Raw genomic sequence first — 126881 nt, forward strand, 5'->3', positions numbered from 1 at the left:
ACCCACCATTGCTTGGCTTTCCTTGACTACTATGTTTTACCATTAAACCATTCCCTCCATAAACTTATCTAACTTTATCTTAAAACCAGACAGGTCCGTCGCCCCCACCGTTTCCCTCGGAAGGCCGTTCCAATATTTCACCCCTCTGACGGTCAGAAACCTTCGTCTAATTTCAAGTCTGAACTTCCCCACGGCCAGTTTGTATCCATTCGTTCTGGTATCCACGTTAGTACTAGTCCAGGGCCCTGGTAGTGGCAAGCTGAAACACAGTGACTCAAAAGCCAGGTCAATAACCAGTCAACTGCCTAGTACCCCTGGGCTTCTTCCTACCGTATCTCCTGATGCTGTGTCCTTGATGTCTTTGGGGTCTCTGGCTTCCTCAGACTGTGCTACCTCTGGTGACTCCGGCCTCCACATGGCATCTGCAGATATCCAGGTGTCTGTCTGGGTCTCAGCATCTCCAGCTCCTATAGTCTGGGGCTTTGGCCGCTCCCGGGCTGGAGCCAGCAGCATGTGTCCTTCCTCTGCCACGGTCAGCCCAGAATGAGCTGGGCAGCTCCCTTTTATACTGAGACAGCACTTGGAGCATGCCCAGTAGGGGCGAGGGGGCGTAGCTTCCTCAGCCCAGAGTGTGGGGTTAACTCCTTCTTGTCCAGTGCGGGGCCTGTATGCCCCATCACATCTCCACACCCAGGGATTTTCATACTCCCACCCATCACATCCGACTCACTAGATTCCCTAATTCTTTCCTGACACTGCTGAGATCCTGCATTCAGTGATAGCCCTGCCCTTCCTGTTCCTTACTCCACTGAACCCCACCAGCCCATGCTTACTGTTCCCAGCATCCCCAGGACTCTCTCGTTGTCTCTGGACCTCTCTGTCAGCAAGAAGCAGAGCCAGGGAGACTTGCCCTCTGTCTGGAGTCTTCACTTTCTGGCACATGGATTTACCTTCTTTATGTTTTAGGAGCCTCTTTGATAATAACTAAGGCTCCATTTTAGTCACGGGTATTTTTAGTAAAAGTCATGGACAGGTCACGGGCCTGAAACAAAAATTCACGTGCCCGTGACCTGACCATGACTTTTACTAAAAATACCCGCAGTGATGAAAACTTGGCCTGGGGCCAGTCTGGGGGTGCTGCGGGTGCTGGACACTGTTACTCGGGGGAGTGGGGCGGGGGGGGTTGGCAGGGTTTCCTACCAGCTCCATCCCTGCAGAGTGTTGTGTACCTTTGAGTACCTGGGGAGCTGAGCCTCGGATTTTACTGGTCTACAATGGACTGTGGTTCAATTAATATATAAACCAATAAATTCACCTGATCTCACTTGTTTTCTGTCCCTTTTCTTTCCACTTTACAAACTTGATGTGATTTCCATCCTGGAACAAAGAGAAGAGTTATGGGCCCCAGATGTCCAGAGGTCAAAGGAAAGAGAGATCCTTAGAGTCCCTGTAGCGGGGTGGTTACCTGCTCCTGCCCAGAGGGGTTTAAAGACAGCCCTGGGAGAGGGCTGGGGCAGGGGAAAAGCTACAAGGCTGATTGGGGAAGCAGCCGCAGCTGGGCCCTAATCAGGCCTCTGCTGGCCCTGTAAAGGCAGGGAAGCCAGGGGCAGACACAGCCTCTCAATGCATTCAGAGAGATGGAGGGACGTGGCTGCAGGGACCTGAGTGGAGCAGGGCTGGGGACAGGCAGAGGAGCCGGGGAGCTCCTGCTTGGAAAGCCCCAGGCTGTGGCCTAGCAGAAGGCCAAGGGGTACTGGGGGTTGCAGAGGGCAGCCCAGCGGTAGGCCAAGGCAGCAGGTCCAAACCCAACCTTGCCAGTGATGAGTAAGCTGATACTGCAGCCTGCCCCAGGGCGTGGGGGCTAGACGATGACTGGCAGTAGCCGTATACTGAGGCGAGGTGGGGATAGTGGGTGGGGGGTCCCCGGGGAGGGAGGACCCTAAGACTGAGGGGTTACTGCCAAGGGGCAGCGCCCCAGACAAACGGGGCACCTGGGGTCCTGGGAGGGACACAGGGGCCAGCGGTAAGGTGGATCACTGGCCTGCAGAGGGCGCTGTGGGCTGGAAATTGAGCTAATTCCCTGAGCGACCCGCAGTAGGCACCACAGGGGTGAGTCCAGATGCTTACAGTCCCCTACATTGGTGAGGAGACATTAAACAAACTCGGAATCTGTAAGTGTCTGGAGGAAAGAGCTGGGATTCCCCACAAAGACCATGAGAACTTTCTAAGTTCAGGAGTCTCCTCAGCAGGTGTCGTATCTTCAGGGTATAGATCACTCATGCCACCTGGAAATACCTCCCTCCCTTCTCACTGAGAGTTTGGGTGGGACGTTGAGGCAGAATTGATCTTTTCCTCTCTCCCATAGAAGGGCCACATTTGGGGAGGGATAGCTCAGTGGTTTGAGCATTGGCCTCCTAAACCCAGGGTTGTGAGTTCAATCCCTAAGGGGGCCATTTAGAGATCTAGAGCAAAAATCTGTCTGGAGGTTGGCCCTGCTTTAAGCAGGGGGTTGGACTAGGTGACCTCCTGAGGTCCCTTCCAACCCTGATCTTCTATGAATTCAAATCCTGATTTTTATTTTCTCTCTCTCTAGCTCTGATTTTGGTTTGCCCTTCCCTTTTCCTGAGATTTCTCTCTGTCTCCCAACAGGGGATGGGATGGTGAGTGAGAACGAGGAGCAGAACCCCCAGCAAGAAGATGCGGAGCAAGTGGAACCAAATGGGGGATTATCACAAAGATCCAAAGGGAAAGTGTCCAGGACTCATGAGCAGCGAAAAGCCTGGGAGAATCAGGAGAGCGAACGGGGAAACCAGAAAGGGAAGAATGTGTGTAAACCCACGAATGGGTGCGGAACTCACCAGGACCTCAAAGAAACAGTAGCCCAGCAGAAAATACTCAGGGGAAAGGGAAAAAATACATGCACTGAGTGCGGGAAACATTTCAATTACCACTCAGGCCTTGTTAGACATGAGATAATTCACATGAAAGAGAGACCCTACAAATGCCATGACTGTGGGAAAAGTTTCACTCAGAGCTTAAAACTTATTACGCATCAGAGAATCCACACAGGGGAGAGACCCTATGAATGCTGCGAGTGTGGGAAACGCTTCACTCGGAGATCAAATCTTTTTACACATCAGAAAATCCACACGGGAGAAAGACCCTATGAATGCAGTGAGTGTGGGACAAACTTCACTGACAGCTCGGCCCTTCTTAAACATCAAAGAATCCACATGGAAGACAGACCCTATGAATGCTGTGAGTGTGGGAAAAGCTTCACTCAGCAAGCAAGCCTTCATACACATCAGAGAATCCATACAGGGGAGAGGCCCTATGTATGCTGTGAGTGCGGGAAAAGCTTCACTCGGAGCTCAAACCTTATTACTCATCAGAGAATCCACACAGGGGAGAGACCCTACGAATGTTGTGAGTGTGGGAAAAACTTCACTGATAGCTCAGCCCTTCTTAAACACCAAAGAATCCACACGGGAGAGAGACCCTACGTATGCTGCGAGTGCGGGAAAAGCTTCACTCGGAGCTCAAACCTTATTACTCATCAGAGAATCCACACGGGAGAGAGACCCTATGAATGTTGTGAGTGTGGGACAAACTTCATTGACAGCTCAGCCCTTCTTAAACATCAGAGAATCCACACGGGGGAGAGACCGTATGAATGCTGTGAGTGTGGGAAAACCTTCACTCAGAGCTCAAAACTGGTCACACATCAGAGAACCCATACAGGGGAGAGACCCTATGAATGCTGTGAGTGCGGGAAAACCTTTATTCAGAGCTCAGACCTTATTAGACATGAGAGAATCCACACGGGGGAGAGACCTTATGAATGCTGTGAGTGTGGGAAAAGCTTCACTCAAATCTCAAGCCTTATTACACACCAGAGAATCCATGTGGGAGAGAGACCCTATGAATGCTGTGAGTGCGGGAAAAGGTTCACTCAGAGCTCATACCTCATTAGACATCAACGAACCCACAAAGGAGAGCATATATGAATGCGGTGAGTGTGGAAATAGTTTTACTCAGGGATCAGCCGTTTTTTATCATAAGAAAATCCACACCAGAGAGAGATCTTCTTGGTGCTGTGAGTGTGGGAAAAGATTCACTCAGACCTTACTACGCATCAGAGAATCCACACAGGGGTGAGAACCTATGAATGCAGTGAGTGTGAGAAAAAGCTTTACTGACCGCTCAGCCCTCATTACACATTAGAGAATCCACATATGAGAGAGACCCCAAGAAAATTACGAGTGCGGAAAAAGCTTCACTCAGAACTCAGATGCCTCATCTATCATCAGAGAAACTGTAAAGGGGAACAACACCATGAAACCCTTGTCTAGAACTGTCAACTTAAAAAAAAAATGGCTTTTGCTAATTCCGACATGGTGATCTTAAATGCAGCTGGCACCGTTTGCATCACCATAGCCCCTCAGCTCCTCCAGGCGAGCTGCCTTTCAGCTCAACCTTCTTTGGGCTGAATCCCATGGTCCTTTCTATCAACTCCATTGTCCTATGAGTCATGGAAGTATGTGTCCTTCCTACCAGGAATGTCCATCACTTCAGGTGGAGGATGTGGGTATGACCTCAGCTAGCTACATGGAGGTAAAATCTACTCGGTCTTTATCACCATGGTCTCCATGGAGTTAGCTAGTTTGCCTTAGCTTTTCGGATCTAAAAACACAACTATTCTTGCTGTAAAGCCATGTATACAGGCTGGGGTGATCTAGAACATTTCCTCCTGACCTAACCGCTGTCACATTTCCTAGTCTAAACAAACCTGGAGAATCACATTTTTACTCTTCCTATCTCTGCAAAGTTGTTGTTTGAATCACCAAGTACCCCTTTGAGGACAGATTGTCTCATTTCCCGTTCTCACAATGCCCGGGGTTGCGCTGAACAATAGTTGTTTTTCCAACCATTTTTCTCATTCAAATAAATGTTAACATAATGAAGAGCAGGAGCAGAGGTGGGAAGAAAAGGATATGGGATGTGTAGGAGGGATCCCCTCCTTCCCCATCACTCCAGAACTCTAACCTTCCATCTCAGCCATGCAGAGGTTATCTTCTTTATGGAATCATAGAATCATAGAAGATCAGGGTTGGAAAAGACTTCAGGAGACAGACACATCTGAGAGGGCAAATGTAGACAGGCTTCTTGCTTTTCTCCTAAACACAGGCCCCATCACGTCAAGCAGAGATTTCATCAGGGAGGGACCTAGGTGCGGGCAAAGTTTGAGCCAGAGGCTCCCTTCCTTCCTGGCTTAGTCATGCATGGAATGGGTTCCCTAGGGAGATGGTGGAATCTCCTTCCTTGGAGGTTTTTAAGGTCAGGCTTGACAAAGCCCTGGCTGGGATGGTTTAGTTGGGAATTGGTCCTGCTTTGAGCAGGGGGTTGGACTAGATGACCACCTGAAGCCCCTTCCAACCCTGCTACTCTATGATTCTATGCTAAGCTGCACTTTCTCAAAAAGGACCACAAGTTTTGACTGCGGTTAGCAACAAGTATGATCATCAATTTTACACTATTGGTACTGACCCATCAAAATCTCCCCATACCGTGTGATTATTTGGAGTTTAAATTCCATCTACTGGTAAAGCCACTTCTGGGAAGTTTGACTGTTTTTTCCCCCTATATGAGGATGCTAAAACTTTGCTAAATAATAACAGTGATGAGTGAAGCAGGTTTGAATTGATAGGTGGATAACATGATGGGAGAATCTCTTGTCGTGATTCAGAGTCATCAGATGTAACCTGCTCTGGAATTTCGCTTGACTCTTTCATTTTCATGTTGTCTACTTCTCTGCGATGTGGGTTGCTCTGTTTCCTGAAGGCTGTTTGGTCACCCAAGTGGTGATTAGTTTAGGTTGACAGGATATTGCTCAGATTTATTGGAGACTTTGAGACAAATGACTGTTTGCTAAAATCATTTCTCACTCGAGTTTAGTTTTTCCCCCACCCCTCCATGAAGACATGGAGAAAATTCAAGCGCAGTTCAGTCAGTAGGAGAGAACGCTCCAATTTACTGGACATGCTAACAAAGGAAGAGCGGTGATTTGCAATCTCTGCTCGGAAATGGTGAACAGCAGCAGAACCCCAAACTGTGCAACTAACTGAAGGAAGTGCAGATGATCCCAATGCAGTTCTAGTGTTTAATTTACTATTGGTTCGGATGATCTGGGGAGAGAATTCCACGGTAAGTTACTTGGCACTAGGCAAAATGTTCATGTAGTTGGTTCCCAAGCATTTGTAACCCAGGCCCTACAGAAGATATCTCCTAGCTAATCCTAATTTGCCCTTTATGATGCAAATGTGGAGGAAATAGAAGTGGTTTATTGTTGAATTTTCTCTTTGTAGGTGAGGCAAAGGTGTATAAAATGAGATCAGTGTTGAAAATGAAATAGTAGCAGGAAAAATAGCTATTTTTTAATACAAATTCCACCTCTGGTAACTTACAGCGATCCCGATCCAGGCCTGTATCTAGTCCCTAGCCTAGATCTGCGCCACCAAACGAAAGAAACACTGGGCATGTTTAGGAAAGTGATTCTTCACTAACACTGCTGAGATTTTGAGTGGTTTGGTAAAGGGTTCTACTTCAGAGAAGTGTAAATTTACCCTAACCAAGGCCAAGGATTTGGAAAGAACTGGCGTAGGAATAGTACGCACCCAATTCTTGGTTTTCACCCTGTAAAGGTAGCTATGGTGACCAATGGCCCAAGGGAAATTGTTTTTAGAACACCACTCCTTCGTTCAGTATCACGGGTTACAGGCCCAAAAGATGTCATGGTTAGATGGAGAACAATCATCCTTCACTGTTTGGATTCAAAATTTCATGAGGCAAAGAGAGAGAGAGTCCTTTGGAGGATATCCCTTCCCTGTGGCTCCCAGACTGGCTGCCTGAGTGAGTAAAAAGGACTTTCATGCTCTGGAAATGGCAACCAAACAGGGGATTGAATGTGTCCGGCTCCAATTTCAGGCTCTAGGATGCATTAATATTGAGTCCTGATTCTCTGTTTTTGACTCACAAAGCTTGTCTACGCTTTAAAATGTTGCATTGGTGGAGTGGCACCACTTATTCCTGGGGGAATTCTGCGCCCCCACGGAGACACAGAATTCATCTGTCTCGCATAATTTTGTATTTTCCTGCTTAAAAATCATGATGCCTAAGATATGCTGCAGTTCCGCCTTTTCTCCACCAGACGCAGCTGTGGCGCCAGATGCTTTAGCGCCACCGTGGTCTCTGGTGGGCAAAAGATGGAACTGCAGCACTTCTTAGGGGAAATGTATTTTATGCGGGAAAATACAAAAATTCTATGCCCAGTCTTGCAGAATTGCCCCAGGAGTAGAAGTTCATCACAGGCCCCTGCTCGTGGAGCCAGGTTAGGACAGAGTGGGGGCACACAGGGCTGCCAAGGGGTCACAGACAGGTTCAGAAGGGCTAGTGGGGAGGACAGGCTGGTGTATGAGCTCAGGAGCTAATGGGGTGACAACGTAGAGCCTAGGGATGGAGGAGGGGAGCCGCAGAGACCCGTGGGGATGGTGGGGGTGCAGGGACAGGTTCAATCCTAGGCTCCTTTCTTCTCCCTCTGCTCCTCTGTTACCCCTGACTCACCCAAGCCTTTTCATGGCTTCTGACAGGTGCAGGAAATACCGTTCTGTATTGTAATGTAAATGACTTGCACAAAGTTCCACATTAATATGCCTAGTAAGGAATCGATTTGAAAAAAATAACGACCAGAATTATTATTATTATTGGTCTGTATTGTTAGACACATCCTTGTTGACAGATATTTTGAAATACATTCCCAAACTAATTGTACCTGGCACGATTATATTGTGCTATTTTGACAAATAAACTATGCAGAATTTTCAAATATTGTGCACAGAATTTTTAATGTTTTGGTGCCGAATTTCCCCAAGCGTAACCACTGTGGGGCTTCAATGAAAACGCTCTAAGCTGAAGGAAGATAGCTCTCCTGAAGGAAGATAGCTCTCCTGTTGGCTTTGTTAATCCACCTCCCTGAGGGGCATCAGCTCTGCCAGCAGGAGAAGCTCTCCTACCAACCTGGCATTGTCTATGCGGCGGGTTAGTTCTGTAGAACTAGGTTGTAGATTTTTCACACCCATGACCAATGTTGCGATACTGATATAGGACGGTAGGGTAGATCAAACCTTAGTTTTTCTTGTGTTTTATGCATTTGGATCTCTTCTCCTCTACCTCCTCCTACTTTGAAAGATTAAAAAATGTGGAAATACAAGCGAGCATAGGCACTGACTCTGGGTGCTCCAGGGCTGATGCACCCCTGGGGAAAAATTAGTGGGTGCTCTGCACCCACCGGCAGCTAAGCGCCCCTCCTCACTGCCTACTCCCACCCCGAGCACGCCACATCCCTGCTCCTCCACCTACCTCCCAGCACTTCCCACCCGGCTGCCGCCAAACAGGTGTTTGGCAATGTTCACAAGCTCTGGGAGGGAAGGGGAGGAGTGGGAACATGGCACGCTCAGGGGAAGAGGCAGGGCATGGGCGGGGCCTCATGGGAGGGGTGGAATCAGGGCAGGGCTGGGGGCAGAGGCGAAGGGATCGAGCACCCAGGGAAAAGAGGAGACGTCGGCGCCTATGCAAGAGAGGATTTTTTGGGGTTTTTTTGCACGATGCAAACATTCCCATATAGGAGACCCCTTCCATCAATGCATATGGCAGAAAATCCAGAAATCTGAACTCGCAGACATGGGAGGCTCCTATGTTGTGACAAACCACAACTTGGCTCACGGTTTCACTTGGTGGCAATGAGGATTGAAAGAAAACGGACGTATATGACATGTGTGATTGTGGAGGCTGCAAATCTGTCATGGAGGTCACGGATTCCGTGACTTCTTCAGCAGTTGGTGCTGGCCCAGGGCAGTTTGGGTGTGTTGGAGGGGGCTAGGGGCAAGGGTTTGGGGGGGCAAGAGAGGGGTGGGGAGGTCTCCACGCCGCGCGCCCGCAGGCCCCACCTCCGCTGCTCCCATTGGCTGCGGTTCCTAGCCAATGGGAGCTGCAGCAGCTGGCGCTTGTGGCAGGCGCTCCTGCCTTGACCCCTGCCTCTGCTGCCTAGGAGCTGCAGGGACGTGGAGATGGATATAGGGCCCCGCCAACCCTCCCTCCCCCAGCACTAGCTGGGTCCCTGCCCCACGCTGCGGCCAGGCCCCCCACTTCCTACTACCGGTGGGGGTCCCGGGCCATGCGCCGCAGCCTGGCCTCCCTCTCCCCCAGCACCAGAGGGGAGCACAGGTCACCTCAACCCCCTCCCCCAGCACCTGCGGCGCCCCGGACCACTGCATACCCACCCAAGTTTTAGTCAGGGTGGGTATTTTTAGTAAAAGTCATGGACAAGGTCACGGCCCATGAATTTTTGTTTACGGCCCGTGACCTGCCCATGACTTTTACTAAAAATACCCGTGACTAAAACAGAGCCTTAGTTATTGTTACCAATGTTGCCTGGGTTTTAGAGGGCTGTATATTATTGTTACAGACTTGCCAATTGATCTGAGCAGAAGGTTTTCATCCCAGAATCAGGCTGCACAGAATCAAACGTGGTGAGTTCAATATCTTGCAAGGATCCTCGGGGGGCTGTGGCAAGAACACTCACGCTGAGGACAAAACAGAGCCTTAGGGACTTTTATTAAAATAAATGGAAAAGGTCTCAAAGCTCCAAACCACAACATCATAAGGAAATACCACCATTCTGGGGGTACTGTGGTATCATTTTATAAAAGCTTCCTGTATTAGCACACTCACTTCCTTCCATGGGGACCCGGTAGTAAGAAACAAAGGACCAGTCTCGTCTCTGGCAATGCCAAATGAGTCCAATGGTCCAGGTTCCTCAACGCTCGACATTGATGGTGAATAATAGAGCTGAAGGGTCAGCTGCTGAGTAGCTAAATTAACAGCTAAAAGACTCCAAAGATAAAGATGAAAAAGCCAAGAGCTGGAAAAAGCTAGCGAGAGCTGCTCCCACTCGGTGGTTTGCCCTCTTCTGGGGTCTGAGCACTCCTGAATATTCATGCCCGTGCCCAATCTTCCATGCCTAAATCTAATTTCCTCACCCCCATAATATTCGGGTGCACTTATCCTGTAGTCGAATATATTCATACATATTAATACCAACTAGCTCATTCTTGAAACCTGTTGCTCAAACCAGTCTCTGGTCGTTACCTCCATGTTCTGGTGGTGTACCTTGTGGTTACCGTTAAGTCCCAAATGTCTTAGTTAAACGTGTTTCATTCCCCAAAATCTCAAAGGGTAACTGTTAGGCCCGTTATCTGTGCCAAAGGTCACAAGCCAACACAGAATACAGACCTGTAGGATCCTTGCGTTACAGCCAAACATAACGGAATAGTCCTATACAAAAATATAAGCCAAATATAATAAGACAAACAACAAACCAATAAATAAAGGTAGGATATAATAAAGCAAGCCACCAGGCTAGCCCCATGGGATAAACCAATGAAAAGGACATTAAAGATGAAGTTATGGGTTAAAGAGTAAGATAACTTCCCCCCCTTCAGTGTAGGTAATCCACCCCCCTAGTGGTGGTAGCTTGGTCCTCTGGAATCATGACCGAAGCATGAAGGGGCATACGAATATTTAGTGTATCTGGCACGTAAATATCTTCCAATGCCAGCTACAACAGCTGTTCTCACTTTCAGGTGACATTGTAAAGAAGTGGGCAGCATTATCTCCCGTAAATGTAAACAAATTTGTCTTAGCAATTTGCTGACCTAGAAGTAGGACTGTGGACTTGTAAGCTCTAGTTTTACATTGTTTTGTGTTTGAGTTCAGTTATGTAACAAAAAACATCTACATTTGTAAGGGCAGGTCTACACTATGGGGTTAAGTCGACCTACGTTACACAACTATTTGTTACGCAGCTAAGTTATTCACATAGCTGTAGTTTGATGCATCTTAGGTCGACTTACTGCAAGGTCTACACCACACTGAGTCAACGGGAAAAACTCTCCCGTCAACTTACCTTATGCTTCTCGTTCCGGTGGAGTACCGGAGTTGACGGGAGCGCGATCGGCGATCGATTTAGCAGGTCTTCACTAGACCCACTAAATCAACCCCCAGTAAATCAATCACCGCAGCATCGATTCACGGTAAGTTGCACTTTTACAATAAAGAGATTGCACAACAATACTTCTTTGAGGTGAATTGAAAAATGCTATTTCTTTTATCTTTGTACAGTGCAAATATTTGTAATAAAAAAATACTATAAAGTGAGCACTGTACACTTTGTATTCTGTGTTGTAATTGAAACCAATATATCTGAAAACGTAGAAAAACATCCAAAAATATTTATAATACATTTCAATTGGTATTCTATTATGGTTTAACAGTGCCATTAAAACGGCAATTCATTTGTTTAATCATGATTCATTTTTTGAGTTAATCGCGTGAGTTAACTGTGATGAATGGATAGCTCTAATAAAATACATTTCATGATGATCTACTACTGCCACGGGACAATGACTCCTAACACGAACACCTCCCCTTCCTGCATACGTAACAGCGGACTTTCATTCAGTGAAGATATCAAATATACAACTTTGGGTTCCTTTGCCTTTCACATAGAAACATTCATCTTTTTCTTGTAAATTTTGATCCTCTCACACATCCCAAATTTTCATGGGCCACACGCTGAAATATGTCAATGGTTTTCCATTGTTGGTTTTCCTTATATGACCAGGCATGATGATCAGCGGAATCACATAACCAAAGTTTTTGTTAGCTGGATTCCAACAGGTACCACCAGATATGTATCAATAATGAGATTGGGGTGTACAGTTATATATGCTGATAGAACCATTTGCTCCTTATTAAGTATAAAGCTTAACAACTTCCACCAGGCCATTAATAGTCTCTCCACTTCTGTAACATTTTTCCACAGCAATTTTTTTATTTCCAAAGGAAAATTTCCTCGCATGCCTTCCCAGATTATTTGAATGACCAATTCTTGACTTATTTCCTGGGCCTGTACACAGGCTAACGCTAAGGACACATTTTCTTGTATCAATTTCATAGTCCCTGCTAAAAGTAACAAACCCTTTTCACTGTGCTATTCCCATACTAGCAGTATTTTAGAAAATAATTGTTGCCCCATTCCTAATTTTGACAAGGATGTATTAATGGACTTGCCCAATACTTGTATTTCAGCTGTAACATAACTTAGTTTGTTTGCCAATAGCGCTGTTTGCAGCATCCAGTACTCCAACTCCTAATCCAGTTCCACCCGAAGCAGTTTCCAGTACACCCCTTGAAGTCCTTTTTTAATGGATTTTTCAATATACCATCATTTCAACCATGCTGCCCACCCCTTATAGAGAGTTTGTACATATGGGGTGCATTGAGGTACGACCTTGGACACACTTAACCCAGGGAGGTCCAGCTCAGTTTGCTTTAGAGATCATATTGGTGATATAACTTCTTCCCTATGATCCAATTTTACCACACGGGGGCTGTTCAATGGGTGTCTTCTTGATTTTTGCATCTCAGGTTTGGTGGCAATTATTTCAAAATGTAATTTTACCTGAGTTTCTTTAATCCATTCAGGGGGCCCCATTTCTCCTATATCCCAGATATCCACCTGCTAAGGCGCATTGGTGCAGTGTCCTGATATTTGCAATTGTTGCCCTGAGGGAATAGTCAGTGGGCTGATCCTTGATTCCCAGATTTGAAGCAGGTGAAGCTCATTAAACCCCATTAACATCCTAAAGTCAATGTCCCCTCCTGGCTCCCAAGAAATCCCATGACCTTCAGTATCCCACATTTTGGGGTAAATACAGGGATCCTAAAAGGACTGACCCCATCTTGTTTCCGTACGAGTTTAAGGCTATCAGTATTATATATTGCGGCTTTAGTTCCTGTAATTTCCTATCATAGTGTTGGAGTATCCAGTCATTAAGGACAACCTAGATTGGGATGGGGCTTTTGGCGATAGCCTGCCGGCTGTTATGTTCTAGTAATGAGTAAACCCCTTTTCCCAACACAAGCAACAGCTGGTGTGACTGAATACAGATGGATTAATCCAACATTGGACCATTATCCAGAAATCATTTCTCCATACGTTTACTGCATGGATGTTGACAGGCCAGTGAATAGGGTTGGCTAGCAGACAAACAACACGTAACATAAAACACACAGTCGTGACAGAAGCTTCTTCACACACACACACTCGTGACAGAAGCTTCTTCATTACAGTGCCCACTACTGGCTCCAGCCTTTCCTTGGAACTCTCAAAAACAAAATAAACATTTTTCTAGCCCCCCCCCCTCCCCTTGGTGGGGCTAATTCGAGGTTACTGCTTGAAATCCCCTTTCCATGGAAGAATGGAACCATTTTAACTTTGGCTTGTTTCACCTCTATGACCAGATTTGTCCCTGGTATACTGTTGGGCTGGCTTTTTCCACAGTGTTCATTGGGCCTTCCCATTTCATACCCAAAGAACGATCTTGTTCTGCAAATTTTCGATACAGCCCCTGCTTTCCAACCTCCCACTAAATAGGCTTTTTTACCCAGCCCAGCCTTTTATCCACCTTTTTTACATTAAGGCCCAATTGTTCTGCTCTTTTCTTCTGGGTTTCTGTTAATGCCTCTAAAAGGGACTGGATCCATGGGTCATTTTTAGCACTTCGGGTTGCCACCCATCTGGAATATCTACATCCAGCCACCATTGTTGGGGTGTTCTCACGTCCCTTCCCGTCACTGCTACAAAGGGTGTATAACCGTGACTCGACCTTAAGGCCATTAGAATCATAGGCAGTTTTTCATCCCAATCTTTTCCATTTTCTTTTACCATTTTTCTTAAAGCATTCTTTAGAGTGTGGTTAGTTCGTGCCACTTGTCCTGAGGACTGGGGGTGGCCCGCAATATGGAACCTTTGCTAAATGCCTAATAATTTACACATTTCCTGCAGAGTTTCCTCAACGAAGTGTGGGCCTTGGTCTGAATCGATTTCTTTGGGCAGCCCCCCACTGGCTAAACACTACATTAAACGATTGTAGGGCTGTAGTCAAAGCTGTGTTGGTTTTTAGTGGGATGGCTTCTATCCATTTTGTAAAGGGATCAACAATTACCAAACAATACTTGTTATTTCGCAGGTGACTGGTAGGGGTTCAATATAATCTATTTGTAACCAGGCCCACAGCTTTTAGGCTGTTCCCCAAGGTCTGAGCCATGCTCAGTGACCCACACTACCCCTCCAGGGTCTTTATGTACATGCCATTTTCCTATGATTGCTTTTTGCTACAGTAATCATTCAATTTCATCGTCCTCGTCCTGTAGGGCTGGTAGATCCAATGTCTCTGGGCTTGTCACCTGCTTTCGTGCTCTGGTTACTGCTTCAACTACCTCCTCTTCCTTGCCTTGTGTTAACAAGGCCGCTTATTTGGCTAACACATCTGCCCTGTTATTCCAAAATCCTTCCTCGCTCCCTGGTTTCTGATGTGCTTCCACACGTGTTACACAAGTGTCTCCCTTTCTTCCCTTTCTTAAAACAGCCACTTGCTCCCAGTACTGTTCATTAGCTCCTGGCTTTCCATCTCCCATCTTACTGGTACTCCTAGCTGCCCAAATGGGTAGTCACACCACAACTATGACCCCCCCCCCGGGAGGGACTCCCCCCCAATGAACTCCCCTTCTCCTTCATGGGGGGGGCTCCCCTCCCTCATCCCCAATGATCTTCCCAGGTGCTCCCAACCCCCTATGTAGGGAGGCCCCTCAGTTTGCTGCCTGCAGACTGCGTGGTCACTATTTGTCTGGGCCCAATCATTATTTTCTTGTAACACCGTTCTGACAGCCGCCTGAGCATCCCCCAGCTTCGATTGCAATGTAGATACTTCCCCCGTCCAGGTTTTCTACTTTCAGTTGCTGACGCTCTCCTGGTTTTGCCTGTTGCAGTCTGTGATGCCTTCTACTGAGCCAGATTATCCTTAACTGTATCCCACTGCAATTTGTAATCCTCCAGTTGTGTTTCCCGGAGTGCTACCAGGCTGGAGCGATCAGCGACAGCTTTCCACAATGTCCGTGGCAGCTGCTACTTCGATAGCTTTTCCTTTGGTTTCACGCACTTACAGAATGAGTCAAATCCCTTACAAGCACACTCAAGGATGTCCCTCCCCGGAAAGAATCTTGTCTCCATGAGCACGGACCTTGCTCTGCTACCTGTTTAGCGGGGGGGGTTCTTCAGCTAACCCCCACCCTCCTAGTCCTTTGGCTTTGTTCCCTCCTGAAGCTTCAAAGTGGTCACTCCGTCAAGCAGGCTGCAATCCTTTTGGACAAAATGGCACAGATAGTCGGCTGCTCCTCCCCCAGTGTCCGTACCCATCCACTCCCAGGGGTCGATGTGGGAGGGATGCGGGGTGGGGTGGGGGAGAGTGTTCCACACACTTGGGAGAAGCCAGCGGGTCAGGAGCTGGGGGGTTCCCACATACTTGGTAGAAGCTGGCATGGGGGGGGGGATCAGGGGTCCCCACACACCTGGGAGCTGCTGGTGTAGATCATGGGCCTGGCTGGTTCTCTCAGCTCCTTCAGCACATTCCCGGAGGAAGTGAGGAAGAGTCACCCACTGCTGGCCCCTCCTGTTGCCCACTCCCCCAGGCACTAATCCCCCCCCCCACTGCCCTGGAGACACCCCATCAACTCCCCACCTGGGGGAGTCACCCCATCAACTCCCCACCTGGGGGAGTCACCCCATCACCAATCACCTGACACGGACCCTCCGATACAGCCCCGATGCCCCCAACATCACCCTCTAATCCAGGTTGCTTGTGTTGCCCCTGCTGCACCTGGGGGGAGGGGAAGAGCTGGGAGGGTCCCCAACCCAGATTCCCGCACCCAGCCCTACTAGCAACCCCTGAAATTCAGCTCCCTGTTGTCCCCCTGCACTTGGGGGTGCCCCGGGGTCACCCCCACCCAGCCCTGATTCTCCCCCATTGCCTCCAACAGTCCCCTCCTCTCAGTTTGGGGGAAGCACGTGGGGGCACTGTCCAGGCAATGGAGGGGGCACAGACAATTGTGTGGGCCTCATTGGGAGGGGCGGGCAAGGGGGGGCCACTGGGGAGAACCTGAGGGGTGCATGGGGAGAAGGGGCTGGGTCAGCCCCACTGTGGCTGTGGGGGGTGTCACACCCTAATGGCTCCCTCCCTCAAGTCCCCTGGGAATTAGATCGGTATTGTGTGTAGCTAACGCTGTGCAGAGCATTGTGGGAGGGTGTAAAGGTGTACGAATGTGGAATGGAAGAGAGGCCGAGGGGGAAGAAGAAGAGAAAACAGCAGAGAGAGTGAGCAAGCCGAAAAGGGGTTAACTCGAAGTTCCCGCTAGACCCAAGATAAGACGTGGGCTTCAAGGCCGAAGATGTACTGCTCCCTGCCAAGAAAGAAGCCGGGGGAGCCGAGGTTTCCACCCCGCCTGCCTTGCTGTGAGAACAGAGTCACAAACTGAGGTAGTGGAATCTCCATCTCTGGAGATATTTAAGAGCAGGTTAGATAAATGTCTATCCGGGATGGTCTAGACAGAATTTGGTCCTGCCGTGAGGACAGGGGACTGGACTCGATGGCCTCTCGAGGTCCCTTCCAGTCCTAGAGTCTATGAAAGCAAGAAGCTGCAGAAACTCCAAAACAAGGCCAGCAAAGTAAAGATCAACAGTCTGGTTGTTCCATGGCCCTGAGGCTGGTTGTTTTGGGGAAAGCTGAAGAAGCCACAAAAGGCGGTCTGGGCTGGACTACCAAGCACGGGGACAAAGGTCTCTTCGGATTTAGCTAGTAATTCGTGGTGTAGATGTCAGCTTGCTTTAATCTGTAAATAACTCTCCGATTCCTCTGTCCTAGTTTATTCCAGGAGCGGCTCCAGGCGTTGCCTTTGGTGGGAGATTCAGGGGACCCGTTGATCTGGGGGAAGTGACTGGAGGCAACCGGAAGGTGGTGTGAGTTTTGGGGTAAGTGATGACTGATCACTAATTCTAGGCTGCTGCCTGCAGGAAATTCCCTGAGCGTTACGCCTGTTGGCCGGGGGCAATGGGAGGGATAGAAACGTTCCCTGCTGTCCGACTGGGGAGGGCTGGCTGCTGGAGTGTAGTGTCCAGAGGGGAGGGCTGTGATCCTTCAGTCTGGGGAGCTAGAGGCCATTGCATGCTTGGAGTTCATGCCTGGATGAACTACAGCGACACAAACCCACAGCCACACACCGCTTTCCCCCCCCCCCCGCCACCCCGCTTTCCCCCCCCCCCCCCCGCTTAGAAACATAGAATCTAGAACTGGAAGGCACCTTGAAAGGTCATCAAATCCAGTCCCCTGCCTTCACTAGCAGGACCAAGTATCATCCCTGACAGATTTTGCCCCAGATCCCTAAATGGCCCCCTTAAGGATTGAACTCACAACCCTGGGTTTAGCAGGCCAATGCTCAAACCACTGAGCTTCCCCCCCTCCCCCTTCATAGCCACTGTACTTCCCCCATCATCTCCCACATCCAAACTGCTTCCCCTGCACACCCACCCCACTTCCCCCGCCACAGCCACCCGCCACAGCCACCCCTCTTACCCCCACACAGCCACGCCGCTTCCCCCCTACACCACCCACACACCCACCCCCCTTCCCCACCTCCCACAGCCACCCCACTTCCCCCTACACCCCACAGCTTCACCCGCACACCCACCCCACTTCCCCTACACCCCTCCACACACCCACCCCCCTACACCCACCTCCCACAGCCACCCCCTTCCCCCACACATCCACCCCACTTCCTCCTACACCATCCCCACAGCCACCCCTTCTCCCCACTGCTTCCCCCCCACAGCCACCCCCATTCCCCCCCACGCCCCACAGCTTCACCCGCACACCCATCCCCCTTCCCCCTACACCACCCCCACAGCCACGCCCCCAGACCTCTGCCCCATGGACAACCATGGATTTCCCGCCATGTCCCCCCGCAGACTGCCACCCAGCCCCCTGACCACGCCCCCACGGATCGGACCCCCCGCCCCCGCAAGTCTCAGCGGGTCAGGATGACGTGCCCGGGCCAACGTTCGCTGCTCCAACCGCCCTAACAGAAAATCCCACCGCGCGCGAGGGGGGGGGGGGAGGAGGAGGGGTTCTGTCCCGGCTCGCGGCGCTGCTCCAACCGCCCTGAGGGAACCCACCTCCATGGAGAACCCTCGGCACGTCTCGCGTCACGTCACTTCCGGGCTGCTCCCAGCCGCCTTACGGCCCCGCCCCCCGGCTCTGAGAGTAGATGGGAAGAGTGGGCACCTCCCCCTTCCCGCCCCCGCGCAAGGGTCACGCGCTCCTCAGCCCCGCCCCCATCCGGGGACTCCGCCCTCATCCTCCCTCCCCCCCGCTCCAGTGTCGCCGAGAACTGACCCCTCTCGCTCGCCGTAGCTGTGCTGGGGGTCTCCCCACCCCCACGTATGCACCCCCAAATTCCACCCAGCGAACTGACCCCCCCTCCCCCGCTGTAACCGTGCCGGGAGTCTCCTCACCGGCGCACCCCCAAGTCCCCCCGCGGAGAGCTGATACTCCCTCCCCCGCTGTAACCGTGCCAGGTGTCTCCCCACCCCCATAGGCGCACCCCCAAATCCCCCCCTGGAGAGCTGATACTCCCTCCCCCGCTGTAACCGTGCCAGGTGTCTCCCCACCCCCATAGGCGCACCCCCAAATCCCCCCCGGAGAGCTGATACTCCCTCCCCCGCTGTAACCGTGCCAGGTGTCTCCCCACCCCCACAGGTGCACCCCCAAATTCCCCGAGAGCTGATACCCCCTCCCCTGCCATATCTGCACTGGCCCTGCAATGTCTAACGGAGGCAGCCGGGTGCCACCATAGGGTTGCCAGGTGTCATAAGGACGTAAGAGCGGCCAGGCTGGGTCACAGCAAAGGTCTGTCCAGCCCAGCATCCTGTCTGCCGACAGCGGGCAGAGCCAGGCGCCCCAGAGGGAATGGACAGAGCAGGTAATGATCGAGTGATCCATCCCCTGTCGCCCATTCCCAGCTTCTGGCAAACAGAGGCTAGGGACAGGGGTGGCAGGTTTGTAGAAATTTTGGTGGTGCCCAGAACCCGCCCCCACAAACTCCGCCCCCCACCTGCTTAAGGCTCTGGGAGGGAGTTTGAGTGGGGGGAGGAGGTCTGGGGTGCAGGCCCTGGGCTGGGGATTGGGGTGCAGGCTCTGGGAGGGAGTTTGGGTGCCGAAGGGGTGAGAGATTGGGCTCTGGGAGGGAGTTTGGGAGGGGGTCTCGGGAGCAGGCTCTGGGATGGTGCTGGGTGCAGGCTCCGGGCTGGAGCAGGGCTGCAGGCTCTGGGACGGAGTTTGGGTGCAGGCTCTGGGCTGGGGGTGTAGGAGGGGGTGAGGGGTGCAGGCTCTGGGAGGGCATTTGAGGGTTGGAGGGGGTGCAGAGGGAGGGGGTGCAGGCTCTGGGAGGGAATCTGGGGATGGGAGGGGGTGCAAGCTCTGGGAGGGAAGGCTAGGGTAGAGGGTTGGGGTGGGGGGGATGAGGGCTCTGGCTGGGGCCAGGGATGAGGGGTTTGGGGTGTTGGAGGGGCTCAGGACTAGGGCAGAGGGTTGGGGTACAGAGGGGTGAGGGCTCTGGCTGGGGGTGCGGGCTCTGGGGTGGGGCGAGGCTGGGGATGAGGGGTTTGGAGTGTTGGAGGGGCTCAGGACTAGGGCAGAGGGTTGGGGTGCGGGGGGTGAAGGCTCTGGCTGGGGGTGCAGGCTCTGGGGTGGAACAGGGCTGGAGATGAGGAGTTTGGGGTGCAGATGCTCCGGGGCCAGGCGGGGGATGTGCCGGGGGAGGGGTGGCTGGCAAGGGCCACGGCCCACTCCAGGCAGGGCTGGGGGAGAGACCTAGCTCCAAATATTGGTGGAGCAGGGCCCCCAGCCCTGAATGTTCCTGGAGCCCGGGCACCATGAGAGAATGTAACTCGCTGCCCATGGCTAGGGACACCATCCCTGCCCATCCTGGCTAATGGCCACTGATGGACCTATCCTCCATGAACTGATCTTGTTCTTTTTTGAACCCTGTTCTAGTCTTGGACTTCACAACATCCTCTGGCAAGGAGTTCCACAGGTTGACTGTGCGTTGTGTGAAGAAATACTTCCTTTGGTTCATTTTACTCCTGCTCATAACACAAGAACTAGGGGTCACGCAATGAAATGACTAGGCAGCAGGTTTAAAACAAACAAAAGGAAGTCAAAACTATAACAGGGCTGATATCCTGTTGCTTGCCTTGTCCTGGGAGCAAGCCAGAGCCAAGGGGGGCTGGCAGCCCCCGGGGACAACTGTGGGGGAGGGGGTGGGCGTATGGGCCATGGGTCTGCTTCATCACACACCAGGATTATCTGGGGGTATTGCATTTGACTAATTCTCTCCCACTTCGGGGGCCCCAGGTCCCCCCGATTTCCTGCCTGTGCCCTGGAACAGTTGAGGACTCAGATACTTTGGGCTCAGGGCTGTTGTTAGGTTTAGTGAGTGGGTGCTGGTGGCCTGGGCTGTCCCAGAGTCTCGGGGACCCATCCAGCCAGCGGGGGCTGGGGACAGGGGGGCTATCTAGCTTTTTTCCCCTCTGGCTCCAGGGTCCCTGCCATGCCCAGAGCACGGAGGGCAATGGTCCCAGGTGCTGGGTCAGGGGATCCTAGGTAGGGGGTGTGCGGGATCCCGCTTAGGGGGGGCAGGAGCGGGGCCTCAGGCAGGCAGTGAGGGACTACGTTTCAAATGGGGGGGTGTCTCTGGGGGCGTGTCCCTTCGGAGGTCCCAGACAGGCAGTGGACGTCTGGTGGGAGGTTACCAGGCAAGTGGGAGGGTGGGGAGTGGGATCCCATGGGGATCCCTGACTGGTGGGGAGGTCCTAGTGGGGGGTTCTTGGGGTGGTGTCTGGGGTCTGGCCCCTGGCAGGCAGTGAGGGTCCCAGGGGGGTCTCTGGCTAGGGAGATATCAGGGGAGGGGTCCTGGGAGTGTCTGGGGGGGGTCCATGAGTGAAGGCTGCTTCCGGCCACACTCCTCCTCACTAATCAGTTGGTGCTGGGCCGGGATCCCCTGGCCATAGCCAATCACCACCCTCGTGTCACCCACCCACCTGGCATTGGAGCCTCTGGGCCATACCCCTGCCTCTGATGTCAGGCAGGAGGGTCTCTCCACCCACACAGGGCGGGGGTGGGGATGGGGACCCTGGATTGGCTGTGCCAATCTGGACCTGTGGTGCCTCGAGCCTGGGGAACTCCTTGCCATGGGACCCCGCAAGCACACGCTGGCCTCAAGCCAGAGCAGGGACACCCAGCCCGTGGCACGGCTCAGCCACCTCACCACAACAGGGATAGGGAAGAACCATGGTGGGGGAGATGGGAGGATGCCCCCGCCTGCTTCCCAGCTTTCCCGAACAACCCCATGAGAAGCAGTAATCAGCGTCAGGTTACTCATGGGGAAACTGAGGCACAGAGGGACAAACGTCCCCCAGAGTGAGACACCAAGGATTAGAACCCAGGCATCCTGGCTCCCAGTCCCCCAGCCCCTGCTCTAACCACTAGACCCCGCTGTCACCCCAGAGCCAGGAGAGAACCCAGGAGTCCTGGCTCCCAGCGCCCCGCCCCCCCCCCCAGAGCTGGGGAGAGAACCCAGGAATCCTGGTTCCCAGCCCCCCTGCTCTAACCCACCAGCCCCCACTCCCCTCCCAGCGCCGGGGAGAGAACCCAGGAGACATGGCTCCCAGCCCCACCCCCTGCTGTAACCCACCGGCCCCCACTCCCCTTCCAGTGCCGGGAAGAGAACCCAGGAGTCCTGGCTCCCAGTCCCAGCACAGGACTTGCCGGCTCTCCGAGCCAACAGCCCGGTCCCTGATCAGCAGCTCCCGGTGTTGGCCCCCCCAGCTTCCCTGGGTGGGGGTTGCAGGGCACAGGAAGGAGCTGGAGCAGGTGGGTGCCGGGAGGAAGGAGGCAGGAATAGGGGAGAACAAAAGCCCCGAGATCGGCATCCAGGTGGGGACAGAGCCTGGGGCCTGGTGGGGTGGGGGTGTCAGGAGGAGAAGGTCAGTGGGGCAGGTGTGTGTGTGGGGGTGAACTGTCTCTGTGCAGCCAGGAAATTCCCAGCAAGGAGGAGATGGATCTCGTCCCTGTTTGTGCCTCTCACTCCGATACAAATTCTCTCTAGTTCTGCCCCTTTTCTCTCTCAGTATCACACACGTGGCTATAAAATCTGGGGACATTCCCCCCTTTCCCCTCAACCATCAGCTCTCTGGTCTCCCCCGATTTCCCCCTGGTCTCTCCATAACCCTCAAATGGCCATTGCAAATCTCTGATTGGGAGGAGTCTCCTACTCGTTTTCTCTGCACTCATTTGTGGAAAATTGTTGCCTGGGGTCATTCCCCCAAAGGGGTCGGGGCTAATGGGGGCCGTTCGGGGGAGCCCTGAGACCCGGCTGTCTCTGGGGTGTGGATGGGGGGGGCGGTCTTGGCCAGGGCGGGGAAGGGGGGAGCATGTGTCCCCCATGGGGACAGCCCCGACCCCGTTACACAATCCCAGTCACGGCCCCCGAACTGCCAACATAGTTGCCCCCGGCCACCAATTGCCAGTCACTTCCACATGCCCTGCTACTGCCCCCATCCCTCTTCCCAGGCCAGCTCCCCCTCCTTTGCCCTGTGAAATCAGCCGCTCCAAGGACCCCCTGCTGGCCATGGGAATGGTGGGGGGGAATCATTCCTTTGTTTATGTATTGGACAGTCATATAAAATCCCTTCAAACTGCCCCGTCCTCCCCTTATTCCATAGCCCCGTAAAATCCCTTCAAACCGCCCCCCTTTCCCCTCCCCTTATTCCAGAGCCCCGTAAAATCCCTTCAAACCGCCCCCCTTTCCCCTCCCCTTATTCCAGAGCCCCGTAAAATCCCTTCAAACTGCCCCCTTTCCCCCCCTTATTCCATAGCCCTGTAAAGTCCCTTCAAACCGCCCCCCTTTCCCCTCCCCTTATTCCAGAGCCCTGTAAAATCCCTTCAAACTGCCCCCTTCCCCTCCCTTATTCCATAGCCCCGTAAAATCCCTTCAAACTGCCCCCTTTCCCCTCCCCTTATTCCAGAGCCCCGTAAAATCCCTTCAAACCGCCCCCTTTCCCCCCCTTATTCCATAGCCCCGTAAAATCCCTTCAAACCACCCACCATGTGGATTTTGTGACACGTTTTCTCTGCAAATCTCACAGGTTGATATAAAATTCCCTAAAGATTTGCACCACTTTCTAGGTGTCTATTACGAATTTCGCCCTGTTAAAAGGTTTGCCGATGAAAAGGACCAGCCACATATTTAATACCCATCAAAGCCAGAGGCCTTCCCCTGTTTGGGGGATCGGTGGTTCCCAGCTGGTAACAGGAGAGTTGGCTGGACCTTTTTCTTTTCTCCAGCTGGCACAGGCTGAGGTCGTCGCTCTGAGTGCAGCGTGGCTCCAGAAATATCCCAAACCCCATGACAAATGGTCTCCGTGAGGCGTTGCTTCCCACAGTGCTAAGATGCAGCCACCTCTGGGGTGGATTCATGGTGGCCATTATTTGCTAGTAACAGGGCATGGACATTTCTTACCTATTTTGGCCTTTCAGGCCTTCCCGTCTCCTGTTAAAGATGCACCCCCCAGGGCTCCCTCTGCCTGTGCGACTGGCCAGCAGAGGCTGGTGGTAACTTTCTATCCACATATCAGACACTGTGAGGTGAAATCAACACAGATTTTGCTTCTCTCTCCTCTGGAAAACTGCAGGAACTTCTGGTTCGGTGGGGAAAACTCTTCCTCTGAGTCCTTGTCCTAAATCTGGGGAGGGAGAGAAGTGGGAAGGGGGTTAGCACTGCCACACAGTGACCTGTTGAAGAGGATTCTGGCCTCCTCCTTTCTGAACTGTGCTTCTGGTGTCATTGAGACCAGTGTTAATCCGGAGTCATGGCAAGGAAAGACAAGGAGTAACTCCAGATGAACAGTGGGGCAAATGAGATCAGCAGCTGTCCCTATGGGGAGGTGGTTTCATTAGCTGCTCTCCCCAGAGAGCTCTGGTGGTTTTTGTGTGCCCGGCCAAGATGAGGACTTTCTCCAGCTGGTACTAGCCCCTAGGCCAGCCCTGAGCCCTGTTCATACCAAATTCTGAGCCAGACATTCCAAGTAACTGAGAGACCTCTGGGAAAGTGCTGGGGACTGGCATGAAAGTGACTCTGCACAAAGATCCCCTCCTCGTTTCTCCTCCCATTAGCAATTACAGGAGCAAATTCAGCCATGGGGGAGCAAACAACCCAGGAATGGGACTTTCCCAGCCAGGGGGGCAGGGAGAGGGGACAGGGCAAAGAAGATAGAAGGGGGAAAAGAGACTGAAAGGGGCCGTGGGAGAAATAAGTGGCAAGAGGGATTTCTAGATCTCCCATCTGCCCAGAGACTTGTATTTCAGCATCCCTGGGTAAAATCAGACAGAGGAAAAGCCAGTTCCTGACTCCATATTCCCCCAGCTCAGGTGTGCATGGCTCGGGGGTCAGTGTCAGAGGGAATCCCCCACAGAGACGCCTTTGGTTCTGCTTTTTTCTAGCATTGTGTTCAGAGATTTTGTTATGGGGAGGGAGAAGGGAGGTTAAAAGTATTTCTGTGGGCTTAGCCAGGCAGGAGGGGCCAGGTCTACACTGTGATAAAGCAATCAAGCATTTTCCCAGCGTGGCAGAATCTAGGATGTCTGTCTGCAGGGAAAGGCCTGTTGGAAGCGTGATGTGAAATGAACTAAAGCCTGTTCTGAAAACTCCACAACTGCCTTTCTCGCCCTGCCAGGCTGCAGAATGACGCCCACGTTTCGCTCCAGCTCATCCCGTCCTCCCATGGGACAGGGAGAGAAATGGCTGCAGAGGAGCCAGCTCAGTTAGGGATTGTCAAGCTTCCTTCCCCACTCTGAACTTTAGGGTACAGATGTGGGGGCCTGCATGAAAACTTCTAAGCTTAACTACCAGCTTAGATCTGGTTTTGCTGCCACCACTCCCAAGTGCTAACTCCCTTCCTTGGCTAGTCTTGAGAGACTCCTCCACCAATTCCCTGGTGAACACCGATCCAAAACCCCTTGGAGCTTAAAACAAGGAAAAATCAATCAGGTTCTTAAAAAGAAGGCTTTTAATTAAAGAAAGAAAGGTAAAAATCATCTCTGTAAAATCAGGATGGAAAATAACTTTACAGGGTAATCAGATTCAAAGAGCACCCTCTAGCCTTAAGTTCAAAGCTATAGCAAACAAAGATAAACACTCTAGCAAAAGGAACATTTACAAGTTGAGAAAACAAAGATAAACCTAACACGCCTTGCCTGGCTGTTACTTACAAGTTTGAAATAGGAGAGACTTGTTCAGAAGATTTGGAGAGCCTGGATTGATATCTGGTCCCTCTTAGTCCCAAGAGTGAACAACCACCAAAACAAAGAGCACAAACAAAAGCCTTCCCCCCACCAAGATTTGAAAGTATCTTGTCCCCTTATTGGTCCTTTGGGTCAGGGGTCAGCCAAGTTACCTGAGCTGCTTAACCCTTTACAGGTAAAAGGATTTTGGAGTCTCTGGCCAGGAAGGATTTTCTAGTACTGTACACAGGAGAGCTGTTACCCTTTCCTTTATAGTTATGACAGGGATTGGTGGGGGGTGGCTGGTGGGTTCCTGCTGGAGGGAGAGGGGCAGCAAATACACCAGAGATGGGAAGGTTTGCACAGTCTGGTTTGGAGGTTGGAGGGGGCAGGAAATGCACAGGGTGGGGAAGGGAGGAGGGCAGGGTGCGGCAAACCTTCTGCGAGTTGTTTAATAAGTGGCCTAGATTCTAGGAACAGACCCATGAGGTTCGTAGGTGGAAATGCTCTAATTTGTGGAACAGAAAATAACCCACTTACTTGGGGCTAGAAAAACTGACCAGACTCCCAGTGCTGGAGCCTGACCCGACTAACCAGCGGCTGCTGTGAGATATGAAGGGGGCACTCAACAGTCAGGCTTAGGGGAGATTCCCCTCCCTTCATATCCAGCTCCTCACAATGAGGAGGGTGTTGGGCTTCCTACCAGGGAGCTTGCCCTGGACCCTGCTAGAGGCTCCATGTCCTGTATCAGTCTGTGGTTAGTAGGTGTGTGATGAAGCTACTAGGAGATTTGTCCCCTCACCCTGATGTTTCCTGGATGCTCTAGGCCAGAAGTTCTTAAACTTCATTGCACCACGACCCCCTTCTGACGAGAAAAATTACTACATGACCCCAGGGCCCTGTGTTACTCAGAATAGTTAGACTTTAAATAAATTAAAAAAATATTATCTACAAAAAGTAGCCACTAAATATTTAAATTCACTATACAATCGCAAGACAATCCAGCTAGGGGCTCCATCTCCTGTATCAGTCTGTGGCTAGTAGCTGTGTGATAGATCTGCTGGGAGAGACAAGGGGCTCTCTTCCTCCCCTCACCCTGGTGTTTCCTGGATGCTCTGAGTGGTGTGGAGGTGGGATGCAAAACCATCCAGCGCTTTCATTTGATTGGCTCCTCTCCCCCATGAAGAGTGGGGCTGTGAGTGGGGCAGCAGGTACTGAGTGTGGGACTCTTGCTCTTTCAGGGGCCGGTGACCTTCGAGGAGGTGGCTGTGTATTTCACCAGGGAAGAGGGGGCTCTGCTGGGCCCCGCTCAGAGGGCCCTCTACAGAGCTGTCATGCAGGAGAACTATGAGAATGTGACCTCGCTGGGTAAGGATTCCCGTCTCCTCGGTTCTTGGAAGGGGAAATGATGAAATAAGGTTCACGTCACCCCTACAATGCAATTTGTACTCTCCCTGTTTCAGCATCACCCCAGCATACCAGTGACACACACACTAACACTCTGCCCTCCCCTGCTACACAGCACTTTGGGAACAGAGCACAGGAGCAGTACAGCACAATGTCACATATCTTCTCTTTGCTAAGGTAAAACTGGGGTTTGGGTCCCACATAAAGAAAAGAAGCTTCCACCCTTTGCTCCTCACTCACACACTGAGCCTACTCCACACAAACAGGCTCCGACTTGCAAACTGATCCCACCCCCCTACCCTCACCAAACTGATCCACCCCCCTATCCCACCCCCCTACAGCTTCTCATACACTGTAATCCCCAGGTCCTTTTCTGCAGAACTGCTGCCTAGCCACTCGGTCCCTAGTCTGTAGCAGTGCATGGGATTCTTCCGTCCTAAGTGCAGGACTCTGCACTTGTCCTTGTTGAACCTCATCAGGTTTCTTTTGGCCCAATCCTCTAATTTGTCTAGGTCACTCTGGACCCTATCCCTACCCTCCAGTGTATCTACCACTCCTCCCAATTTAATGTCATCTGCAAACTTCGAAGGGTGCAGTCCACGCCATCCTCCAGATCATTAATAAAGAGGTTGAACAAAACTGGCCCCAAAACCGACCCTTGGGGCACTCCGCTTGATACCGGCTACCAACTAGACATCGAGCCATTGATCACTACCCATTGAGCCCGACTATCTAGCTAGCTTTCTATACACCTTATAGTCCATTCATCCAGCCCATACTTCTTTAACTTGCTGGCAAGAATACTGTGGGAGACCATATCAAAAGCTTTACTAAAGTCAAGGTATATCACGTCCATCTCTTTCCCCATATCCACAAAGCCAGTTATCTCGTCATAGAAAGCAATCAGGTTGGTCAGGCATGACTTGGCCTTGGTGAATCCATGTTGACTGTTCCTGATCCTCTCCTTCCTCTCCTCCAAGTGCTTCAAAATGGATTCTTTGAGGACTTGCTCCATGATTTTTCCAGGGACTGAGGTGAGGCTGACCGGTCTGTAGTTCCCCAAATTCTCCTTCTTCCCTTTTTTAAAGATGGGCACTATATTTGCCTTTTTCCAATCTTCCCCAATCGCCATGAGTTTTCAAAGATAATGGCCAATGGCTCTGCAATCACATCAGCCAATTCCCTCAGCACCCTCGGATGCAGCACATCCGGCCCCATGGACTTGTGCTCGTCCAGCTTTTCTAAACAGTCCTGACCCACTTCTTTCTCCACAGAGGGCTGGTCACCTCCTCCCCATGCTGTGCTGCCCAGTGCAGTAGTCTGGGAGCTGACCTTGTTCGTGAAGACAGAGATGAAAAAAGCATTGAATACATTAGCTTTTTCCACATCCTCTGTCACTAGGTTGCCTCCCCCATTCAGTAAGGGGCTCACACTTTTCTAGACTTTCTTCTTGTTGCTAACATACCTGAAGAAACCCTTCTTGTTACTCTTAACATCTCTTGCTAGCTACAACTCCAAGTGTGATTTGGCCTTCCTGATTTCACTCCTGCATGCCTGAGCAATATTTTTATACTCCTCCCTGGTCATTTGTCCAATCTTCCACTTCTTGTAAGCTTCTTTTTGTGTTTAAGATCAGCAAGGATTTCACTGGTAAGCCAAGCTGGTCGCCTGCCATATTTACTATTCTTTCTACACATCGGGATGGTTTGTTCCTGCAATCTCAATAAGGATTCTTTAAAATACAGCCAGGTGTCCTGGACTCCTTTCCTCCTCATGTTATTCTCCCAGGGGACCTTGCCCATCAGTTCCCTGAGGGAGTCAAAGTCTGCTTTTCTGAAGTCCAGGGTCTGTATTCTGCTGCTCTCTTTTCTTCCTTGTGTCAGGATCCTGAACTCAACCATCTCATGGTTACTGCCTCCCAGGTTCCCATCCATTTTTGCTTCCCCTACCAATTCTTCCCCATTTGTGAGCAGTAGGTCAAGAAGAATTCTGCCCCTAGTTGGTTCCTCCAGCACTTGCACCAGGAAATTGTCCCCTATACTTTCCAAAAACTTCCTGGATTGTCTGTGCACTGCTGTATTGCTCTCCTAGCAGATATTGGGATGATTGAAGTCCCCCATGAGAACCAGGGCCTGTGATCTAGTAACTTCTGTTAGTTGCCTGAAGAAAGCCTTGTCCATCTCATCCCCCTGGCAAAATTGCCCCTCATGACTATACTCACAGCAGCGGTCTCGGGATCCTCCGGACCTAGTTTCTGCCTGTGGTGGACTTTGCCTCTCCTGCAGATCTCATTCACACCTGCTCTGGGTCTGGTTGACGGGGCGCCTGTCTTCAGGGTTTGGGGGGGTTGGCCAGAGGTCATGATAAGCGTTGGTGTTCCCTCGGCCCTGTTTCATGGGAACTCCCCACTGCCATCCTCTCCGGGCTCCTGGACCTCCACAGCCGAGCCTCCTCCCTGTCAGCTGCCAGGTAGTACTCCATCAGATCTGGGTGAATTGTTCAAGGACCACGGTCTCCACTACCTGGGTCCCTGATCACTTCTCTGGTTCCAACCATCACCAGGCGCTGTCTCGTAGGCATTGGGCTACCGCTTGGTGCCCTGGCCTATGGAGGATACCTTTCCTGGTGAAAACAACAGTGGTAAGTGTTCTGGTTAATCCCCAAGTAGGCCTTCTGCGCTGTCCCGCTCAGACACGGGGTCAACAGGGTGGCCCAAATGTTACCAGGAACGCCTTGGGGTCCTCACTGCCATTTCAATATCTTCTCAGTCTGTATCTCGGGCAAGGCCACAGACAGGCGGACAAAGAAAGATTACCCTCTTGGCACTATCCTCCCACTGGGGCCTTCCAACAGGGCCCAGTCATTGTCTGCATTCTCCACTGTGTGCGGTGGTGTGTGCACACCCCGTCCTCCTTTGGGATGGATCATGCCTGTGGTGACACCGTGGTTACAGTCTACCGGACTGCCCTGGGATTCAAGACACTGCGGCTCAGTGGCCAGAATCAAAGTGGCTGCCCTTAGGTGTTGGGTTATGTGGCCTAATGGCCTGATACAATATGGCTGCCCTCCAGCTCAGGACTGCATGGCCTAGTGACCAGAGTCAGTACAGCATCCTTCAAATGCCTTGTGTCCAGATCCAAGGGCTGCCATCAAAGTGGGGGTGGCAGCTGGGGTAGGGGGACCCGGGCCCACCCGACTCAACCGGGTCCCAGCCAAAGACCCTAACAGTGGTGGAGTGGTCCGCCACTGGGTCAGCGGGGAATCCATCCGCAACATGCTAACCTTACATGGGTGGGAGATTCCACTCACCCCACCTCCCTCGGCCACTTCCTCCTGTGCTTCCTGGAGCTTCAATCCTCCGGGCTCTCAGCGCAGGTAACTCTGGGACTCTGACTCCAGCTGGACAGCTATAGGCAACAGCTCTCCGGTCTGGGTCTTGAGATATTTGGCTCCTGCAGACAAGGGTTGAAATGGCTTCTGGGCTGGGTCATCCACCAAGCATCCTTTCTCCTTGGCGGTCAGGTTTGGGAGTGTTTCTATCTCTTGACAGGACATCCAAGGCTGGTGGATGCCAGAATGTGCCTGGCGTGTAAGAAGCAGGCTGCTGGATTCTGAGCTGCTGATCCAGGGTCACTTATCACTCAGACACTCAGTGCATCCTTGAATGCTGGCTGGGAGCATCCAGACGGGAAGCTCCAGCAGCAGAACATTGAAAATCACCCAGCATTATAGATGACACAACTCCTCTGGATTGCAACCAACAATGCGAAAATGGCCTGGGTTGGTAAAGACACTTCTTAAGACATGGCGAGTCTTGTTCCCCCCAGCAGTAGCCACAATCTCTCTTCTCTGCAAGCTCCTTCGATCTTGGGCTCCATCATTCCTGAAGTCACATGACCTTCTTATCTTTCGCATGCTGCTTTTCCAGATGAATTAGAGTCTGTTGCTGCTGAATTATAGCTTCTAGTTTCCCAGCGTTCTCCACACTCAGGGATTTTCATACTCTTCCATGACACCGGACTCACTAGATTCACCAATTCCACAATATGTGCTTTCTTCACATCTAGCACTGCTGAGATCCTGCATTCAGTAATATCCCTGCCCTTCCTGTTCCCTTTCTCCACTGAACCCCAGCAGCCCATGCTTACTGTTCCCAGCTTCACCAGGACTCTCTCTTTGTCTCTGGGCCTCTCTGTCAGCAAGAAGCAGTGCCAGGGAGACTTTCCCTCAGTCTGGAGACTTCATTTTCTGGGGCATGGATTTACCTTCTCTGTTTTGTAGGAGCCTCTTTCATAATGTGTGTCTGTGACATTACCCAGGGTACAATTTGGACTGTTCAACAGCTGTGTTCCCTCAATTCTCCACCCTTGGGTGCCTTTTACACTGTTTTACTGTGAGAACAGCCCCTCTTGGCCAGTTACCAAACAGTTTCCAGCATGTAACTCTACTGAACACTGCAAGCTCATATAAAGTCGTTCATTTAATCAGTGCAAATTGACATGTACCAGCCTTGTTATCCCAAATAGAGTTTCCCACACACTTTAATCCAAACGAACTGGTTAGATAAAACAATAAAACAGGTTTATTAACTACAGAAAGAAAAGATTTTAAGTGACTACAGGTAATGAGGCATAAAATTCAAAATTGATTACAAAAGGCATAAAAGATACAACGCAAACCAACTTCTAACTTAATCAGCTAAAACGGATTCAAAGCAAATGTCTTTCTCTCACCATATCTTGTGACAGGCTGGGTTTCCTATCAGCCAGGACTCACCATCCCCACAAGCTCAGCTCTTCAGGAGCTGTTGATTTCGTGTGCAGAGAGAAAAGGAGGGAGGGAGGGAGAGACAGACTCAAGTTTGTTCATCACTTTGTACTGGAAACATCTTCCATTTTTAGCTGTCATGATGACTGGCGGCTGTTGTGGATGTAAACGTCAAGCAGCCCCTGTAATGAAAAGTAAATTTCTTGTTCACACCTCCCCTCGCCGGAGAATGGTCATATAACCAAGCGATAGCCTTGCTCTCTGAGGAACAGGTCTGTGGGTCTTCCCCAGAATTGTAACATATTTTCAGGACTATCATACATTAAAATCTCATAACTTTACATACATAGTGTTGCTTCACTTATTATAACAGGATGCTAATGTTCAGTGGATTATGAATTTTAAATGAAACCTCAAAAAGGCATACTTTGTACTAAACATCGTAATTTTGTAAAATAGTGAATATAGGTGTACAGACTCACTCAGTGTCTATCTATGTGAGTTCTTAGCAGATACGTGGGTAGTTTAGTCCCTCATAATCAGTGTTCTCCACCTTTGAGGACCTGGGGAACTGGCCCTGAGATTTTGTTTACTAAGGACTGGAGTTAAATTAATAGACAATTTTTGATGACAAAATCTTATTAATTTCCCCAATCTCATTTTTTTTTAATCTAAGCAGGGTTTCCAGTTTCCATACCTGATGTGATCTCCCAGTTGGAACAGGGGGAAGAACCGTGGGTCCCAGACCTCCAGGGTTCAGGGGAAAGAGAGATCCTGAGATGTCCCTGCACAGGTGAGGAAACATTAAACTAACTCTGAATCTGTAAGTGCCTGATGGAAAAATCTGGGATACCCTACAATGACCTTGGATTGTCCCCAGCAGATGTGGTGTCCTCAATGCAGAGGTAGCACATAGCTTCCTACAGATTATAGCTGACACCTGGCATTAGCTTCCTCCCTTCCCACTGAGAATTTGGATGGGATGAGAAGGCTGAATTAATCACCTCCTCTCTCCCATTTGGGGGAAGAGTTTGGGGGACTTCAATTCCTGATTTTTATTTGACCTCTCTCCAGCACATTTTTTGGTTTGCTCTTCCTTTTTCCATCCCTTTTTGAGGTTTCTGTCTCTATCATGGCAGGTGATGCGATGCTACGTAAGACTAAGGAGCAAAATTCTCATCAAGAAGATGCTGAGCAAATAGAATCACATGGAGCATCATCACAAAGATCAAAAGGGAATGTGTCCACGATTCATGAGCAGGGAAAATCCTGTGAGATTCAGCACAGACCAGAGAGAGAGCAGGGAAACCAGCCAGGGGAGAAATCGGATACATTAATTTACTGTCGGGGAACTCAGAAGGACCTCAAGGAAACCACAGCCCAGCAGGAAATCCTCAGGGGAAAGAGAAAAAATACATGTTCTGAGTGCGGGAAAACCTTTAGTTGCTGCTCAGCCCTTATTAGACATCAGAGAAGTCACACAGGTGAGAAACCTTATGAATGCAGTGAGTGCGGGAAAACCTTCACTCAGAATTCAAACCTTATTAGTCATCAGAGAATCCACACAGGGGAGAGACCCTATGAATGCAGCGAGTGCAGGAAAAGATTCACTCGGAGCTCAGAACTTACTATGCATCAGAGAATCCACACGGGTGAGAGACCCTATGAATGCGGCGAGTGCGGGAAAAGGTTCACTCAGCGCTCAGAACTTACTACGCATCAGAGAATCCACACCGGGGAGAGACCCTATAAATGCAGCGAGTGTGGGAAAAGCTTCATTTCCAGCTCAAACCTTATTAAACATCAGAGAATCCACACAGGGGAGAAGCCCTATGAATGCTGTGAGTGCGGGAAAACCTTCGTTCAGAGCTCAGACCTTATTACACATCATAGAGTCCACACAGGAGAGAGACCCTATGAATGCTGCGAGTGTGGGACAAACTTCAGTGGCAGCTCGGCCTTCCTTCAACACCAGAAAATCCATATGCGGGAGAGACCCTACGTATGCTGCGAATGCGGGAAAAGCTTCACTCGCAGCTCAGAACTTACTACGCATCAGAGAATCCACACGGGAGAGAGACCCTATGAATGCGGCGAGTGTGGGAAAACCTTCATTTCCAGCTCAAACCTTATTAAACATCAGAGAACCCACACAGGGGAGAAGCCCTATGAATGCTGTGAGTGCGGGAAAACCTTCGTTCAGAGCTCAGACCTTATTACACATCACAGAATCCACACAGGAGAGAGACCCTATGAATGCGATGAGTGTGGGACAAACTTCAGTGGCAGCTCGGCCTTCCTTCAACACCAGAGAATCCACATGCGGGAGAGACCCTACGTATGCCGCGAATGCGGGAAAAGCTTCACTCGCCGCTCAGACCTGACTACGCATCAGAGAATCCACACGGGAGAGAGACCCTACGAATGCAGTGAATGCGGGAAAACCTTCACTCACTGCTCAAACATTATTCAGCATCAGAGAATCCACACAGGGGAGAAACCTTACAAGTGCGGTGAGTGCGGGAAAAGCTTCACTCAGAGGTCAAGCCTTATTGCACATCAGAGAATCCACACAAAGGAAAAGCCCTATGAATGCTGTGAGTGCGGGAAAAACTTCACTTACAGATCAGGCTTTCTTAACCATCAGAGAATCCACACACGGGAGAAACCATATGAATGCCGTGAGTGCGGGAAAAGCTTCGCTAGCAGCTCATACCTCATCGCACATCAGAGAATCCACACAGGGGAGAGGCCGTATAAATGCAATGAGTGTGGGAAAAGCTATACTAACAGCTCAGCCCTTTCTAAACATCAGAGAATCCACAGAGGGGAGAGGCCCTATAAATGCAATGAGTGTGGGAAAAGATTCACTCAGAGCTCAGAACTTACTACACATCAGAGAGTCCACACCGGGGAGAGACCCTACGAATGCGGTGAGTGCGGGAAAAGCTTCATTTCCAGCTCAAACCTTATTAAACATCAGAGAATCCACACAGGGGAGAAGCCCTATGAATGCTGTGAGTGCGGGAAAACCTTCGTTCAGAGCTCAGACCTTATTACACATCATAGAATCCACACAGGAGTGGGAGAAGCCCTATGAATGCGGTGAGTGTGGAACAAACTTCAGTGACAGCTCGGCCTTCCTTCAACACCAGAGAATCCACATGTGGGAGAGACCCTACGTATGCCGCGAATGCAGGAAAAGCTTCACTCGCCGCTCAGACCTGACTATGCATCAGAGAATCCACACGGGAGAGAGACCCTACGAATGCAGTGAGTGTGGGAAAACCTTCACTCACAGCTCAAACATTATTCAGCATCAGAGAATCCACACAGAGGAGAAACCTTACAAATGCGGTGAGTGCGGGAAAAGCTTCACTCAGAGGTAACAACTTTCTACACATCAGAGAATCCACACAGCAGATACCCTCCAAATGCCGTGACCGTGGGAAAAGCTTGACTGATCGCTCAGCCCTTCTTAAACATCATAAAATTTGCAAGGGAGCTAAACACCATACAAACCTCTAGAGCGACCAACACGTTGTTTCTTTTAATGGTTATGTATCCAATTCTGTCACAGAGGTCATGGATTCTGTGACTTGAATGGACCTCCGTTTCAGCAGCTGTCAGCCCCCAACACAGAAGCAGTGGCCCCCTGGGGCCAGAGCAGGAACCATCACCATCCCGGTGCCAGTGGTAAGCCCATAATGCCAGAGAACCCACAGGGCCAGAGTAGTGGCCAGGCTAAGTCAGCCGCCAGAGCAAGAACTGCAGCTAACAGTCATCCCCCCCGGTGGGGCTCCGTTGGTTATTTCCCCCCCCCCCCCGACCAGGGTATTTTTAGTGAAAGACAAGGACGGGTCACAGGCTTCCATGAATTTTTGTTTATTGCCCATGTCTTGTTTGTGACTTACTAAAAATACCCACGACAAAAGTTGAACCTTAGTAATGGTTTTGCTAATTCCCATGTGGTTCAAGCAGCCTTCATGGTTACTATTTGTTTATCCCTCAGTTTGTCCAGGTGAGTGGTCCATTTTTGCCTTTTGCAGTTTGTCCTGTTATGGCGTGGACCTGACTGTCCTTTCTATCAACTCCATTGTCCCATGAGTAATGGGAGTGGGTCCCTCATTTCACAAAACGGGGAGCATCGTATTTATACCAGTCTGATACCAGTCAGCTCTGTGTTATTGGGAACCAGGAAGCAGTAACTAGCCTGTCTGACTCATGAAAGACACCCCCCCTCCCCCCGGGTCTCTGTTGGAACCAAACCCGATCAGAGAAAAGGCTCGCAAAGAACAGTGAAGGGCATTGGGAGACACACCTCAACCCCTCCTGACAAGATTAAAACATCTCCATTAGCATAAAGAATGAAGAACCGAGACAATTCCCCTAGCCTCATCTGCATGAAAGATTGGACTGGAATTAGCATAAAGAATGAGGAACAGAGAACCGCACTGAACTCTGGGACCAAAAAAAGCAGGGATGCACTGCCTCATGGGAATCCCTGCTCCAGATGCTAATGAACCTACGCCTGCCCACACCCAGCTCAGCAGTTATCAGACCAATTCTAGTAATAAATCTGTAATTGATATCCAAAATACTGAAGCAGTCTAGTTGCCTTGTGAGCTCCCTGGAAGAAAACACCACCCATAGCTAAGAGTGATCAGCTCCTATTGTCTAGCCTAAAGAAAACCCTTGAATCATAAGTTTACCCATAAACAAATCTATTGTTCTCCCTTGAACCATTGTATTTTCCCTACAAAAACCCCTACCTATGCCCAAGTAAGGGTTCTGATGGATAGACCCAAACTCTGCATCAGTTCCACTGGGACTCCATCTCCTGACTGATCGTGCTGGGGGCTCTGCCTGACTCCAGCACTCAGGACCCTGAGCTACCACCATCACCTGGGAACCCCGACCAGCTCAAGCTCATGGCATGGGTGAGATCCCCCTCTTTCTCTCTCTCTCTGTTTTCTTTTCTACCTCCGGTATTAAGCTGGTTGCTTTTCTCTCTCTCTGAATTTTACTCTTTTGTGTTTTTAGCTTCCCCCATTTACTCTGCAGCAACGCTTCTTTTACCTAAGCTAGAGATCCCTGTAGTGCCCAAAAATACTGTGGGGTTTGCTCATCAAGTGGGTTACTACCAGTACAATTGTAACGTGAAAGTAGGATAGGGACATATTAAGCTTGGGGCACATAAGGGGGAGCAGCTGAAAGTGCTGCTCAACCCAGCCTATTGAGACCAGGGGCGCATAAGGGTACCAGCTTGAAAGTGCTGATTGACCCAGTCCGCTCAGGGGTGTGTGTGTGTGTGTTTTCATCTAAGCCCTGGGGAACCTAGGTCCTGCAGGGTACCTCCATTGGGAAGGGACTTGCAGAAGGTAGGAGTAGAGCTCCATATGAACACACAAGTGACATAAGCAGCACATTAATAGAATTACAGCACACACACCACTCAGAAGAGTAACCCTAATCAATGAGCCTACCCCCAAAGTAACGGGCACATCTGGTAACAAATTGGTGGAGATACGTGGGCAGCACATGACCCTAATCATGTGGTAATTGTTGAATAGTTGCTCTGGAGTAGGGAAACTGAGGCACAGACCTGAATAAGCTTTCTTTCTTTTCCTTTTTCAGACCAAGCTCCTTTAGCAAGGTCTCTCTCTCATAGACTATTTGGTAACCTTCTGTTAAGAATCATGCTTAGAATACCTGTAGAACTGTGAACTAAGGAGTTAAGAGTAGTGACTTAAAAATATAGATTTTAGAAAGAACTGTTCATAGACTCATAGACTTTAAGGTCAGAAGGGACCATTATGATCATCTAGTCTGATCTCCCGCATGATGCAGGCCACAAAAGCTGACCCACCCACTCCTGGAATAATTCTCTCCCTTGACTCAGCTGTTGAAGTCCCCAAATCATGATTTAAAGACTTCAAGTCGCAGAGAATCCTCCAGCAAGCGACCCCTGCCCCATGCTGCGGAGGAAGGCGAAAACCCTGCAGGGCCTCTGCCAATCTACCCTGGAGGAAAATTCCTTCCCGACCCCAAATATGGCAATCAGCTGAACCCCGAGCATGCGGGCAAGATTCTCCAGCCAGACCCTCTGGAAAAAGTTCTCTGTAGTAACTTTTAATATCCCATCATTGACCATTGTTACTAATTACTAGCGATGGCACGTTATTGACCTATTGACTAAAATCACATTATCCCATCAAACCATCCCCTCCATAAACTTATCAAGCTTAATCTTAAAGCCAGAGAGGTCTTTCGCCCCCACTGTTTCCCTCAGAAGGCTGTTCCAGAACTTCACCCCTCTGATGGTTAGAAACCTTTGTCTAATTTTAAGCCTAAACTTCCCGACGGCCAGTTTATATCCATTTGTTCTCGTGTCCACATTAGTACTGTGCTGAAATAATTCCTCTCCCTCCCTGGTATTTATCCCTCTGATATATTTAAAGAGAGCAATCATATCCCCCCTCAGCCTTCTTTTGGTTAAGGTAAACAAACCGAGCTCCTCGAGTCTCCTTTCATACGACAGGTTTTCCATTCCTCAGATCATCCTAGTGGCCCTTCTCTGTACATGTTCCAGTTTGAATTCATCCTTTTTAAACATGGGAGACCAGAACTGCACACAGTACTCCAAATGAGGTCTCACTAGTGCCTTGTATAACGGAACCAGCAACTCCTTATCCCTACTAGAAATACCTCGCCTAATGCATCCCAAGACCGCATTAGCTTTTTTCACGGCCACGTCACATTGCCGACTCATAGTCATCCTGTGATCAAACAGGACTCCGAGGTCCTTCTCCTCTTCCGTTACTTCCAACCGATGCGTCCCCAGCTTATAACTAAAATTCTTGTCAGTCATCCCTAAATGCATAACCTTACACTTCTCACTGTTGGTGGGGATCATTAGTGAAATAAGAACATAGAGATGGCTAAAAAGGACCTTTTTGCTGCTCGCTTGAGACAGGAGAAAACCAACAGGTTAGAGAGATGGGTAATGAAAAAGGGGAAATGTCCCCAGGAAAGGGGGTATTTTAAGGGTGAGAATCCCCTGACTGAAGCTAGTCTGAGCTTTGAACAATATGGCACAACCTTTAAGCCACGTGGTAGTGCAAAGGATGCAACTGCTGCATGGGCATTATTTTATGCATGTCTGGACATGGTTGAAATGGTAAAGAGAGGGCAGGAACTAGAGCTTGAGAACAAGCAGTTACATCAGCGTTTGAACAAATGTGAGACAGACGGGTGTGAATTGATAGCAGAAAAACTCAGAACGGTGACTGTACTTAGAGATATACAAGAGGAGAGAGACCAGGCCAGCAGGAATGCAGAACAGTATAGGAAAGAGTTAACACACACAAAAGTTCTATTAGAAGAAGCAAGAGCAGCAACTCGCTTCTTGGCAGAAGAGAACAGGGCAGCAAAGGCAGCGGCAGACCATCAGGAGCGTGAGGCAAAGATTAGTAAATTGCGTGTCCAATTTAGCGCTCATAAGGGGGTGGTAGCAGCTGTAAGGTTGAGAGAGGATTGTGATTTGGAGCCCCCTGGGAAAATAAAGATACCCCCTGATGCTGTCCCCAAAAACCCATTCAACCCCGATTGGCCACGAATGCATAATGTTGCCCCTGTTTCTACAAGGGAGGTTAAACACATAGTTGCAGGAGTCAATCTTCCCACAACAGAGCTGGTTACGGACGTAGTAAGGTGGTCTCCTAGTCAAGCCAAGGCTATTGCTGAGAGACTGGGGCCACTGAACCGTGACACAGCCGTTGCATGGCTGGCCTGTGTGTGGCAAATGTACCCAGCTGCTGATGGCATGGACTTAACCCAATTGGCTCAGTTATGCGCCTCTCCTTGTGATGCAGATGCTCTAGACATAGGCATAGGTTCTTGGGAGCGGACTGCCACTGGACCCCGGGAATGGATGATAAGTGCTCTTAAAATATTACTGCCTGCGTCTTCCCTTAAGAAACTGTACATAATGGAAGAGCAGAAACCAGGAGAGGCCCCAGAAGCTTACCTACTTCGAAAGAAAATGCTGGCAGCTCTCTCTGATTCATTACCCCAGACAGAAGAGAATGGGATTATCACTTTCCACTATCAGGGACACGAATTAGTACCGAGCACTTATGCAGGACTGAATTCTCAGACAAAATTGACCATGGGGACTGTGGATTTGGAACACCTAATCTGAAGTGAACTAGTGGCAAAAATCAAACAGGCAGGAGATTTGCTGTGAGAAACTGGTGGCTTGAAAAGACAAGTCAGCAAAAAGACTACCTCAGAGCTATCACATTTACAAATAATGATCCTAACTCTGCCAGGCACCCTTCCAAACTTAATTCCCCTATCTCCCACAACCCTGGGCAGCGCCAACCCAAGGAGACCCTTAGGAGCATGATTTGGAAGGAGATGGTGAATTTAGGGGAGGATATGGGAAAATATGATCGCCAGCCCCTCAGCATCCTGATTAATGCTTTGTCTCAGGTCATGCAAAGAACAGAGTTAATGCAGGGCGCTCCCCCACAACCCACTGCCCCGGTACAGAGTGCCTCCCCCACGCCCACTCCCTGTCAAAGCCAGATCCCTGCCCCCTCTTCTGAGTGGAGGCTCTGGGAGTCTGACGATCAGTAGGGGTGTCCGGTTCCCCACGGGTCTCCCCAGCTGATTGCAAGACGTCAGTGCGACGTATGGAGGAGATCCACTGTGAGGGCTACAGTGGGGAACCCAGGGATGTTAGCCCAATTGCCAGCGGACAGGATCTCCGAAGGGAAACCCACCACTAAACAGGTTCAGCTCAGCGAGTATGAGGGAGAAACGGTCTCCCATGGTTTGTCTCTTGGGAGTGGCAATTTGCCTGTTAAAAAAGCCATCCCAATCTCCCAGTGTTTGTCTGTGAATAGCCATGTGGTCTGTGACAAGGGGGAGGGAAGTTCAAACTGTTTGTCTAGTCAGAAAAGCAGTTTAACTGTTGGGGGAGAAACTGTCTCCAGTGTTCTGTCTGTGGAGCAGACAGAAGGTACCTCTCAGCTTATGCTGATTGAGGATATGGCAGTTGTCTCAGAAGTCGTTCTGGACTCAGCTGAAACCCAGAAAGATGCTCAGGAAGATGTTTCTGTAGAGCAACCCCTAGCTAAAAAGTAGGGTTACCATATTTCAGCGAGCAAAAAAGAGGACGGGAGGAGCCCCGCCCTAGCCCCGCCCCTGCCCCTCCCACTTCCCGCCCCCCCCTGACCTCCCAACCCTCCCCCCGTTCCTTGTCCCCTGACTACCCCCTCCTGGGACCCCTGCCCCTAACTGCCCCCCAGGACTATCTAAGCCTCCCTGCCTCTTGTCCCCTGACTGCCCCAACCTTTATCCACACCCCCACCCCCAGACAGACCCCTGGGACTCCCACGCCCCATCCAACCACTCCCCACCCACTGACAGCCCCCCCCAGAACTCCCAACCCATCTAAACCCCTCTGCTCCCTGTCCCCTGACTGCTCCGATCCCTCTCCGCACTCCTGCCCCCTGACAGCCCCCCCCAGAACTCCCAACCCATCTAAACCCCTCTGCTCCCTGTCCCCTGACTGCTCCGATCCCTCTCCGCACTCCTGCCCCCTGAGAGCCCCCCCCAGAACTCCCAACCCATCTAAACCCCTCTGCTCCCTGTCCCCTGACTGCTCCGATCCCTCTCTCCACTCCTGCCCCCTGACAGCTCCCCCCCAGAACTCCCAGCCCCCTACCCCCCCCGCTCCTTGTCCCCTAACTGCCCCCTCCTAAGACCCCCCCCAACTGCCCCCCAGGACCCTACCCCCTACCTGTACCCTGACTGCCCAAAACTTTCTCCACTCCCCCCAAAAAGCCCCCCCCGTTTCTTGACTGCCACCTCCAGAACCTTCCTGCCCCCTGACCTCCTTACCCTGCTGCTCAGAACAGAGTGTTGGGCTCTGTGCAGCCGAGCCGGACACGTGGCTGAGCTCCCCTGCACAACAAAACCCGGTCTGGCCCTGCACAACAAAACCCGGTCTGGCCCTGCACAGTGTTGCTGGACTGGGCTGCAAGGGAGCTGCTGGCTCAGAATGCAGGGCGGATCCGGCTCCTCTACAGCTGCTCCTGAGTCCAGCCCGGGACTTCCCTCCAGCCCTCCCAGCCACTCTCTGCTAATCCCGGACATTGTGAGTGCTTTACAAATTCCCCCCGGACGCTATTTTTAGCACACAAAAGGAGGACATGTCCGGGGAAATCCGGACGTATGGTAACCCTATAAAAAGGGAAAGGACAAAATTTCTGGAGAAAATGAATTGTTGCCTAAAAGTGCTCCTGAAGGAATAAAACCTCAGGCTAGCTTTTGCAAGCAGTTTGCTGTAACTGAAGGGTGTGGAAGTGGGTTGATTGAGTTAGCTCAGAATGAATCATTGCCTGTAGCAAGCAACAGTGTCAGTGCTGAGAAATTTGGTTTCTCAACTGTGTATGAATCCACTGACTTTGTTTTAGAAAAATCCAGGGTGAAAGCCATCCCTATTAAAACCAACACTGCCTCTGTCACTGCTAAGCAGTTCTTTACATGCACCTGGGATGGCCCACTGCTCTGTTGTGAATCGGGCCAGCCCCAGTGTGTATCAGATAGAAATCCTGAATGGGAAAAATGGGAAACCCTGGTGAAAATGGTTTCATTCTTCACAGCTCAAAGAATGGAAGGACCCTAAAAACTGTCTTCTCCATCCTGTCGGCCACCCTTCTTGGCCAGCAAGAAGGAACGGCTTTGAGCCGTTGGAAAATACGCATCGAGTGAGCTGGTCAGTGCCGACCCCGATGTTAAGACAGGAAAAGGCCAGAAAAGTCCTTGACTTATTATGGCCACGCTCACGTAGGTCACCACTTCATGTTCACCCTGTAATATTGATCCCAGATTCTCCCAGGATATAAGGGGGGGGGATGGGGGAGGGGGAGTGTGGGAAGTTTTTCTCTCTTCTGTGCCCCCTCACAGGTCCCGTACATGAGCCATGACATCCCGCCGGTGCACCAGCCCCCTGCTGTTCATAAGTGTCTGGAGTCTGATGGTTTCAGAGTAGCAGCCGTGTTAGTCTGTATCCGCAAAAAGAAGAACAGGAGTACTTGTGGCACCTTAGAGACTAACAAATTTATTAGAGCATAAGCTTTCGTGGACTACAGCCCACTTCTTCGGATGCATATAGAATGGAACATATATTGAGGAGATATATATACACACATACAGAGAGCAAAAACAGGTGGGAGTTGTCTTACCAACTCTGAGAGGCCAATTAATTAAGAGAAAAAAAAACTTTTGAAGTGATAATCAAGATAGCCCAGTACAGACAGTTTGATAAGAAGTGTGAGCATACTTACAAGGAGAGATAGAATCAATGTTTGTAATGGTTCAGCCATTCCCAGTCCTTATTCAAACCGGAGTTGATTGTGTCTAGTTTGCATATCAATTCTAGCTCAGCAGTCTCTCCTTGGAGTCTGTTTTTGAAGTTTTTCTGTTGTAATATAGCCACCCGCAGGTCTGTCACTGAATGACCAGACAGGTTAAAGTGTTCTCCCACTGGTTTTTGAGTATTTTGATTCCTGATGTCAGATTTGTGTCCATTAATTCTTTTGCGTAGAGACTGTCCGGTTTGGCCAATGTACATGGCAGAGGGGCATTGCTGGCACATGATGGCATATATCACATTGGTAGATGTGCAGGTGAACGAGCCCCTGATGGTATGGCTGATGTGATTAGGTCCTATGATGATGTCACTTGAATAGATATGTGGACAGAGTTGGCATCGGGGTTTGTTACAAGGATAGGTTCCTGGGTTAGTGGTTTTGTTCAGTGATGTGTGGTTGCTGGTGAGTATTTGCTTTAGGTTGGGGGGTTGTCTGTAAGCGAGGACAGGTCTGTCTCCCAAGATCTGTGAGAGTAAAGGATCATCTTTCGGGATAGGTTGTAGATCTCTGATGATGCGCTGGAGAGGTTTTAGTTGGGGGCTGAAGGTGACAGCTAGTGGTGTTCTGTTATTTTCTTTGTTGGGCCTGTCTTGTAGGAGGTGACTTCTGGGTACTCTTCTGGCTCTGTCAATCTGTTTTTTCACTTCAGCAGGTGGGTATTGTAGTTTTAAGAATGCTTGATAGAGATCTTGTAGGTGCTTGTCTCTATCCGAGGGATTGGAGCAAATGCGGTTATATCTTAGAGCTTGGCTGTAGACAATGGATCGTGTGGTGTGTCTTGGATGGAAGCTGGAGGCATGTAGGTAAGTGTAGCGGTCAGTAGGTTTCCGGTATAGGGTGGTATTTATGTGACCATCGCTTATTAGTACAGTAGTGTCCAGGAAATGGACCGCTTGTGTGGATTGATCTAGGCTGAGGTTGATGGTGGGATGGAAATTATTGAAATCATGGTGAAATTCCTCAAGGGCTTCTTTTCCATGAATCCAGATGATGATGTCATCATTGTAGCGCAAGTAGAGTAGGGGCGTTAGGGGACGAGAGCTAAGGAAGCGTTGTTCTAAGTCAGCCATAAAAATGTTGGCATATTGTGGGGCCATGCGGGTACCCATAGCAGTGCCGCTGACTTGAAGGTATATATTGTCCCCAAATGTGAAATAGTTGTGGGTGAGGACAAAATCACAAAGTTCAGCCACCAGGTTAGCTGTGACATTATCAGGGATACTGTTCCTGATAGCTTGTAGTCCATCTTTGTGTGGAATATTGGTGTAGAGGGCTTCTACGTCCATAGTGGCCAGGATGGTGTTTTCTGGAAGATCACCGATGGATTGTAGTTTCCTCAGGAAGTCAGTGGTGTCTCGAAGATAGCTGGGAGTGAGTCTGATGCTGTCCAGGCTCTATGCTGTACCTGGGATCCCTCTGAGCCTCTGGAGGTGCTTGCCAGCTGGAGCCCAGGAAGCAAAATTGCCGTGACACATGCATGGATTCTATGGGAATGGGAGCAACCCCCTGGCCCTGCAGCATTGCTACCAGTTCGAACGGGACAAACACACCCAGTGACAGCCTCCTGGGTGGTGAAAGGTGCAGGGTAGCCCTGGTTTCTTCCGCTGTTTGGGGAATAACCATGCCCCTATGTGTCCTCATTGTCATTGGAATTCAGGCACCTCCGTTACCCGGAGAGGAACTGCAGCTGTCTGATCACGCCAACAGGCAGAAATATCACACGGTTCCTCGTGAACTGGGAACCACTGAACTGGACTTTAGCTGGACATGACTTGATTCAGCGAGGTCCCCCAGACTGGGTAGTTCAATTAAAGGACACACATTGTGACAAGCTCAGGCCAGCAATTTGGTTTAAATTCTATGGACATATTGCCATTTCGGAGGGATTTCATGAGCCCGGTTTGTACAGAATGGAATTGGGCCAACAACAAAAAAAACAGTTTTAAATTTCTACTCTCTGATCACAAACCTTGCCCCCTTCCGACATTTAAGAGCCCCAATTTCAGGACCCCATGGGTTAAAATTGGATCAACAAGAACATTTGGTTCTTCAACCTCAGACTTCTCTGAAGGACGTTCAAATCCACTTAGAGGGCATGAATATCTCTCACATTGCACCTGCATGTGCTCCCTGGATTGGAACTAGCCATAAGGACTGGGATGAATGGGTAACCTGGGAATAAGTCTCATTGTTCCTTCGATGTTATCCAGGAAGAGGGGTCTGTTATTGTCTATGGTAAAGCATGTGTGTAAGGACAAGATGTAATATTGTATTGATTAATGGACATTGGGTCCAACCCATGGAGCCTTATGTTAATCGCTGTTTCTATAATATAACCACCATTGTTAGTTGTGATATTAAGTTTACGGTGCCTATATGGATTGTACAACATTTAAATGCCTACCCTGAGCTCTACAAGGAGGTTTCTCCCATTTCACTGGGAATGGGTCTCATTGACATTAAGGTAAAAACACAGGCCATCACTCTTGGTGGGAGACTTTGCTTGGGTGGAGCCCCAGTGCAACAGGTCTTCTAAATATCATGCTTCACCCCATTGTGGTGATCATTGGTTTCCAAATTATACTAGCAATTGGTCTGATGCGGCTGGTTTATTGGATACAACGACTGATACGGCGGCTGCAATGGATGGAAGATCAGACCACGGAGGAAGGAGGTGATGGGGATACTCGCTCAGCGCAAGCACCCCATCAACGGGGGGACTTGATACCAGTCAGCTCTGTGTTTTTGGGGAACCAGGGCGCAGTATCTAGCCAGTCTGACTCATGAAAGACACCCCCCCCAGTCTCTCTTGGAACCAAAATGGATCAGAGAAAAGGCTCGCAGAGAACAGTGAAGGGCGTTGGGAGACACACCTCGACCCCTCCTGACAAGGTGACAAGATTAAAACATCTCAATTAGCATAAAGAATGAAGAACTGAGACAACTCCCCTAGTCTCATCTGCATGAAAGATAGGACAGGAATTAGCATAAAGAATGAGGAACAGAGAACTGCACTGAACTCTGGGACCAAAAAAAGCAGGGATGCACTGCATCATGGGAATCCCTGCTCCAGATGCTAATGAACCTACGCCTGCCCACACCCAGCTCAGCAATTATCAGACCAATTCTAGTAATAAATCTGTAATTGATATCCAAAATACTGAAGCAGTCTAGTTGCCTTGGGAGCTCCCTGGAAGAAAACACCACCCATAGCCAAGAGTGATCAGCTCCTATTGTCTAACCTAAAGAAAACCCTTGAATCATCAGTTTAACCATAAACAAATCTAGTGTTCTTCCTTGAACCATTGTATTTTCTCTATACTAAAACCCCTACCTATGCCCAAGTCAGTGTTCTTCTTCGAGTGATTGCTCAGGTGTATTCCACAGTAGGTGTGCGTGCTTGCCACGTGCACCGGCGCCAGAAGTTTTTCCCCTAGCAGTACCCGTAGGGGGAGCGCCCCCTCCTCCCGCAATCCCTGGGGTGGTGCCACCTTGGTGCGCTATAAGGGGCGCCACGCAGTCCCCCCACCCTCAGTTCCTTCTTGCCGCCAGTGAAGGTGCATCGGAACTTCGCAGCTCCAGCTTCGCTGCAGCTCATCCATAGCGTTCTATTTAGTACCTGTAGCTACTTAGTTTTCAAGTGAGTTTAGTTAGTTAGTTAGAGTGCCCGGGCCGGGGCATGCCCCGAGCCCCAGGTTTTAAGTCATGCGACACTTGCAGGCGTTCTATGCTGAGGAGTGATCCGCACGCAGGCTGTTGACACTGTTTGGGTGAGACCCATATCAGCGATCATTGCAAGATCTGCAAGTCGTTCAAGCCCTGGATGAAATGAGAAAGGGACATTTGACTCCGGGCCATCCTGATGGAGTCGGTGCTGGCCCCGACTCCGGTGCGCTGCTCCAAGTCGGCACCAGGCACCATGACGTTGGCGCGTGGCAATCCCCCGGCTTTCGTCCAGTCAGCACCGCTCCCCATCCTCGGGTCATAAGAGGGTCAAGAAGACGCCATCGACGCAGCAGTACCATGGTGCACTGGGGCAGAGGCTAGACCCGCATCGGGCAGTCCTCGATCCCCTTCTGCCTCCAGGCCTCCGACTCACATTGAGCGGAGCAGCCCGGCCGCATCGACACAGGTCTCTCTGGATGTCCGGATGCCTTCCACGCCGAAGGCTTTGCAAGCGGCCCGACATATCTTGTCCCTGCCAGTACCTGGAGCGCCACCGACGTCAGTTCCACACTCCAGAGGCAAGCCATCGCCGGGCTTTCCGCAGTCGCCCCCAGAGCGGTACCGGTCGCGGTCGAGGAAACATTCCCGACACCGTTCACCGTCCAGTGGCACTCCAGGGCGGAGTCCACATGGATCGCCCTCGACACCTGCAAGGCTCTCTGGCTGGGTGCCATCGGCCCGGGATTCCAGGCACCGCTCCATGTCAGGGAGCACACCCCGACGGGAAAAGGGGGACGTCGCCCAAGGTCCCCGTCCAGAAAGGGTTACCGCAGCCGGTCGCGGCACAGACGTCGTCGCCGCTCCCGCTCGGAGTCCCGTTCAGAGTCTCCTCCACGGTACCTCCTCCGTAGTCCTGGGCGTCGATCGCCGGCACCGCGCCGTCATGGGTCCGCCCGTCGGAGTTGTTCCAGGAGCAGCAGTTACCATCGGTACCGGTCCTCTAGCTCCAGGTCGCGGTCCCGTGGACAACGTTGTTCCCGGCACCACCACTCCTCCAGGTCTCGATGCAGTGGAGACTCGTTTGTCAGCCCAACCTTGGCTAGGAGCCATCCCTCCGTCAGCCAAGCTGTCCAGGCAGAGCAGCCCAGGCCTTCGGTGCCGCAGCAGGTGCAGTGGCACCGGGCCTCGTGGGCGGGACAATGGTACCGGTGGGCACTGTGACCCCCGGCGCAGTCCCCGGTGGGGTTGTGCTCGGTGGCTGGGGCCTCAGAGGCACCGTCAACCTCCCTCTCCAGGCCCCCATGTAAGACGTCGGTGGGAAGCACATCTTCAGTGCCATGCCTGGAGGCCGACCAAGTGGTGGACCCTCTGGTCTCGGTGCCGGCCTCCTCGCCCTCCCAGGAAGTGGCGATAGCGGCCCCGCCCCCCTCGGTCCCACAGGAGGACTTTCGGGCCAACCAGGACCTCCTTAAAAGGGTGGCCTCAAACCTTCACCTCCAAGCTGAGGAGGTGGAGGAGCCCTTGGACTCACTGTTTAACGTCTTGTCCTCTTCTACCCCGGGCAGGGTGGACTTGCCCCTCCATGACGGGGTGGCAAAGATCTCCAATGCCCTGTGGCAAACTCTGGCCTCGTTGGCTCCCATATCTAAGAGAGCGGAGTGCAAGTACTTTGTACCGGCTATGGGATCATTTAGCATGTTGGGTTGCCACCCATCTGGAATAGCTACATCTAGCCACCATTGTTGGGGTGTTCTCACATCCCTTCCCGTCACTACTACAAAGGGAGTATAACCATGACTCGCTGGGACCGACCTTAAGGCCGTTAGAATCATAGACAGTTTTTCATCCCAATCTTTTCCATTTTCTTTTACCATTTTTCTTAGAGCATCCTTTAGAGTGCGGTTAGTTCGTGCCACTTGTCCTGAGGACCGGGGGTGGCCCACAATATGGAACCTTTGCGAAATGCCTAATAATTTACACATTTCCTGCAGAGTTTCCCCAATGAAGTGTGGGCCTTGGTCTGAGTTGATTTCTTTGGCTAAACACAACATTAAACGATTGCAGGGCTGTAGTCAAAGCTGTGTTGGTTTTTAGTGGGATGGCGTCTATCCATTTTGTATAGGGCTCGACAATCCCCAAACAATACTTGTTATTTGCGTGTGACTAGTAGGGGTCCAATATCGTCCATCTGAAACTGGCCCCATGGACCCTCAATCATTTGGTAAACAATGGGGCCCTTTTGTACCTGGGGGCCGGAATTGACCATAGCACACGGCAAACAATTATTACACCACCGCTTTACATCTTCCTTTAGGGTGGGCCACCACCCTGGGTCTTTGATCCTATCCAGAATTTTGTCCACCCCAAAATGCCCTTGCTCATGCACATACTGAATCAATTCAGTCCTGACTTTCTTAGGCACTAACCACCTTTTAGGCTGTTCCCCAAGGTCTGAGTCACGCTCAGTGACCCACACTACCCCTCCAGGGTCTTTATGTACATGCCATTTTCCTATGATTGTTTTTTGCTTCAGTCATCGTTCAATTTCATCGTCCGCATCCTGTAGGGCTTGTAAATCCAACGTCTCTGGGCTTGTCGCCTGCTTTTGTGCTCTGGTTACTGCTTTGATTGCCTCTTCCTTGCCTTGTGTTAACAAGGCCGCTTGTTTGGTTCAGCCCTGTTATTCCAAAATCCTTCCTCGCTCCCTGGTTTCTGATGTGCTTCCACACGTGTTACATAAGTGTTTCTCTTTCTTCCCTTTATTAAAACCGCCACTTGCTCCCAGTACTGTTCATGAGCTACTGGCTTTCCATCTCTTGGGCACATACCCCTAGCTGCCCAAATGGGTAGTCACACCACTACTGCTCTGAACACCCAGTCCCTGAAGGGGTTGGAAAAACGCTGCAGAGGGCTGGGGCTGTGAAGGGGAGCAAAACCCTGGCTGACTGGGGGAAGTGGCTGCAGCTGGGGCCATGCCCCAAACCAAGCAACTGAGCCTTATAAGAAGGCCAGGGAAGCCAGAGGGAGCAGTCTCTCTTTGATTGGAGAGGGAGACAGACCTGGCTGCTTGGGAACTCACCCAGGGGACCTAGAGGGAGGCAGGGCTGGGGAAAGGCCTTAGGAGCTGGGAAGCCCTAGACCAGCAACTCCCCAGGCTGCAGGGCCTAGTTCTAGGCCCACCTAGGTATTGGGCTTGCAGAGGTGCAGCCGGAGGGTGGGTAAAGGCAGCCAGTCCAAACCCCTTTGCCTATGATAAGTGGCTGATACTGCGGTCTGCCCCAGTGAACAGGGGCTAGATGGAGACTGGACAGTAGCCAAAACTGAGGCGAGGTGGGGATAGTGGGTGGGGGTTCCCCAGGGAGGGGAGACCCTAAGACTGAGGGGTTACTGCCAGGGGGCAGCACCCCAGGTAAAAGGGCACTGGGGTTCAGGGAGGGACATGGGGGGCAGAGGACAGGCCGATCACCGGCCTGCAGAGGGCGCTCCAGAGCTGGAACGAGCTAAGTCCCGGAAGTCACCAGCAGGAGGCGCCGCAGGGGTGAGTCCGCTCCTCTACAACTTTACAGCTACAAATCCTGTCTTAACTCTCCCAGCACTAAAATAGCTAGACCCATCCACAAACCAGATTTGTGCATTTTTCTCCCGAGCTTTCTGTAGGGTGAGTCCTGATTTCACTGGTCACTCCACCTTTTTATACTTTGGGAGGGGACATTCATGCTCCTGCCCTTGCACTACAAGGCCATATGGTACAGGGGATAGTACCTTTCCCTTTTCTACAGTTATCCCTCCATTTACAAGGGCCAAAGTCCATTGTACCCACATAGGATTAGATACCTTCCGCTCCTGCACTTTTCTTGATATTATGTATTTTAACAGGGAATGTGTTTTTTTGTACTATGACTTTGGATTCTCCAATTATATATTCCCAATGCGGCAAGGCCCATACCAAGGCTAAACACTCTTTCTCACAGCGTGTAAAATTCTGCCGGTGGTGGGATAAATGGTTCTCCCACCTTTGGATATGATAAGGCTGGGGCCTGGGCCAAATCCTGTTTCAGGGTCAGTGATGCCTTTGCTTGATAAGGCCCCCAGTCCCACTGCCACCCTTTCTTTAGGAGAAAATACAGTGGACATTTCAATAAAATCTCTTGAGAAGTTTACGGTTCCCAAAAGGACTCTTAAGGATGCCATATGAGTAGGGGCGGGAAGTTTTCCAATCAGTTCCACCCACTGTGCAGCTAGGGTTTGTCCTTCCTTTCCCAATATGACCCCTAAATATTTTACCTCTTGCTGTACCAGCTGGGCCTTGGCTCTGCTAGCCTTGAATCCGGCATCTTGGATGATCTGTAACACCTGCTCAGTGATCCTACCAACCTCCTCCCCATTGTCCCCTTGCACCAATATATCAGCAGCATAGGAAATTACCCTCTTTTGGGCTTCAGGTATCAATTCTCCCCACATCTTAACCACATAGGAGGGACAAATTGCAGGTGCGTTATGAAAACCCTGGGGGACCCTTGTAAAACAGAACTGTTGTCCCCTGGAAGTGAACCTAAATTTGTACCAAGACTCAGGGTGCAAGGGAATGGCAAAGAAAGCATTTGCTAAGGCCATTACTGAGAACCAATGTGCCCCTGTGGCCACTGCAGGAACTACTTTTTGGTAGGTTTCAGAGTAGCAGCCGTGTTAGTCTGTATCCGCAAAAAGAAGAACAGGAGTACTTGTGGCACCTTAGAGACTAACAAATTTATTAGAGCATAAGCTTTCGTGGACTGCAGCCCACTGCATCCGAAGAAGTGGGCTGCAGTCCACGAAAGCTTATGCTCTAATAAATTTGTTAGTCTCTAAGGTGCCACAAGTACTCCTGTTCTTCTTTTTACTTTTTGGTACTTAGCTACTACCGAAGCAGTGGCAGGGGTTACTGCATTTAATGCTCTAAAACCCCCTGTCATTCTCCAGGTCTTCCCATCCCCTTTCAGTACAGGCCAAATCGGGGCATTATTAGTACTAGCCATTTACACAACACCTGTTCTAACAAAAGTTCAGTGTTAGATTTTATTCCTTCCTCTACCTCCTGAGGATACTGGATTCACTCTGTGGAGTGGGGTCAGGCCCTCAGATTAAAACCTCAGCATCAATTTTCCCACACTCCAGTTTATTTTCAGCCCATACCCCAGGAAACTTGTCCAATCCTGGGTCCCCTTCTTTGGCTTGCCCTCCTTCCGGGGCCTTTACAGCCACACACCTGTGTACAGCATTAATGGAGGGGGTGATTTTTTGGCTAAATCCACAATGAGTCTCCCCTCGTTAAGGTAAGGCATTCCCAATATTCCATCCTCCTTACCCCTATTCCCAATTTGATCCTGCTTCTGAACACATTTTACCCATGACTCCCGATTTCCTATACAGGTCAGGATCGGTCTTGTGATAAATGCTTTCATTGTCTCCCGTGTATATGATACTAGGTGTCTTGAATTTTCTTTTTCTACAGCGGTCCCAGGAAGCCGCTGCTTGCCAAGCACACATACTGATGCACTGGTGTCAATTAGCTTAGTGGGGCATGTTTGTTCCCCTAATCTCCCCATTATTGCCCCTACAATGGGATGCCCCAATTTGCCAAACTGTAGTTGGGCCACTACCTCGGAGGAGTCCGGGAAGGCGGGCACCCCTATCAGAGTGGCACTGATGGCACAGGGTCCGTTATGGGAGTTACAGGAGCCCATCAGTCAATTCCTTTTGCCTCTCTAACTGGACAACGCTCTGCAATAACTCACCTGTGGGCTTTCCATCCTATTTCTCTTTTGCTTCTCCTGCCATTGTGTGCTTCCACTCTCAATCCCGTCATACATCCTCTGTTTTGCATCTGACAGCAATATCCACTTCCCTTTCTTGATCCGCTGCTGCCCACTGCACCTCCCAGTCCTCTTCCTCTAACATGCCCATATTGCACTGAGCCCCTTTCTCCTCGGCTCCTCTTGGCAAAAGTTACCGCCTGGACAGGTTCAATTCTCCTGTCCTTATTTCCTTTCCTAGCTTGTCCCCGCGTGTCTTAAACTACAATTGCTCAAAAAAGTCTTGTTTTAACCCAGGGTGCCTGGATCTATGGATCCTAAATCACCTTCATTTCTGAATTCAATCTAACACCGTAGTCTTAAAGGCTAATGTATTGAAATCAGGGGCCGTTCCAATCATCATTGGTACCACCCCAGCAGCAATGGCCAGTACCTTCTTTTTAATAACATACAATTCCAAGGATTCACCGGGGCCCTGTTCTGTTCTGTTCTGTGGAACAATTTCCCCAGTTCTCAGGCCGACATCACTACCTTCATTGCTCCCTTTTCCCAGTCCCATCGAGTAGCAAGAACACCGTTCGCATCTAACCGCTCCCCAGTGATCTTTATTACTGCCCAGTCAGAAGCATCAGCACGTGCCTAGGCTAAAACCTCATAGCCTGCCGACCTCCACCCAGGTCACAAGAACCCCTTCACCATCCAGTCCAGACACATATCCCTACCAAGGGGTCTAAATGAGTACCTGCTCTGGGGTAAAACTGGAAACCTCCGTGATAGTTTGGCCTTGTTGCTGTGTATCATTTGGGTCAGATTCAGTTTTTGTTACCGCCCTCACGGTAACTGGAGCCACATGATTGACTTATTGCGCCTCTAATTTACTGTGACGGGTTGGATCACAGAAACCCCCTTGGGAGCTGCCACCTAATGTGCAAAGACTACCCCTGCTTCTGTTTTCCCTGCCAGCTCAGGACTCCAGCACTCTGTCTTGCTGAGCCAGACACTCCCGTCTGGCTCCAGACACAGACACAGGGTCTGAATCACTTGTCCCAAAGCTGCAAGTTTACCTGAAAACAGCTCACAGAAGTGTGCTTGTCTTTAGCACTCAGATGCCCAACTCCCAATGGGGTCTAACCCCAAATAAATCTGTTTTACCCTACATAAAGCTTATGCAGGGCAAACTCATAAATTGTTTGCCCTCTATAACACTGAGAGAGATATGCACAGCTGTTTGCTCCCCCAGGTATTAATATACACTCTGAGTAAATTACTAAATAAAAAGTGATTTTATTAAATACAGAGAATAGGATTTAAGTGGTTCCAAGTAGTAACAGACAGAACAAAGTAAGTCACCAAGCAAAATAAAATAAAATGCGCAAATCTATGTCTAATCAAACTAAATACAGATAATCTCACCCTCAGAGATGCTTCAGTAAGTTTTTTCTCAGACTGGACACCTTCCAGGCCTGGGCACAATTCTTTCCCCTGGTACAGCTCTTGTTGCAGCTCAGGTGATAGCTAGGGGATTCTTCATGATGGCTCCTCTCCCCCTTGTTCTCTTCCACCCCTTTATATATCTTTTGCATAAGGCGGGAACCCTTTGTCCCTCTGGCTTCCACCCCCCCTCACTGGAAAAGCACCAGGTTAAAGATGGATTCTAGTTCAGGTGACATGATCACATGCCAGCACACACACATACAGGAAGACTCACAGGTAAATACAGACATCTGCAGACAATGGGAGTCATCAAGATTCCAAACCATCCTTAATGGCCCACACTTTACATAATTACAATAGGCCCTCAGAGTTATGTTTTATATTTCTAGTTTTAGATACAAGAGTGGTACATTTCTACAAACAGGATAATCACACTCATTAGATTATGAGCTTTGTAATGATACCTTACAAGAGACCTTTTGCATGAAGCATATCCCAGTTACGTTATATTCACTTACCATATTTTTATAAAACCATATAGACTGCACAACATCACAGCCTCTAATTTAAAATCCTGCAATTCCCTTTGCACAGGGCCATAGGGCCCTTCAGGAAAAGTAGATCAGAAGGATATGACCATCCAAGATCTCTCTGTTCGGGATCAATTCAAATATCCCCGTTCCAAGTATCATTCCAGGTGTCTGTATCCCTGGTGCTCGCACTTACTTCTCCTCTTACTGCTGCTACTGTCCGCTGCCTGCAGACTGCGTGGTCACTATTTGTCCGGGCCCCCTCGTTATTTTCTTGAAACACCGTTCTGACAGCCGCCTGAGCATCCCCCAGCTTCGATTGCAATGTAGATACTTCCCCGGGTTTTCTACTTTCAGTTGCTGACGCTCTCCTGGTTTTGCCTGTGATGCCTTCTACTGAGCCAAATTATCCTTAACTGTATCCAACTGCAATTTGTAATCTTCCAGTTGTGTTTCCCGGAGTGCTACCAGGCTGGAGCGATCAGCGACAGCTTTCCACAATGTCTTTGTGGCAGCTGCTACTTCGATAGCTTTTCCTTTGGTTTCACGCACTTACAGAATGAGTCAAATCCCTTACAAACAGACTCAAGGACGTCTCTCCCCTGGAAAGAATCTTGTCTCCATGAGCACGGACCTTGTTCAGCTACCTGTTTAGCAAGGGCGAGGGGCTCTTCAGCTAACCCCCACCCTCCTAGTCCTTTGGCTTTGTTCCCTCCTGAAGCTTCAGAGTGGTCACTCTGCCAACCATGTTGCAAACCTTTTGGACAAAATGGCACAGATAGTCGGCTGCTATTAGTTTTCTATCCTCCCCCAGCGTCCGTACCCATCTACTCCCAGAAGGGGTCGATGTGGGAGGGGTGCAGTTCCCACGCTTCTGGGAGAAGCCAGCATAGGGGGTAGGGGCAGGAGCGGGGGGTTCCCACATACTTGGTAGCAGCTGGCATGGGGGAATCAGAGGTCCCCACACACCTGGGAGTGACTGGCATGGAGGGAAAGGGTCCCTACGCATCTGGGAGGGGCTGGCATGGAGGGGGCAGGGGGTCCCCACACATCTGGGAGCTGGTGTAGCTCATGGGCCTGGCTCCTTTAGCACATTCCCGCGGGGAGGGGAAGAGTCACCCACTGCTGGGGCCCCAGCTGCTCCCATTGCCCGTCCCCCACACCTCACCACCCTGGAACCACCGCATCAGCCCCCCGCCCCGGCTAGCCCCTCCTCACCGTTGCCCTCAGCCCCCTGGTCATGAAAGCTGCAGATGGGGCTGATATCCCCACTCAGCCCTGCAACACCTGGTTCATCTTCTGCTCCATCTTGGGGTCCCCCCGCTGCACCGCCCCAAAATCCAGCTCGCTGGCGTCACCCTGCATCTGGGAGGAGATGGGGGGGTTACCCCAATACCAATCACTCAACACCGACCCTCTGATACAGCCCCGACCACCCCAGCCTAATCCCCTTAAAACCCCCAACTCCAGCTTTCTGGCGTTATCTCAATGCACCTGGGGGAGATGGGGGGGGGGGGGGGAGGTCACCGCATCACCAATCACCTGACATGGACCCTCTTATACAACCCCGATGCCCCCAGCCTAATCCCCCAACATCACCTTAAAATCCAGGTTGCTTGTGCTGCCCCCCATACCTGGGAAGGAAGAGCTGGGAGGGTCCCCAACCCAGATCCTCACACCCAGCCCTACTACCACCCCACTGTTGTCCCCCTGTATTTGGGGGGGGATATAGGGATCACCCCCAACACAGCCCTGATTCCCCCCCCACCCCCCACATTGCCGCCAACAGTCCTCTCCTCTCAGTTTGGGGGAAGCATGTGGGGACACTGTCCAGGCAATGAAGGGAGCACAGAGGACTGTGTGGGCCTCATTGGGAGGGGGTGGGCTGGGGGGCCACTGGGGAGAACCTGAGGGGTGCATAGGGAGAAGCTGTGGGGGAGGGACTGAGTGGGTCCCAATGTGGCCATGGGAGGGTATGAGAGGAGGGAGCCTGGGGGGAAACAGGGGGTCAGGACTGTAAGGGACCAGGGAGGGAACAGAGTGCCCCTGGGAAGGCAGGTGGTGGCATTAGTTAGGGGCACTGTGGGAGAAGTGCAGGCAGCAGGTGGGGATGGGGCATTGCCATGGGCTTTGCTGAACCCCCCCCAGCACCCAAGAGCCAGACCCCCTGTCCCCATCCCCCAGGTCCCCTTCCCACTCACTGCGATGGAAGAGGTGGTACCCCTCCACTCTGATCTGGTACAGGGGGCCCCCCACCTTCACCGCCTGTATCCCTGGGGGGAGCTGTCCTGCCCCACAGCCTGGGGGGATGCCTCTCCCTCACCCCTATTCCCCTTCCAAGGGGCAGGAGCTGTAGGGCTGGCCAGGACGGTGAGGGAAGATCTGGGGCTGGATGGCTGCCCCCTCACTCAGCATGGGGCACCCCTGGGGGAAGAGAAAGGGATTTTGAGGGAAGGGGCAGGGGTGCTTTCCAGGCTGGGAGGGGAACCTTACCAGGCTGGGGGGGCTTCTTCGGCATGTGAATGCCCTCCAGATGAACATGACAGACTTGATTCACTCACGGCACCACCCATTAGGGAGCTGCTGGCCGAAGGAGCAGGCGAACCCTGCATGGGACAGGGGGGAGGTTAGAGACCAGAGACACGCCCCCCCCCGCAAGCCCCCTCCCTCTGCCTCTCTCCACTGGGCTCCACAGCCCTTTAGAGCCCAGCCCTTCCCCTGCCCAGCTTGTTAAACATCCCCCCCATCCCGCTCCCACCCAGAGCTCCTCAACCCAAGCTCAGCACTGTCCTCACACACCCTGACCAACCCCCCTCTTAGAAGAAGCTTGTGGGGCCGGGAAGCTAAGAGTTAAACGGGGGGAAGAAGAGCAGCAGTGTGGGAGCCCTACTGAACCGCCCACTCCAGTGCTCATGCTGCCAGACTCTGGATGGGGAGGGGGGGCTAGTGGTTAGAGCAGTGGTTTTCTCCCTAGCCCTGGGAGGGGAGTGGGCTCTGTGATGGTGTCAGGCCAGAAGCCAGTTCTTGCCCAGGTTGCAGGCGTTAGCTATGAACTGACCAACTCCTAGCCGGAGACCAGCTCAGGTCATCGGTGTGTTCGTTTTTCTCAAAATAGTTATTAGTCTTCCTTGAAGGCCTTTAGACTTTATGAAACGCGGGCAAGGGCTGCTGCCGGCATGAATCGCAGTTGCAATGTCTGTATCCCAGGCTAGCAGGAAAGATGGAAGTTTTGCGTTATAACTTTGGAAATGTTTGCTCTGAACCTGTGAACGGGAATCATCCGCCGGCCCTCCCAGAAGGACGAGCAAAATCAGCTGGGCCGTGTGGGATCATCACAACACACGGGACTGGTCAATGGCCCGGTCGCACCTGGGAAACGCAACGTGGCAGGGAGCTCGTCCTGCGGGCTTGGAAGCTGACTGAAGGAAATAAAGCCACAGGGAAATTTTCCATCTTTTTGGCTGCTTGAACTCAGAGGGGCCAGAGACCACCCGGGGCTGCATCCTGCGTCTGCCCTGAAAGACACTTTGAACCGACAGATCACTAAGACTCAGTCACTCTTCGGATTTAGCTGGTAACTCGTGGTGTAGACGTCGGCTTGTAAATAACACTGATTCCTTTGACCTAGTTTATTCCAGGAGGGGAGATCCAGGAGACCCGTTGATCTGGGGGAAGTGACTGGAGGCAACCTGAACGTGGTGAGATTTTTTGGTGTAAGTGACAATCAATCACTGAGTGGCAAGACAGACTCGACGGTGTAAGGGGACTGTCTGTGACGCCATGAGGAGACAGGTACAGCGATCCAAGAGTTCACAGTTGTCACTGGCTTGGTAAAATGGAATCACGGAACACACAACTGGTTTGGGGTATCTGCCCCTAGTTTTGACAGGCCACCGTGAGTGTCAGGAACAACTCCAGACAGCATGACAGGGCCTAGTAACGTTAGAGCAGGGGGCTGGGAGCTAGGACTCCTGGGTTCTTTCTCCAGCCCTGTCACTGTTGCCTGCAGGAAATTCCTTGAGTGTTATTCCTGTTTGCAGGGGGCAAACGGAGGGATAGAAACATTCCCTGCTGTCTGACTGGGTGGGGAGGACTGACTGCCAGAGTTTAGCATCCTAGATTCAGAGAGTCTAAGGCCAGAGGGGATGACTGTGATCCTCTAGTCCAGGGTTGGGCAAACTTTGTGGCCCGAGGGCCACATCTGGGTATGGAAATTGTATGGCGGGCCATGAATGCTCACAAAACTGGGGGTTGGAGTGCAGGAGGGGGTGCAGGCTCCGGGCTCCAGCTGGGGGTACAGGCTCTGAGGTGGGGTTGAGGATGAGGGGTTGCGGGTGCAGGAGAGTGCTCCGGGCTGTGACCAAAGGAGGGGGTCAGGGGTGCAGGCTCCGGGTGGCACTTACCGCAAGCACCTCCCAGAAGCAGCGGCATATCCCCCCTCTAGCTCCTATGCGGAGAGGCAGCCAATGGGAGCTGTGGGGGCAGGGGCAGCGTGCGTAGCTCCTTGGCTGCCCCTATGCGTAGGAGCCAGAGAAGGGGGGGACGACATGCCACTGCTTCTGGAAGCTGTGCAGAGTGGGGCAAGCCCTGACCCCGCTCCCCGGTGGGAGGGAGAAGGCTGGATGCGGCCCCCGGGGCCGTAGTCTGCCCACCCCTGCTCTAGTCTGAGCGCCGGTGGGACAGAGGCCATGGCATACTTGGAGTTGATGCCTGGGATGAACTACAGCAGCACCAACCCACAGCCACTCCGCTTCTTTCCCCCCCAGCCACCCACCTCCCACAGCCCCCTGCTTCCCCCCCCACAACCCTCCACACCCAACCCCCCTACATCCCCCACCCTCAAAGCCCCCTGCTTCCCCCTCACCCCCCACAGCCACCCTGCTTCCCCCCCACAGCCCCATCCCACCCTGCTTTCTCCCCACGCTCACCCTGCTTCCCCCCCCCCACAGCCCTGCCCCATGGACATCCCCTCACACACTCAAAAATCAGAGGGTAGCCCTGTTAGTCTGATTCTGTAAAAAGCAACAGAGGGTCCTGGGGCACCTTTAAGACTAACAGAAGTATTGGAGCATAAGCTTTCGTGGGCAAGAACCTGACTTGAAGTCTTAAAGGTGCCACAGGACCCTCTGCTGCCCCTCACACACTCACTCTCGCCCCCCGGATTCCCCGCAGACTGCCACCCCCCCAGCCCCGCGAGGGACGTTGTGGAGCTGGGCGGGGCCGGATGACGTGCCGTGTCCAATGTTCACGGCGTGCGCCGCTGCTCCAACCGCCCTAACGGAAATAACCCCCCACCTCGTGCAAGGGGGAGGGGCTACGTCACGGCTCGCGCCGCTGCTCCAACCGCCCTGGGAGCCGCTCGGCACGGCGTGTAACGCGCTACGTCATCAGGCTGCTGCCAGCGACCTCACAGCCCGGCCCCGCCCGCCTATAAGAGTAGATGGGCCTAGGGGCCCCGCCTCCTTCCCGCCTGGCCCCGCCCCCTTCCGCGCGCTAGTCAACGAGCCTCGCGCGGGCAGCGGGGGTCACGCACCGGGCTCGGGCTCGGGCTCGGGCTCTGTCACGCGCTCCACAGCCCTGCCCCCAGCCAGAGACCCCGCCCCAGTATCGCCAAGAACTGACCCCTCTCGCCCGCCGTAGCTGGGCTGGGGGGGGTCTCCCCCCACGTGGGTGCACCCCCAAATCCCCCCAAGACCTGACCCCCCCGCCCACCATAATTGCGCTGGGGTCTCCCCCACAGGTGCACCCCTAAATCCCCCCAGGAACTGACACTCCCTCCCCAATCGTGGCTATGCTATGCTGGGTGTCTTCCTTCCCCACAGGATAGGGTTACCATACGTCCGGATTTTCCCGGACATGTCCGGCTTTTTGGGCTCCAAATCCCCGTCCGGGGGGAAAGCCCAAAAAGCCGGACATGTCCGGGAAAATCGGGACATGCCGGGCCGGCCGTGCGGGTGCTCGGGGGCCGGGCCGGGGGCTCGGGGGTCGGGCCGGGGGCTTGGGGGCCGGGACGGGCCGGCGGAGCGGTGCCTGGCCGGGGGCTCCAGGGCCGGGCCGGCGGGGCCGGGCCGGGGGCTCCGGCGGGGCCGGGCTGGGGACTCGGGGGCTCCGCTGGGGCCGGGCCGGGGGCTCGGGGGCTCGGCCGGGGGCTCGGGGGCTCCGCCGGGGCCGGGCCGGGGATTTGGGGGCCGGGCCGGGCCGGGGACTCGGGGGCCGGGCCGGCACCGGCGGCTCGGGGGCCGGGCCGGCGGTGCCAGGCCGGGCTGGGGGTGCTGGGCCCGGGGGCCGGGCCGGGGACCGCAATGCTGGGCGGGCCGGGGGTGGTCGGCCGGGGGCCGGGCCCGGGGCCGGCACCCCAGGCCCGGGGCCGCGCCTCCTCCCCCCACACTCCCCCTTACCTGCTTCAGGCTTCCCGCGACTCAAATGTTCGCGGGAAGCAGGGGAGGGGGCGGAGACTTTGGGGAGGGGGCGGAGTTGGGGCGGGGGCGGGGCTTGGGGCGGGGCCGGGGCCCCGTGGAGTGTCCTCCTTTGGGAGGCACAAAATATGGTAACCCTACCACAGGAGCACCCCCAAATTCCCCCCCTGAGAATTGACACCCCCTCCCCCACCATAGCTGCTCCAGGGGTGGGATTGGAGTGTCAGACTGGGAGGATTTGTCTCCTGGGGGCAGGGGATCGGGGTGCCGGTCTGGACAGGATCGGGGGGCTGGTCTGGACAGGGTCAGTCTGGGTGTGTGGGGAAGTAATTTACACCACAGAATAGTGAAACAACTGGCTGATGAGAGTTGGCGTAAGCTTTTGTGGGCTAAACCCACTTCATCGGCTGTTTGAAGTAAAAGATACAGGAGCAGGCATAAATCCATGAAAGGCTGGGGGTTGTTTTACCACGTGTGAGGTCAGTCTAACGAGAGAAATCAATTAACAGCAGGATGCCAGGGGAGGAGAAATAACTTTTGAAGTGGTAAGAGAGTGGCCCATTACAGACAGTTGACAAGAAGGTGTGCTTAACAGTAGGGAGACATTAGTATGGGGGAAATTAGGTTTTATAATGACCCAACCACTCCCCGTCTTTATTCAGGACTAATCTGATGGTATCCAGTTTGCACTTTAATTCCACTTCTGCAGCTTCACATTGGAGTCTAGTTTTGAAGTTTTGTTGTTGAAGAATGGCCACCTTGAGATCTGTAATTGAGTGACCAGAGATTGAAGTGTTCTTCTACTGGTTTTTGTGGAGAATTAGCTCATGAACTCGTCCGATGCCCCTTCCCACAATTACTGTCCTCCAGCCAAATCACATTAAATCCCTCCCCCTCCCCTCCCCCCCGTTCTGGGTTCCATCAAAGTCTTCCTCCAGAACAGCTTCTGGCAGCCCCCACGTGGGCTGTCTCTGGCATGCCACTCCCCCCAGGCCATGAAGGGGAGCCCCCATTCACCCTCCACGCCGGGTTCCAGACCAGGGACCCTCAACCCAGCAGCTCTGGGCTTTCCTCCCCCACTTCTTACTGCTTCTTCCCCAGACTGCTGCGTCCTAAGGTGTCACCAGAACGTCCTGCTCATCCCCTTGTATCAAGGCACGCAACCTCCAGTTTCTCCCTACAGTCGGCGGCATTCTGGGGTGCCAAAAAGTGGGTTAAAAGTTTCATTGTCTATGGAAAACACAAAGGTCAGCTGTAGGCAGGGGGGGCGCTGCAGATGCTAGAGGCAGGTAAAGTGTAAATCCGGCCCTGCTGCCGAGGGTTGCCAAACCTCCAGGATCGTCCTGGAGTCTCCAGGCATTAAAGAGCAATCTTTAATTAAAGATTATGTCATGTGATGAAACCAAAATTGGCAACCCTAAACCTGCCAATTTCCTCTCTTTAAAGAGCCCACTCAGTCAGGGCTGATGCAAGGATATTTTGCGCCCTAGATGAAACTTCCATCTTGCGCAAAGCATCGCTTATTATAAACTTTCAAAACCAAATACTGCATAATGTCCATTAGAATTAATACACATTTGGTTTGAAAATGTAATAATTTCATTATTTAGTCTACATATTTAATGAAAATAAATACACCCTTTTTAGTCATGTATACTTCCTTCCTTCCTATCAAAATCTACATTTTATTCTACCTTTAGAATATCCAATTGTTGTTAATAAAATTTATAAAATTAGAATGGTGGATACTCCATCATACAACAACTGACAATATCAATATGACAAATTTCAACAACCTACACATGCATATTTGCACATGATCAGAGAATATTAGGGTTGGAAGAGACCTCAGGAGATCTAGTCCAACCCCCTGCTCAAAGCAGGACCAATCCCCAGACAGATTTTTGCCCCAGATCCCTAAATGGCCCCCTCAAGGATATGATAAACATATACACTCAAAATACTTAACATACACATACAATTGACACAAAGTATTAGCAAAATGGAGCAGCAGCAATTGTCAGAATCTTAGATCTGAAACAACTCAACAAAAATAGTTAGCCTCAGTCGACAACCTCCAAAAACTAGTAAACTTAGCATTATAAACAGCCCGTCAGAACGGGGAACAGCGGCGCACGCACGACGAGCAAAATGACGTCACTGCCACTTTGTACCGTAGGGAAGCAGTACACTTGTGCCCGCAACGCAGAGATGACGTAGGCTATGGCTGTAATGTACAAGAGAAGAATGACCAGTTAAAATGCAAGTTCAACGATATTTCTCTTTTCTTTATTCATTCGTTTTCCAGAAAGAAAAAAAAAAAAAAAAAAAAAACTTTGGGGCACCGCTTTTTGGCGCCCCCAAATCTTGCCGCCATCACAGGACCTTTGTAATTCTCTAGTCTGACCCCCTCTATCACAAAAATCATCCCTGGCGCAGAAACACGTCCAGTCTTGATATCAAAATTGCCAGGGATGGAGCATTCACCGTGACCCTTCTTGGGAAATTGTTCCAGTGGTTAAATAGTCTCACTTGAAGCAATTTGCACCTTTTTTCCCCGCTCTGAAGTTGTCTGGCTTCAACTTCCTGCCATTTGTTTGCTAGACTGAAAAGCCCAGTATTCAATATTTGTTCTCCACGTAGCTCAGGGGTGGGCAAAATATGGCCTGCGGGCCAGATCCGACCCATCTAACGTTTCGGTCCAGCCTGCCATACGTTTCAGTCCGGCCTCTGCCCCCTCGCGATCTCTGAGTCCAGGCCACTAAAAGTCCCATGGTGCAGCAGGGCTCAGGCAGGCTGCCTGCCTGCCTGCCTTGGCCCCACGCTGCTCCTGGAAGCAGCTGGCTGCTGCTGGCACATCTCTGTGCACCCCTGATGTGTGTGTGTGTGGGGGGGGGGGGGGGGGGAGTGGCTTCACGCGCTGCCTCTACCCCCAGCACTGTCCTCACAGCTCCCATTGGCCAGAAGCTGCCTGTGGTAAGCGCCTGCCGGCCAGAGCCTGAACTTTGCATTCCCTCCCCCTGCCCCAGGTCAGAACCCGCTCCTCCACCCAAACTCCCTCCCAGACCCTGCACTCCCTCCTGCACCCCGATCCCCCTCCCAGAGCCCCCTCCTGCACCAAACTCCCTCCCAGTGCCCACACCCCTCACCCTCTCCTGCACCCCAACACTCTGCACCAACTAGAGCTCCCTCCTGCACCTAAACTCCCTCCCAGACCCCGCACCCGCTCCATTAATATAGTAGAAATGTGCGGCCTGTGACGACATACCAAAATTCATGGAGTGGCCCCCGTACGAAAATTATTGCCCACTCCTGACGTAGGTACTTCCAGATTGTGATCAACTCACCCCTTAACCTTTTCTTCGGTAAGCTAAATAGATTGAACTCCTGAAGTCTCTCACGCTAAGGTAGGTTTTTGAATCCTTTCATCACGGCTCATCTCTGACTCCCCTCCAACGTAGCCACGTCCTTCCTGAATTTGGGCCCCAAATCTTTTTCAGAGTCACTGCTTCCCAGGAGAGAGTCCCCCTCGCTGACAGTCCTTGTTCCTAGTTACATTTAGAGGTATTAATATGCATATTGTTTGCTTGCACCCAGTTTATCAAGCAATCCGGACTGCAGTCTCCACTCCCGCCATTTTTGTGTCATCCGCAAACTTTCTCAGTGAGGAGATTATGTTTTCTTCCAGGTCATTGATAAAAATATTAAATAGCATTGGGCCAAGAACCAATCCGTGCAGGACCCCACTGGAAACAGCCTTTGTCCCTGTAGCACAGCGCAGACTCACCCCTGCGGCGCCTCCTGCTGGTCATCCTTGGGAATTAGCTCTTCAACCCAGGAGCGCCGTCTGCAGGCTGGTGATCCGCTTGCTGGTGATCCGCTTGCCGTTGGCCCCCCATGTCCCTCCCAGGACCCCGGTGCCCCTTATCTCAGGGTTCTGCCTTCTGCAGTACCCCACAGTCTTACTGGGTTTCCCCCACCCGAGGGGAACCCCCAACCCCTATCCCCACATCTCCTCAGTCATGGCTACTGCCAGTCACCGTCTAGCCCCCGCGCCCTGCAGCAGACTGCAGTCTATCAGCCGCTCATCACAGGCAACAAGGGGTTTGGACTGGCTGCCTTTACCCACCCTCCGGCTGCCCCTCTGCAACCCCAATACCTAGGTGGGCCTAGGACTAGGCCCTGCAGCCTGGGCTTCCCAGCCCCCAAGGCCTTTCCCCAGCCCTGCCTCACTCTAGGTCCCCTGGGTGAGTTCCCTACAGCCAGGCCTGTCTCCCTCTCCAGTCAGAGAGAGACTCTGACTCTGGCTTCCCTGGCCTTCTTATAAGGCCCAGTGACTTAGTTTGGGGCGTGGCCCCAGCTGCAGCCACTCCCCCCAGTCAGCCAGGGTTTTGCTCCCCTTCACAGCCCCAGCCCTCAGCAGGGCTTTTCCAACCCCTTCGGGGCTGGAGCGGGTGCTCACCCCGCTACACACACACCCCCTCAAAGCCCCCACCCCTGGAGGAAGGGGGGGTCTCTTGGCCGGGACTCCCAGAAAGTTCCCCTCCAGGCTCGCCCACCTTCTCTCAGCAGCCTCCCAGGCCCGGGACATCTCCCAGGTTTGGGTTTCAGCCTTCCTGCAGGCCAACTCCACGGCCTCTAGCCGTGCTCACAATTCGGGGTCCCCCCGGCCCTCCTCTCTCAGGGTCTGGGTCCCCACAGCCACCCGCTCTACCCGCACCAGGGCCCCAACCTCCTGCTGGGCCCAGTCTGTCTGGGTTTCCTGGGTGAAGGCGGTCCTGGCAATGGTCTGGGTCCTGGCCTCCTGCTGGGCCCACTCGGTTTCAGTCTTTTTATCTGCCACCCTCTGCTCAAATCAGGACCAATCCCCAACTAAATCATCCCAGCCAGGGCTTTGTCAAGCCGGGCCTTAAACACCTCTAAGGATGGTGATTCCACCACCTCCCTAGAGAACCCATTCCAGTGCTTCACCACCCTCCTAGTGAAACAGCATTTCCTAATATCCAACCTAGACCTCCCCCACTGCAACTTGAGACCATTGCTCCTTGTTCTGTCATCTGAGAACAGTCTAGATCCATCCTCTTTGGAACCCCCCTTACTATCAAATTCCCCCTCACTCTTCTGTTCTGCAGACTAAATAAGCCCAGTTCCCTCAGCCTCTCCTCGTAATAGGGTTACCATACGTCCTCTTTTTCCCGGACATGTCCGGCTTTTCGGCCGTCAAACCCCCGTCCGGGGGGAATTGCCAAAAAGCCGAACGTGTCCGGGAAAATGGCGGCTCTGCTCCTCCCCGACTCTTCGGCTCTGTTTAAGAGCCAGGCTGCCCCAGCGCTACCGGCTTCAGGCAGCCCCCGTGCCTCCAGATCCTGCGCCCCCAGCTGGGCACTTCCCCTCCCGGGCTCCGGCGGCGCAGGGTCCGGAGGCACGGGGGCTGCCCGAAGCCGGTAGCGCTCGGGCAGCCTGGCTCTTAAACAGAGCCGAAGAGTCGGGGAGGAGCAGAGCCGCCGCGGCTGGAGGCTCTGCTCCTCTTCGGCTCTGTTTAAGAGCCGGGCTGCCCGAGCGCTACCGGCTTCGGGCAGCCCCCGTGCCTCCGGACCCTGCGCCGCCGGAGCCCGGGAGGGAAAGTGCCCGGCTGGGGGTGCAGGGTCTGGAGCCATAGGAGCTGCCCAAAGCCCGAGCGCTACCGGCTTCACGGTTTGCCGGGCAGCCTCCAGACCCTGCGCCCCCGGCTGGGCACTTCCCCTCCCGGGCTCCAGCTGCGCTGGGGAAGTGCCGGCTGGGGGTGCAGGGTCTGGGGGCTGCCCGGCAAACCCTGAAGCCGGTAGTGCTGGGGCAGCCCTTTCCCCCTGGCTGGGAGTGGGAGGGAGGAGGGGGCGGAGTTAGGGTGGGGAAGGGACGGAGTTAGGGCAGGGCTGGGGGTGGGGAAATGGGCGGGGCCAGGGCCCGTGGAGGGTCCTCTTTTTTTATTTATGAGATATGGTAACCCTACCTCGTAAGTCATGTGCCCCACGCCCCTGATCATTTTCGTTGCCCTCCATTGGACTCGCCAATATTTCCACATCCTTTCTGTAATGGGGGCCCCAAACTGGACACAATACTCCAGATGTGGCCTCACCAGTGCCAAATAGAGGGGAATAATCACTTCCCTCCATCTGCTGGCAATGCCCCTACTTATACAGCTCAATATGCCGTTAGCCTTCTTGGCCACAAGGGCACACTGCTGACTCATATCCAGCTTCTCATCCACTATAATCCCCAGGTCTTTTTCTGCAGAACAGCTGCTTATCCACTCGGTCCCCAGCCTGTAGCAGTGCATGGGATTCTTCCGTCCTAAGTGCAGGACTCTGCACGTGTCCTTATTCAACCTCATCCGATGTCTTTTGGCCCAATCCTCCAATTTGTCTAGGTCACTCTGGACCCTATCCCTACCCTCCAGCCTATCTACCTCTTCCCCCAGCTTAGTGTCAACTGCAAACTTGCGGAGGGTGCAGTCCATCCCATCAACTGGATCCTTAATGAAGGTGTGGAACAAAACCCGGGCCAGGACCAACCCTGATTTCCTTCGTTGAGGAAAGAACTGACTTTTTAAACTCAGGGAAGTGCAGTAGATCTAATATACTGTCCCGGTACCCCGCGGAAAATTATTTGTTCAGTTAGGAAGGATGGGTGTCATGGAACGCTGAACTCTATTGCCCTCGTCAGCCAAGCAGTGGCACTGACTGTACAAATATTTACAGTATCTGTGGTGCTTGACTGCCTGGTCTTTGCTCACATGCTCAGGGTCTAATTGATCACCATAGGTGGGGCGGGGAAGGAATTTTTCCCCAAGTCAGATTGGCAGGAACTTGGGGAGTTTGCCCGTCCTCTGCAGTGTGGGGTGCAGGCCACATGGATCAGCTCTGTAGCCCCAAGGCGAACCATGGAGTGGCCCGTTCCCACTATCCTAAACCCCTCCCAGGGTTAGGGAATTGAGACTGTGCTGAGAGGACTGGGGGGGGAGCCAAGCCCCCCAAGTCAAATAGAAGCAGACTATTCAGCTCAGTGTAGTAAAGATGTGAAAAAATTATCTAAGTTATATCACTGGCCCCTGTTTTTGCTGCTGAGTTTTTACAGTATCCGGCCAGCGGGGGCTGGGGGTCTTTCTGGGCTTTTTCCCCCTCTGGCTCCAGGGTCCCTGCCATGCCCAGAGCACGGAGGAGGATGGTCCCTGGTGCTGGGTCAGGGATCCTAGGCAGGGGGTGTGTGGGGTCCCGCTGGGGGGGCAGGAGTGAGGGACTGTCCCTTCGGAGGTCCCGGACAGGCAGTGAAGGTCTGGTGGGAGGTTACCAGGCAGGTGGGATGGCGGGGTTCCTGTGGGGATCCCTGACTGGTCGGGAGGTCCTAGTGGGGAGTTCTTGGGGGGAGTTTCTGGGGAGGGTCCTGGGGGCTGGTCCCTGGCAGGAAGTGAGGGTTACAGGGGTCTCTGGCTAGGGAGGTATCAGGGGAGGGGTCCTGGGAGTGTCTGGGGGGGGGGTCCATGAGTAGGGGCTGCTTCCGGCCACACTCCTCCTCACTAATCAGCTGGTGCTGGACTCCCAGCTCCGAGAGCGGCTGGTATCCCCTGGCCACAACCAATCACCACCCTCGTGTCACCCACCCACCTGGCCATAGGGACCTCTGGGCCATACCCCTGCTTCTGATGTCAGGCAGGAGGGTCTCGCCGCCCACACAGGTTGAGGAGGGGGACTCAGGACTGGGGGCGCTGATCTGAACCTGAGGTGCCGCAAGCCTGGGGAACTCCCTGCCACAGGACCCTGCAAGTACACACTGGCCTCTAGCCGGATCAGGGACACCCAGCCCGTGGCACAGCTCAGCCACCTCGCCACAACAGGGATCAGGAAGAACCATGGTGGGGGAGATTGGAGGATGCCCCTCCCCCTGCTTCCCAGCTTTTCCCACAACCCCATGAGAAGCAGTAATCAGCTTCAGGTTACTCAGGAGAAACCGAGGCACAGAGGGGCAAACGTCCCCCAGAGTGAGACACCAAGGATTAGAACCCAGCCATCCTGGCTCCTAGTCCCCTGCTTTAATCCACCAGCCCCCGCTCCCCTCCCATCCCAGAGCTGGAGAGAGAACCCAGGAGTCCTGGCTCCCAGGCCCCCCTGCTCTAACCCACCAGCCCCCCCTCCCCTCCCCTCCCCTCCCCAAGCTGGGGAGAGAACCCAGGCATCCTGGCTCCCAGCCCCCCTGCTCTAACCCACCAGCCCCCACTCCCCTCCCAGAGCCGGGGAGAGAACCCAGGAGTCCTGGCTCCCAGCCCCCACTCCCCTCCCAGAGCCGGGGAGAGAACCCAGGCGTCCTGGCGCCCAGGCCAGGACTTGCAAACAGCCCGGTCCCTCCCCTTCCTCTGACCAGCAGCTCCTGGTGAGGTGCTGAGAGATGTTTTGGCCCCAGCTCCCCGGGCTGCGGACCGGCTCCGGCTCCGGGCCAGCGATCGCGGTTCGGGCCGGGTCTGAGCGCCGCAGCCCGGGTGGGGTTTGCAGGCACAGGAAGGGGCTGGAGCAGCTGGGAGCGGTGGATGCCGGGAGGAAGGAGGCAGGAGCCGGGAGAACAAAGCCCGGAGCTCGGAGGGGCGCAGCTGGTATCCAGGTGGGGACAGAGCCCGGTGAGGGGAGGTCCCCCTTTGCTGGGGGGGGGGGTGTCAGGAGGGGAAGATCCGTGGGGCAGGTTGGGGGTTGAACTGTCTCTGTGCAGCCAGAAAAGGGGGGAGGAGGGGAGTTAATTGAGTCCTGTCCCTGTTTGTGCCACTTGCCTCTCACCCCCTGATACAAATTCTTTCCTCCGTTCTTCCCCTTTTCTCTCTCAGTATCTCACATCTGGGTTTAAAATCCGGGGAGATTCCCCCCTTTCCCCTCCAATCATCAGCTCTCTGGTCTCCCCCGATTCCCCCTTGTTCTCTCCATAATCCTCAAATGTCCATTTAAAATCTCCGCTGATTTGGGGGGTTCCCCACCCACTGTACCTGCAGCGATTTGTCCTGGGCCCCGTGGGAAATTGTTGCCCTGAGTCGTTCCCCCAAAGGGGTCGGGGGGGGCTGTTTGGGGGAGCCCTGAGACCTGGCTGCCTCTGGGGTGGGGGTGGGGGGGCTGTTCTCTGCCAGGGCAGGGAAGGGGGAGCACTTGTCCCCCATGGGGATGGCCCAGACCCCGTTACACAATCCCCCGAACTGCCAACACGGTCGCCCCCAGCCACCTGCCCATCCCCCACTGCTGCCCCCTTCCCTCATCCAGGGACCTTCCAGCTCCCCCTCCCCAGCCCCCTTCAAACTGGTCCCCCCAGGGCTCCCTGTGGCCTGTGTGAATGATGGGGGGGGGGGAGCCATCACTTTCTGTTTATGTATTGGACAGTCATATAAAATCCAGTCCAACAGTCCCCCTTTACCACTAGTTGGTTAATAGCAATATAAAATCCCCTCAGACCTTGGTGTTTTTCTCTTGTGTTATCAATTGTGTAGTTTGTGACACATTTTCTCTGCAGATCTCAAAGATTGATATAAAATACCCTAAACATTTGCCCCACTTTCTCTCTAGTTCTCTATTACTAGTTTTGCCCTGTTAAAATGTTTGCCGATGAAAGAGACTAGCTACATATTCAATAGACATCAAAGCCAGAGGCCTCCCCCTGTTTGGGGGATCAGTGGGTCCCAGCTGGTAACAGGAGAGTTGGCTGGACCCTTTTCTTTTCTCCAGCTGGCACAGGATGAGGGGGTCACTCTGAGTGCAGTGTGGGTCCAGAAGTTTCCCAAACCCCATGACAAATTGTCTTTATCAGGGGTCACTTCCCACAGAGCTAAGATGCAGCCACCTGTGGGGTGGATCCATGGTGGCCATTATTTACATGTCTTCAATATTTTGGCCCTCCATTCTCCTACTAAAGATGCACCCCCCTGGGCTCCCTTTGCCTGTGTGAATGGCCGGCAGGGGGTGGTGGTAACTTTCTATCCACTTATCAGACACTGAGAGGTGAAACCACCAGCAGATTTTTGCTTCTCTTCCCTCTGGAAAACTGCAGGAACTTCCGGTTCTGTAGGGAAAATTCTTCCTGAGTCCTTGTCCTAGATCTGGAGGTGAGGGAGGTGGGAAGGGGGTTAGGAGTCCCACACAGTGATCTGCTGAAAAGGATTCTGACCTCATCCTTTCTGAACTGTGCTTCTGGTGTCATTGAGACCAGTGTTAATCCGGAGTCATGGCAAGGAAAGACAAGGAGTGACTCCAGACGAACAGTTGGGCAAATGAGATCAGCACCAGTCCCTGTGGTGAGGTGGTTTCATTAGCTGCTCTCCCCACAGAGTTCTGGTTGTTGCTAAAGGAGGGAAGCTGCTCAAACGCTCTGTCCCCCTCTGCTCAGGATATGGGAGTTCAGCTTCCTGGGTCAGATGCTGCAGCCTCCGCTGTGATCTGGTTTGGAGGTTGGAGGGGGGCAGGAAATGCACAGGGTAGAGAAAGGGAGGAGGACAGGGGGTGGTAAAGCTGCTGGGGTCTGTTTAATATGTGGGTTAGGTTCTAGGAACAGACCCATGAGGTTCAGAGGTGGAAATGCTCTAATTTATAGAACAGGAAACAACCCACCTAGATGGGGCTGGGAAAACGGACCAGACTCATAGTTCTGGAGCCTGACCCAACTAACCACTGGCTACTATGAGAGATGAAGGGGGCACCCACGCGTGAGGCATAGGGGACATGTCTCTCTTCTTATATCCAACTCCTCACAACAAGGAGCGTGTTGGGCTTCCTTCCCCGGAGCTCTCCCTGCACCCTGCTAGGGGCTCCACCTCCTGTATCAGTCTGTGGCTAGTATGTGTGATGGCTCTGCTGGGAGAGACAAGGGGCTCTCTCTGTCCCCTCACCCTGGTGGTTCCTGGATGCTCTGAGCGGGGTGGGGGTGGGGTGGAGCTTTGTAGACTGCGAGCCATCTAGAGCTTCCATTTGATGGGCTCCTCTCCCCCACAAACAGTGGGGCTGTGAGTGGGGCAGCAGGTACTGAGTGTTGGACTCTTGCTCTTTCAGGGGCCGGTGACCTTCGAGGAGGTGGCTGTGTATTTCACCAGGGAAGAGTGGGCTCTGCTGGGCCCCGCTCAGAGAGCTCTCTACGGAGCCGTCATGCAGGAGAACTATGAGAATGTGACCTCGCTGGGTAAGGATTCCCGTCCCCTCGGTTCTTGGAAGGGGAAATGGCGAAATAAGGTTCACGTCACCCTCACAATGCAACTCGTACTCTGCCCTGTTTCAGCATCACCCCAGCGACACCCATACTAACACTGTCCCCTCCCCCGCTATACAACACTGTGGGAACAGAGCACAGGAGCAGTTTAGCACAATGTCAAATATCTTCTCTTTCTTAAAGTAAAACTGGGGTTTGGGTCCCGCATAAAGAAAAGAAGCTTCCAAGCTGGGATAGTTTGTTAATCTTTGCACCACCCTTAGAGAACCATTCCCTGTGGCTCTTACCAGCTGCAAGGTTGTGGGCAGAGTTAAGGTGGCAATGCAGGGATGGTGTGTACATTTACTGTTCATTTTCTGGTTTTCAGAGGTTTAAGTTTAGCACCATCCATATGGTCAAAGGCAGGAGGCAGCACTGGGCAACCTTAACCCTGAAGTAAAATTGTTTCTGGGTATTTAGTTTCCTTTATGTTTTGCAATGGACAGTTTGCCACCTTAACTGTCTCTATATTGAATCTTTTGCCAACGTCGTTCTGTTGGATGGGGTAGTGAGTGTGATTTTGTACAGCTCTGAGCAACAGAGCTATCCTGGCAAAACTTTAAAGAGTAGACCGTGTTAGAGAGTGCCTGTGGATTTTACAGCACTTTAAAATATTCTCAACAGGGAAGTGATAGACACACTCAAAGAATCATAGAAGATTAGGGTTGGAAGGAACCTCAGGAGGTATCTAGTCCAACTCCCTGCTCAAAGCAGGACCAACCCCAACTAAATCATCCCAGCCAGGGCTTTGTCAAGCCGGGCCTTAAAAAACCTCTAAGGAAGGAGATTCCACACACACCCCAGGTAACCCATTCCAGTGCTTCACCACCCTCCTAGTGATTCCTGGGTGTATCAGGGTTTCCTGTGTGAGGGCTCCCAAGGCCCAGAGTTGCTCTCGGAGTCGTAAAAGATATTGGGCAGTCCCTAGGACCCATGTCTCTTGCGTCTTCCAGTCTTCTCTCAGGAGCTCGAGGTTGCCTCCCACAGAGGAGCTCAAAAGAGGAGAATCCAGCTGAGGCTTGGGGAACCTCCCATATGGCGAAGAGTAGGGCGGACAGGAGTGAGTCCCAATGACGGGGATTGTCCTCTACAAATGTGCACAGCATTGACTTCAGAGTGCCATTAAAACGCTCAACTAAGCCATCTGTTTGAGGGTGATATACTAACGTCCTGAGAGTTCAAATATTCAGGAGGTGGCGCAACGCCGCTGTTAATTTGGAGGACACATTCGTGCCTTGATAGGTCAAGATTTCCTTGAATATCCCGACTAGAGCGAAAATCTTCACCAGCTCTGTAGCAATGTTAGGAGCTGTGGCTGTCCCTGCGTGGCGTAATGGCCTGAGACAATATGGCCGCCCTCCAGTGCAGGACTGCATGGCCTAGTGGCCAGAGTCAGTACAGCAGCTCTCGAGTGCAAGGCTGCATGGCCGTGTGGCCAGATCTGGGGGCTGCCGCCAAAGTGGGGGTGGCAGGTAGGGTAGGGGGACCCGGGCCCACCCGACCCAACCGGGTTCCAGCCAAGGGCCCTAACAGTGGCGGAGTGGTCTGCCACTGGGTCAGCGGGGAATCCAGCCGCAACATGCTGACCTTACATGGGTGGGAGATACCACTCACTCCACCTCCCTCAGCCACTTCCTCCCATGCTTCCTGGAGCTTCAGTCCTCCGGGCTCCTCAGCACAGGTAACTCCCTGGGACTCTGACTCCAGCTGGACAGCTATAGGCAACAGGGTTTAGACCTCATTGGGAGTTGGGCATCTGAGTGTTAAAGACAAACACACTTCTGTGAGCTGTTTTCAGTTAAGTCTGCAGCTTTGGGGCACATGGTTCAGACGCTCGGTCTGTGTTGGAGCAGACGGGCGTCTCTGGCTCAGCAAGACAGGGTGCTGGAGTCCCGAGCTGGCAGGGAAAGCAGGGGCAGAAGTAGTCTTGGCACATCAGTTGGCAGCCCCCAGGGGGTTTCTGTGATCCAACCCATCACAAAAAGAACAGGAGTACTTGTGGCACCTTAGAGACTAACAATGACCCATCACAGTAACTTGTAACTTAACAAGCTAAAACGGATTAAAAGCAAATGTCTTTCTCTCACCATATCTTGTGACAGGCTGGGTTTCCTATCAGCCAGGAATCCCCATCCCCACAAGCTCAAGTCTTCAGGAGTTGTTGATTTTGTGAGCAGAGAAAAAAAGGGGGTGGGGGGAGAGAGTCTCAAATTTCTTCATCACTTTGTACTGGAAACATCTTCACTTTTTAGCTGTCATGATGACTAGCTGTCTGTTGTGGATGTGAACTTCAAGCAGCCCTGATAATGGAAAGTAAATTTCTTGTTCACACCTCCCCACTACCAGAGAACAGCCATTTAACCAAGTGATAGTCTTGCTCTCTGAGGAACAGGTCTGTGGGTGTTCCCCAGAATTGTAACATATTTTCAGGAATATCATACATTAAAATCTCATAATTTTACATACATAGTGTTGCTACACTTATTATAACAGGACAATAATGTTCAGTGGATTATGAATTTTAAATGAAACCTCAAAAAGGCATACTTTGTACTAAATATAATTTTGTAAAATAGTGAATATATGTGTCTATCTGTGTGAGTTCTCAGCAGATATGTGGGTAGTTCAGTCCCTCCTCATCAGTGTTCTCCATCTTTGAGGACCTGGGGAGCTGGCCCTGGGATTTTATTGGTTTATGAAGGACTGGAGTTAAATTAATAGACAATTTTTTATGACAAAGTCTTATGAATTTCCCTAATCTCATTTTTTTCCTTTTATCTGAGCAGGGTTTCCAGTTTCCAAACCTGATGTGATCTCCCAGCTGGAACAGGGGGAAGAACCGTGGGTCACAGACATCCAGGATTCAGAGGAAAGAGAGATCCTGAGAGCTGCCTGCACAGACAAAGACACATTAAACCAACTCAGAGTCTGTAAGTGGCTGAAATAAACATCTGGGATCCCCTACAAAGACCTTGGGAGCTCTCTTAGTTCAGGATTGTCCCCAGCAGATGTGGTATCCTCAGTGCAGAGATAGCACAGGGCTTCCTACAGATTTTAGCTGACACCTGGCATTAGCTTTCTCCCTTCCCACTGAGAATTTGGATGGGATGTGAAGGCTGAATTAATCACCTCCTCTCTCCCATTTGGGGGAAGAGTTTGAGGGGAGTTCAGTTCCTGATATTTATTTGACCTCTCTCCAGCACTTTTTTTGGTTTGCTCTTCCCTTTTCCATCCCTGTTTGAGGTTTCTGTCTCTGTCTCTATCATGGCAGGTGACGCGATGCTACCTGACACTAAGGAGCAGAAGTCTCAGCAGGAAGATGCTGAGCGAGTGGATAAACACGGAGCATTATCGCAAAGATCGAAAGGGGATGAGTCCAGGAGTCACGAGCAGGGAAAATCCTGTGAGATTCAGCACAGACCAGAGAGAGAGCAGGGAAACCAGCCAGGGGAGAAATCGGGTACATTAATTTACTGTCGGGGAACTCAGAAGGACCTCAAGGAAACCACAGCCCAGCAGGAAATCCTCAGGGGAAAGAGAAAAAATACATGTACTGAGTGCGGGAAAACCTTTAGTTGCTGCTCAGCCCTTATTAAACATCAGAGAATTCATACAGGTGAGAAACCTTTTGAATGCAGCGAGTGCGGGAAAACCTTCACTCAGAACTCAAACCTCATTAGACATCAGAGGATCCACACAGGGGAGAAACCCTACGAATGTAGCGAGTGCGGGAAAAGATTCACTCACAACTCAAACCTTCTTGTGCACCAGAGACTCCACACAGGGGAGAAACCCTACGAATGCGGCGAGTGCGGGAAAAGATTCACTCACAGCTCAGAACTTACTACGCATCAGAGAATCCACACCGGGGAGAAGCCCTATCAGTGCTGTGAGTGCGGGAAAAGCTTCACGGCCAGCTCAGCCCTTATCACACATCAAAGAATCCACACAGGGGAGAAGCCCTATGAATGCTGCGAGTGCGGGAAAAGCTTCACTGTCTGCTCAGCGCTTATTACACATTATAGAATCCACACGGGAGAGAGACCCTATGAGTGCTGCGAGTGCGGGACAAACTTCAGTGACAGCTCAGCCTTTCTTCAACACCAGAGAATCCACACGGGAGAGAGACCCTACGTATGCCGCGAATGTGGGAAAAGCTTCACTCGGAGCTCAGACCTCACCACGCATCAGAGAGTCCACACGGGCGAGAGACCCTATGAATGCGGCGAGTGCGGGAAAACCTTCACTCAGAACTCAAACCTCATTGCACACCAGAGAATCCACGCAGACGAGAAACCCTACGAATGCGGGGAGTGCGGGAAAAGCTTCACGCGGAGCTCAAACCTTATTGCGCATCAGAGAATCCACACAAAGGAAAAGCCCTATGAATGCTGTGAGTGCGGGAAAGGCTTCACTGACAACTCAGCTCTTATTACGCATCAGAGAATCCACACAGGTGAGAAACCCTATGAATGCAGTGAGTGCAGGAAATGCTTCACTCAGAGCTCAAACCTCATTGCACATCGGAGAATCCACAAAGGGGAGAGGCCCTACCAGTGTTGTGAGTGTGGGAAAAGCTTCACTCAGAGCTCACAACTTTCTACACATCAGAGGATCCACACAGCAGAGACACCCTCCGAATGCTGTGAGTGTGGGAAAAGCTTGACTGATCGCTCAGCCCTTCTTAAACATCAGAAAGTTTGCAAGGGAGCTAAACACCATACAAACCTCTAGAGTGACCAACACGTTGTTTTTTTTAATGGTTATGTATCCAATTCTGTCACAGAGGTAATTGATTCTGTGATTTGAATGGACCTCCATTTCAGCAGCTGTCAGCCCCCAACACTGAAGCAGTGCCCCCCCTCCTCCCCCGGGGCCAGAGCAGGAACCATCACCATCCCGGTGGTAAGCCCATAAGGCCAGAGCGACCCAAAGAGCCAGAGTGGTGGCTGGGCTAAGTCAGCCACCAGAGCAAGAACTGCAGCTAACAGTCATCCCCCTGTGGGGCTCCATTTGTTATTCCCCCCACCAGGGTATTTTCAGTGAAAGACAAGGACAGGTCACAGGTTTCTCTGCATTTTTGTTTATTGCCCGTGTCCTGTCTGTGACTTACTAAAAATACCCATGACAAAAATTTAACCTTATTACTAGTTTTGCTAGTTCCCATGTGGTAACCATTAAGGCTGCTTGAAGTATTCGCAGCACCGTTATCCCTCAGTCTGTCCAGGCGAGTTGCCCATTTTTGCCTTTTGCGGTTTGCCCTGTTATGGCGTGGACCTGATCGTCCTGTCTGTCACCTCCATTGTCCCATGAGTAATGGGAGTGTGTCCCTTTTTCCACAAAACTGGGAGCATCGTATTTATACCCTTCCTCCTATTGCAAAGTTACCGTTACAGTCACCAATGATGTAGCTTGTATCATTCCCAGTTGTTCTCGCGTTGCTCTGGGTTGTGCTGAAGAGCAGTTATATTGGGAACTTTTTTTCATTATATTTAAATGAATTTTAAATGAAGAGAAGCAGGGGCAGGGGGAAAAGTGTCATTTCAGCTTCTGTGACACTGGAAGGATACGGGGTGACTCAGAGATTCCCTCCTTCCCCATCACTGCAGAACTGTTACCTTCTGTCTGAGCCAGGCAGAGTTTATCTTCTTCACATTCTGTCCTTCCACCTCTCAGAGTGTCATGTGATGCAGTGTTCTCAGCTGTCTGTGCTTGGAGATGACGCTTTGACTTGTTTAATCCGAAATCAGAATCACTATGGCTGGAGATGAAAGTGTGGAAGACCTGGGAGGGGAGTTCAAATGGATTCTAAACACTGTGATCATTTGGAGTTTAAAATCCGTTTCCATCTATTGGCAAAGCCATTTCTGTAAAGGTGGCTGTTTTTTCCCCCCATTATGAGGATGCTAAAAATTTTGTAAATAACATAACTCAATATTGAGACAGGGCTGAGTGAAGCAGGCTTGAATGGATCAGAGGAGAATGTGATGGGAGAATGTCTTGTCCTGACTCTGAAATCATCAGATAGCCCCTGCTCTGGAATTTCACTTGACAATATTGTCCCCTATGATCTGAGGAGAGAGTTTCACAGTAAGTGACGTGGAACTAGGCAAAATGCCCATCTATTTGGTTCCCAAAGGCTTTTTAATGCAGGCCCTACAGGAAATATCTCCTAGATAATCCCATGAGAAGGGAAATGCTGCCCTTTATCAGACAGCTGTGGAAGAAATAGAAGTGGGGTTGTGAATGAATCGACCATTTGTAGGTGTTGCAAACGTGTATAAAATGGAATCGGTGTTGAAATATAGCCTGACCACCTCAGCGCCGCATTGCTGTATGCCCGTAAAAATTAAAAATAATAGTCAAAAACCCCCTCCATGACAAGTCTGGATTTGAGCTAATTTCTTGGGAACCGAGTGGAAAAGGTCTTAGAGAAAAATCCCAACACACCTGAGTTATTAAAAGCGGGATCTTCCCAAAGGCAATTCCTACTTGTTCCTCCAAGAGATGGGTGAAGAAAGTGTGCTGGAGGGAGTCCTACGAATCTGTGGGGGGAATCTGATAGCCCCACTGTCAGTTCTCCTTTGATCTCCCCTAACAGACACACACACACCCATTATCAATTTTTAAGAGTGACCTACAGCCCACGCCTTCATCCCCCCACGCTGTTGGGTACAGACCCTGTGTCTCGGACAGACGGGGTCTTGCTTCTGCATCTTCCCACCAGCAAAGAAGAGAGGCTGAGGCAGGAGGAACACGAAGGGAAAAGGAGACCAATGTGGCTAGGCAGGAACAGGGGAGATTTTCTTCTTGTCGTTGAAATCCCCCCAAATCTCATTCCTGAAAATCTCCACGGGGGGGGACCTGAAGCCGCCACTGCTCTGTTAACAGCCAAATGGACTCAATGAGTCTGTCACAGAGACTGGTGGCTCCCATCTCCTTTTTTCTCCTCAATGCTCTGAGATACCCACGGTCCGGCTGGAGCTTCCTCCGCAGCCGCTGCCTTGTGAGCCTTGGGGTGGGCTATAGGGGCCCCCACCCAAGGGGGCGCCGTGCGCAGGGTTTGGATTCCCAGCTGAGCTGACGGAGGCGGCACGGGAGGCGGGGGGAGAGACCCGAGCTGCAGGGGGCCGTTGGACAACCGGATGTGGGAGCCGGGTGAGTGCTCCGGAGCAGGGGGGCCCCTCCTCTGTTCGTCCCTGGAGTTGCCCCTGGCCACTCCGGACTGGGAGCGTCCTCCTGACTGCTCGGGGAGGGAGGGGGCTGATGGTGGGGTGTCCCCCTCCCCCCTGCACCTGGGTACCCGGTTTCCACTGAGCTGGGGTGACGGGACAGGGGGAATCTGTGTGTGGGGCTGTGGCTCTGGGGCTAGAGCTGCCAGCAGGTGCTTGTGTCTGACCCAGCCTAGTTCAGGGTCCTGACTTGGAGAGCTTTCTTAAAGAGACAGTGCGCTCACTCACTCACTCAGGCACACACACACACACACACACACATTCCCCTTCACACACACACACCCCTTCATATCCTCCCCTCAACACACACACACACACACTCTCCTTCACACCGTCCCCCAACACACACACACTCCCCTTCCCACCCTCCCCTCAACACACACTCCTTCACACACTCCCTTCAACACACACACACACACACACTCCCCTTCACACACTCCCTTCAACACACACACACACACACTCCCCTTCACACACATACACACACCTTCACAAGGTCACTTCAACACACACATACACACATTCCTACACACCCTCCCTTCAACACACACACACTCCTTCATATCCTCCTCTCAACACACGCACACATTCCTTCACACCCTCCCTTCAACACACACACACACTCCTACACACCCTCCCTTCAACACACACACACACCTTCACACCCTCCCCTCAACACACACACACCTTCACACCCTCCCCTCAACACACACACACACACACACACAGAGTCCCCCCAACACACACACCAGGGCTCCCTGCATCCAGGTCACTTCCCCACCTGGGTTGTGCTGAGGCACCAGGAGCTGCTGCTCTCCTGCCCTCCCCTTACGCAGCCCACAGGGAAAGTGACCTGGGTGCAGGAAGCCCTGACGTCGCTCCTTGCTCCCCTCTCCCAGCCCCCCAGGGCTGCATGAGGCGGAGGAGCAGCATCCAGTGGGGGAGCGAGGAGCAACGCCAGCTGCTTTGTGCACCCAGGTCAGGTTCCCCACATGGGTGCAGGAGGGGAATGCAGGGGGTAGGAGCAAAGGGGGCACAGTGCAGAGATTATGGGGGAAGGGATGGTGGGGAGCCCTTGGGGGAAAACGGGGGGGGGGCCCACACCCACAGGGGCACCAAAATGCAAGTTCGCCCAGGGTGCCATTTTCTCTAAGGCCGACCCGGACCAAAGGGAGATGGTTAAGTTCTGACCTGGACCATCTGATCTCCATCCACATCCTCTATGGCTCTAACCTGTGCTGCGTGAGAAAAAAATGACTGGAGACATTTCATTAAATGAAGAGACAAATAAAACCAAGAACCCACATCATGAAGGCTGAACAGCTAAAACGCCACGAAAAGAACTATCGTTTGAGGTATGACATTAAGGTCAACTCACTAAATGAATGTGTCCATAATGATATGGAATTGGATTCTAGTCATCAATTCAATCCAATCTTCCCATTCATACCACAGATACTAAAACCTTATAAATCCTAAAACAGGGCCCCGAAGCAGCGTCTATCCATTTAGTCAGAATCCCCAACCCCAAAACTTGAACTAGGCAGATCCATCCCCATGGAGCTGTTTGAATATTTCAACGCCGAAATATTTCTCCACCTCGGCGAGAAGCATAACGCTTGGTGCGCCTCGGGGCGAGACGCCCGGGCGTCAGTGCGGACGAGGTGTTGCATTACTGCGCTCTGATTGGCCTCCGGAAACGTCCCATAATCCCCTGCAGTCAAGTGGCCACTCTTGTTGTTGTTTTGGCATCGTTGCAGGATGGCGGATATCAAAGCAAACCATTCCTGTGTGTGAGAGAGAGAGACGGGGGCGGCGGGGGGGTGGGGTGTCTGCAGCTGTCTGAACTTACAAGACAGCATGCTGACATGCTCTCAGCCCCCCCAAAACCCACTCTCTCTCCCCCCACATACACACAACACACTCCCTGTCACGCTCCACCCCTCCCCACCCTAGGGTGACCAGACCACAAATGTGAAAAATCAGGACGGGGTGGGGGAGGAGGGTAATAGGGGCCTATCTAAGAAAAAGAGCCCAAAAAATCAGGACTGTCCCTATAAAATCGGGACATCCGGTCACCCTCTCCCACCCCATTTGAAAAGCACGTTGCAGCCACTTGCATGCTGGGATAGCTACCACAATGCACCACTCCCAATGCCGCTGCAAGTGCTGCAAATGTGGCCACGCCAGTGCGCTGGCAGCCGTCAGTGTGGACAGACTTTCCCTACTGCGTTCTCCGAAGGCGGGTTTAACTCACAGCGCTGTACGTCTGCACGTGGAGCCCATGCCCTCAGTGTGTGGCTAAATCCTGCGGCATCCCCTGACATCACAGATAAACACTTTAACGACGCCTGGTCTAGAAAACGAAGTTGGCCTAACTACGTCACTCAGGGATGTGAAAAATCCACCCCCGAGGGGCAGAGTTAAACTGATCTAATCCCTGGTGGAGACCGTGCCAGGCCAGAGGAAGCATTCTCCCATTGACCAAGCTACCACCTCCGGGGAGGGTGGATTACGTACTGTGACAGGGTCGGGCCAGAGGGCTACAGGAGAGTGATTGATGGCAGAGACATTAGCCCCAGATTAAGCAGGTCCCTTTTCCCTGGGTAAGGTAACAGGGGCAGTTCCAGAACAATCAGGAAGTTGCTGGAACAAATTAAGGCAGGCAGGCTAATTAGGACACCTGGAGCCAATTAAGAAGCTGCTAGAATCCATTAAGACAGAGAGGAACAATAAGATACTAAAATGACAATGGTTGGAACTCTCCATTTCTCTCAGTCTCTGCATTCATGAGTACTAAGAGCTGTAGCTACAGTTGAGGAACCAGGCATTAGGACAGCTGGCTCAGCCCTCCATACTAGCAGCTTTCTCACATATAGGGAGATGGGTCAAAATTGGAATTGATGTCATGACTCGCTTCCCATAGGGGATCAATCTGTCTTAGGCCTTGGCTACACTTACCGGCAAGTTCGACGGCTGGAAATCGAACTTCTGGGTTCGACTTATCGCGTCTAGTCTGGACGCGATAAGTCGAACCCGGAAGTGCTCGCCGTCGACTGCAGTACTCCAGCTCGCCGAGAGGAGTACCGCGGAGTCGACGGGGGAGCCTGCCTGCCGAGTGTGGACCAAGGTAAGTTTCAACTAATTCGAAATAAGGTACTTCGAACTTCAGCTACGTTATTCACGTAGCTGAAGTTGCGTACCTTAGTTCGAATTAGGGGGGGTAGTGTAGACCAAGCCTAAGGCTATGTCTACACTTCGAACACTGGATGTATTCTTCTGACAACCTAGCACTGTCTACACTAGGGCTCAGGTCATATTAACTACTTCTCTCCATGGAGTGGATTTTTCACACCCCTGAGAAATGTGGCTATGACAACATAGTTCTTCAGTGTAGACCAGCCCTTAGGTGGCTTTTTGATATGAAAGGCAATGGGACTTCAGCCTTTTCCTTGATATTGATGGTTGATGATTGCTGCTTACGCACCTGCTGGACACATCCTATGACACATGTCATGCCTTTCCTTTGCAAATTAGAGAAGTGGGGAAGTCAGTGACTGCCGAGCTCCATCCTCTTTGGAACCCCCCTTCAGGTAGTTGAAAGCAGCTATCAAATCCCCCCTCACTCTTCTCTTCTGCAGACTAAACAATCCCAGTCCCCTCAGCCTCTCCTCGTAAGTCATGTGCTCCAGACCCCTAATGATTTTTGTTGCCCTCCGCTGGACTCTTTCCAATTTTTCCAGCTATCATATCCAGCTTCTGGTCCACTGTAACCCCTAGGTCCTTTTCTGCAGAATTGCTGCCTAGCCATTCGGTCCCTAGTCTGTAGTAGTGCATGAGATTCTTCTGTCCTACGTGCAGGACTCTGCACTTGTCCTTGTTGAACCTCATCAGATTTCTTTTGGCCCAATCCTCCAATTTGTCTAGGTCCCTCTGTATCCTATCCCTACCCTCCAGCGTATCTATCACTCCTCCCAGTTTAGTGTCATCTGCAAACTTGCTGAGGGTGCAGTCCACGCCATCCTCCAGATCATTAATGAAGATATTGAACAAAACCGGCCCCAGGACTGACCCTTGGGGCACTCAGCTTGATACCGGGTGCCAACTAGACATGGAGCCATTGATCACTACCCGTTGAGTCCAACGATCTAGCCAGCTTTCTATCCACCTTACAGTCTATTCATCCAGCCCATACTTCTTTAACTTGCTGGCAAAAATACTGTGGGAGACCATATCAAAGGCTTTGCTAAAGTCAAGGTATATCACATCCATCGCTTTCCTCATATCCACAGAGCCAGTTATCTCCTCATAGAAAGCAATCAAGTTGGTCAGGCATGACTTGCCCTTGGTGAATCCATGCTGACTGTTCCTGATCACTTTCCTCTCCTCCAAGTGCTTCAGAATTGATTCCTTGAGGACCTGCTCCATGATTTTTCAAGGGACTGAGATAAGGCTGACTGGCCTGTAGGTCCCCGAATCCTCCTTCTTCCCTTTTTTAAAGATGGGCACTGCATTAACCTTTTTCCACATCCTCTGTCACTAGGTTGCCTCCCCCATTCAGTAAGGGGCCCACACTTTCCTTGACTTTCTTCTTGTTGCTAACATACCTGTAGAAACCCTTCTTGTTACTCTTAACATCTCTTGCTAGCTGCAACTCCAAGTGTGATTTGGCCTTCCTGATTTCACTCCTGCATGCCTGAGCAATATTTTTATACTCCTCCCTGGTCATTTGTCTAATCTTCCACTTCTTGTAAGCTTCTTTTTTGTGTTTAAGATCAGCAAGGATTTCACTGGTAAGCCAAGCTGGTCGCCTGCCATATTTACTATTCTTTCTACACATCGGGATGGTTTGTTCCTGCAACCGCAATAAGGATTCTTTAAAATACAGCCAGCTCTCCTGGACCCCTTTGCCCTTCATGTTATTCTCCCAGGGGATCCTGCCCATCTGTTCCCTGAGGGAGTCAAAGTCTGCTTTTCTGAAGTCATTGTCATGGTGAGTCACCTGCTCTCAACCCTGTGCTCCCCAGAGAGATGGGAAGTGCGGAGAACTAAGGCAAGGAACGGAGACATTGTTCAGGAGCTTTCTCAGGGACGCTCCGGTTCTGTGGTGGGCAGAGCCACCTCCCATGCTGGTTTATTGCAATAGCAAGGGGCACCAGCTCTGGGATTACAGGGAAAGGAAGGACACATGGACAAAGGGTGGGTGTGTCTCACAATCACACTGTGGCCCCAGACAGGTCTCCAGTAGGGAATGAGCCTGGGCCCTTTAATGCCAAAAGCCCAGAGCCCGTCCGCAGAAGGCGTAACCCTGGGGTGTCCAACTCATTTGGCGGAGAGGGATGTATTCACCTGTCTGTGACGGTCAGTGGGCCAGGGCATCAATTTCGGACTCCCTATGCGGCTCCATTCAGAGCAGAACACCCACTGCTCTCAGTGGGACACCCAGGCACAGATACCAAGGGGAGAGTCTGCCCTTCGGAGAGGAAATACACTTTTTGTTACTTGTATTTATCATTGGAGGGTAGGGATAGGATACAGAGGGACCTAGACAAATGAGAGGATTGGGCCAGAAGAAATCTGATGAGGTTCAACAAGGACAAGTGCAGAGTCCTGCACATAGGACAGAAGAATCCCATGCACTGCTACAAACTAGGGACCGAGTGGCTAGGCAGCAATTCTGCAGAAAAGGACCTACGGGTTACAGTGGACGAGAAGCTGGATTTGAGTCAACAGTGTGCCCTTGTTGCCAAGAAGGCTAACGGCATTTTGGGCTGTATAAGTAGGGGCATTGCCAGCAGAACGAGGGACGTGATCATTCCCCTCTATGCGACATTGGCCTCATCTGGAGTACTGTGTCCAGTTTTGGACCCCACACTACAAGAAGGATGTGGAAAAACTGGAAAGAGTCCAGCGGAGGGCAACAAAAATGATTAGGGGGCTGGAACACGAGAGTTATGCGGAGAGGCTGAGGGAACTGGGATTGTTTAGTCTGCAGAAGAGAAGAGTGAGGGGGGATTTAATAGCTGCTTTCAACTACCTGAAAGGGGTTTCCAAAGAGGATGGATCTAGACTGTTCTCAGTGGTAGCAGATGACAGAACAAGGAGCAATGGTCTCAAGTTGCAGTGGGGGAGGTTTAGGTTGGATATTAGGAAAAACTTTTTCACTAGGAGGGTGGTGAAGCACTGGAATGGGTTCCCTAGGGAGGTGGTGGAATCTCCTTCCTTAGACGTGTTTAAGGCCCAGCTTGACAAAGTCCTGGCTGGGATGATTTAGTTGGGGATTGGTCCTGCTTTGAGTAGGGGGTTAGACTAGATACCTCCTGAGGTCCCTTCCAACCCTAATATCCTATGATTCTGTGATTCTATGGTGGGGCAGCATGGAAAATTACAACAGGGTCAGAGGAGCAACAAGAAGAAAATCAGTGGGGGAAGCTGCTCAATATCTTGGATGTCTGTGACCCAGGGACCCCTGAGGACATGAAGGGTTCATAGGGATCCCCTGGCTGTGGTGTGCTGAATCTGTGGTTTCTTCCAACAGCCAGTAACGGGCTGGTCATGCTAATCATTGCAAAATGTCTCTCTTGTGTCTCTTCCAACGTACATCTTCTATTTCCACCCGGCACAACCAATCAAGACTGTGAAGGTGACAAGCCATCACGAGCTCTGCTGGAAGAACCCCACGGCAGGCGGGTATCCTGTTTATGACTAAGCTCAAAGCACGAGTCTGGTCTGGCAGGAGAAGGCGAAGAGACACCCGGACTCCTTCACTGCGGAAACAAGCGGAGAGCGTGGCTTGTGTCATGAAAACGGGACAATGGCCAACCTGGCTGGAAAACAACTGAGAAGTCACGGGGCGAACTAAACTTCGTTAGACAAGACGACATTTTATTAATAAAGTCGAGGCTCTAAGGAGGCATCTTACGGATTTATTTTACCAGTCACCTTCATTTCCGGGACTTTGACCTGCAACTTTTTGAATCTCTGGACTTGGTGAAATAAACTTTCCCTTACGAACATTGGGAGGCTGGCAGAAGCAGTGCCAGCTCATGCCAAAACCCCGCATCGCTGGAGCCATGCTGCCTTTCTGCAGGGAGCCATCGAGAGAGAGATCCCTGGAGTCTGAAGGCCCAATTTTGGAGTCTTGTAGCGCACCAGCCTGCTGCGGGGTAACTATGAGACCTTGGGGGCCAGCCCCCTAAAGGGGTCACTCCCAGGGGACTGGATGCAGGCTGGGGCATAGACCAGACCCATAACAGCCCCTTTGGCCACAGCATCATGTGGAGTTGTCTGTCCACTCTGCCCCCCCAGATCCTTTCCAGAGTCCAGGCTTTCCAGGGCACTGTCCCCCAGTTTGTAGGTCTGGCCAGTCTGATAGTTGGCTGCAGTCAAAGGCATCATGTTTGAACAGGCCAGCTTACGACGACTTCCAGTGTGCTTTGTAGGGCTGCCCTGTCCTGGTTCTTACATCCCACTCCACCAACCTTCGTGTCATCCACACAAAAATTTTCAGCAGTGATTTTATATTTCATTCCGGCACATCGATGAAAATGTTGAATAGCATCAAGCCTCGTATCTATCTCTGGGAATGCCGCTGCCCACTCCCTCCATTCAATGACAAATCCCCACAGGCAACTAATTTTTGAGATGTCATTTAGCCATGAGGGTGGCATTTTATTGAGATTGTACACTACTGATCGTTTAATCATAGTCATAGATCATTTAGTCATAGATTCACAGACTTTAAGGTCAGAAGGGTCCATTATGATCGTCTAGTCTGACCTGCACAACGCAGGCCACAGAATCTCACCCATCCACTCCTGTAACAAACCCCTGACCTATGTCTGAGCCACTGAAGTCCTCAACTTGTGGTTTAAAGACTTCAAGGTGCAGAGAATCCTCCAGCAAGTGACCCCGCCCCACGCTGCAGAGGAAGGTGAAACCCCCCCAGGGCCTCTGCCAATCTGCCCTGGAGGAAAATTCCTCCCTGACCCCAAATATGGTGATCAGCTAAACCCTGAGCATGTGGGCAAGACTCACCAGCCAGACACCCAGGAAAGAATTCTCTGAAGTAACTTAGATCCCACTGCATCTAACATCCCATCAAAGACCATTGGGCATATTTACCACTAATAGTCAAAGATCAATTAATTGCCAAAATCAGGCTATCCCATCATACCATCCCCTCCATAAACTTATCAAGCTTAGTCTTGAAGCCAGATGTGTCTTTTGCCCCCACTGCTCCCCTTGGGAGGCTGTTCCAGAACTTCACTCCTCTGATGGTTAGAAACCTTCGTCTAATTTCAAGTCTAAACTTCCTGATGGCCTGTTTATATCCCTTTGTTCTTGTGTCCACATTGGTACTGAGCTTAAATAATTCCTCTACCTCCCTGGCATTTATCCCTCTGATGGATGTATAGAGAGCAATCAGATCTCCCCTCAGCCTTCTTTTGGTTCGGCTAAACAAGCCGAGCTCTTTGAGTCTCCTTTCATGTCATGTGGGGCTTTAAGTCAGTTACCCCCAGTGATGAGCTGCCAAAATCTTAACAACCGGTTCCCTACCAGGTCCTCGGCGGCACTTCGGCGGCGGAGGGGCGGCCTTCATCTGCCGCCGAAGTGCCGAAGACCCGTAGGGAACCAGGCCGTGAGTACAAGCCCCACGTGCCTGTCTCCCCCCCATCACCACCCAACCCCAACCCACATCCTGCCCCCCTCAGAACCTGCAACCCATCGACCCCCCCCCGCTCCTTGTCCCCTGACCACCCCCTCCTGAGACCCCCCACCCTAACTGCCCCCCAGGTCCCCACCCCCTACCCAACTCGCCCCGCTCCCTGTCCCCTGACTGCCCCGACCCCATCCACCACCACCCTAAAGACCCCCCGGAACTCCCACACCTAACCAACCCCCCCCTTCCCCATCCCCTGACCGCTCCCTCAGCAGGGCCGGCTTTAGCAAGTGCGGGGCTGATTGGTGGGGCTTGTACTCACCGGGCAGAGCTCCGAGTCTTCTGCGGCACTTCGGATTGCCGTACTCCGGCTGGGGGAGCAGGGCCGTGGGGCTTGCCACGCTCTGGGATCTCCGCCCCCTCCTCTCAGCCCTGGCCTCCAGCCTTATCATGCTGCTCAAAGGCGGCACAGCACGGCTGGGGCTCTGCGGGGGGATAGAGAAGCGGGGAAGGGGCCGGGGTAGCCTCCCCAGCTGGGAACTCAGGCGGGCCAGACAGGACAGCCCCGCGGGCCGGATATGGCCGGCGGACCAGAGTTTGCCCACCCGCCGGCCCCTTTAATAACCGGTTCTAGACCGGCTTCTAAATTTAACAACCAGTTTTTGAAAACTGGCTCCAGCTCACCACTGGTTGCCCCTGTGCCAACGAGCCTACAGCTTCACTTACCCTTTCTGAGTATTGGCACAACATTACCAGCCTTCCAGTCTTCCGACATTTCCTTGGTATTCCGAAATGTATTAAAAATTACCATCAGCAGGCCAGCGATTTCCTCAGCCAGCTCTTTTAGGACTCTTGGGAGCAAGTTATCTAGGCCCGCTGATATAGATTTGTCCCTCGGAGGGGTTAACCTCCTGTGATGGAATACACCTCTGTGGTCACACCCTACACACAACTGTAATAATCTTTGTACAAAATATGCCTTGTGAGGTATCATTCGAAACCGATTAACTTGCTGGTCAGTATTATGAGGATGAAATGTACGTAGCACCAGTGTACGTAAAGGCATGAACATAAGCTGAAATCATGACTGAAATGTTTTCCGGATAGGTCTGGAGAGTGTGTAAACCCATTTCTCAAAGACAAAGGACAAGTTGACACCCAGCAACGTGGGTGATGGGCCATCCCCTATCACGTGACCATTCTTTGGCAAGGAAAGGGGATGGGAACAAGCAGATCTGTATCTTAGCAAACAATTTAGCAAACCTCCCCTCCACTAGACTCCAGGTCTCCTTCTGCTCAGCTGAACAGAACTTTATAAGGGGGTGGAACTATCAAAGTGAGGGGCAAACGCCCCGAGGTTTCCCTCTTCCTGTCCATCCGCCTCTTTGCACCCAAGACGGCAAAATGTTTGGTCGGTAATACCGTTAGATGGATGTAGTAAAGACTTTACTTTGAATCAAGTCTAGTTTGTTAAGTTAGGCTAGAGTTCCCCAAACTAGGGGAGGAATGTTCGGAGAGGCACAGTGGGGCCCGGGCCAGGCCCCAGGATGGTGTGGAGAAGGAGTGCCACCAAGCCGCTCCCAGCCCGGGCCCCTGGCTGCAGGTCCATTCCTGGCCCCAGACCCACACCCAGCTGTGGCCCCTGCCTCAGCCCCCTTACCCCGTCCGCCCCACTCCCAGCCCCGGCTCCGTGGGCAGGAGCACAGACAGAGGTAAGGGGGGCATGACCCAGAAAAGTTTAGGGATCGCTGAGTTAGACACCAGGAAATATTTTATCTGTATTTTTCTTGTACACATTTCTAACTTTTATGCCTCCTTACTTGTACCGGGCTCACTTGAAATCTCTCTCTTCGTCGTTAAAGAAACTCGTCTTATTCTTTAATTGAAACTAACCCAGTGTGTTTAAGTTAAATTGCCTGGATAACTCCATTTATGGGGGCAAGTTGTGTATTGTTCCCTTAAAGGGACAACGAACCTAATCTCTCCGGACCGTCCGGGAGCGGGCTGGGCAGTACAGAACATACATTTTGGGGAGTCTAGTTACGCAACTTCAGCAACGAAGTCGACGTACTGAGATCAAGTCACCACGAGAGGCGCAGGCGAAGTCGACGGGGGAGCGGCAGCCGTCGACTCACCACGGTGAAGACACCATGGTAAGTCGATCGAAGTACGTCGCCTTCACGGCGCTCAAGTCGCATAACTAAGATCGATCCCCCACCGTAGCATAGACCAGGGCTAAGAGTAAAGGCCAACCACCTAACTCGTTCCAAGAGGGAGTTGGATCCATTTGAGACTGGAATGAGCTGGCAGAGAACTGGTCCTGATGGTCCCAGAGACCCCTCCCATCCTGGGCCGCACGTGGCCTCAAGGTCCGGCAGCTCACGTTTCTAGCTCCAGAGGTCCCGCGCTACATCAGCCAAAAGGGCGTCCCTCCCTCTAAAGCATGAGAGGGTTGGATTGATTGGTGGTTCTCCCAGGCCAGGCTACACATTGCGCCTACATCAGCCCGATTTTATCGGGACATCTGGTCACCCTAATTGTAGAAGAACAGCGTGCCTCCTGGGCTGATGTAGGCGCAATGTGTAGCCTGGCCTGGGAGAACCACCAATCAATCCAACCCTCTCATGCTTTAGAGGGAGGGACGCCCTTTTGGCTGATGTAGCGCGGGACCTCTGGAGCTAGAAACGTGAGCTGCCGGACCTTGAGGCCACGTGCGGCCCAGGATGGGATAAAATCGGGACTGTCCTGATATTTAACCCTTTGTCCCACGTCCCAATCGATAGACAATTGGGACGCCATTTGTCGCAATATTCGGGTAAGGAGATGAGCGGGAGGGAGGCGCTGATCCCATGGGTGCTCCAGGGGGAAAGTGCAGCCAAACTCCCCCCTCCTCACCTCCTTCTCCCTCCTTCCCCCCCACAACGCACCGTGTCCCCGCTCCTCCCCCCTCCCATCGCTTTCTGCCGCCTAACTGCTGTTTGGCGGCACTTAGCACTTTCCAGGAGGGAAGGGGAGGAGCGGGGACGCGGTGTGCTCAGGGGAGGAGGCGGAGAAGAGGCAGGGACTTGGGGGAAAGGGGTGGAATGGGGGCAGGGCAGGAAGAGGCGTGGGGTGGGCGAGCCCCCACCTGACAGAGGGGAAGTCAGCGCTGTAGGGCCCGCAAGGAGGTGAGCGGTGGGTGGGGGACTGAGGAGGGACACAGCAAGCCAGCGGATGAGGAAGGGCATGGCGGGGGCCCAAGTGGGGAAGGGGCGGAACCTGGGGCAGAGTGGGGGCAGAGCCCGGGAGGACTGAGGGCAGGGCCAATGTGGCCCAGTATTTTACTGTGGTGATCTGGTCACCCTAGCTACAATCTTCATCTGGCCCATGGTCCCCGGCGTGGGGTAAGTCTCCCCCAGCCTTGCGTCGCTGGTGGGGTGGGGGGGGGGGGCACAGTGGCGGATTTGGGGCCCCAGGAAAAATCTCTCCCCACCACATCCTGGAAGAGCTCTCACGGAGCTTCTCTGGGCCGCAGAGGGATGGGGGGGGGGGGAAAAGAGGTGGAGTGGGGCGGAATGGGGGGCTGTGGGGGAAGGGGAGAAATTGGGTGGGGCCACATGGAGGGGCTCCAGGCTCACAGTCTCAGCCCCACCCCTTTCCCCATGACCCTGACTCAACTCTCAGCCCCTCTGCCCCCGGGCGTCCCTCCTGGGAGCTGGCAGACAATCCAAACGGCACCGTCTCCCCACCCCCGCTGCAGCACGGACTGTCCCCCAGGAAGCCCCCCCACCCCTGGGGCAAACGGACACAGATTTGGTGGTCAACCCCCCCCCCCCCCCCCAGCAACCAACACAGCCAGATCCCCCTTAAAACAACTTTATTTTAAAAAAAAAAAACGAAACAAACCAAAAACCCAACACCCGATCATCGAGCTTGGCTTTTTAAAACAAAGGGTATAAAAATAAGCCCCGTAAAAGGCCCCCCGGGGCTAGCGGGCAGCAGGCTCCTGGCCCAGGCGTCGGCACGGCCCCTCCAGGATGCCGCGGAAGACCTCGTAGCGGTGGTTCAGATCCTGGCGGCCGTGGAGGCGGTATCCGGTCCCCAAGGCGCCGTGCGGGGAGGACACGCCGTAAAAGACCCGCTGGATTCTGGAGTGCACCAGGGCCATGGCGCACATGACGCAGGGCTCCCGGGTGAGGTACAGGTCGTAGCCGGTGCAGATGTAGGGGAGCCCATCGCCAGGCAGAGGGGGCAGGAAGGAGCAGGCGGGATAGTCCAGGTAGCTGTAGGCCCCTCCGCCCTGGCCGCAGGCCACCAGGTCGATGCAGACCATGGCGGCGTGGAGCAGCGGGTGGAGGCCATTCCGGCAGTCGTGCCCCACCGCCAGGACCTGCCCCGTGGCCGGGTCGACCACAGCGGCACCAGCTGGCACCATGCCCAGCTCTGCCCCCCGGCGGGCGGCCCGGACGGCGTGCTCCATGTGGGCTCCCATGGCCGCCTTGTCCTGGGGCGTGAAGAGCCGCCCGGCCAGGGCCTGGCTGGTCCGTTTGTTCTCGTGGAAGGCCGTGGGCCAGTGCCGGGCGGCCTCCTCAAACTGGGGCCGGGTGAGGGGGGCCCGGGCAGGCACCTGCACCAGGAAGGGCTCTCCCAGGCCGCGGACGTCCACCCGTCCATCCGGGAGGAGCTCCGCCAGTGTCCGCGAGGCGCCCGGCAAGGGGCCGGCCGGGCAGAGGAGCACCTCCAGTGGCTGAGTCCCGCCCTGCGCCCGCACCCGCTTCAGGTGCGGGAGCTCCGTCAGGGGGCGGGCGGCCGACAGCTCCCGCACCAGGCGGGACGTCTCGGTCCGGAGCAGCACGGGGGCGGCGTAGGCCGGGGTCAGCTCGATCTCCTGCGACTCCAGCTCGGGCAGCACCAGCAACGCCTCCCATGGTGGGTCAGCCGGCTCCTCCATCTTCCGGCGCTTGCAGTCTGGCTCCATCGCCGCACGGCCTGCTGGGGAGAGAGGGGGGGTGTTAGGGGGCAGGGGAACGGCTTGGACATTGGGCTGCAGCACCGTAGCCCAGGCCAGCCCCTCGCTGCAGCCCGGGCCCCAGGATCCAGCCCTGCGGGGTCCTCATCCCTCAGGATCAGCCCCTCATCCTGACCCTCCAGTGCTCCTGATTCAGGGTCATGAGCTGGGGGCTTCTCCCCCCATCTCCTTCTCCTGGGACTCCCATTCCCACCGGCCCCCCAGTTCCCCTTCCACACTGGGGGGAAGTCCACAGCCCCAGAGATACCCTCACTTTCAATGCAGATCTCCCCAATGACTCCCCTCCCCTCTACAAAAGGGGCTCTCCAGTGACCTCATCCTAACCCCACAGACTTCCCCCCCTTTCACATAGAGGGCTCTCCTCTCCCAGCCCCCCTGACCCATCCCCCTCCCTCAGCCCCAGATGCTGCCACACCCCTGCCCCCTACATGTGGGGGGCTCCTCCTGAAAGACCGTAACCTTCCCCCCAAGCCACACACCCCTTCCCTCGCAAGGGGGCTGCCTCAAGTCTTTCCCACCCACCCCTGTGGAGGGGGGGGGGGGTTCTTCAAATACCTCAACTCCCCCCCCCGCCACCCCTTTCCCTCCTCAGGGGGGCGCACCTATGACCCCCCACCAGAAGGGACTCCCCCAATAAACGCCGCCTTCTTCATGGGGGGGGCTCCCCTCCCCTCCCTCAGCCCCAATGATCCCCATGGGCACTCCCCAGCCCCCATGCAGGGAGGCCCCTCAGTGACCTGTTCCCTGTCCCTTTCACATGGGGGGCTCCCCTCCCCCCATGACTCTCCCCTCCCCCCTAACATGGGAGGGGCTTTCCCCTCCCACGGGGGGGGCTCCTCAGAAATCTCAACTTTCCCCTCCCAGCCCCCCAGGATCCCCTCCCGCCCAGGACCCCTTGTCCCAGTCTCCCTAGAATCCCCCCCTCCAAGAACGCTCCCTCACCTGCCCCTGGCCCCCAGTCCCGGTCCCTCGCGCCCATTGGCTCCCGGCGCTGCCCGTCTGCAAAGGGGAGCGTCCCGATTGGTCAACCGCGCCCGGCGGGAGGGGAACGCGGAAGCTTGAGAGACCGCGTGGGTTCGCGGTCCTCCGGGCATAGAGGCGGCCGGCTAGAGCGGCCCGGAGCCTGCAGCATAGAGCCGGCAGGCTGGCTAGAGCGGAACCCGAGCCGGCGAGCGGAGGGGGCCGTGCCCGTACCATGGAGCCGGCCGGCCTAGAGCGGAGGCGGCCACCATAGAGCGCGGAGCCCAGAAGGGCCGGCGGAAGTGACGCCGCTACCACGGAGAGGCCGGGGCCAGAGCGGCCGGAAGTGCGGTATGCGGAAGTGCGGGGCTGGCGGCGGAGTGGGGTGGTATGGAGCCCGGGCGGGGAGCCGGGCCGGGGCCGGGACTGTGGCGCTGCGGGCGGCGGCTGCTCTGGGCTGCCTCCCTGCTCTGCGTCCTCCTGGACCTGCAACTCCCAGGTAACCATGGCAACGCGCCGGAAGTGCCCCCTCCCCTCCATTCGCTGGGCCCCCTCCTGCGCGCTTAGCCCCGCCCCCTATGGCGAACCCAATAACGCGCGTAGCCCCGCCCCCTTCGCCCTGGGCCCCGCCCCCTCCCCGCAGGGCCAGCCCCGCGCGCTCCCGTCTGACTCCGCCCCCTGGGCCGCTCCTAGTCCCGCCCCCACCTGGATGACCCCCTTCCGCCTTGGCCCCGACCCCTTTGCCGCTTCTAGCCCCGCCCCCACCTGGACGACCACCCTCCGCCTTGGCCCCGCCCCCTTTGCCGCTTCTAGCCCCGCCCCCACCTGGATGACCACCTTCCGCCTTGGTCCCGCCCCTCCCTGCTGGCCCCGCCCCCTGGGCCACTCGTAGGCCCGCCCCCACCTCGATGACCATCCGACGTCTTAGCCCCGCCCCCTCCCTGATGGCCCCGCCCCCTCCAACCAGCTGCTCTTTAGCTCCTCCCCTGGCTCCTCCCACCTGCTGCTGGCTCCGACCCCTGGTGCTTTTGCCCCCACCTGCAGAGAAGGGGAAGCAAGTGTGAAAAATCAGGGGTGGGGGATGTGATAGGCGCCTACATAAGACAAGGCCCCCAATATGGGAATTGTTCCTATCAAATTGGGACAGCTGGTCACCCTAGGGAAGCCAAGGGCGGATGCCCCCTTAATTGGCAGGGAAAGGGTGGGGCCTGGAGAGTGGGGGTGGGGTGAGAGGGGGTCAGGAGAAAGGGGGTGGCGCTGACGGAAAAGGTGAGGGGGTCACAAGACTGGGGATGGAGAGGGTGGGGTTAGGAGAATGGGGGTGGGGTTGTGTGGGGGATGCAGGAGAGTGGGCGTGTGGCTAGTGGGGTTAGGAAAGTGGGGGTGGGTGGGAGGGGGCAGGAGAGTGGGAAAGGTGAAGGGTCCCAAGACTGGGGGAAGAGTGAGTGAGGTCAGGAGAGCGTGGGAAGGTGGCGTCAGGGCAGGCAGCAAGGGGGCAAGGCCATGAGAGTGGGGGCTAGTGTAGAAGGGGATGGGGCTATGGGGGGGCTGGGCGAGGCTGATAGAAAGGGGGCATGGCATGCGAGGGGGGGCATGGCTAGCAGGCAATGAAAAGTTTGATGCTGTCTCGGGAAGGGGTAGAACCTCCCTCACTGGAGGTTTTCCAAAGGAGGCTGGGATGGTTTAGACCCCCCAGATCCTGCATCTTGGGGGAGAGTGACGAGGTGACCCTGTGGTTTTCTGAATACTAGAGCGGTGTGTAGATCGGGGTCGGGGAGATGGGGATTTCAGTGGGGCCCCCAGCCCTGACTCCCCTCAAACTAGTGATGCTGAGCCACTTTGTCCGCTGCAGGTTTGCTGGCCTCCGGGCAGGCCGAGATCGAGAACCACCTGGAAATGGGGCGCAAGCTGCTGGCGGCCGGACAGCTGGCCGAGGCGCTGTCTCATTATCACTCCGCCGTTGGTAAGTGGGCGCGGGCGTGGGGTGTCGCCGGCGAGCCCGGGAGCACGTCGGACACTAGCCTCCTCCAGGCAGGCACGGAGCATCGGGGATGCCCTGGGGACAGTGGGCAGGAACTCAGCGCCAGGGAGGGGCATTTGGGGGGACAGCTGTGGGGCAGATACATGAATGGGGCCTTGAGGTTGGCGGGAAGTGGGGGGTGAGCAGGGAGAACAAATCTGGGTGGGGCTAGGACACTGGGGGCGGGGCCAGGACTCCAGAAATATATTCTCCCTCCTGCAGAAGGCGACCCCAAGAATTACCTCACCTATTACAAGCGAGCCACCATCTACTTGGCCATGGGCAAGTTCCGCTCGGCGCTGCCCGACCTGTCGAAGGCCATTGAGCTCAAGCCGGACTTCCTGGCCGTAAGTCCCACCTACGGTTCCCACTTCGGGCACGCAGGGATATAGTGGGGGGACTGGCTCTCCCCTGGGGGTCAGAGCGCTCAGCTCAGGGGGTGGGAGACCCAGATTCGTTGATCCCAAGGCTGGAAAGGACCACTCTGAGCATCTTGCCTGTGTAATAAACACCAGAGAACGTCCCCAAAATATCTCCACGTTAAACTGCAGCAGCTCTTGTCGAGAAACATCCGATCATGATTTAAACACGGTCAGTGGTTTCAGTAGTGAGTTACCCTCACTGTGAAGAATGTACGCCTTATTTTCCGTCTGAATTTGTCCAGCTTCAATATCCAGCCATCGGAGCTGGTTAGACCTTTTTCTCCTAGATGGAAGAGCCAACTATTATCGTGTGGCTGTTCTCCGCATTGGTGCTTATAAACTGGGATCAGGTCACCCCTTCGTCTTCTCTCTATCAAGCTAAACCGATCAATCTCCTGCTGTCTCTCAGTCTTGGGCATGTTTTCCAGTCTTTGAATCGCTCCCGTATCTTCTCCGGTTTATCCACGTCCTTCTGGAATGGTGGAACCCCGCAGCTGGACGCAGGATACCAGCAGCGATGGTCACCAAATACAGAGAGAACGTTACCTACTCGAGATTTCCTTCTCGAATCCCTGAGCCGAAAACCGTGCAGATCGGGGGCTCGAACCCAGGCCTCCCACATCCCACGCGATAGCTCTAACCACTAGGCATTGGCTATCCTGGGCATTCTCTCTCTCTCTCGCTCTGCCTGAGCTCAGACACGGCTGTTCGGAATGATTCCCTGCCAGCACTGAGCTGCCAAAGCTGATTCAAAACCGGTTCGGCTGGATGTGTGTTGACACAAAGCTGTAAATAGCATCGTCGTTCTTACATGACTGGGAGAGCTCGGTGGATTCGCCCGACTGCCTCCCAGCTGGGCCTGAGGCCAGGCCCGGCCTCTTTCGGTGCCTCAGTTTCCCTCTCTGAGGCTAACGACACTCCCTGCCCCGGATTAACCAGGGTCTGTGAACTGCTTTGGTATGCGGGAGATGCAACAGGGAGCGCCAGCTAAAACCCTGAAAATCCGGTGGCCTATTTTTCTTCTCCCTAACTATGCTTTTTTATTATGGCCGGGTTTTCAAGGTACCATAGGAAGACACCACGGAAAGCAGGTTGCGATTTGCAAAAGATCCTGCGGGAGGCAGTGTGGGCTAATCTAGAGACCCGGGTTCTGTTCCCAGCTCTGCGACTGGTGACCCTGAGCAAATCACTTTGCCTCAGTTTGCTCATCTGTCAGATGGGGCTAATGGATTCTCCATCACTGACTATTTTAAAATCAAAATGGGATATTTTCCTGAACGAATTCCTCTTTGAAGTAGAGCAGGGGATGTCTACGCTGCAATAAAAAACTCACAGCACTGAGTCTCAGGGCCCAGGACAATCGATTTGGGCTGCAGGGCTAAAAGTTGCCGGGCAGACATGCAGGATCTGAGAGCCAGGACTCCGGCTAACCCCGAGTGTCTACACTCCAGTTTTTAGCCCCGCGAGCCTGAGTAAGTCGAGCTGGGCTGCGCTGTGGGGCGTTGATTGCAGCGTAGATGGAAATGGCTGGTCCTGATTTTAAAAGTCACTTTGGCCAGATTTTTTTTTTTTTTTTAAAGGTAAGAATGCCCCTAAAAATCTAGCGCGGGGGTTCTCAAGCTGGGGGTCGCGAGGTTATTACAGGGAGGCTGCAAGTTGACAGGTCCGGGTATGCTGACTGCCAGCCACATGCGGGGCTGACCGCCCGAGCCCTTCCGAGCTGGGTGATTGGAGAGAAGCAGCTACTGGCCAAGCAGCCAGCACTGAAGGCAGCACCGCCCCCAGCAGCAGCGCAGAAGTAAGGGTGGCCTGGGATTGATGGAGGGGAGTCTTCAGAGCCTGAAATATTTTCAAAGTGGGTCCCAGCAAAAAAAAAAAAAAAAAATTGAGAACCCCGCGCCTCAGTTTCCCCGATCTGTAAAACAGGAATAATGACGCTGAATCTCCTTTGGCACGTGCTCTGAGCTCCATAGATGAAAAGCGCTAGGTCTGAAACATTAGATAGCCTTGACTTTCCCAGGCCACGTAGGCTCGTCCCTTGGATGCTTTAGCAAACATCCCCCCGGGAACCGAACTTGGCACATTCGTTGTGGTGGCAAAACGCGGCGGCCGTTACGGCCCCGAGTTGGCGAGAGCACTGCCTTTTGCAACTGACTGGGCTTAAGCATTAAGAACTTTGCCTCGATCGAGGGTGCCGATTTGAATCTGCCGTTGCTGGAGTCCCTCACCCCGGGAATCTGCTTTCTCTCTCTCCGCTCCAGGCCAGGCTGCAGAGGGGTAACATTCTCCTGAAGCAGGGCAACACGGAGCAAGCCAAGCAGGACTTCGAAGCCGTGGTGAGTGCCGTGAGAAGGGACCCCTCGTGAGAGGCCTGGGAATGGAACCTCTGTCCCCAAAGGGCACTGGCTGGGGGACCCTCCCCCTTTGCCGGAAGGCCCTCTCTAGGCCTCTGCCAATCCTTGTTGGTTTTTTTTTCGCCCTCTGCTTCCCCCTTCACGCCCCCCGCAGCTGCAGAGCGATCCTGGCCACAAGGAGGCTCAGAGCCAGCTCGCCAGACTCACCGAGCTGGAAGTGACCATGCAGGAGGCCCGGGCAGCCTATCAGAGGACAGAGTACGCGGGAGCCATCGGCATCCTGGAACGAGTCGTCGAGGTATCCGCCGGGAGAGGGGGCTGTCCCCCTCCGCGGGGATCGCGTCGCCTCTGAGAGCTGGGGAGAGCTGTTCAGAGGTGCTTTAAGCCCCGTAAGGTTCACACTTTGGGCAGGGAGGTGGTGCATCACCTCTGTAGGCTCCCAGCTGGGACTACATCTCCTATGATGCACCACGGCCACGGCCTCCCACGATGCATCCCCTCACCCTCCAAGGGGCGGAGACTGCCATGATATCTGCCCTGGGAATCTGGTCCGAACTACATCTCCCATGGTACATGGCGCTCTTCCCCTCCTGGAGAGGGAAGGTGGGGCATGATGGGAGTCCCTGGCTGTGGTGCATCATGGGAGATGTGGTCCAGCCGGGAAGCCTGGCCCATAGCAGAGAATGGGAGAGATGAGGCACCCGACGTACAATTCCCACAGGGCAATGCAGCAGCATTTCCAAACGCAGCTCCCTTGGCAATCCCAGGGCTGCTTACTGCGGCCTGGGCTGCCTGAGGCCTGGCACCGGAGCTTGGAGCGGTGGAGGAACAGCCGGGCCGATTGTGCAGAAAAGTTGGGAGACCTCGGGTGTTGGGCTTGGAAGTGTGAATGTGAAACCATAGAGCTCTTCGATCCCCCTGCCGCCGCCTTAAAAAGCCAGAGGGATCTGGAACCAAGGGACTGGTGGCAGGTCCGCCTGAACCCGGCCTCAGGCCCTGCCTCAGTTTCCCCTCTCTGGTGGAAGCCGGCGGGCCTGCCCACCAGCACGCCGTCAGTCCAGGCGGTGTCCAGCCTTTCTCACCTTTCCCGTTCGCTCCCTTGGCCGCAGATCTCCCCGTGGGACCCCGATGCCAAGGAGCTGCGCGCCGAGTGCCACCTCCTGCTGGGCGACTACGGCCAGGCCATCCTGGACCTGAAACCCACCACCAAGCTCCGCGCCGACAACCGAGCGGCTTTCCTTAAGCTCAGCCAGCTCTATTATGGCCTGGGGGAGCACGAGGAGGCCCTGGCGTGAGTTGGGGGGCACGAGGCAGTGCTGGCAGTGGTGCGGGATGTCTGGGGGGGGTGTACAAGGAACTTCCCTGCACCGAGACACCTTGAAACCCTGCCCCTGGAGGAGCCAGGCTTTGACTCTGAGCCCCGCCCGGGTGCGCTGGGATCTTGGGGGCTGGGGGACCCCCGAGTCTCCCAGACCCCTCCCCCCCACCTGTCCCGGTCTCCCCTCCCCAGGCAGGTACGTGAATGTCTCAAGCTGGACCAGGACGACAAGGCGTGCTTCGCCCATTACAAGCAGGTCAAGAAGCTCTCCAAGCAGCTGGAGTCGGCCGAGGAGCACGTCCGAGCGCAGAGGTGACCACCCTGCCCGCCCTCCCTCTGCCACCCACTTCCCATAAAGCCAGGGGCCAGGAGAGGCGGGGTCCTCCCAGCCGGGTGTGCCGTGGCTCTAGGGGGCTCCCTGAAATCCCCCCATCCCCCTCTCCGCTGGGTTCCTGGGAGTAGTGGAGGGGCTGAGATGCAGCCGCCTCTGGGGTGGGGCATGGGGACTGTTTATACAGGGATCGCCTTGCCCAGCTCTGAGATGCGGCCATCTCTGGGGTGGGGCATGGGGGCTGTTTATACTGGCACCCCTCACCCGGCGCTGAGGTGCAGACGCCTTTGGGGTGGGACACAGGGACTGTTTATATAAGGACCACTTTGCCCACCTCTGAGATGCAGCCATTTCTGGGGTGGGGCATAGGGACTGTTTATACAGGGCCCGCCTTGGCCAGCTCTGAGATGCGGCCATCTCTGGGGTGGGACACGGAGGCTTATACTGAGAACCCCTCACCCGGTGCTGAGATGCAGCCGCCTCTGGGGTGGAGCACAGGGGCTGGTTAAACAGGAATCCTGGGGGCAGGCGGGTATTCTGGGATCTCTTCCACTGCCCCTTTCCCCTGGAAGCCTCCCTGGCTCTACATCTGGCCTGTTTTGGGCTCCCTGAGCCTGAGTTTGGTTCCCTGAGTTTGTCCCCGTTCCCCTCCCCACCCCTTTGCCCGCTCGAGCCCCGCCAGCGGCTGACACATGCCGTTCACGGGGACAGGTACGAGGAAGCCATCGAAAAGTACAAAGCGGCCATGAAGACGGAGCCGCAAGTGGAGGTTTATATCGTCAAGGCCAAGGCGCGCATCTGTCACTGCTTGTCCAAGGTGAGCCCGGCCTTGTGCCGCCATCCGCCCTGCATGCTGCGGGGAGAGCCTGTGGGAGCGCCCCCCCGGCGGTGGGAGACACAAACAACGGGGTTGGGACAGCCGTATGGACACAGACTCCTCGCCCAGTGCTGAGATGCGGCCACCTCTGGGGTGGGGCACTGGGGGTGTGTATACACAGACTCCTCGCCCAGTGCTGAGATGTGGCTACCTCTGGGGTGGGGCACTGGGGCTTTGTATACACAGACTCCTCGCCACATTTCCTAGATTTCATCGGGTTTAAGGCCAGAAGGGCTCATTCGCTCTAGCTGGATCTCCTAGCCACGGGCCGTTCCGTTCCCCCTGTGCAGAGCGCAAAGTCTTCACTTAGAGTTCAGCGTTTCGCTCCTCGGGAGCACCCGCCTGGTGTGCGCCCCATGCTGAGCCCAAGGCCCCTGCCACGGCAGGGAATTGAGTGGGGAGACCCACCCCGGTGATCCCAGCAGGTGATCCACACCTCGTGCGGCAGAGGAAGGCAGAACACACCCCTGCCCCCTTAGGTCCCTGCCGATCTGATCTAGGGGGAAATTCCTTCCTGATCCCCAACCTGGCGATCGCTTGGACCCTGAGCTTGTGGGCAAGAACCAGCCAGCCGGGCACCTAGAAAGAGGCTTCTCTGGCTCCCCCTGTCCGGGGTCCCGTCTCCAGCTGCGGCTGATCCCCGACTCTTCAGAGGAAGGCAAAGAAACCTCAGAATATATCTGGTCAATTGTGCCTCAGGGGGAAAAAATCCTTCCTGACTCTACAGGCACCCAGCTGATGCCCTGAAGCATGAGACTGGATTGTAATCATAGCAAGTCCGGGCCCCAGAAGCTCTGGTCTCCCTCTCTCTGCTTCTTTTCGGGGTCCCTTTTACAGAGTCCTGCTAGCTTTCTACTGGCGTCGTCTCTCATGGGCACACAGAACAAGGCCTGTCCCTTCCAGTAGGGGGCAGCAGACACACACACACACACACACACACACACACACACAGAGCAAGGCCCATCCTTTCCAGCAGGGGGCAGCAGGGACAGACACACACACACACACACACACACACACACACACACACACACACACACACACACACACACAGCAGGGCCCGTTTCCTCCAGCAGGGGGGCATGGACAGACAGACACACACACAGAGCAGGGCCCGTTCCCTCCAGCAGGGGGCAGCATGGACACACACACACACACACACACACACATATGGAGCAGGGCCCGTTACCTCCAGCAGGGACACACACACATATGGAGCAGGGCCCGTTCCCTCCAGCAGGGGGCAGCAGGGACACACACACACAAACACACAGAGCAGGGCCCGTCCCCTCCAGCAGGGGGCAGCAGGGACACACACAAACACACAGAGCAGGGCCCGTCCCCTCCAGCAGGGGGCGGCAGGGACAGACACGCATACACACAGAGCAGGGCCCGTCCCTCCAGCAGGGGGCAGCAGGGACACACGCACACACACACACACACGGAGCAGGGCCCATTCCCTCCAGCAGTGGGCGGCAGGGACACAAACACACACACAAAACAGGGCCCGTCCCCTCCAGCAGGGGGCGGCAGGGACACACACATACACAAAGAGCAGGGCCTGTCCGCTCCAGCAGGGACACACACACACACAACAGGGCCCGTTCCCTCCAGCAGAGGGCGGCAGGGATACACACATACACACAGAGCAGGGCCCGTCCCCGCTAGCAGGGGGCAGCAGGGACACACACAGCAGGGCCCGTTCCCTCCAACAGGGGGCAGCAAGGACACACACACACACGGAACAGGGCCCGTTCCCTCCAACAGGGGGCTGCAGGGGGAGACACACACACGGAACAGGGCCCGTTTCCTCCAGCAGGGGGCGGCAGGGACACACACACACACATACACAAAGAGCAGGGCCCGTCCGCTCCAGCAGGGACACACACAACAGGGCCCGTTCCCTCCAGCAGAGGGCGGCAGGGATACACACACACACACACAGAGCAGGGCCCGTCCCCGCTAGCAGGGGGCAGCAGGGACACACACACAGCAGGTCCCGTTCCCTCCAACAGGGGGCAGCAAGGAGACACACACACACGGAACAGGGCCCGTCCCTCCAGCAGGGGGCTGCAGGGACACACACACACGGAGCAGGGCCCGTCCCCTCTGGCAGGGGGACACACACACACGGAGCAGGGCCCGTTCCCTCCAGCAGGGGGCGGCAGGGGCACACACACACACACACACACAGCAGGGCCCGTTCCCTCCAGCAGGGGGCAGAGAGGGACCGGCACAGCGCCTGTACCTGACCTGTGCGCTCTGTGTAAAGGGGCTTTGAGGAGGTCTGTGATTGGCTTTGGCGCTAAGCCCCACCCCCTGCTGGAGGGAACACTGTGGACACCGCAGTGTTTACAGACAGGGCTGGCTCTAGGTTTTTTGCCACCCCAAGCAAAAAAATTTTTGGCTGCCCCCCACCCCAGCCCTGGGCTCTTCCCCCCCCCCCCCCCCCCACCAGTGTCCTCCCCCACCCGCACCCCCTGCCACCCCAGCCCCGCCCCCCCAAACGTGACCTCCTCGTTCATCACAGCAATCCCCGTTTACACTTGCGGTGGGGATCAAGCCATTTCTCCTATTTTTATTTCACTTTAGTATAAATCTCGCCCCCCCGCAACCCCATCTTCAGTGCTCCAAATGCACATGGAAGGCATAGGGACTAACCCTCAAACCTTGTACCCAGAAAGGGATGGGGATCTAGTAAAGAGGGTTCAGGCAGAGGAGCGGGTGGGGGGGTGTTTGGGGGCTCTACACTGGCAGAGAAGCGTGGTGTGATGTACTCTGGAAGGAGGGTGGAGGAAGAGAGGGGGTAAGGAGGGTTGCGGGAGAAGAGATGCAGGGGAAGGGGGAGGTGCGGGAGGAGAGGGCTGGGAGAGGGTACAAGGGGAGAGGTGCGGGGGAAGGGGTGCGACGAAGGAGCGATGGGGGGAGGTACAAGTGAAGAGGCTGCAAGCGGGATGGGGGTGCAAGGGCTGAGAGGGGCAGGCTCTGACAGCTGCTTCCCCAGCCCCGTGCAGGCAGAGCCGAGAGGACGGACACTGATCTCCCAGGTGCCCGAGCCGCGGGGGTCCCCTGGCTGGGCAGTATCCCCCACTGCCCCGCTCGGAGCCGGGCTCTGCCTCTCCCCACCCCTGGCGCTGTGGGGGCCAGTGGCAAGCAGCGTGGGGCTGAGGCGGGGGAGGTGCGCGGTGGGCTGGGTCCAGGTGCAGGAGGGGGCAGCTCCCTGGCAGCTCGGGCTGCCCAACCACTCACCCCATCAGCGCGCGAGCCGGGATCTGCACCCCCTGCCCAGCCCGGCGGTGCCCTGCACAGCCCACTCGGGTGGGGAAACATCACATCGCCCTGGGGAGACTCAGAGCAGCAGCGGTGGTGGCAGCAGGACCCCTCCTCCCTCCCTGCATCCCAGGCCCCACTTCCCTCCCTCCCCGGCTCCTCACACACTCTGGGAGCCCCTCTTGCCGCCGCAGCCCAGGCTCAGCTCCAGGGGACGATGCACTGGCTCTCCAGCAGCAGGGCTCTGTCATGGGCCGGCTCCCAGCTTTTTGCCACCCCAAGCAAAAAAAAAAAAGAAAGGGGCCGGAATGCCGCCCCTTGGAAAGTGCCGCCCCAAGCACATGCTTGGAGCGCTGGTGCCTAGAGCCGGCCCTGTTTACAGAGGTCGTGGGAATCAGAGCCCAGCAGAACCACATCTTTTGCGTCCATCCCCAAACCACCCGCCGACTCTTAGCAGAGCGTCCAGGCGGAACCAGGATCTTGGCCATTGCTCCAGTACACACCTGGCCTGCGCTCGCTGGGCCTGTCTCTGGTTGCTCCTGTCCTGGGGTTAGAACTGGTCTGAAATTGGGGATTCATTTTCTGCTGAAAAATTCAACTTTGGGTAGAAAAATCAGATTTTTTTCCCTCCGCCCCCCAGTTTCGGCGCCTGAAATTGTTCTGGTTTTTCGACGGAAAATCCAAAATATCCTAGGAAAGGAGAGACCCTGCCTGCAAAAATATCCCGCAGTGTTCTCTCGGAGGGGAGAAATGTTGCTGGCCAGTTAGCCAGTAGCTGTGGCTGATGGGCTGGACTGGGAATCAGGACTCCTGGGTTCGATTTCTGGTGCTGCTGCCGCAGACTCGCTGTGGGACCAACCGCAGGTCGCCGAAGGCCACGCTATGTGCTTCAGCCACCTAAAGTGACTCAATCGAAACGCATCGCTTTTAAAAACGGTGCCTTGACGTTGCGTGCCTCAGTTTCCCTCCGTGAAATGGGGAGAAATGACCCTTCCCTGTGTTGCAGCGGGGCCGGTGAAGGCGGGCCTCCGAATGCGGGCGAGGGGCTGGTTCCGTGGGGACTGAGCGCACGATCGGGCGTGGGCGGGAGGGAAGGCGCATTTGCTTGTGTGTGCAAGGCGGCGACGGCAGGGGAGGGAGAGGAAGCTCCAGCCCCTGGCCAGCTCGGGGTGAGGCAGGGACCGTTCGCATCGGCCCGGGGCCAGGGTTGGAACGTGTGGATGCCATCTCTGGGTCTGTCCCTCCCCCCCCCCGCCCCCCGTGTGCGCCCTGCACGCCCGCGTTTCCCAGTGTAAGGCCCCAGGTTCCACGCTAGGGGGCTCCCCGTATGGCTAATGCAGCTGGATGAACACCTACAGGGTGTGTTGATCTCCCGCCCACCAGAGCAGGCCTATGGGAGAGAGGGCGGTTGTGAGGGGGAATAGTGGGCATGTGTCTAGGGCACCTCCTGGAGGAGAGGGAGGCACGTGCCCAGAGGGGGGTTATGGGGGACATCCTGGAGACGGTGGGGACATGTGTTGGGGGGCATGTCCCAGAGGGCATGGGGCGTGTCTGGGAGGGCTCGTGGGTCACATCCCGGAGAAGATGGGGGGGGACGTATCTCGCAGAGTGTGGGGCATAAATCTCGGGGCCGGTGGGGGGCCTCCTCAAGATGATGGAGGTGCATGTCTGGAGGTGGGCAGTTATCCCCACCCCATAGAGCGGGGAGGGTCAGTGGGGTGTCCCGGGCGGCGGGGATTGGAGTGCAATATTCTAGAGGGGTGGATCAGCCCACGACTGCAGCCTGACCCACCTCTTTCCCCCCCTTTCCCCCAACCCGACAGAGCAAACGGCCCCAGGAAGCCATCGATGTCTGCACAGAGGCTCACCAGCGGGACCCACGTAACGTCTTCATCCTGCGGGACCGGGCCGAGGCCTACATCCTGAACGAGGAGTTCCAGAGAGGTAGGGGGCCGGGCGCAGGGCCGAGCCGGAGCAGGTCTCTCACCGGCCTTCCTTTGGGGAACGCTCGGGAGAGTGGCTCAGGGCCGGCTACCAGCAGTGCACCGCTCTGGCCACCACCCTCGGGGAAGGAGCTAGCAGGCAGTGCGGCCTAGTGGCTTGAGCACCGCCCCGGGAGTTGGGACTCCCAGGCTCTATCCCAGCTCTGAGAGGGGGAGCGAGGTAGGGCCTGTGTGTGTGTGTGTGTGTCTCTGGGGCCAGTGGGGGCACGTCCTGGCGGGGGGCATGGCTGGGAGCCAGTGAGGTGGGAGGGGCTGGGAGTCAGGACTCCTGGGTTCTATCCAAGCTGTGTGAGGGGAGTGGGGGCTGGGGATTAGAGCGGGGGGGGGCGGGGCTGGGAGTCAGGACTCCTGGGTTCTCTCCCTGGCTCTGGGAGAGGAGTGGGGGCTGGTGGGTTAGAGCAGGGCAGGCTGGGAGCCAGGACTCCTGGGTTCTAGCCAAGCTGTGGGAGGGGAGAGGAGTTGGGTACAGTGGGTTAGAGTGGGGGCAGGACAGGGGGAGGGGTATTTTTGTCTAAATTTTTCAATGGAAAATTTCCAAAAACAAACAAAAAAAAAGGGCAGAAATCGATTCCAGATGAAAACTGGTACCTCCTGGGCGATGTCGTTCTGGGGATGGGGTCCCCTTGTCAGACTGCGTATCCCATGATGCTCTGCAGTCATCCCTCTTGGAGATGGGAGGCATTGCCTTGTGGGAATTGTAGTTCGGGTTCCTTATGGCCTGGTTCAAGGCCATCTCCCACGACACACATCAAAATCTACTCTCTTCGAGATGGAAAGTGGGGCGTGGTGGGAGCTGTATTTGGAGGGGTCTCCGCCTTCCATGAGGCCCCTCTGCCAGGGGCTCCCATGATGCACTACTGTGGCTCAGCAGGAGGAGGGACCACGGTGTATCGTGGGAGTGTCCTGCGGGTGCCTCGTGCCCTCCATCTCCCATGATGCACCACGGTCGCCCCTTTTGGAGAGGCAATGCACGAGGGAACTCTGTCGCTGGGGTGCATCTTGGGAGCTGTAGTTCCCCCGGGGAGCCCGGCTTGCCGAGCGACAAGTCCCAACAGCAGCCCCCATGCCTGGCAGGGCCGGTTCCTTGGCGGAGGGAGCCGTGCCTTGCAAGAGGCTGGGCACGGCGTCAGGCAGCTCTGCTTGGTTCACAGCGGTGGAGGATTACCAGGAGGCCAAGGAGTTCGATGGGGAAAACGAAGAGGTGAAGGAGGGGCTGGAGAGAGCCCAGAAGCTGCTGAAGCAGTCAAGGAAACGCGACTACTACAAGATACTGGGGATCCGGAGGTGGGTGTCGTTGACCAGGCGGGGGGTTTGAACATGGGATCTCCCCAGCCCTCTGAGCTTCCAGTAAGGGGTTTGTGACACCCATCACCCAACGGGAAGACGTTTCAGGACCCCCGGGCCATGAGGAAGTGGGGATCGGTACGACTGAGCCTTATTTCCCGTCTGAATTTGTCCCGCTTCAACATCCAGCCGCTGGTTCTTAGACCTTTGTCTGCTAGATCAAAGAGCCCAGTTTCTGTGCCCCATGTAGGACCTTCTAGTCTGGGATCAAGTCCCCCTCTCCCCTTCCCCTCCCACTTCACTTCTCTATGTTAAACTAAACAGACTGAGCAGGCCAGTTCTCGGGTGGGGGGGGGGGGGTGTTTCAGTACTTTAATCATTCTTGTGGCCTCCTCTCCAGTTTGCCAACGTCCTTGTGGAACTAGGAACCCCAGAACTGGACTCTCTGGTGGCCTGGCTAGTGTAGACAGGGACCCGGCTTTGCCCAACTGACGGCGTGACCCCCCCCCATCCACTGCCGAGTAGCTCTCTCTTTTCCGTGTCCTTACTCCGCCTGCTTGCCTCCGCCCCCCCCCCCCCCCCCCCCAGGAACGCCAACAAGCAGGAGATCATCAAGGCCTACCGGAAGCTGGCCCAGCAATGGCACCCCGACAACTTCCAGTCCGAGGACGAGAAGAAGGAGGCGGAGAAGAAATTCATCGACATCGCGGCCGCTAAAGAGGTCCTGACAGACCCAGGTAGGGCCTGGCCAGGGGGCTGGTACGTGGGGTGCCTGAGCCTCACTCGGGAGCCCCTGGCATAGCGACCTCCCGAGGGCCATGTGGTCCCACCATGCGTCCAAGCCTGGGCAGAAGCAGTCAGTCACCCGTCATACAGCACTGGGCGGTGGTCGGGTTAGCCGGGGACAAGCCAAGAAAGGATTCCTGTAGGCGGAGGCACCCTCCCCCCGAGAAACCACATTTTCCTGGGGCCCCGTGTCAGTCGGTCTCTCTCTGTATGTTCTTGGTTCCCTCCCTTGTTCCCCAGACGCAGCCGGGCAACGATTGGGTGTGCGGCTGCCTCTGCTTTGGGGGTTGATGTCCGGCCACAGGGGCCAACTCCGGGGCTGGGGAAGGGGCAGAATGTGGGGTGGAGCACCCCCCGGGGAAAACTAAAAGTCAGCGCCTACGCGTCCCACCATCGATGTCTCTATCGGTTCTTCTATTCAACCGCATCCAGCCAGTCCCAAGCCTCCACCCCTGAGCGCCCCGATGCCTGGGAGAAATGATCTCTTCCCGGTCAACGGGGGGCAATTCCTAGTGGGTAGGCACAGGTCCTAAACGTTACCCCAAATCCCCTGCTTCACCCCGCCTTTCCCTTCCAGACATGCGGCAGAAGTTCGACTCAGGAGAGGACCCCTTGGACCCCGAGAACCAGCAAGGAGGGGGAGGGCACCCCCACCATTGGCCTTTTGAGTTTAACCCCTTCGGCTCTGGCAATTTCCACTTCAAATTCCACTTCAATTAGCTCAGGGCGGGAGGAAGAGCTCCAGACGGCGCGTCAAGGGGAGAGCGGGGCTGACGGTCTCTCCTGCCCGCGCCTTTCACTCATCGCGTCAAACGTTTCCGGCCACGTTTCTTTCTGGCCTGGGAACGGGGCCAGCTCTGGGGCATTTGCTTTCCCCGTGCCCTGCGAAGAGGTGGAGAACAAGATCATTTCGCCGCCTCTCTCTGGTGTGGCAAGAAGGCCTGCGAGGGTCGCTCTTTCTGTGCTGAATTTCCCGGAGAACTAATTGGATTCGCTCCGTCTGTGCATCGCGTCTTCGCAGCATCTCGGCCCTGGAGCAAGACATGTGCCTAGCCCCTCCCCCCGCCCCCCGCTTCCCCTTCATCAATATGGGCATCGGTTTTAATTCTCTTCTCGTTCGTGGTGTGTGATGGCTAATGCCCAACGCACACTTAGGAGAAAAGCGTTGAAGGTTCGGCGCGAACATTGATTGGAAATTGCCCCTCAAAAGGAGAATTATTTGCCCCGGGCATGTCTGGAGTGTCTGCCACAGGGAAACATGGCTGCTTTGGAAACTTACGGCTTTTGGTGGAAAAACAAACAAATGCCTCAAAAATGACAAATTTTCTATTTGGACTCATGGGAGTTGTCATTCAGGAGCCTCATGCCTCCTATGGGTTTGGCTGGCATCTCCAGCAATGCAGCAAGGGCTCCCATAATGCACGCCTCCCCCTCCAATAGCGGTGCATCATGGGAGATGTAGTCCAGCCAGGGCCTCTGGGCTACAGACCAGAAAGGGGGGCACGAGGTGCTTGAACTACATCTCCCATGAAGCTGCCACCACAACCGAATCAAAAAATCGGTCGGCATTTGAATTTTTGCCAGGAAATTGAAATTGTCCCGCAGGAAAATTAAGACAAAACCAGTTTTTTATTTCTTCATTTTTGTTGCCATTTTTCTCAGACCTGTCTTCCTTTTTTTCCGAGCCCACCCCCATCACGTCATCGGGGCGCTGAGAGAGCACGGGACCCACATAGCCGACCTCCAATGAGCCCTGTAAACCCGGTGAAAGTTGGCCAGCCATTTCTGCTTTGTGTGTGTGATTTACAAACAAATCAGTCCGGCGCGGGGGGAAGTATTTGCTGGATTATTTATTAGTATTTTTTTAATGAACCAAAAAAAGCCTTTTTTTTTTTTTTTTTCCCCCTCCCCCTAAGAAAATCTCCTTTGCACAGTGACAAGCTCTGGGTAAAAACTCGCCCACATTCCAGGAAAATTCCCTGATATATTTTTTGCAGAGAAATAAAATTTGTTTCCCCTTCTTGGCAAAATCCCTCCCCGGCCTTTGTGTAGCTAAAAAAGACAGCCCCATTCATAGCTTCCTTTTCCAGGTCCCTTGTGGTGGGCTAAACGGTTCTTTACTCCTTGCTCTATGAGGACTCTGTCAATTTCGGTCAGGGCGAATCAGAGCCCAAGCAGGACTTTTCTTCAGTTAATGATCATTCCCACCCTCCGTGCTGGTGGCTACCGCCCCCGCTGGCTGGTATCGTCGCCGTCGGCACCGCTGATATTTTACTACTGAGATGGATTTTTCTTCTCCCCCCTTTGCGATTTTATAGATGCGATTTTTAACGTTGATTTATTTTCAGGACCGGGTTGCACCCTGTAATCGTTGCCCAGGCAAGGGGGGGCAGCCGCCCCCAAGCGCTGGGATTAAAGTTTGTATTGCAAACAGGGGGCCAGTTTGCCTTTCCCTCTTTGGGCTCTGGCCCGCGCGAGCTGGGCTGAAAAGGCGGAACGGAGGTTTGCTGCTTTCTGGAGGCCGGAAAGCGTTAACTGTGTTAGTGATCTTAGTAGCATCCAGGGTCCGGTGTCTTTTTCCTGCAAGGGGGTGGCAAGGTGTGATGCTGGTTGTGACTTTTCAGCTCGGCCTGGCCCAGGGGGAAGGGTAGATCTTTAACGGCAAGGACTTTTCTCCCAACTGTTTGTTAGGCCTTGGAGTTAGGCATGGTCAAGAATTAGAATGAAACAAGCCCCCCCCAAGTACTGGGTTAGAGGCCCTGACCAAGATTAGGTCCCCTGTTGTGCCAGGTCCGTCCCCCCCCAACTTAGATCCGGGCCACCGTCCTGCTTGGCACGGCACAGACCCTCCCCTCAACTATGCTCAGGGCCCCCATTGTGTCAGGCACTGCCCAGAGACCTCAGCCTAAAGAGACAAAGGGTGGGAGGGGAAACTGAGGCATGGAACAGAGATGGGGCTCACCGCAGAGCCAGGAATGGTCCTGCGTCCCGGGCCAGACCAATCAGGCTCTGACAAACAGGCCCATCTGTTCTTCTCCTACGCGTTCTCTCATCAGCCACGGAGCCGTGAGGGTTCGGATCCAGCCACATCTCAGAATCAGGTCTAGGCCGATTTTTCCACTGTCCACTGCTCCAGCGTAGCAGGAATATACTGAATAGACTTCAGCGGTCCACCGTCTGTCCAGCCTCCCTCCTACAGCCAACGCAAGGTGGCCAGCGGTGGCGTTCCTACCGATTGTCCCCAGCCAGCTGCACCGCGTCAAACCAAACCGGCCGAGCGCTTTCAAAAAGCGGGACCGTCGCAGAGTGGGAAACCCAGCGACGAGCCAACGCGGGGATATTCCGGCCCAACCTAGCCCCCAGCCGCATTTGCAGCCGCTCCCAGGGCGTCACGCGGCCGTTCTCGGCTTCAGAGCAACACTTGGCGGGCCGATCCTGGGGTCTTTGGGGGTCGAGTGGATCGGCGAGCTCCGGCGCCAATGGGGTGGACAGGATCGGCCATCTAAACAGGAGCAAGGGATGGGAGCGGCCTCCTGTCTAGAACAAAGGCAAGTCGCTGGGCTTACGCCGGGGTCGGTGGGTGAAAATGAACTGCCCTTTGCTAGCCGGCAGGTCCGATCGATGGGGGGGGGGACCTCTGGCATTTAATGCAGGAGCAAAGGTGGGGTGAGATTGATGGGGGACCTGGGCAGAAAGAACACTTGGGGCCCCACCTCTGGCCAGGCCAGGAGTCCCACACTCTCCCCCTGCCCTGGGGGCCGGATACATGAGCCGGAGGCTGCTCTCGGGCACCCCGGCACCTACCCAGGGTGGGCGGAGGATCCGGGACGCCCTACAGCTGCCCGGGCTCCGTGGGCAGCTCTTACCCCGGCCTAGCCATGCCAATTCGACCCAGGTTCTGGTGCTCCTACAGGGGGCCTCAAATTGGCCGGGTCCCGTGTGTGACTCAACCCCGTGTGTGAACCTCTACTGTGTGAGCTAAAAGCCGCATCTGTTTTAGCCCAGGCTGGAGCAGTGCCATCAATGTGTCGCTGGTCTGGGGGACAGAGAGCCTCACCAAGCCCCACCCCCCATATTCACCAGCTGGGGATCCGGCCACCCCGGTATTCACCCCACCCACCCCCAGCCTCCCCAGGAACCACCTGGCCTTTGCGTTCACATAACGTGTTTATTTTGTACAAAACAGGGGAAGTCTGGCTCCACACGTCTGCCTGTCCCAGGCAGCTCCCCGGCCCCCCCAAACTCCAGACTGCCTGAGAAAGTCAGGCTGGCTTCGTGGCAGAGTCCGGCCGCCCCTCCACGGCTGCATCCTCCACACCTTCTGCCTGCAACGTATCAGCCCCACCGTGCACGACCAGGGAGCCGAACCCCTCCGAGGGACTGAGCCAAGTGCCCCCCACCGGCAGCGCTGGGCTCCGTTTTCCCAGCCCCCGCAGATTTTCAAGCGGGTGGAGAAAACGATCAACACCCCCAGGCCGGGAAATCTGAACCACGCTCAGGAACCAAACGGTTGTGGAGCCGGTCCATCAAAACGCCCCCGTCCCACCGTTTTGGCTCTGTTCGGACTTGAACTTCGGCCAAAAACGTGGAGCTCCCCCATTTTGACATTTTTCTGAGCCTTTTTTTTTTTTTTTTTTAAATCCTCCCTCCCCCCCTCCAAAGCAGAACTGACACCTTCCCTCAAACAGTTTTGTTTTCTGTGGATCAGCCTTTTCCCATGGGGAAAAAAAAATCTCATTGAAAAATTCCTGTTAGCATGGGGAAGCTCAAATCCAGTCTCATGGTGCAGGGCTTCAGCTGGTTGCCTGTATGGTCAGGAAGATTTCCTCTCCCTCCACCTCCCGCCATGCACAAGGAGTCAGGTGCATCTCGGTTGTTATGTTTTTTCTGGCTTTCTCTGACGCAGCAGGGATCGGCCACAGCTGGAGATGGGACACCGGCAGGGGTGGGCCAGAAAACCCTCTTTCTGGGTCCATCTGATCCCCGGATTTGGGGTTAGGAAGGACTTTCCTCCCAGAAGTTGGATTAGCAGGGACATTGTGGGGTTGTGGTTTTTTTTGCCTTCTGCTGCAGCACAGGGCATGGATCACCCGCTGGGGGCACCGATCGCCCACTGGGATCCTCGGGGCGCGTCTCACCTGCCGCGGTGCAGTGATCGAACGGAGTCTTCTGGCCTCACAGATCGTCAAACAATCCTGCCCCTCTCCTGTGGCCGGGGATCGGCTGGCAGTGGGGCGGCACGTCCCTGCAGGGGCCGCATAGTCCAGTGCAGGGTGGGAGTGGGGGGAGGGGGGAGATTTGCAGTGGGTCCCCCTCCCCCCGTCCCCACGCCTAGACGTAGGCGTTCTTGCCGTATTGGCCGACACTGCTGGCGTCGGAGCCTCTCCGGGGGCGCTTGGGGCCGGCCTTGGGCGCGCTGTAGGGGTAGCTGAAGCTGGCGGGACACAAGGGGAGGGACAGGGTCACGCACACGGGGAGCCGGGGGAGGAGATCTCCCCTCTCTGCTCCAGGACAAGGGGTCAAAGCCCCCCCCCGTTACCTCTTGTCCCGTGAGGGATGGGTGCAGCAGGAGCCCAAGAGGCAGCCACCCCCAACGATGGCCAGCAGGGATCCGCTCCAACCCAAGTACAGCGCCGGGCCGATCTCGTACCTGCGGGGACAGAGAGATGGGTGTCAGGGCCAGGTGCCTCCCACGCGGCGGGGACGGGATCCCGCCCCCCTCCACCTCCCAGTCCGCCAGACTCACTTGGTGCCGGGGAAGAGGGGGTCGAAGAAGTCCCGGGTGATGTTGAAGGCGTACCAGGAGAGCGCCACCATCCCGCACAGCCCTGGGGGGGAGAGGAGACAGCGTGAGTGCCTTGGGGGGTAGGCCCACAACCCCCCACACACACCCTGCCCTGCAGCATGGACTGCACAGCGCTGGGGCAATTCCCTGCCCCCTGGGGCCCAGAGGGGGTGGATTGGGGGTGTGGCTTGAGCATCCAGCACTGTAGCTATTCCCTGCTGCCCAGGGCCCATAGGGGGCAGAGCGGAGGCATGGCCAAGGCATCCCATGCCGTGGCTATTCCCTGCCCCCCCGCCCCCGGGGCCCATAGGGGGCCTGGCAGGCTCTCACCTGCCAGGATGAACATGCAGCCCCCGGCGGCCACCATCTTGCCCTTGGCCACGGGGTTCCCGTCCGCCACCTTGGTGCACTTCATCCCCACCACGCCGCAGAGGATGGCCAGGAAGCCGAACAGCAGGGCCGTGATCATCAGGGCCCGGCAAGCCTGCAGGTAGCCTGGGGAGAGGACACAGATGGGAGGGATCCAATCTGGAGCTGGAGGAGGGTCCAGAGCTCCCGGCTCCATGGGGTGCGGCCCAGCTGGGTGGGCAAACACTTCGGGGTCAGTGGGGCCAGGCTGGGGCGCTCCGTAAGAACTAGTTGTGATGGTGCCTCAGTTTCCCGCATCTATCATGGGGCTCGTTTCCTCCCCCCCTACCTGACAGGGTCAATACAATCAAGACGGGGAGGTGCTGTGGTACGTGCGTGCCCAGATAGACGCGTATCTACGCCAGAGTCCAAAAACCCGCCTGCCACCCCGATCCCTGCGGCCAATGGAAGAGAGGGAGAATGGGCCATGTGGTCCAGGGGCAGATTACGGGGCCTAATGTGAGCGTGATCTGCCTCACCAGTGGTCTCTGCTGAGATCGGGAGCCCCCGCTGGGCCGGGTGCTGCACAGTGACCCTGACTGAGAGCAGGGCCCTGGGGTGCTGGGTAGACCTGAACCCAGATCAGGGCCACAAACGTGAGGCAGAGTGTGGGGGTAACCCCAGAGCCGTGGGCACCGCCCGCCTCGGCAGGGACCCAGCTGGGGCTGCTTCGCTCCATGAGCCGCAGCCGACGGAGCGGTTTGCTGGGCCGGGAAGCAGTAGTAGGTTGTTGAACTTTACTGAGGCAGCAGGTGACAACCTGACCCACAGCTCTGCCCTCCATCCCCGGCTCTAACCCACTAGCCCCCACTCCCCTCCCAGAGCCGGGGAGAGAACCCAGGAGTCCTGGCTCCCAGACTCCCCTTCTCTAGGGTTACCATATTTTGTGCCTCCAAATGGACACTCCACGGGGCCCCGGCCCCACCCCCAGTCCCGCCCCCGCCCCAACTCCGCTCCTTCCCCAAAGTCTCCGCCCCCTCCCCTGCTTCCCACGAACATTTGATTCGCGGGAAGCCTGAAGCAGGTAAGGAGGGTGTGGGGGGAGGAGGCGCGGCCCAGGCTGGCCCCCCCAGCGGCTCCAGCCTGGGTCGGCTCGGGCCCTGGGGTGCCGGCCCCGGCAGGGCCGGCTTTAGGAAGTGCGGGGCCTGATTCGAACAGTTTTGACGGGGCCCCGGCAGGGATGACTGAAAAAAAAAAACGTAAAAAAACACGTGGGGCTTGTACTCACTGGGCGGCACTCCTAGTTTTCGGCGGTAGGTCCTTCACTCGCTCCGGGTCTTCGGTGGCACTGAAGGACCTGCCGCCGAAGTGCTGCCGAAGACCCAGAGCGAGTGAAGGACCTGCCGCTGAAGTGCTGCCGAAGACCTGGAGCACTGCCGGGTGAGTAAAAATTAACAAGGAGCCTCTAGCCAGGGAAGGGATTCTCGGCCACTTGCCCCCACCCCGGCGGCCCTGCCACTGGGCGCGGGGCCCTCTTAGGCGCAGGGCCCGATTCGGGGGAATTGGTGGAATTGGCCTAAAGCCGGCCCTGGGCCCCGGGCCCGAGCACCCCCGGCCGGCCCAGCACCGGCGGCCCCTGGCGGCCCGGAGCACCCCCCAGCTGCCCAGCACCGCCGGCCCCGGGCCAGCCCCTGGCCCAGCACCGCCGGATTTTCCCGTACATGTTCAGCTTTTTGGGATTTCCCCCAGACGGGGATTTGAGTCCCAAAAAGCCGGACATGTCCGGGAAAATCTGGACATATGGTAACCCTACCCTTCTCTAAGCAACTCTAAACCCACTTCCCTCCCAGAGTCTGTTCTCTCTCTCTCTCTCTCTCTCACACACACACACACACACTTGTTTCTGAGGGAATGGGGGCTGGTGGGCTAGAGCGCGGGGGGGGGGGGGCTGGGAGCCAGGACTCCTGGGTTCTCTCCCCAGCTCTGGGAGGGGAGCAGGGGCTGGTGGGTTAGAGCCGGGGACTGGGAGGCCGGAATGGTGGGTGAGAGACTGTTGGGGTGAGAGCCAGGACACCTGGGTTCTCTACCAGCTCTGGGGGTGGGGGGCTGTTTGAACACAAAATCTCATTCTAACCACCCTAACCACATCCTCCAACCCTCCGCCCCTCGGCTCAGGTCCCGGACGCCTGGCAGCGGATCAGGACATGGGCTGCCCAGCGGGCACCGAGCCCCCAATCGCCGGGAGCTCCGGGTACTTCCCGCCCCCTTGGGACACCTGCCACGGGCAGTGCCTGGGCCATGCTCCCAGCGTTTGCCCTGGCGCCGGGCCTGAGGAGGGCGGTGGCCGTAAACAGGGGCTGCCCGCCTGGCTGCGGAGGGGGGAGCCGGTTAAGGACCGGCCCCGGGGCGGGGAGGGGGGTTCCAGCTCTCCAGGGGGCTCCGCGCACGGGGCGGGGGAAGGTCCCGGCTCTCCAGGGGGCTCCGTGCCCGGGGCACAGGGGGCGGAGACGGGAGGTCCCGTCTCTCCAGGGGGCTCCGCGCACGGGGCGCAGGGGACTGGGAAGGTCCCGGCTCTCCAGGGGGCTCCGCGCACGGGGCGGGGGAAGGTCCCGGCTCTCCAGGGGGCTCCGTGCCCGGGGCGCAGGGGGCGAGGAAGGGGGGTCCCGGCTCTCCAGGGGGCTCCGCGCACGGGACTCAGGGGGCGGGGGGAGGTCCCGTCTCTCCAGGGGGCTCCGCGCACGGGGCAGGTCCCGGCTCTCCAGAGGGCTCCGCGCCCGGCTCTCCAGGGGGCTCCGCGCCCGGGACTCAGGGGGCGGGGGAGGTCCCGGCTCTCCAGGGGGCTCCGTGCCCGGGGCGCAGGGGGCAGGTCCCGGCTCTCCAGGGGGTTCCGTGCCCGGGACGCAGGGGGCGAGGAAGGGGGGTCCCGCCTCTCCAGGGGCTCCGCGCACGGGGCGCACGGGGCAGGTCCCGGCTCTCCAGGGGGCTCCGCGCACGGGACTCAGGGGGCGGGGGGAGGTCCCGTCTCTCCAGGGGGCTCCGAGCACGGGGCAGGTCTCGGCTCTCCAGAGGGCTCCGTGCCCGGGATACAGGGAGTGGGGGAGGTCCCGGCTCTCCAGAGGGCTCCGCGCCCGGGACGCAGGGGGCGGGGGAGGTCCCGGCTCTCCAGGGGGCTCCGTGCCCGGGGCGCAGGGGGCGGGGCAGGTCCCGGCTCTCCAGGGGGCTCCGTGCCCGGGACACAGGGGGCGAGGAAGGGGGGTCCCAGCTCTCCAGAGGGCTCCGTGCCCGGGGCGCAGGGGACTGGGAAGGTCCGGCTCTCCAGGGGGCTCCGTGCCGGGGCTCACGGGGCGCGGAGCGGGGGTCCCGCTTACCAGACAGCGCCAGCATGGAGGGGAAATCCCGGCAGTTGTAGACGCCGGTGGAGTCGGTGGCGCAGCTCTGCCAGAGGTTCTCGAAGAGGGTGGAGGTGGTGATCACGTTGCCGTCCACCGTGGACACCCGCCAGTAGCTGTTGGGCAGCGTCACCCCCAGCAGCCCCCAGCCCAGCGTGCCCAGGAAGAAGCCCCCCGCCTCCACCGCCGCGGCCATGGCGCGCTCGGGGCCGGGGCGCACGGGCAGGGGCGCACGGAGCTGGAGCGCACACGCAGGGCGAGCGGCGGATGGCTCAGCCCGGAGCGGCCCGTCAGGTAAAACCAGAGGCGGCCTGACGTCAGGGCGGGATAACGGGGCCGAGTGGCGGCTAACGGGGCTGGGGGAGGCGGGGCACCTGGCGGAGGGGGCGGGGGAGGTGTGGATGGGGGCGGGGTTGTGCACCGTCTGCCTGGATCGCTGACTCGCCACAGCCCTCGCTGTGTGTGTGTGTGTCCCCTCCCCCAGCTATGAACGTGACTAAGGCTCTCCTGGAGCTGGGCGTGGAACCCAGGAGTCCTGGCTCCCAGCCCCCCCTGCTCTTACCCACCAGCCCCCACTCCTCTCCCAGAGCTGGGGAGAGAACCCAGGAGTCCTGGCTCCCAGCTTGCAGGTCACGTTGACCTTCCCCCAGGCCATAATGGGGTTAAGCCTGGCCCCTTTGACTCCAGCCCACTGAGTTGCACCTGTTACGTCTCATTCCCAAACTACCCCTCCAGGAGCTGCGGCCTCACGCCAGCCCCTGGTACGGCTCTCCTGCAATCAAACCCCTTTCTCTGGGCTCATAGGAACCTGCCCCCGAGTGCAGCCCGTTCTGGGGTGCCATGCAAAATCCGTGGCCGAGTACTGACGGAGCGGGAAAATCTTGGCTCCAGTTGATCCTGCAGGGAGAGCCAGGATGCACCCTCCCTTGCGATAGCCAGGGACGCTATGAGCGTCTCTTGGGCTGCATTCCAAACTGGCACGGACCTCTATCACATGCGCCCCTTCCTGTTGACACCCAGGGTTTACCCCTCTTTCCTCTTGGGAGGCTGCCAGCCCCGGATGAGGAGAGGTGGGCCAGGCAGTGGTTTCTCTTGGATGCACGGTTGGAAAGAAGCTGGTGCGTTGCACAATCCCTAAGGCATTCACCTGGCTTAGCAAGGACACGAGGAAGGCGGGGACGCTGGTTTCTATGCCATGACAAAGGGCGATTTCTCAGAGCCAGACAAAGGTGGACCCCAGCGCCAGCCGCCGGGAGCCGAATCTGGCCACGTTGAGCCAGAGAATAAGAGGCTGTTGACCCCGGCAGGTGGTGAGCCATCAGCAGGATTTATTTCTCCATCCCTCCCGAATCAAGCGTCTCTTTCTTACAGACCCGATTTGTTTCTCTGGCAGATTACCGGGCCTCCACACAGTAATCCGGGCCTGAGATTTTCCAGCCCGGGGCCTATGGGAGGTCTGGCTAGAGGATCGAAACAGCCCTGAAGGATCAATGAATTGTTTCTCCAGAAGGGTTGGCTGAAGGCACAACTGTCCCTCCGTTTCATAAGCAGGTTTCTCGCCCAATCCGTTTTTCTCCTGAACCTGGCACCACTCAGTGGCAAGAGGCCTTTCTGGGGCCGCAGCTCAGATGGTTTTTCTAATCTTCCTTGACAAATGCCAGTGGAAATGCCAGTGCCTGCCTCCATTGGCCTGGGGCTTTCCTGGCAGGCAGGGGTTACCCAAATACAGTGATGCCCAACTAGCCCAGTGGCACAGCAGGCTGCTACAGCCTGTCCCACCCGTTTAGCTGCTCCTCAAGGTGCAGCTCTTCTGTGTGGCTGAGCGGGGATGGAGTTTAACAGCCCGGCAATCACAGCTGTTGGTCTCTCTGGTTTCCTTTGTGCCCTTCCGGTGTGGCCTACCTTGGATAAAATCAGGATAGGCCTGTTATCCCAAGATGCTTAGCTTCAGTCCCATCCCAGCTCCAAACTCCTTCCCCCTCACCAGCAAATCCCCAGCCAACATCTATTGGCAATTGGGGATTTTCGTGGAGGAATTATTATTATTTGGTACCAAATTGTCCATTTTTGCAACCAAAAAAATAGAGAGCTGGTAAAAAAAAATTCTTTTCACCAGAAATGTTTTTTTTTCTATGTAAGCCTAGAAGCACCCAGGGGTGCTGTGTCATTTCCCCAGGTTACTGGGTGGGGGCTTGAGTCAGTTTTGTGTCGTATTGTTGAAAAGGAACCCCAAGATATCAAACCCGGCCCTGGATGCTGCCGGCTCCACCTGGCAGAAGAGTTACATTTAGACACATTTTTCATGGGAAATTTGCATTTTCTGCGAACAAAAAATGGTAAGTTTTTGTCCAAAACCAAAAAAAATCACTGGACATTTTTATTTTGCTGTTGCCAAAAAGAACCAAAAAATGGTTTGGGTTTTTTTTATATAAACCTCCCAAATCGCCAAGGAAATATTGCAATGAAAAATGAAACCGTTTTCATGGTGTATCCATGTTAAATATTCGCCAGAGCAAAAATTATAAAACAAAAAAGTTTTGGGGGAAATGAACAAAATGTGTCTGTATTTTCTTTTTCTTTCTTTCTTTCTCATTTTGAAATGGTTTTCAAATTTCCATTTTAGGAAAACTGTGAGAATCTGGCAGAAAAACATTAGCAATGTTGTCATTTTTTCCCCCTTGAAAAGTGTTAATCTTTTTTTTTTTTTTTTTTTTTTTTATGTCTACAAGGGGAAATTAGGGAATGTTTTCAAAGTAAACACAAAGAGAAAAAAAGTCACAACATTCCAAAATGGAATTTTCCAAAGAGAACCAACATTCTGGAAATTGAACAGCGATTTTCATTTCAATGTGGAATTTTTTTTTTAACAAAAATTGGGGGAAATGTGACAAAAAAATCCCTATGCCATGAAATTGGATAAAGTCATAGATTTTTAAGCCTAGATGGGATGAGATCATCTCTAGTCTGACCTCCTGCACGACACAGGACGTTAAATGACACCAAGTGACCTCTGTTTGCAGCCCCGTAACTTGTGTATTGTTGAAGCTCTGTTCACAGCGGGGGCCCTGATCTCGGTGGGGTCTGCGCAGACCCAGGCCGAGCTCAGGGGCCCGTTGTGCACAGATCCCGCCCGAGATCAGGGTTCTTGCTGGGGCGGGATTTGCTTGGCTGGGGCATCATCAGTGATCTTTGGTTCCAGAGGGAAGTTATTGCTTTCTGCTCCTTCGCACGGGCTCTGGAGACAGCAGGGGTGTGACTTGGGGGCTGGGGAGGGCCGTACCAGCCTCCCCTCCCTGCCAAGCTCTGATGAGGGGGGGCCCAGACAGCGCTGCCAGAGCTCGGTCAGTTAATTATTTACCCCTCTGCAGTGGCTTTGATCAAGGCCAAACTCGAGACCTTGGCCACTATCCATCCTGGGGCTGGGAATGACTGGGACAAGGATGGTAAACCAGCCGGTTGCTTGGCAACAGGGTGCTGGAGATATGGGGTGACTCATTAATGCCCCTTGCTCCCATTCCCTGCCGCTGGGGTGTGGAGAACCCAGCCAGCCTTCAGCCCTGCTTGGGGCAGCGGTGGGTAAGGGGCTAGGCCAGGAGCTCTGGGACGGAGGCCTAGGGGGCCGGGAGCCAGGGTGTCCTTTGGTCAACCAGTCAAACATGCCCCATGCAGCTGCCTGGCTGCTGTGTCCTGGTTCAAGCTTCAGCCCCCTCGCCTCCCCCATGGGGCTGTGGGGCACTTCCCTCTCCTCCCTCTGTGGAGGGGGGGGTCATCTGGGGATAGATAGATAGATAGATCGATAGATCGATAGATCGATAGATAGATAGATAGATAGATAGATAGAGGGGGTGGATGGGGATAGATAGACAGAGCGGGCATCTGTGGATAGATAGATTAGATAGATGGGGTGCCTGGGGATAGATAGATAGATGATAGAGGGGGTGGATGGGGATAGATAGAGGGGGTGCCTGGGGATAGATAGATAGAGTGGGCGTCTGTGGATAGATAGATTAGATTAAATAGATGGGGTGCCTGGGGATGGATGGATAGATAGATAGATGGATGGGGTGGATGGGGATAGATAGAGCGGGCATCTGTGGATAGATAGATAGATAGATAGATAGATAGATAGATAGATAGAGGGGGTGGATGGGGATAGATAGAGCAGGCGTCTGTGAATAGATAGATAGATAGATAGATAGATAGATAGATAGATAGATAGATAGATAGATAGAGGGGGTGGATGGGGATAGATAGAGGGGGTGCCTGGGGATAGATAGATAGAGCGGGCGTCTGTGGATAGATAGATTAGATTAAATAGATGGGGTGCCTGGGGATGGATGGATAGATAGGTAGATGGGGTGGATGGGGATAGATAGAGCAGGCGTCTGTGGATAGATAAATAGATAGAGGGGTGGATGGGGATAGATTGATTTAGATTAGTTAGAGGGGACGTCCGGGGATAGATAGTGGCTTTCCCTGCACAGCTGGGCTGAGAGGGGAGGCCGTGTTTGAGGCTGACCAGGAAGGCATTTGAGGACACCAGCCCAGTGTAATTTCTGTTTGTGCTTTTGTCCCACCGTACAGGTGACAGGATGTTTTCACTGGCAGCTTATAATTAACTCTGACAAATTGCAGCTGTACAATGCGGACTGTGTCTGAGGATGGGTTTCCCAGCCGTCACGGCCCATTCGCACCAGTGCTCTTGCTGCAGCCACTGGCGGCCAGCCATATATTGTGAGGTCGTTTCTCCTGTCATCTTCCGCCTCCCACGCTTTTCTCGGGGTTTAGCTCAGCTTCTCGGCCTCCCCTTTTAATCTCACGAAACATGGGTGGCTTTGAGGAAGCATCAGTCTCTCCTGGGCTTCTTGTGGATTTGGGCAAGGTAGCAGAAACTGTCTGTGAGTGTCTATGTACCTAACCGTCCATCCATCCATCCATCCATGCATGCATCCATCCGTCCGTCCTTCTGTCCATCCATCCATCTGTCTGTCTGTCCATCCACTCATTCATCTCTGGCGGAGGGCAACAAAAATGATTTGGGGGCTGGGGCACATGACTTATGAGGAGAGGCTGAGGGAACTGGGGTTATTTAGTCTGCAGAAGAGAAGAATGAGGGGGGCTTTGATAGCTGCTTTCAACTACCTGAAGGGGGTTCCAAAGAGGATGGAGCTCGGCTGTTCTCAGTGGTAGCAGATGACAGAACAAGGAGCAATGGTCTCAAGTTGCAGTGGGGGAGGTCTAGGTTGGATATTAGGAAATACTATGTCACTAGGAGAGTGGTGAAGCACTGGAATGGGTTCCCTAGGGAGGTGGTGGAATCTCCATCCTTAGAGGTTTTTAAGGCCTGGCTTGACAAAGCCCTGGCTGGGTTGATTTAGTTGGGGATTGGTCCTGCTTTGAGCAGGGGATTGGAGTAGATGACCTCCTGAGGTCCCGTCCAACCCTGATATTCTATGATTCTATGATCTATCTATCCAATCATCCATCTGTCTGTCTGTCCATTCATCCATCTGCCCATCCACTCATTTACCCATCTGTCAGTCCATCCATCCACCCATCTTTCCATCCCTTCATCCACTCATTCTTCCATCCCTCCAATCATTTATCTATCCATCCATCTGTCCACCCATGCACTCATCCTTCCATCCATCTATTCATCAATCCATCCATCCACTCCTGCACTCATCCATCCAATCTTTTATCCATCCATCCATCCATCCATCCATCCAATCTTTTATCTCTCCATCCAGCCATCCAATATATATCCATCCATCCATCCATCCATCCATCCATCCAATCTTTTATCCATCCATCCATCCATCTATCTATCCATTCCATGATTTATCTATCCATCCTCCCACCTAAAAATCTATTTATCTGCCCATCTATTATTAATAATAATAATACTATTGAAACACATTTTTCTGGAATGGGCCCAGCTTACCAAGGGATCCAGGTTGCTCTGTATGACTGCCCTCTCCTCACCAATCTTTGTGCCATCCACTAATTTGATCGGCAGTGGTTTTACATTTACCATCAAATCATTGATGAAACTGCTGACTCGTGCCGGGCCCAGGACTGGGGTCCCACCGAACACACCCCCATTCGAAGATGGTGGGGGATTAGACTAGATGTCCCTTCGAACCCTATGGTTCGGTGATTCTGTGTACAGACTCCAGCTGGCATAGAATATGGCTGCCTGCCACTCACCAGCCCAGGCCAGTCAAACGTCTGTCGTCCTTATCTTCGGAGCAATTCATGGCTCGAGCTCCAGACAAATCAAAGACCAGATTTTGATTCCTGAGCAGACCTGGTAGTTGATCGCCCCGGGACAAGGCAGATGCACAAAGCACTGGTCAAGCGGTTGTTCTTTTGGGGGAGTCCAGCATTTGAGCGGCTCTCAGAAACTCTGCCAACCCTCCTCTTTGAGAAGCCCTTCGTGAGCTTGACGCTCCCCTTCCAACCAGCCCCTATCACCATCACAGATGTCCCACGATGGGGCAGGCATGGGACCAGGAATCAGAGCTGGAATCAGGAGCCGGAAACGGAACAGGGCTGGAGCAAGGCTGGGGAAAGGCGCCATTGTGGCTGGCCCTTTAACAGGTGGCCCCATCTGAGAGGGTTGACACAAAAGGCTGGGACAGTGCAGTTGGAAGAGACGCTTCAGGAGGGCATTTCAGGAGGCCCTGCCGGGAGAGGGGACAGGGCTGAAGGAGACCCCTGGAGTGGGCCAACCCACAAGCAGATGGAGCTGAGAATCCAGACCAGGGGCCAGACTCCTGGGTCAGAGTCAGAAAAAACAGAGAGCCTGGGAGAACCCTGGACGGGTTAAAAGTTCAAGCCCAGGGAAGGGGCAGAAATTGCTTCTAGTGCGTTTTCTTTCTCTTTTGAGTGTAGTTGAAAGCCTCCAGGGAGAAGCCCTGGGGCCACAACTCTGACAGCAGCGGGAAACGGAAGAGGTCAGGTTGATGCCCAGGGTCAGGCGGGATGCTGTCCATGTGGGATGTTCAGGCCTCAGAAGGGAGAGGCTATAGCGTCTTGAGAAGAAACGGCCCAACTGCAGCAGGAGGTGCTGTATGAGGAGAGCTTGCTACACCAAACCCATCCATGAGGGGGCGCTCCAGTGGTGAGTTAACTCTTCTCCACCAGGGTTTCTCAAACTTTTTTTGCTGAGATCTCCTTTGAAAATATTGCAGGATGTGAAGACCTCCCCCCCCCCCCCCCATGTCACCCTTTCTTCTGCGCTGCTGCTGCTGGCAGCGACGCTGCCCACCCAGCAGCCACTACTCTCCCAATCCCCCTACAATAGTCTTGTGACCCCCTTTTTGGGTCAGGATCCCCAGTTTGAAAAACACTGTTCTCCACCAACCCCAAAATGAACAATACTTTTTTTAAAAAAGAGGAAAGGAATAAGATTTAAAAGATTTTTAAAAAGGGGATAGAGAATAAGATGGAGAATATCTTATTGCCCTTCTATAAATCCATGGTACGCCCACATCTTGAATACTGCGTACAGATGTGGTCTCCTCATCTCAAAAAAGATATACTGGCACTAGAAAAGTTCAGAGAAGGGCAACTAAAATGATTAAGGGTTTGGAACGGGTCCCATATGAGGAGAGATTAAAGAGACTAGGACTTTTCAGCTTGGAAAAGAGGAGACTAAGGGGGGATATGATAGAGGTCTATAAAATCATGAGTGATGGAGAAAGTGAATAAGGAAAAGTTATTTACTTATTCCCATAATACAAAAACTAGGGGCCACCAAATGAAATGAATGGACAGCAGGTTTAAAACAAATAAAAGGAAGTTCTTCTTCACACAGCGCACAGTCAACGTGTCAACCTCCTTGCCTGAGGAGGTTGTGAAGGCTAGGACTATAACATGGTTTAAAAGAGAACTGGATAAATTCATGGAGGTTAAGTCCATTAATGGCTATTAGCCAGGATGGGTAAGGAATGGTGTCCCTAGCCTTTGTTTGTCAGAGGGTGGAGATGGATGGCAGGAGAGAGATCACTTGATCATTATCTGTTAGGTTCACTCCCTCTGGGGCACCTGGCATTGGCCACTGTCGGCAGACAGGATACTGGGCTAGATGGACCTTTGGTCTGACCCAGTAGGGCCGTTCTTATGTCATTTCACTAAAACTGAACATGCCTGTTGGGAACGTGGCAAATTTAGTGGAATTTTGTTTTGGATTAAAAAACTCTGACAAAAAGCATTTTGACAGGGTTGAAAGGCTCCGTTTTGATGTTTTCATGTGGGAACATTTTGAGTTTTTGTTTGGACATTTTTTTCATACTGGAAAATTGACCCCTTCCCCCCCCCAAAAAAAAAAATTAATCAAAATTTCAAAATCAAAACGAAACGTTTTCATGGCCCTGAAACGAAATGTGTTTGGAAATTTTGTTTCCCAAGACATTTTGCAATGTGTTGGCTCTCATCCGAGGCAGCGCAAATTTAGACATCGTAGAATTGCTCATTAAATGGTTCCCATGCAATGCTCACTCCAAAACCCTCTCCCACCAAGAGCTTTTACCCTGAAAAGTGAGACGTGGGTCCCCATTAGGGACTTTGCGCTAGCCCTCGATTTCCATAGAAATTTTGGGCCGGCAGGGAACTCAAGAGGTCATCTAGTCCAGCCCCCGAGGCAGGCCCAGGCGGGCCCAGATCATCAAAGGTATTTTGGATGGAAGGAGCCCAGATGCTACAGTGGTGAGCAGCAGGTGACAAACCTAAGAGCTGTGTGTTTGTACCGTAGCTAACACAAAGGGGTCCTGCTCCATCACTGG

At 54.1% G+C, this 126881-nt stretch overlaps 5 protein-coding genes, 3 long non-coding RNA genes and 1 pseudogene across 14 annotated transcripts; 4 read left to right on the forward strand and 5 right to left on the reverse strand.

Annotated features, from left to right (window-relative positions):
• The window catches only part of LOC101945809 (zinc finger protein 501-like), a 56576-nt pseudogene extending 48694 nt beyond the window's left edge, over window positions 1–7882 (forward strand).
• Window positions 7038–18285, reverse strand: LOC135975989 (uncharacterized). 2 transcript variants are annotated; one of them, XR_010593220.1, is made up of 2 exons: window positions 18182–18285; window positions 7038–15316 (listed from the first exon to the last, which is right to left on the reverse strand). It is a non-coding gene; the product is annotated as an uncharacterized LOC135975989 (long non-coding RNA). The 2 variants fall into 2 exon arrangements; XR_010593221.1 differs by having other exon boundaries at window positions 7038–16947; window positions 18182–18226.
• LOC101947266 (zinc finger protein 883-like) lies at window positions 16654–36118 on the forward strand. The gene is made up of 5 exons (XM_065569608.1): window positions 16654–16789; window positions 16875–16981; window positions 26588–26714; window positions 32200–32313; window positions 32660–36118. The coding sequence occupies exons 3-5, from the start codon at window positions 26681–26683 to the stop codon at window positions 34618–34620; spliced, it is 2109 nt and encodes a 702-aa protein (XP_065425680.1). The 5' UTR covers window positions 16654–16789; window positions 16875–16981; window positions 26588–26680; the 3' UTR covers window positions 34621–36118.
• A 17606-nt stretch (window positions 36119–53724) lies between these two features.
• On the reverse strand, window positions 53725–57036 carry LOC101945995 (uncharacterized). The gene is made up of 3 exons (XR_257190.5): window positions 56883–57036; window positions 55608–55754; window positions 53725–55146 (listed from the first exon to the last, which is right to left on the reverse strand). It is a non-coding gene; the product is annotated as an uncharacterized LOC101945995 (long non-coding RNA).
• A 3971-nt stretch (window positions 57037–61007) lies between these two features.
• On the reverse strand, window positions 61008–66160 carry LOC103306820 (uncharacterized). Its single transcript, XR_509692.4, has 3 exons — window positions 64593–66160; window positions 64153–64353; window positions 61008–63032 (listed from the first exon to the last, which is right to left on the reverse strand). It is a non-coding gene; the product is annotated as an uncharacterized LOC103306820 (long non-coding RNA).
• Window positions 66161–69121: 2961 nt separating this feature from the next.
• LOC103305729 (zinc finger protein 883-like) lies at window positions 69122–78419 on the forward strand. Of its 2 annotated transcripts, none has more exons than XM_008176066.4 (4): window positions 69122–69433; window positions 71851–71977; window positions 74830–74973; window positions 75315–78419. In XM_008176066.4, exons 1-4 carry the CDS (start codon window positions 69224–69226, stop codon window positions 76775–76777), a joined length of 1944 nt encoding a protein of 647 aa, XP_008174288.2. In that variant the 5' UTR covers window positions 69122–69223; the 3' UTR covers window positions 76778–78419. The 2 variants fall into 2 exon arrangements, with proteins under 2 accessions (XP_008174288.2, XP_042714928.1); XM_042858994.2 differs by having other exon boundaries at window positions 69216–69449.
• Window positions 78420–91782: 13363 nt separating this feature from the next.
• Window positions 91783–94278, reverse strand: ADAT3 (adenosine deaminase tRNA specific 3). 4 transcript variants are annotated; one of them, XM_005312128.4, is made up of 2 exons: window positions 94140–94278; window positions 91783–92908 (listed from the first exon to the last, which is right to left on the reverse strand). In XM_005312128.4, exon 2 carries the CDS (start codon window positions 92892–92894, stop codon window positions 91905–91907), a length of 990 nt encoding a protein of 329 aa, XP_005312185.2. In that variant the 5' UTR covers window positions 92895–92908; window positions 94140–94278; the 3' UTR covers window positions 91783–91904. The 4 variants fall into 4 exon arrangements, with proteins under 4 accessions (XP_005312185.2, XP_065426180.1, XP_023968345.2 ...); XM_065570108.1 differs by having other exon boundaries at window positions 91783–92905; window positions 94140–94274; XM_024112577.3 differs by lacking the exon at window positions 94140–94278 and adding an exon at window positions 93888–94029.
• LOC101945529 (dnaJ homolog subfamily C member 3-like) lies at window positions 94118–111006 on the forward strand. 2 transcript variants are annotated; one of them, XM_065569939.1, is made up of 12 exons: window positions 94118–94256; window positions 95758–95868; window positions 96148–96272; window positions 98609–98683; window positions 98856–98999; window positions 99811–99992; window positions 100212–100331; window positions 101062–101167; window positions 106321–106441; window positions 107652–107784; window positions 108373–108521; window positions 109148–111006. In XM_065569939.1, the coding sequence occupies exons 2-12, from the start codon at window positions 95802–95804 to the stop codon at window positions 109288–109290; spliced, it is 1365 nt and encodes a 454-aa protein (XP_065426011.1). In that variant the 5' UTR covers window positions 94118–94256; window positions 95758–95801; the 3' UTR covers window positions 109291–111006. The 2 variants fall into 2 exon arrangements, with proteins under 2 accessions (XP_065426011.1, XP_005312174.1); XM_005312117.5 differs by lacking the exon at window positions 94118–94256 and adding an exon at window positions 94272–94404.
• A 1712-nt stretch (window positions 111007–112718) lies between these two features.
• CLDN15 (claudin 15) lies at window positions 112719–118458 on the reverse strand. The gene is made up of 5 exons (XM_005312116.4): window positions 118072–118458; window positions 114686–114850; window positions 114317–114398; window positions 114110–114220; window positions 112719–114004 (listed from the first exon to the last, which is right to left on the reverse strand). The coding sequence occupies exons 1-5, from the start codon at window positions 118286–118288 to the stop codon at window positions 113902–113904; spliced, it is 678 nt and encodes a 225-aa protein (XP_005312173.1). The 5' UTR covers window positions 118289–118458; the 3' UTR covers window positions 112719–113901.
• Window positions 118459–126881: the final 8423 nt, after the last annotated feature.

The sequence above is a fragment of the Chrysemys picta genome, chromosome 16 (assembly GCF_011386835.1).
Source record: "Chrysemys picta bellii isolate R12L10 chromosome 16, ASM1138683v2, whole genome shotgun sequence".
Classification (NCBI taxonomy): Eukaryota; Metazoa; Chordata; order Testudines; family Emydidae; genus Chrysemys; species Chrysemys picta.

What these genes read in the sequence shown, in the direction of transcription:
- LOC101947266 (XM_065569608.1), top strand. Translation starts at nt 26,681, where the DNA reads ATGCAGGAGAACTATGAGAATGTGACCTCGCTGG. An exon ending in TGAGAATGTGACCTCGCTGG is followed by an intron (nt 26,715 to 32,199) that starts GTAAGGATTCCC and finishes TAATCTAAGCAG; the next exon opens with GGTTTCCAGTTTCCATACCT. An exon ending in CCTGAGATGTCCCTGCACAG is followed by an intron (nt 32,314 to 32,659) that starts GTGAGGAAACAT and finishes CTATCATGGCAG; the next exon opens with GTGATGCGATGCTACGTAAG.
- LOC103305729 (XM_008176066.4), top strand. Translation starts at nt 69,224, where the DNA reads ATGTTTTGGCCCCAGCTCCCCGGGCTGCGGACCGGCTCCGGCTCCGGG. An exon ending in GGGGCGCAGCTGGTATCCAG is followed by an intron (nt 69,434 to 71,850) that starts GTGGGGACAGAG and finishes TTGCTCTTTCAG; the next exon opens with GGGCCGGTGACCTTCGAGGA. An exon ending in ATTAAACCAACTCAGAGTCT is followed by an intron (nt 74,974 to 75,314) that starts GTAAGTGGCTGA and finishes CTATCATGGCAG; the next exon opens with GTGACGCGATGCTACCTGAC.
- ADAT3 (XM_024112577.3), bottom strand. Translation starts at nt 93,924, where the DNA reads ATGGGCGCGAGGGACCGGGACTGGGGGCCAGGGGCAG. An exon ending in GGACTGGGGGCCAGGGGCAG is followed by an intron (nt 92,909 to 93,887) that starts GTGAGGGAGCGT and finishes CTCTCTCCCCAG; the next exon opens with CAGGCCGTGCGGCGATGGAG.
- LOC101945529 (XM_005312117.5), top strand. Translation starts at nt 94,296, where the DNA reads ATGGAGCCCGGGCGGGGAGCCGGGCCGGGGCCGGGACTGTGGCGCTGC. An exon ending in GAGCACGTCCGAGCGCAGAG is followed by an intron (nt 100,332 to 101,061) that starts GTGACCACCCTG and finishes TCACGGGGACAG; the next exon opens with GTACGAGGAAGCCATCGAAA. An exon ending in AGAGGTCCTGACAGACCCAG is followed by an intron (nt 108,522 to 109,147) that starts GTAGGGCCTGGC and finishes TTTCCCTTCCAG; the next exon opens with ACATGCGGCAGAAGTTCGAC.
- CLDN15 (XM_005312116.4), bottom strand. Translation starts at nt 118,288, where the DNA reads ATGGCCGCGGCGGTGGAGGCGGGGGGCTTCTTCCTGGGCACGCTGGGC. An exon ending in CCCCTCTTCCCCGGCACCAA is followed by an intron (nt 114,221 to 114,316) that starts GTGAGTCTGGCG and finishes CTGTCCCCGCAG; the next exon opens with GTACGAGATCGGCCCGGCGC. An exon ending in CATCCCTCACGGGACAAGAG is followed by an intron (nt 114,005 to 114,109) that starts GTAACGGGGGGG and finishes GTGTCCCGCCAG; the next exon opens with CTTCAGCTACCCCTACAGCG.